The 106,951-nt window shown below is 41.7% G+C and overlaps 3 protein-coding genes across 5 annotated transcripts; 1 reads left to right on the top strand and 2 right to left on the bottom strand.

The window, feature by feature from the left end:
• Positions 1 to 6,061: 6,061 nt before the first annotated feature.
• Positions 6,062 to 9,307, bottom strand: RPL35A (ribosomal protein L35a). Its single transcript, XM_009988893.2, has 4 exons — positions 9,237 to 9,307; positions 7,971 to 8,123; positions 6,750 to 6,894; positions 6,062 to 6,120 (listed from the first exon to the last, which is right to left on the bottom strand). The coding sequence occupies exons 1-4, from the start codon at positions 9,245 to 9,247 to the stop codon at positions 6,097 to 6,099; spliced, it is 333 nt and encodes a 110-aa protein (XP_009987195.1). The 5' UTR covers positions 9,248 to 9,307; the 3' UTR covers positions 6,062 to 6,096.
• Positions 9,308 to 15,064: 5,757 nt separating this feature from the next.
• Positions 15,065 to 33,677, top strand: DRC9 (dynein regulatory complex subunit 9). Its single transcript, XM_009992770.2, has 9 exons — positions 15,065 to 15,205; positions 18,546 to 18,790; positions 19,971 to 20,099; positions 22,225 to 22,306; positions 29,087 to 29,248; positions 29,878 to 29,952; positions 31,572 to 31,703; positions 32,947 to 33,048; positions 33,534 to 33,677. Exons 1-9 carry the CDS (start codon positions 15,080 to 15,082, stop codon positions 33,675 to 33,677), a joined length of 1,197 nt encoding a protein of 398 aa, XP_009991072.1. The 5' UTR covers positions 15,065 to 15,079.
• Positions 33,678 to 42,913: 9,236 nt separating this feature from the next.
• On the bottom strand, positions 42,914 to 105,411 carry LRCH3 (leucine rich repeats and calponin homology domain containing 3). 3 transcript variants are annotated; one of them, XM_086618037.1, is made up of 23 exons: positions 105,144 to 105,411; positions 77,774 to 77,918; positions 76,179 to 76,305; positions 75,296 to 75,401; positions 74,985 to 75,121; positions 73,933 to 74,042; positions 69,540 to 69,633; positions 68,652 to 68,772; positions 65,955 to 66,103; positions 63,429 to 63,505; positions 60,619 to 60,714; positions 60,130 to 60,181; positions 59,837 to 59,977; positions 58,547 to 58,594; positions 57,377 to 57,430; positions 53,783 to 53,863; positions 52,303 to 52,374; positions 51,382 to 51,430; positions 50,769 to 50,882; positions 50,000 to 50,118; positions 48,343 to 48,480; positions 46,025 to 46,102; positions 42,914 to 43,792 (listed from the first exon to the last, which is right to left on the bottom strand). In XM_086618037.1, exons 1-23 carry the CDS (start codon positions 105,379 to 105,381, stop codon positions 43,592 to 43,594), a joined length of 2,547 nt encoding a protein of 848 aa, XP_086474163.1. In that variant the 5' UTR covers positions 105,382 to 105,411; the 3' UTR covers positions 42,914 to 43,591. The 3 variants fall into 3 exon arrangements, with proteins under 3 accessions (XP_086474163.1, XP_086474162.1, XP_086474160.1); XM_086618036.1 differs by lacking the exon at positions 60,619 to 60,714 and having other exon boundaries at positions 105,144 to 105,336; XM_086618034.1 differs by lacking the exons at positions 52,303 to 52,374; positions 53,783 to 53,863; positions 57,377 to 57,430 and having other exon boundaries at positions 105,144 to 105,381.
• Positions 105,412 to 106,951: the final 1,540 nt, after the last annotated feature.

Below are 106,951 nucleotides of genomic sequence, written 5' to 3'. Positions count from 1 at the left end.
CCTGATGTGCAAAGATCGTTACAGCACAGGTCTCACAGGGCTCTTTTCAAGCAGCGCTGTGCCAGCGACTCACATAAAGACCCCAAAGTGCCTCGGGAAGTGGGCTTTCGAGCAGGGAGTTCCCCAAATTTGTGAAGATGATTCCTGCAGAGAAGGTACAGAAAAAATTGAAATGATCTTCCCAACTCAGCTCAGAAGGAACACCACTGGCTATTTCCTTGCAGTGTCTCCAATGTTTAAACTGCCAGCACAGCACCTAAAAACTAATATTTGGGACCGGACAGAGCTGTTCTTTGTAGCCACTGCAATTCTCTAGTCAATTCAGGGTACATATGTACCATTGCCAGCAGAGGAGGCTGGAAAGTAAATGTCACCCACAATACCCAAACAACCTTGTTTACATTTCTGTACTCATTAACAGAGGTAACATCTCATAGCAAATACAACTTTATCTTCCTTTGTGTCACTTCAAGAGGCGCAGCTCAAACGGCTCAGGGGCAGTCACGAGCTCAGCAGTATTTGTAGTCCCTGACAAAGTGACTTCAGAGCTCTGGCAGGCATCTGAGCCAAACCACAGACATGTTTACAAGGCCTGACACTCCTTCAAACATCCATCTGACAGTCATGTTTGTAGAAAACCTCTACAGATAGCCCTAAATGAGGGTAATCACATCTCTTACACATGTCCATGACTGTTCAGAGCAAACACAAGATCTGCTCATTTTGGACTTCAAAGGAGGATGAGAAGATGCTTTGTTCAGAGAAATAAATCTATCATGTGCATTAGTGCCTTGAAGTCTAAACAAAATCAAAGGTCCATTGGGTTAGGCCCCTTAAGAGATGCATTTACCAACATTAACCTCTCTTCTGAAGAGAGTAGAAAGAGAATGAGGAAAAAGGATTCTTGTGCCAGTTTTGATGACAGAGGTGCAGAGAGGCTGAACGAGCAAGAGGTAACCTGTGGGAGCAACTCTGAGCCTCTGTGTCCAACGACCCAGCCCAGATCCTTCAACTCTTCCTCTCGGCAGCCTTGGTGTTCATGAGGGCACCTGGGAAAGCCTCTGAGCCAGCTAGGAGTGGGAACTGGCTGCTGACAAGCTAAGCCTTAGCAAACTCTTGCACTAGTGGTCTTTCATAGACCTGTTCTCCAAACCTGCTTCTGCTTACTGCTTTGGAAAAACACATCATCATTACAAGATGCTGGAAACCATCTGCTTTACTTGCGCAGCACTACTAGCTGCCACCAGGAGCATTGCTGCGGAGCACCAGCACTCACTGAGCTCTTCATCTGTGGAGATCTTCTTGGGTTCTCCAAAGAAGAGCAAGGAGAGCAAGGAGGTGGTGGGTGACAGCCAACATGGCTTCACCAAAGGCAGATCGTGCCTGACCAACTTGGTGGCCTTTTATGATGGGGTGACAGCATCGGTGGACAAGGGTCGACCAATGGATATCATCTACCTGGACTTGTGCAAAGCTTTTGACACTGTCCCGCATGACATTCTTCTCTCTAAACTAGAGAGGCATGGGTTTGATGGATGGACCACTCGGTGGATAAGGAATTGGCTCAATGGCCGCACTCAGAGAGTAGTGGTCAACGGCTCGATGTCCAAGTGGAGACCGGTCACGAGTGGCGTCCCTCAGGGGTCCGTGTTGGGCCCGGCCCTCTTCAACATCTTTGTCGGTGACGTGGACAGTGGCATGGAGTGCACCCTCAGCAAGTTCGCCGATGACACCAAGCTGTGTGGTGCTGTCAACACGCTGGAAGGGGGGATGCCATCCAGAGGGACCTCGACAGGCTGGAGAGGTGGGCCCATGTCAACCTCATGAAGTTCAACCAGGCCAAATGCAAGGTCCTACATCTGGGTCGTGGCAATCCCAGGCATAAATACAGACTGGGTGGTGAATGGATCGAGAGCAGCCCTGAGGAGAAGGACTTGGGAGTACTGGTGGACGAGAAGCTCAATATGAGCCGGCAATGTGCTCTTGCGGCCCAGAAGGCCAACTGCGTCCTGGGCTGCATCAAGAGGAGCGTGGCCAGCAGGTCGAGAGAGGTGATTCTGCCCCTCTACTCTGCCCTCGTGAGACCTCACCTGGAGTACTGCGTCCAGTTCTGGAGCCCCCAACATAAGAAGGACATGGACCAGTTGGAGAGGGTCCAGAGGAGGGCCACGAAGATGATAAGAGGGCTGGAGCACCTTTCCTATGAGGACAGGCTGAAAGAGTTGGGGCTGTTCAGCCTGGAGAAGAGGAGGCTCCGGGGTGACCTTATAGCGGTCTTCCAGTACCTCAAGGGGGCCTACAGGAAAGATGGGGAGAGGCTGTTCAGGAGGGCCTGTTGTGATAGGACAAGGGGTAATGGTTTTAAAATAGAGGGAGGTAGATTCAGATTGGATATTAGGAAAAAATTTTTTACCATGAGAGTTGTAGAACACTGGAACAGGTTGCCCAGAGAGGTGGTGGATGCTCCATCCCTGGAGACGTTCAAGGCCAGGTTGGATGAGGCCCTGAGCAACCTGATCTAGTTGGAGATATCCCTGTTCCTTGCAGGGGGGTTGGACTAGATGACCTTTGAAGGTCCCGTCCAGCCCTAACCATTCTATGATTCTATGATTCTAAGAAGTAGCAGAGGACATAATTCTGAGTGAAGAAAACACCCCAACCCCCCCCTATCCCCTTGCCCTGAACATCCCAGTCCCACTGATCCCCTTCTAGCCCCTGTCTCCAGTTCACTCCTCCATGGCTCTTCCTATGTCCTCCACCTTCCTTCCCCAAAACTGCCCTCAACCTTTCTAGCCCCTGAACCTAGACTCCTCCCCCATTTTTCACCCAATGAAGTTTGAACTGTATCAAATGAGACATGGATCCTTCCTGTGACAAGTTCAGTCACAACTGAATCCAAACTGGATGGTCACTTTACTCTGTCCCAGCCCTGGCCTGGATCCATTCAGTTCATCACACCCCTCTGAGCTCTGCTCAGCAGAGGTTACACCCCATAAACAGATAAAGCTGGGAAGTCCCCAGCTGCCCCATGTCTCGTACAAAACCTGGCTTCCTGATGGGGAACCCCAAACCTTTCCCTGCCTCTCTTCTCCAAAATCCCATTCCCTTTGAAAGCCATGCCTCATCCTACCCATCTCTGCAACTGTTCTAAGTTTCCTCATGTTTCCTTTAGTCACCATCCCTTTTTGGATGGCAGAGGAGCGTAGGAAGGTATTTCTGAAGAGGAGGATGGGAAGTGGGTGCAGGGCCACGTGCAGACAGCCCAGGGTGTTGGGGCAGTCCTGATCATGTGGCAGGAGGGTTGTCTCTGCCTGTCTCCTTGGAAAGTGATGGAGGCTGCCCCTCAGCCTGCTCAGCTCTTCGGTCTTCTGCTGAAAAGATGTTAAAAAACTGGCTGGCAACAGACATGAAATCAGACCCAAGGACCAAGCTGCCTCTTCGGGCTTTTCTCCAGCTGTATCCTACCATGTAGACACATTCACTTGCACAAACCAATGCAATTCCAGGCAGCCATGCCATGGAGTCCTTCCTCTCTACTTACATTTATGCCAAGCAGAATTCCAACCCAATGATTTCCCAACATCGCTTTGCCATCAGCCGGTTGCTGAAGCTGCTCCTCTCATAGAACGGTTTGGGTTGGAAGGGACCTCAAAGATCATCTAGTTCCACCCCCCCTGCCATGGCAGGGACACCCTCCACTACACCAGGTTGCTCAACGCCTCATCAAGCTTCGTCTGATGCAGATAAAACCCAGGAGTTTTTGCTCAAGGACAAGTGATCCTCAGGCCCTGCCAGGGCCAGTGCTCCCAGCCTGGGTGGTGCCTGAAACGTAATGGCATCTATTGAAAGGAGACTGGCACTGCAGTGGTTCAATAGCCCCTTAATTTCTAGCTGTCCCTTGCAGCTTGTGATTGTTCCATCAAAACCCAAGAAAATCATTCCAGACCTGTAGCTAAGTCCTGACATGGCCTCGGCTGGACGCTCGCCTTTGGTTTGCCAGCCAGAGCTGGGACTAGCTGTTCATAGCCATCAGCCTCCATTTTTTCCCAGTACACGCTTGCCTTCAACACCAGCAGACCAGCTTTTTGTTTGCTCACCCTTTGCAGGACCTCTTAAAAGTTACCCTAGACCCCACTGTGCTGGAGACCTGTGGTTGGCAGCCCCTTTTACCTCCCTCACATCCTCCTGCCTCCTTCCCACGAAAGCCCTTCTTGGCACAGGCCAAACGGTCAGGTTCTCAAAGCTGCTCCCCTTATAAAAACAAAGGGCAGATCCATCAGCTTCCCAGGCTGGAGTTGCTCCGATGGGCAGAGCAGATGGGTTTGGAGCTGCCCAGTTTGACACTGTTGAGCTCTGAAATAGGTCATAGGTAACCAGTTGGCGAGGTGCCCTCCTGGCATGCTACAGGATCACACCAAAGGGCAGTCGGACTTTGTCCTGACACGTAAGCACAATGCGCCAGGCCAGCGAGAAGCAGGACTAGGCAAGGGTTTTCTGAAATGGTCAAAGCTTGGCTCAGGTGCTATCTTGGTCATCTTCAAGAGGTAGTACTCAGATGCCCATATGCCAGCAGCCTGCTGGACAACCAACCGTTCCCTGCTGCTCTCACAGCGTATGATGGCAGCTGAACAGAGCAGGTTTGTTCTCCTCTGTCTCTTAAAAATGCATTTTTCACCATCTTCTTAAACAATTCATGAAAGTGACAAATTAGTTTGAGGAAAGGTTCCTCCCACCCCACATGACACACTGTGGTAAGGCTGGCCAGGAAACCAGCAGGCATTAACACTCGGGCACTACAGCCTTGTGTGATGAAAATGCATCCTACGTTTCACAGAGCAGATGCTACAGCCATGCATGCTGCCAGGCATGGCCTCGTTCTCTGCATTTCCAGAAGATCCGTCCTTCCAACTGGTTTGTCCCTCCAGCCACCCTGTAGCACTTTCCACTCTCCCTCTCCATCACAGGAGCCGCAGCCTCCTCCAAGGGCCTGCACTATGCTGAGTACACCGGGGTCTCTACAGGCACCAGTAAGGGCCAAGCCAAACTGGACCAAGGGCCAGTCAAGAGCTATGCTAAGAGTTGGACTTGGCATTGCAACTGTTGCACTTGCAGGTCCTTAAGCTTTCCACCTTTGGAAACCATGCAGGCTTGCAATTACCGAGACAGCAAAGAGGATTTCAACGTCGAGCCTTGCATCGTACTCTAAAGGATGTGAACACCAAGTGAGAAGCAGGAAGCTAGTCTTGTTTTAGGGGTAAGTCCATCTGCTGGCAAGGCCAAAATCACAACAGCCCATAGAAGAGTCGTGACTTTGAATCATCCTGATAAATGCTTATCACCTTACTTAGGAACAAACTGAAATCCGAAGCCTTGGGTCATAAGAGATTTAGAAGATACATTATGCAACAGCTTTGTATCTACTTGCTCTGCACACTTTTTAACACTGCACTGATTGTTCCCATTTATTGTCACAATTAAAAGCCTATTTAAAAGCAGACTGGAATCTTTTACAGTTATATAAAGTTACGCGGTTACGCTCCTACGAGGAGCAGGCAGTTGGACTTCATGGGTCCCTTGCAACTCAAGATACTCTCTCCGATTCTACTAGAACCACTATTTTTAGATGTGAGCTACGACTTACACCTGTTAGGATTCAGTGTCCCACTGCGCAGTTTTTGCCTCAACAGCAGTCATTGCCAAGTACAAGGGACACCGGAACAAGAAGTTTCCCTCTACTAGGTAGGCAAGGAATTATTTCTCATGCTCTATACAAGGCTTGTGTGCAGTTTATGAGGTCATAAACATTTACTGTTTAACCCTGCAAACCATTCAGATTTTGTGACAAGAGGCACAAGACAGGTCCCAGTACAGGCTGCCAGTTATTTGTCCTTAGAACGTGGTCTGCTCTACAAACGCCTTGCCAAGCACGCATTGAATCTCCACTTCATCTCATCTAGCTTAGTCCTACTCCATCCCTCTGCTGGGAATTCTGATATGCTACTGAAAAAGAACCATGTTCCTCAAAATAGGTGGAGAGGATAAAACCAGAAATGTACAAAAGTTAAACAGATTTTACATTTTATTTCCAATAAAAATTTAGATCCTAGATGGATACAGCATCTGCAAAAGACAAGAAAAGAATCACGTTAGAAATCCTGTTACTGGACTGTACTATTTTAAACACAAGTTTTGCAGTTACACAGAAGAGATGTGAGAATGAAAAAGTGACACAGCATCACCAGGAAGATATTGCATCAAAACTCCAGGTGATGGACACAGAGAGACAGTCTCATTGAAGCCTTGTGGCTAGAACAGGTCCTAGTGGACAGGTCAGGACAACACAGCTCTTGGCTAAAACATTGGGGAGGCAGGAGAAAAATCTGTCAGCAGGTAGGAAGTGGAGTAGAAGGGTGCAAAAATACATGTATGAGATCCAGAGGGAAAAAAAAAAACCACGTCAAGATAGCTTTACAAGGGAGCTGAGGAAGAGTCCCAGAACTCTGAGTCTTTCCAGACAACCTGAGCAAGCATACAACAGCCCTGGCAATGAGACACACCCCCTCGGCACAAGCAGCCGGCTATAAACCTCTCCGAGCTCCAAAAGGAGCATTTACCAGAGAGAGTCATGTTGTACGCACAACAGAAACAGAACAAAACCTTAGTTCAAGTTTTCCCTCATACTACGTGGGATTAACATGCACCCTGAGAACAGCCAATAAATATCTTGTTTCTAAAATAAATCCACTTACCACCCGGATTCTGTGTCCAATGGCCTTGGCAGGAAGGTTGGAGCGGAACTTGGCACGCACCATGCCACTGTTCCCATGGGCGCGGGTTACCTTCCCCCAGATCACTCGTGTCCTGTTGGGCTTGCCACCGGGGGTTACGGTATTGCTGAGGGAAGAGAGGAGAAGAACTGCTGAGCAGCCAGTCACAGCTTCATACAGGACTGTCAGTGATGGGGTAAACAATGCAGCCTCTTTTAAGGCACTTCCATAACTTTATTCCACAGTCATCTTCATTTGGAACCATCTTCCACTTCTATTTATCTGGAAGTGGAAATTGCTAGGCCTGGAATTTTCACTACACCTTCCAAACAAGTAAGTATTGCAGTTTGTAATTTATTAATAGTTCTCCAGTAGAGCTTCTGATAAGTTCAAAGCTTAAAAATTTGGAAAACACCGATGCTAAGATAATCAAACTAAAAACTAATCAATTTCAACTCCAAAGAAAACGCAACATCTTATTTCTAAGATTTCTCCAGACACACCAAAGGCAGGACGGGCCTAAGCCATCGGGAAGGACTGCAAAAATCTGCTTTAGAAGAAAAGCCGTGTGCTATGTTAGAAATGATGGTGATCAAGCTGACAGCCTGATGGATTTTATTCAAGACAATTCTAAACTCTTGTATCTGAACTTTAACAACTACAAACTAAAAAGTGGAAGGTAACAAGTAATGCTCTTAAGGGCTCCACCACCAGCAGCACAGCAGAAGTGGCAGTGCTCTGACATGGGCACGCCATAAGCAAGGACACTAAGTTCTCCAGGCTTCACAAAGTAATTCTGCTGCTGAAGTAACTCAGCAGCTCAGAGTACTCTACGCAAATTCACCTCGCTTCATTTTACTCTTCTGTTTTACACCTTCAGTTTTTGCCAGTCTCTGGCAAAATTTGCTTTCGGTTTGCTCTCTAACGTATTGTTTATAACAGCAAATAATTATTCCACGTAATTTCATGATCTGAATTAAGAACACATAGGCCAATTAAAGCAAAAATAACCAAGGACTTCAAAACCCAAACCAAACCAGGAAACTGACCTACACAGTGCTCCATGGACATTCTACGGATAAACTGAATCAAATTCATTTGCGTTCTAACAACAGCTCTATGAACAGACTGCTCACATTCTGGCACTTGCAAAAGCTGATACAAGAGTCGGCTGATTTAGCAGAACAATAAAAAGTTACTCACTTTTTAGCTTTGTACACGTAGGCACACCTCTTGCCCAAGTAGAAGTCTGTCTCCTGACGGGCATACACACCTTCAATTTTCAGAAGGGCAGTGTGCTCCCGCTGGTTTCGGAGGCCACGTTTGTAGCCAGCAAAAGTGGCCTTGCACCACAGCCTGCAGACATTGAAAACATTCACAAGTTATAATTTACCCCAAAGTATCAAGTGCAGAAACAATTACTGTGCTGTTTCAGCAGAAATTATTTCCACACCAGCAGAAATTTAGCTGAGGAACAATCCCACTGCTTTCGCTTTTACAGACTACTGCAAATCCTTATGTTCAGTCAGCGGAGGAAAGCTAAGTAAGTAGGGCATGAAGTATTTATGAGAGCTTTGCATCTTTCTGCTTTTCATAAACTTCTGGCACTACAGGCTTCAACATCAGTAGGTGTTTCCAAACGTCTGCAAACCCTCTGTGATGAGTAAACTTCACTGTTTTGCTACACACCACATAAACTGCGTCTCCACTGTTCCAGTAACTGCCACTGGAAAGGACATGAACTGCTACTCATCTGCAGCCTCCGAAGAATTAACTGCGGTTATGGGGCAGCCAGAGAGACAGCCCCACGTGCACTGGGCAAGGACGTTACACAAACTCCCAACAATCCTTCACGACAAAGGCCTGTCTGCACTAGGCAGGTAAAGCAACTGTAAGGCTCATTCCACACATCACGTGCACATTGTGACCACCGTCTCAACCGCATCCAGCAGCTGCCCCATAATACAACAGCATTAAACCAAGCTTTGCGAGGCTGCCTTTCACACATGCGTAACAGAAGACAGACTCCACAAATGAATATTAAGACAAAAAACTGGGATTCAGATTCAGTCTCTCCACCACCTACAAACTCGATCCCTATATATACATAAGGAAACTCGATGGCATAGTAGCTCCTTTACTCGAGGAAACAACATGTCAACGCTTCTACTGTACACTAAAGTTTCACAAATACTGTGATAACAAAAACACCGTCAATATCCCGCATCTGGTGCGGGGCGAGGGAAAGCATGGCACATCGCATTAACAGCTGCAACCGGCTTCAGAATCGGGAGACAGAGCTGCGGGCGTTTAACAGAGGGCCCGGCACGATACTGGGTAAAGGAGCTGTCCTGGAAAACGAGCGCAGCCACAGGAAAACAGATCACTGCCGCAGCCTTAACGAAGCTCTCAGAGATGCTCGGTTTGCAAGAAGACTCGTCGAAAGCCGCCTCGGGGCGGGTCACTCACCTCCCGGTCATGGTGTCCTCCTAAAGCCCGGCTCCCGGCAGCCCTGGAAACGACACACACGCCGTCAGCCTCCCGGGCCGGAGCTCGGTCCAGCCGAGCGAACGGGCGCTGCCGCAGGCCCGCTCCGGCGGTCGGGGGCCACCCGCAGCACGGCGACATGGGCAAGAGGGCCACCAGCCTTCCCAGGACGGGCTCCGCCTCACGGGGGGGGAAGGGGACCCCTCCGCTTCCCCAGAGAACGGGACGCTCCCGGTGCCCCAGCCCCTCTTCAGCCGCGGGCCTCAACCTGCGGCCGGGACCATCCGTCGCGCATCGGCACCATCCCGCCCTCTGCCCGCTCCGCACAGCGCCAGCCGCAGCGCCCCGGGAGCCCCGCGCCCGCCGGTGGTCCCACGGCGAGCGCAGCCCCCTCCCGCCCTTCCCCCCGCGCCTCCACTCCGCAGCTCACCCCCACGGCAGCGGACCAAGATGGCGGCAAAAGGGAGAACCGCCGCGCGGCCTTCCGGGATATGGGCCGGGAAGGGCCCCCCGCGGGCGGCCGACAGCGCCGCCTGAGCGGGCAAGCGCGCGGCGACCCCGGCGGGGTGGGTGCACCGGCCGCCAGCGCCGTCCCTCGCCCCGCGTCCCTCGTCCCGTTTCTCCTCCGGTGCCGATCCGCGGAGAGGCCGCTCAAGCCTCGCCGGGCAGGCACCCGCCTGGGCAGCCCTGCGAGGCCCCCGGAGCGTGGTGGTCGCCATGGAGACGGTCGCCGCCGCCGCCACCGCGTCCCGGTGAGCGCCGCAGCGGGCCCAGCACCGGCAGCGGGCGGGCGGGCGGGGGTTACCGGCCGCTGTGGGCAGGGCTCTGCAGCCGCCCGGTGTGGGAGCGAGAGGGTAAATCCCGGCGCGGTGCTGAGGGGAGGCCTGGCAGGGCGAGCGGGGCCGCAGCCCGGCGGCGAGAACCGGCTTCGGCGGTGGAACGAGCCGAGGAGCCCTGCGAGGGGGCAGCGCGGAGGCGGAGGGCAGCGCTTGGCGCTTCTGGGGTGCCCAGGGCTCTGCGGCCCTCTTCTGATGGCCGCTCTCTGGGCCCTGCCTGTCTTCCTCCATTCTCACCTGGAATCAGTGAATCATCTCTACATTTATTTTACTCCTGATGTTGCCTCAGTGACAGAAAACATGTATTTGTGCGCCCAAATCGCTGTACTGAAGTCTTACATTCTTGTGTTTTCCCAAATGTGTGCTTACCCATTTCCCCCAGTCAGGATCATTCATTCTGGATCATTCCTCTGCCACTTCCCTCACATAGTCAGTAATGTGGGCGCATTTTCAGAGTGCTTTAAGTGATTTAGGAACTCCAACACAAAATGTGCCCTGGCTGTCCTGACTTTCACTGTAGCTTTGTTCCTACGTGTCTTAAGCTGCATCTGAACATGTGCCCAGAGTGCTTTTATGAAAAATTGGATTTCGGGAATGAAATCTACTGCCATTTTGTCACCAGCTGGGCTTGGAGAGCTTCAACCTGGACTCAGGAATTACTGAGGAATTAGATCCCAGTCCAGGAGGAGAACTAAGTCTATCTGCGCTTTGCTGGGCCAGAGTAGCAGCACTCAACACCCTGTAAGCATCTAAAAGCGGAGGTTTTTCTTAGAGAGATGAAATGATTAGGAAGTAGGAGCAGATGGAATGTTATGAATCCTTCAAATGATTCTGTTGGCATCTACTTATGAGGAAGAGGTAGAAAGTTAGTTATCAGTGTCAAACGTGCCAGGAACCTCTGGTCGGAGAAAGGACACAATCCTTGCTTTGAGAAGAACAAGCTATCTCTCAGAACACTCTGTTTTCCAGCAGTAGAGATGCCACAGCCAATAAATGCTCCCTAAATCTTATCTTTCCGTGTCCCATACTGATATAGTCTCATGTGGGACACAGTTAAAAGTAGCACCACATCTTTCATTCCTGCAGTCGGTTCTCCTGGGTTCTCAGAGCGCAGGGGCAGAAAGTGTTTCTCTGCAGACAAGATGAAATCTAAATTGCATCTCTAAGCCAAAGCCAAGATTACTTCATCTTTTCCCTTTCCCTTTCCCTTTCCCTTCCTTCCCTTCCCCTTCCCTTTTTTCCAAATGAGCAACTTACGTTCTAACATTTGTAGTGGTTGGCAGAGTTTTCTAAGGCCACAACTATTTTACTTGCTTAAGAGATCTTTTTTTTTTTTTGGTAAAAACTAAGGTCTTTCTGATTTATGGCCCAGCCACTGCCACTGTGGATATTCATAATCTCTCTTGGCCAATCATTTGCAAAACAGAGCAAAAGGAGATGTGATATTCTCAGCTTTGAATTTTCTCACTGGAATTCATCAGTATCTCCTTAACTGACTAAAAGGAATGCTGCAAAGATTGCTGCCTTTGAAGCCATTTTAGTTTCTCAGGCAGCAGGATGGGAGAAATGTGCATCCAGGACTCTCACAGCACAGACAGTTGCAATCCCCCAAGGAACAGCAGGCCAGACCTTCCATACAGTTGTTTTAAAAATTATTTCTTCATATGTTTTTCTTTGCCTTGAGATCAGCAGGGAAAGAATGTCAACCTAAACTCTTGGGAGAAGCTGAATCCTTCACATACCTCTTTTTTTTTTTTTTTAATTTTTTTTTTATTCATTAATAGGGTTTAACGAAGGAGTTCAGCGAAGCACAGTGATTAAGGTCAATGCCAGTGGCTGAATCAGGATGGTCTGTGGGCACTATGCTAACACTAAAATCCAGGGAGAGCAGCTCGCTATTTGTAGTGTTTCTTCATGTGGTTTCCTTCTCAATTCCAAGTCAATGTAAGTCCAGAGCGTACTGGCCTGGCACATGTATCTGCTGTGTGAGTATATGGTTATAAGAGGAGATCTATAGGAATTAAAAACCAGCAGGCTTTAGAGAAATGTTCCAGCTGTGAGCTTTCTTAACACACATTAACATGTTAAGCCTCTCCTGGACAGAAGGTGCTGATGGGATAGAGGAAAAGTTATTGCATCCTCCTTTGTTCCAAATAAGTAATTTTTTTCCTATGAGAGCTGCAAGTGTTATTTCTTCTTTCCAGAATGCTGTCACAATCATCTGTCGCAGCTCTCTCACAAGTCTTTTTTCATAATTTTTTTAGCATTAGGACTCTATATGTAATAGATTATTTTCATGTTGTTTAGACTCAAAATATGGATCATAGATTTCTTAAAAAGATAAAAATGAGTCAAACATTTAAAAAATATTTTATTAGAGCTTGTTGACCGTAAAGAAACATTGTCTGACTTTCTCTATGTAAAATTACTCATCTCAGTTTGTGCATCTCCACTTCCATCATTTATTCCAAGTTTGAAAAGAAAGGAGAAGTGATGCTTTTAGTTTATTACACAGATTACTAGTTATTTATTTGCTAATTATATTATCAAATTCTTATCTCGAACTATAGCAATTTTTTTTTTATAATTAAGAGAAAGGAGAGAAAAAGTCTCAGAAGCAAAGACAGGAAATCAGTTTCTTCTTAGTCAAAGGTGACCATCAGAAGCCCTGAACAGCAGTATTAATTAGGTAAGTCAGTGTCTATAGTACGGGAAGGATAGTAAACACATTGATAATATTCGGAATCACTCATTTGCTGTTATCTACTCCTGCCATGATTTAAGCAAGCTTCTTCTTGATATAATATAGTGTGCTTGCCATTATCTTGTCTGAAAGGCTTTCCATATCTTCATCCATCCAGAAGTTAGAAACCTTATCATAATTGCCTGGCTTAGGGGAAATGACACTCCTTTGACCCTGGAGCAGTACTATCCTTTAACCTAAATAGCTTTGTCTCTCCCTGGTATCTACTCTTCATGTATATTTACAGAGAGTAATCACAGTCCTCAATGCTTTTAATCTCTCGTAAAACAGAATTTCTATTCCCGTGATCGTGCCACTGTGTTCTGTACCCGTGCGTGTTTTTTAACACGAATGACTAGAAACAAGCACCGTGCCTTGTCTGAGGTTTACTGCTGCCTTATGCAGCAGCACCGATGCTTCTTTATATCTACTGAAAATACTGGGCCTGCTACATCACAGCACTTTGCATTATCGTGGTTCGTAACACTGGAGTCGTGCTGCCCCTGAACCCTCTCCTCCACCTTGTGCTCCTGACCTCATAGCAGGAATTCTTGGGAAAATCCTTAATGAAGACTGTGCACCTGGCAGTCTTGCATTCCAAGCTATTATTCGCTTAATTGGAGAAAAGGGACTAGGCCAACAGGAGCAATATTCCAGTCTCATTGACTATACACGTTGCTGCCATGAAAAAGACTGCCACTCACCCACTAGGCTTTCCAGTTGTGGTCTCATGCACAAGGAGAGCCATGGTGTGTTGCAAAGGACAGTACATTTCAATACATGCTGCATTAAAGAACTTACTGCAAGAGACCGGGACACCAAGAAACAAATATACAAAATCTAAGTTATGTTTGTATATTATGATACTAAGAGACACCTACTAAACCTGCACTGAAAAACAACCCATATTTTCTGCCCAAGTGAAATTAATTTCATGTTCAAACTGTAAATTATTTTCTTCAACAAAAAAGGATGAGGACAAATGGCAAAAGTTTCAGAGAGGTTATACTAAGTATGCATTTTTTTAAACACTTGTGAAGTTGCCTATGAAAAATCAAATTTCCAGTGATCCAGAGCATAACTGCATCTAAACCTCTTTAATTTTCATAGAATGTGGCCATGTCCTACCGTGTTAATCATGCCAACAGGCATTGCCTGATTATATTTCCTTGGCAGACTTGCAGGTTGGACTGTAATATTCTGCAGACCTCGAAGATGTTTATTCCAGGGTTTTACAGATGGCATAAATACAGTTGTAGGTATAGCAGCCAAATTAAGATTTTGTCAGTGGATGTTAATGCTTCCATTGCAATGACATTCAGGATCTCGGTCATCTCAGGCTGCAGTTGTGCTGGGTGTTAGACAAGAAATATCTGTTTTGTGAGCATAGGGTTTGGAGGAATTGTCTAAAGGGCTTACTGAAACATTAATAATCTCAGAGAATTTCTCCATTGTTATGCAGGTGTGTTCTCACACGGTTTTCTTAATGGATCAATTTCACTTGGATTAATAGTGAATTTCCACCATTCCCTAGATGCTCTTTCACAATATTCCATCTGTAAGCAAGGCAAAGGGATGCTTAAGTGTACATCAGAGCAGTTTCACATTTGAAATGCAATTCAAAACAGAACAACACAGACTGTTACAGGTAGTTTTTACTTGCCTCGATATTGCTTCTTGTTTGACTTTCAACATCTTATCACGGTGGTAACAGTTCCTGCTGAAGGGACTGGGATCACAAAAATGTTCAGGCTACACAGTAATAAGGAGGAATGATTAGAGCACGAAGGTTCACCATCTGAGATTTTCTAAGACGTGGATTTATTTGTTTTCCTTGTAAGAAGGCACCTTCATTCTGTTGTTTCTCAAAGTCTGTCGTGAAATGCTGCTCTTCCTTGAGCTGAATGGTGAGGCCACCTCACCCAGTTTGTGCCTTCCACGTCCGTTCCTTTCTCAGCCTATCCACCCAGACCTCCTGTAGGAGGCACCCAGACCTACTTTGTTTTGTGAAAGCTAAACATTTCCATTGTCCCTGCCCACAGCCACTAGCAGAGCATGGCTTCTCTTATAAACAGTGTATGAAAGGCTATAAACAAAGCTAGGGAAGTATGTGAAAGGCTGCAAATAAGGCTATTTCGGGTATTTTAGTTTAAACTACTGTTACTAACATTACTAACGCCATAGCGTCTTTCTCATTGGTATATTTTGTCTTTGTTCCTCTTAGCAAAAGCACAGAGACTAAAGACATGGAAAAATTCACTCACCTCGAAGCTCTGCTGTTCACTGCTGTGCTGGAGAATTGTGTCGATCAACTCGCAATCCTTGGATATATCATGCCGGTTTCATACGAGGGCAAGACAGACCTCAGCCATGTATGTGCCTCTGTCCTCCCTGCTTAAAATACATCTCGTTTTTTTCTTGTCTTGGTTTTATGTCTTCTACCAGCATTTTTTAAAAATCAACTCAGATATTTTTTCTGCTAAGTGCTTTGGAGAAGAAACACAATAAAAGTGCATGGATGACCAATTTTAATATTTATACTGCAGCATCACTGAGAAGCCTTTGTCAAGACTTTGTGCAAAGGACCCTACTGACCCCAAATGAGATTCCTGGGCTTATAATTTTAAAATCTCAGTGGTTAGATGACAGGCAAAGGATTAGGGAAAAGGAAGCAAAACATATCTAGGTTCTTATGTAGATATAAAGCTCTTTTAAAAATTCTTTTTCTGTCTAAGTCCATGCTAAATTGCCTTTAGTCCCCACAGACAATGAATTAAGGAAGATTCCACTTCAAAATATATTAGTAATTACCCATTCTCAATGACCATTATTAATTAGTTGATTTCTAATAGGCATTGTAACTGAGATGGTTTGGGCAGAGATATAAAGAACAGAGAAGAAGCCCTAATGTTCAGGCAGAGGTTTGTTGCTGTGGAGGAAGGTGGTGTGATGTTTCTGGTAGCTGATAGACACAGGAAACACGATGGGACCATCCTGAGGGATAAATAGTTCTAAGTTATGTGGTCATCTATTTTAAGTGACATAGCAGGCTGTTTCCAGTTTAAGCAGATCTGAAACTCTTTTTCAAGAGGAACTCAGAAAAAAAGTGCGTGACCAAGACGGAAATAAAAACTGGGATCCAAGTTTTCAGATCTAATGCTGTTCATTCTGTCTAATGTACCACTTAAGAATGCAAGAGGAATGTAAATCGGTGTGGTTTTTTTTCTACGTGTTTCCTTTCCATGCTGCCTTCTTTTCAAAAAATCCGTTTGCAAAGCAGCAGAAGCTGGTGTACAGTTTTCAGGGCGGGAGCGATGCTTAGACTGTGCAATAGAGGGCACTCCTCCCTTAGAAGAGCCCTGGGAGCCAGCCTCACTTCTTTCCAGAGGATGCTTCTCCCTCACGGAGTTGGGTGGGAGACCTCTGATGTGCAAAAACCCAGAGAAAGAGCATTATCTCTAGGACGGTAGGAGACACGGAGACTCAGGTTGACAGACCTACTAAAGGTACATTCAAATTACAGAGAAGCCACCTTAGCTTTTCTCTTCAATCACAGAAGCTCATTTTTTCCAAGTCGCTTCTTAAAACACGATTTTCTCCCAGACTGTAAACCTTATTTGTGTTCTTAATCGAGAAGGAAACAATTAGAAATAAGAAAATGGCTTAGGGAAGCTACATGCCAACTTTGGTGCTCTGTAATTTGCTACTCCTCTCGATTCCTCAGTTTACACTTGGCTGTTATCGTTTTATTTGGAGAAGACCTGTATTTGCAAAGTACCCTGGAGCTCTGTCAGTCAAACAAATCAATCACGTTTTCGAAGACTGACATCTAAATTTCAGTTGATGGCATTTTGGAGAAGATTAAACACAGTGGTGGCCAGTGATTTTCCGAATCAGAGACTCTTACACATTGCTTCACACAGTGCAGAGGAAGGCAGCCTTTCTATTTGCTGAATTTTGTGCAAAAGACTAGCAAAAGATAAACAGCCAGGAGCCTACACAGATGGTAATGCATGCAGTTTACAAACGCCTTGCTCTTACATAGTTATTTGGTAATTATCAGCGTGTAAGTCCCTGCTGTTTACAGACAATCCACTTACAGCCTCTCTTGAACTTTCCCAGACATTGAAAAACATCTGCCAGAACATTAATAAAAGCTGCATGATATTAAAGCAGTTTGTTTGCCAAAATTAGTTCTTTCTGAAGTACAGCCACCACCAGCAAACTATTTAAACAATTTTTTGTTTAATTAACTATGTCATTTTCATTGGCTTGTGTATGCTTTGCATGGGATTCATTTAATGTAAATTCAACTGTCCCAAAATTAAGCATGTAGTCACCTAGACCCCTCCTGTAGTCAGTGGTGAGCCAGGCACTGCCAGAGGCTGGTTCATCTGGCACAGGGATGTCCATGATGCTCATCACCAACCAGCCCTTGCAGTGCCGTGCGCGCTGCAGACCACGGCAGCGTCATAGACCATAAGGGAGCCTCGCTTCCCAAGTGACTTCTTGCGAATGCTACTGGCATTCACAGTTGCTGCCCTGTCTGCTTGCTTGTACTCTGCACTCTACAAATCTGTGTGGTTGTGGAGGGATCTGGACTAAGAACTGGTGCTGCTAAAAATAACCTTTTTTTTTTTTTTTTCTCCTTTTTGCTGGACAATGTTTCAGCTCAGTAAGTTCTCTAATCCGATTCTCCAAGCAGCCAGGGTGGGGAATAGGCAGCTAGGGACCAGGAGGAGGCTGGCAGTGACTACATTAGCTGGCTTCAGCAATACTGCTATTAGGTGTTCAGCCACAGAGGTTTCGGTAGGCAGGCAGGAAAATTTTCCCTTTTAATGTCCCAGTGTATAAACCCGCATTCTTACCCACAGCACATAACACAGAGAAATTCCTAGAAGCAAGGTCTCAGCTGATTTCATAGCGTGCTTTTGCTTTTCTGGGGCTTTTTCTTTTTTAATAAAATTGTACATGGCCACAAGATACCTTTCCATGTAGAAGAGAGCTGCCAATATTTTGAATTTCTTCTTTGAATTCAAGTTATACTTCCTCTGCTATCTCTCTCTCAACAGCTAAGCGGATAGCTGACGTCTGTCACTTTTAGTTCCTTACGTCTTACCTCTTGTTGTAACAGTAATATTGTAGGGAAAGGTCATGGTGACAGGCGGTGGGAAATGGCTACGATGGAGAGAAGGCGGAGGGGAAACAGGCTAACAGTCTTCCAGCACATAAAAGCTGCTGCAAAAATGGAAGGAATGATTTATTCTCTGTGCCTGCGGAGACTAGGACAAGAAGCCAGGGGCTCAACTGCAGCTGAGGAGAAAAAACTTCCCTATGGTAAAGATGCTGACATGCTGACACATGGAGGGTGTGTAGTCTCTGTTGCTGGAGGCATTAAGAACATGTCAGGAACGACACAGTCTGAACCATCATCTCTTGGGGCGGATGAATTCACCTTTTGGGGCCTTGTCTAGTCCTGTCACTTTGGGACTTTTGATCCCATAAACTTTAATAACCCTACATTGTGTGCTCAAAGCTAACCAAGATAAACGTTTCTGCTCTTCTCACTTTGCAGAATGTAACACACGCTACCAACTGCTCTTAGTATAGCTTCATGCTACTTTATTATTAATTTTTCTTCCTCTCACATAATGTTGCAGAGGGTTTATTTCTGCTGCCCAGTGTGAAAGCAGATCTCTCATTCACTTTTAGACTTGCAGCCAGGAAATGAAAGAAATCACAGAGACCCAGAAGAAGCTGGACATTAACTACCAAGAGCTTATGTCAGCAAGGAAAGGGAGTGAGGAAACAGTCACCTACACGTCTCCGAAAAGCATCAAACACAAGCAAGAGCAGGGGAAAACTGAAGGTCTAAAAAGTGCCCATCATCTTTCCAGTAGGGCCATGAAATACAGTGCTCTGTCTGTAGAGAATCTCACAAAAATTCAGGCTGACAGGTGAGTGAAGCACAAATATGCTGTCTACAGGGGATGCTCAGAGCTGTAAAGGTCTCTGTCTATCTCTTGAAAGCGAAAATACAAACTTTCCCCTCTCCCACTGCTGGTGGTACCACAGTCTTGGTCCAGAGGGAGTACCTCTAAAGAGAGCAGTGGGGTCTAGCTTCATAGGCTGTTTAGTTCTGGCCTTTACTTGCCTCTGGATGCCAAGTAATGGCAATCAATTTATTTTTAATGGAGCTAGAAAATATTACCCAGTTGATAATGGTTGCTTGGGTGGAATTCATGCTAGGAACTGGCCAATGCTGATGTTCTGGTACATGGAGTCAGGTTCCCCCAGCAGATATGTAGGGGCAAAGCAGGATCTGAGCATTGTCCTGTGAACTCAGTTACTCTGCAGGACACACAGAGCCTCTGTGGCAGCTACAGCCATTTTCCTTTATAGAACAGGTAATGTAATAAAGACCAAAGGGTTTTTTTTCTTTTTTTTTTTTTTTTAATAAATTTTATTTCTGCACCTAATCAAGTGCTTTGATTTGCAGAAATACCAGCAGCCTTTGAGACAGATTCGGGAGCTGAGCATTCCAGTATGCATTTTTCTGCATCCTGGCTTCTGTCCTTTAATGTTGTTTCAACAAAGGGCTTAAAGAAAATTCTAACACAAATGAGGAAAATACAGCTAAAGTATAAATACCGTATGCACCATGAAATTCAATAAACTGGGCAAGCCCATGTATTTGTTAAAATCAGCTTAGAGCTGTAGTGGGATATTTTGGCACCCAGATGTCTCTTCATGGACACACTTGTCTGCATCCCCAGGTCTCATTTTCCAAGATCCACTTAACTGTCATCACTACTGCAGGCCAGCAGCCTTCTTCCTGATGGCAGCACAGTCTGGCACAGTACAGATATGTTTGTCTGTTTTTGCTGTTTCCTAGAGTAGCATTCGGGGCAGCGTTTTTAAAATTCAAACTTCAACCAACTCCTAGTACAGAGTTCTCCAGCCGTACAAGAAGCAGGTACCATGGAAGAAGCACTCCTGAGTTTGACAGACATAAGAACAGAAATGAGATCTTATATTTCCTTATCTTTTTAGCTGTAAACAGTAACAGATAAAGGTGCCAGCCACTGTAGTACCAGCACCTGTAAATTACTGTTGTGTTCCTTTTCCTCCTGGCAGGCAGTATGCAAGTGATGTAATTACAGTCACTATGAAAAACATGCAGGAATCAGGAACATTTAATAGCCTAACAGAAGCTAATGAGAGAGAGAAGACAAAAAAGAGCAAGTTTCATGACTTACTTATCAGGTCAGTGTTGTGTTCAGTACTTTCCTGCTTAACTGCTCAAAGCCAAAGTCTGTTCCCCCTCAGTACATGCTAAAAAGGAAAAAAACAACCAAGATACAGAAAGGATTCTGCTTTTCCCACTTCAATTGTTCTGTCTTCTTTACAAATTGCACTTTTTTCCCTTTCAGAAGGAAAGAACTGATGGTTCTGATACTGATCTGAGCTAGGAATTGCCTGAGCTTTCACCACAGTGGACACCTGTGTCTGCATTAATGCAAACGCTACTCCATAGCAATTAAAACATAACGTGATGTAGGAGCACCCTGATCTTTAACTCCTTGTCCCCAGTGAAAGCCCGAGCAGCAGAGAATCTGTTCAAACCAGAGCCAGCAACATATGGTCTTTAGGTTGTGTGATGCCCAGGAGGATCTGCTCTGACCCATATGCTAATACACTCCCTTTCCCCAGGAGCAGCCAGGGGCTAGCACAGATGGGAGCAGAGGCAATCGTCTTATTTAACCCTAATCCACCAGCCACTGCAGTATGGATCCTCTTCTGTCCCAAATCTCGTAGCTCACAGATTTGTTATAATCTCAACTCAAAGTGGAGATTCCTTAGCTCAAACTTCTGTGCTCTAGAGGTTTGAAGTTTTTTTAGCATGGGAAGCTCTGGTTCAATCCCTAGCATGTCAGAGAGAACCACAGTCATCACAGGAGTATTTGGCCATTTTAAAGCCACTTCATTCTGTGTAGCAACTCAGGCCTATCATTTAGGGTAGACAGCAAAGCTGCTGTAAGTCATGATCTGCCTGAGTCCGATGTACTGGAACAGCTCCAGCAACGGCTCAGGGGTCTGCCTGTAGTGCAAGCCCCCAGCTTCCAGTGAAATGTGAGATTTCAAGCATGGAACCCAACACTTCCACTGTCTAAACCCAAGGGATTTATTGTTTATCCATGGAAGGGAGAGAAAGCAAAAATCAAAGCAGCAATTGCTCATGGATTATCTGTCCAATACTGGAAGGTGGAAAGGAGCAGACAAATTATAATTAGAAAGGACATAATCCTTTTTACTCCATTCTATCAACCATATCTAACCACTGTGTTTTCTGTTCTACTATACATTCTTTTCATGGAACGAACCTGATCTGCCTTTCAATATAATGTATACTTATCTGGGTCTGTGTCAACATACTAGCCTGAAAGCAGTCTGAAGTAAAACTGGAACTTCTTATTAGGAGCTTTTGTTTATCATGGTCCATCAGCTAAGGACTCTGAAAATGAAATGCATGTTTGATTGTAAAGTTGGGATAGGGTGTGAAGCCTCAGGTACCAACTCTAGTATTTACTGGCCTTAAATCAAATCATAAGCATAAAAGCTTAGTGAAGCACTCCGAGTTAAATATGATCATAAGACCTAGAACGTTACTGCGTCTGTTTTGTTTTAAACAGGTAAACAGCTCTGTAGCTTTTGGCCTTCACTCATGTTCCTTCACGGATCTCAGAATCCGAGGCAGTGTTTTTTGGAAGATTTTAAGTCTGGTAGAAAAACCCCATATTCCATACATATAAAGAAACTTACACAATCTGCCACTGTCCACTGATTAGGCATGCTTCTGCCTAGAAACAGGGATATTTTTTCCCGAAATGCAGAAACTGTCACTTGGTGGTAGGCTTCTTTCCTCTCTGCTGTAGGAAACACATCATCCTCAAGTCCACTCCAGGCTTTCAACAAGAGCAGCCCCCGTTTTTTCGCTCATCCTCCCTTTCATTCCCATCCTCCTCGCTCAGTCTCTGCACCTCTTCTTTCAGGATTTCCTTACCCAGTCACTAGCTTTGGTCAGGAGTCTCTGTTCCTGACTCGCAGATGCGTTACCTCCCTGAGGCTCAGAGTGGAGAAATTAATGCCTTTTTTGCTACTCAGCCATGGGATGGGGCTTGTCTTGTGCTGTTCTGAAGAAGCAGGACAGGCTTTTGTGTGTACTTCTTTTAGTTCAGCTGTTAGAAACTCGTTGAGTGAGGTGGGTAAGTGGGGCAGTGCTCAGCTAGGTCCCAAAATGTACCAGGAGACAGGAAGTTCCCCTTCTACATAAACAGCTCTTGTATTTTTTGATATATTCTAGTGATTGCATTTTCCTATTTTTCTTCAGGGAGGAGGAAGGAAAGAAGGAGATAAAGGCACTTGAGAAACAGCTGCAAGATGTCAAGAAAGAAACTGAAATAGAACTTCAGGTGAGATCACTTAACACTGGGCGTCATGCCAGGGGGGAAGGCTATTAGCAAGCTCGACCCTGCTGCTAGGAACTAGCAGGAACCAGGAACTAGCAGTCAGATGAGAGGATGTGGGGCATATATAGTGAGCCATCAAGTAGGAATGTAGAAGCAGAATAATTGCAATAAGGATTTGTATTCTGAATTCAAGCCTGTTAATGACTTTAAGAGCAGTGTCCAATGGTTTTCAAATTGGAGCTTCAAAAGGAGCTCAAAGTGCTCGTGATCGAATCGGAACACCCCAAAAACACTGCAGAGTGGCAAAGCACAGACATCTGCAATCAGTGAGAAAGAGGTTATCTGCAGATAGCAGTATCTAAGGTTCTGTCATACTTACTTGTGCAGATGTGACACCTGCCACAGAAGAAACTGTGATGAGGAGGGAGTGAGAAAGAAATAAAACTGGCACAGGGGCATGTCATTTTTCTACCAACAATTTTGTCTGGGGAAAATGTTGCCATTTTAATCTATTTTTCTAGGCTTCCAGACATTAGAAAAATCCCAAACATGAAAGTCCTACACAAGGACATAAGCTGTCAACTTGATCTTTCTGGAAAGCTTCAGCCCTACTGTCTGCAGCATGCAAACAGTGTGTGCACGCACAGTAAATCTGGGGCATTCTGCACACGTCAGACTTGCTACACAGCGCAGATCGATTGAATGGCATATTGCTGGTCACTCTGACGCTTACCAGACAGGTCAGGCTTGATGTTCACGTGTGCTTTACAGCGAAAGCACATGCAGTTCTGTGCACGAACATGGAAACGTAGCCTAGCCCTGCTGAGACAGAAAGAGCACGGGATAGAAAACAAGCAAAAGGCAGGCAGGTTCAGAGCTACTCAAGCGCTGGAAGAAGGAACAAGAATCTGACATTTGGTTCAGTACTGAGCAAGAGGACAGCAAGGGCATCTGAGGAAAGAATTGGTATCACTGAATTTTGTCTTTGGACAAAAGCATGGGCAGTAATCACACCAGGATATAGCTGGCTGCAGAGAAGAATTTTAAGCTGCTGACATGCAGGTGAAGTACAGCTCATAGGACATGAAGGGTTTGTGTTGGCAGTGTGGACGCATGTGCATGGAAAGTTTAACTGTAAATATAGGATGGTTGTAAGAACATGAAGGATCTGTTGGCACTGGTAGTGTACGCAGCTATTTATAACTGACAAAACACCTGCAGTCCAGGGAAGATATTAGAACAGCAGAGAAGGGAGCAGGAATGTACGAGATGGGAAAATTCATTTAGGTCAGTATTCATCTACTAGTGGAGATCCTGGAAATGCATTACGTACACCAGGAAGTGTAGCGAGATGAAAAGAATACTGGAAAAAAACTGTGTACATAACAGAGAGGAGAAAGGAGTCACTGAGGGAAATAGAAAGTCAGCAAGTTAGGACACAAACTGAGAACGCACAGTTATGGGAACTAAAAGAGAAACGAAGGATGAACTTTTTTTCCCTACGGATTTCAACAGAACATATAAAGGATGTAGATGTCGGAGCCAGGACTGAAAAGGGGAGCTGTCACACTTACCGCCACTGGAAATGGTATGGAAGCCTATTTCCAAGCCCTATGAGACAACCCAAAATCGCCGTGACATCTGTGTGGCAGTTAAACGAAATAAGCTGGATAGTTTGTTGGGCTCAGAGACCGCCTGTGGTCCCTGTGATTCTGCACATTGTCCCTTCTCAGTCAGATTCTCATGGCTCCTGGGAAGTTCCTGTTCTCCCACCCCAACCTACTGAATATGATGAGGTTGTTCTCCTGAGTAGTGCTCCTCAAACCTCACAGTGTTTGCAGCACCTCTGTGTACACAACACACGTACCCAGTTCTGGTTTAATGCCTTCCCAGGGACTCGTGTACAAGGGGCTGTAACCATCCCTTCTCCCACTAGCAGCAATGTCCTGGCACTGTGCAGTCAGGCTGGGCACTTCTCCGTGTCCTGGTCTACACCTCTTCTACCTCTTGCAGTCATAGGAAGGTGCGTAGCTCCTGTGCTGAGAGGGTGCTCTTCTCCGTGTTCTTCTAGTACCTTCTGCTAATTTGGTTCTTGCTTTTCCCCTCATCAAATTGGACCTGCACCCATCTGGGATTTTTTTTATGTTTCCAGCTTAGAATTCCTTTTCTGGGCTTCCTTATAGTTTCAGCTTTGATAACAAATCAAAGACAAGACTACTTTCAAGTACTGCTTTCCTCCTGTGCCAAAAATAATGGTGTCTCACTGTGTCTCCCAAGGGAGAATAATTTCTATTCACTTCATATGGGATTTTCCCATAGGCAGTTCTACAGACACTTGAATGATTTGTCACCTTGCCAACTAATTAAAAACAAAAATACAGCTTGCTGATTTTGGAGTACTTTGAACAATACTAATGCACAGACCTGTAGACAAAAGCCTATACGGTTGTCTCCAGCCTAGTGAATGAGAAAACAAAAGCAAGCAAATCTAATCATGGAACCAGAAAAACACGGTCTTTGCGTCATGCATGTTGCCTGCATGTTTGTATTTTCAGAGTCGCAAGCTCTTAATGAGATGCTAATTAATGCTGCATTAGCCTGCTCAGCTTATTTTTCTTTCTAATGGAACACAAATCAAACGCTAAATGTTCTTATTTATTTTGTTTTTCCTCTTAGAAAACACTGATGTCTCTAAAGGAGCTGAAACGAGCAGTCTGGTTTTGTTCTTACTGCTCTGTGCAGGAGCATCACCGATAGCTCCAGTTTGGCTGCAGGAGTTCTGTTTGCTGCTGCAGTGATCATTTTCTAGCTTGTATATCTAGTGATGGCAGTCTGCACAGATTTTGAAACAAGTTAATATTGTACAGGATTATATAGTTTAACATGAAAATTTAGGAAATGTAAACTTTAGAATTCCTGCGTTGCTATTCACCCAGAGACTTTTCATGTCCTGTAGGCTCTGTGGTATACTCATGCCACCCACGTGTGCAAGTTGTGGTACAGTTTTATAACAAGCAGTGATATTGCAGGGTACCTACCAGACCAAAAGCCGAGATGTTGCACCACGGTACCAAAGAAAACAGGTCTGTAACTTTTATTCTAGGTGGGCTCTTGTAACACACCCAGCTCTGCTGTGTCAGTGCACTGCTCAGTAGTGCTTTTAGCAGCGCGACTAAAATCCATCGTGTTTCTTCCCTTATCCTCTCCCAGGTGGACAAATGCATCAATGAAGCATTCTGGGGGAATGTTTTACACACATATACCCATGCACTGGTACATGCTTATATTGGAGAAATACACCAGGCCATTACAATAGGAGGCACAAGGTTTGTGATGGCCTTGAGCTCCTGGGCGACTTCATTCCACTGCTGGCAGAGCTCCGAGGCAGCTCAGCAGGACCTGGAGCTGGTGTGCTAGACCCAAACCTGGCTCCAGAGGGACAGGACCTTTGACAAGAGCACTGCTGCCAACGGGTCTGCTCCCTCTGCCCGCAAACTGCCCCTCACACAGCTGACTCCCGCAGTCGCTGGGGCTGGCGGTGAGTGAGCAGAGGGCTGCGGAAGCTGTTACATGGAGGCTGGGTGACCTTCCAGGCCTGTTGTCCTTTCAGCTGAGGCATTTCTCAGGGGTGTGCAGCGTGGGGATGTCCTGGCAGCTGGGACTGAAGTGTTCGTAGGGCTGCACGGTGTGGTTTCAGGCTGCAGCAGGTGTGTAGATCTAAGCATATCTTCAGGCTTTGCAAGAAGAGAACGCACAGCTGCCGATGGGGAGCCTTGAGCTCATGCACACTTGGTGTGGAAGCACGGAGGCAGCAGCGGGGCTCGCTGCTGGCACGCAGCACGGCACCTGGTCCCCTGCCCCCTCCCAGTGCCTGCCAAACGGCGGGCGCGGGGTGTGCTGCTGGCAGCAGGGGGTTCGTCCGATGGCTGGAGGAATTCCTCAGACTGTTTACTCCTGTTTGCTATTTTTGTCACCAGCTGTTATTTTTAGTGACTGTAAATACTAATTGCTGTGGAAGAGCTGAGACATCTAGGTGGCACTTGCGAGAGAGAGAAATCAAAGTAAATGAAAACACAGGCGCGCGCACAGCCTCTCCAGCTGAGTGCTGTCGCCTTTGCAGCCAAACAGCATCTGCGGGGCAGACTCCCATGGCAGTGGATAACAGCAGCAGGCAGGCCTCTGAGCTGCTGTCTGCGAGCTGAGAGATCAGAGAACATCAGCTTGTTTACCTGCTTGTGAAGCAGACTGGTTCTTGACAACTATTTCCTGGGTTTTGATCTCAGTCTCTGCCAGTTCTGTGATAGTTTTGGACATGAGGTATGATTTTGCATCTTTGGCTTGGCAGATCCAACGCTGAAGTCATCCCAGACAAGCAGCCCAGAGGTTTACTGCAGTTAACTAGGAAAGCGCGCCGTGTCCCGCCTGGGACCTTTGCTATGATAAACCAGAATGAATAAATACTAACCCATTTTCCCAGTGCCTGCCCCTGAGTCCAGGGAACAGCATACTCTACAGAGGGTGCCCACAGCTTGTGGGCGTTTTCTGCTGCATTTATTGCCTGCAGCCTCGTACCGAACGTGGCCCAGTTCTGCAGCGCCAGGTCCCTCAGCTGGGCTGCAGTAGCTGCCCACGCGCCCGCAGCCGACTTTCCCTCTCCAAGCAAATGCGTTGGCTGTAAACCACCCATGGGGTTTTGCATTTCACTTCCCGTCTGCTTTGGATTGTGTAACCAAGCCCCCAGACTCCCCACATCTAACGAAGATGTTTTACAACACCACAGACCAAATCCAAACCACAAACATGCCCTACAACAAAGAAAACAAACAGAGCAGATGGGCCCCCAGCCTGGCTGAAGCCTGGGGTGCTGGAATCAAAATCACTTTTTCCTCTGCTTTACTAAAATATGACACGAAAAAGAAAAATAATTTGGTGAAGTGTTCATGCTCTGCCCACCTCTCTAATATCTGAGAACTTTGTAACCGAGGCTGAACCCTTCTTTGCTGACCTGTTTGCAGATCCTTAGCAGATAGCAGTAACACACTGACATCAGCAGCGCTCGGCTTTGCTGAGCCTCAGCACCACAAAAAATCCGTGTTTTTCATTAGCATCTCCCCAGTCTTTCTGCCAGCCCCTCAATTTAGACTTGATTCCAGCATGACACAGGAAGATAATCTCAAAATAAAGTAGTACGGTCACCTCCCATGTCTACTGACCAGGAACACCACCTCTCCCAATGCCCACCAAAATTTCACATCAGGAAAATAAAGGCCTATCCCAGAAACCTTAATAGGTCATGTCTGTAGCTGTCTGCAGTCATATGATGATATGGCCATAAAATAGTATCTGATGCTGCAAACCTTCAAAAAAATGTGAATGCCTGACTTAAAAACCCACAAACCAGCATCAACCAAGGCCCCTAATCATCCTGAGCCTTACAAATGTACTTTACTGTTCCTAACTATGTCCGACAAGGGGTGCAGAGGGAAGGATTTGCCTTTTAACTGTTCCAAACTCTTCTTATAAGGAAACCTTTTCCAAATGAGTCATGCTGCATCGGCTTTTAAACACAGCACTATTGAGTGGCCTTTTTCCATGTTTGCACAGCTAAGGAATGCGAGGGTGCTTCAGAGACAAGATATGCGGGCTTCAAAACATTTAAATGCCAGTGCTTTGGTATTTCATCTTCAGCTGCGAGGTTTGGCTGATGGATGTTCAAGCCGTCACGGCATGGCAGGGAAGTAAAGAGAAAGGCTGGAATGGAGCAATCGGGCACCAAATCAGAGGCATTAAGATTGATCTTGCATAATTGCACAGGAGACTTTGATGACCTTTTTAACTCTTAATACAAAGGTCTAGAGTTTTTCATTTTACAGGCAGTGCTTCCAAGTTCCAACCTCAAACTAATGAACTCTTATCCGTTACTGAAAGAAATCATTAAAAAGGAGTAAACAAAACAACAATCCCAAATCAAGCAAATGCACTTCGCTTCCAGAGCATGCTCCAAAAGCCGGACAAACGGAGCACGTTGGCTCAGGATTCTTGCCCATGAGGGATCTCCTGGGGACAGAATTCCCCCAGGAAACCTCAGCTCCATTGTGAAACAAGTCACGGGGAGGGGCTGGGAGCTCAGAGCCAGCTTTTCCTTGGCACTTCTTCCTTGCCCTGGGTGTATGCTTTTATAACAAAGCGGGCACCATCTACCTGGTAAGATTTCAAGAAAGAGCTGTTTAAACACATGAGCAAGACAAGATTAGATTTTCACCTGTTCCTAAGTTTGTGTTTATACAGTTGCTGCATAACTAGAAAAAAACAAATCCAAGGAATAGAGTATACTTTAGGAAATCAAACTTTGGCTTATATGGGGCTGAGGCCTTATACTCTTCTTACAGATGCTCACGCACTGAGACAGCCTAATCCAAGAGGTTAATAAAGTCTAATCTTAAACAGTTGAAATTATTTGTCTTCTGTCGTGCTTATAATAAGCGTGACTGAATACGTTCCTGGACCAGAGACCAGGAGGCCTGGCTTCTTCTCCCACTCTGTTCATCACTCCTCCCTCTCCAGAAATAACCACTCCTCACTGATGGGTTTCTTGCCTTCTGTATGAGTTACAAATCAAATTTCCCTTTGAAGTAGAGGTTGAAATGGAACAGCATTCAGGGAAAGTGTGAAGCCTATAGCCTCGTCTCTTCTGAGTTTATCGGGGAGTGGAAAGATTGAAAAACAGTGAGCTGACCTCCGTCTCCAGGCTTGCTTTTGTGCTCCTTGTGTCTCCTCCATTAGAACAGAGAGAATATGATTCTTTACCTCAAAGATGAGCTCCAAGAGATGAAGGCCAAAACCTACATGGAGAGCTACTACATGAAGAAAAGCACAGACCTCCAGGTCCACCAAACCCAGAAGTGGTGCAGCAATGCAGAGAATGTCTGGGACAAGGAGATTCAGGTAAGTCCTTCCCCACGGCCCCTACTGGAAGGCATCTCTAGCTAGTAAGGAGAGTCATCCCTTGCTCCCCAGATGCCACTTCTGTCACCAGCACAACTGTTGGAACTGGATGAGGAAACTCATCCAGATTAGAAATCTTTCTCTCTTCCATTGCTTCTTTGTATGGTCCTGCAACAGCAACAGCAGGAATGGCATGGCAGCAGGAGACAATGGCTGGAGGCGGGGACTGCTTAAACTAATACCATTGTCAGAGAAACATGCCTGTAACTGCCCAAAGCCTTGTAACTACAGGCTATTCTGCAACGTACGCAGCCCGAGCCCCCAGCATTGCCCACTGCACATGATGCTGACAGCCATTCCTGCGGCTGTAAGATGAACTGGACTAGAAAACTGTTCTGGTTTTGCAAGATTTTTTGTTTGGCCAATCGAGGTCTGATCGAGTTGTCCCTTTCTCACGGATGGCCCAGGGGCAAGGACTGCCTCGGTTAATTTTGTCACTGGGGAAAGCGCGTGTGGGCTACACGGGGAGCTCCCGCACACTTGCTGACTGGCTCGGCTTTCAGCAGCACGTGCGTGCACACATACGTGCTGAGAGTGGCTTTCACGTTTTCTGTCTGCGCTGATCACAGAGGTTGAGGAGCAAAACTGACGAGGAGATTCGAGTCCACATGGAGATTGAAAATTTCCTCAGGCAACAGCAGAAGGTATGTGTGATTTTCTGCTAATGCTTGAAGTAGCAACTGATAAGCATTCTATCATCAATTAGCACCTGAAGGAAACCAGTTATTGCTCCATCAAATTTACCAGGTTCCTGACTGCTGTGGTTTGAATGACTACTTACCCTCAAGTCTTAATTAACCCAGCTTTCCCAGACTTGGGATTTGCTACATTTGGATACATTTCCTTAAAATTAGAGTTCACTTAATGACTGGCAGTGTTTATTCAGGTGTTAGGGATTTTTCCTCCCTCAGATAGTTGTATTCCGCTAATAGTGATTTTGTTCAGACCTTCCTTGGCAGTAGCAACTCCGCGAAAAGTGTTATTGCACGAGGTGAGGGCAATGGTTTCACAGACCCAAGCGTTGTGCAATGGGCACAAAGAAGGGAATAACACAACCTGCCAGGCCAGTGTTGCCTTCTCTTAATGTGAGGAAGAATGAGGGTTGGATAATTGCTAACCCTCAATTGTACCCATTTTCAGCAGCAAACAACCACAAAAGTCCTTGTGCTGTTGATCCAGAAATCCGGAGCTTTCCTATCAACAGCAGTGCTCACTGCAGTGAATAACACTGGAAAGCATCTCATAAACCATGTGACTGGAACAAAACCTGTACTACTGCAGGGTACCAAACATCACTGCCAGTACAAAATATAATAGAATAGAAGATAATACATGTTTAAAAAATGTAATTTGAGTGCAAAAAAGTGCTGTCTCTTGAGAGCAATTAAATATTGTCCTCCGTATCCCAGAACCTTAATCTGATCAATGCTTCATAGCGAGGGGACTTTCCATGCACAAGCTGCAGTCTATTTGACCTCTACCAGAAGGCGAATTCCAAGCCTCTCTGTACTCAGACAGCAGCTGGTGGCTTTATAGGGGCCCACAAAGAGGAGGACCATGCCCTCCATCTCCCTTCCCTTGTGTGTCCAGCTGTGACGCCGTAATGAGATTGATGCTTTTCCTCAGATTATTTTTCCATGCAAGCAATCACGGTTGTTGCTATGGAGAAGTTATTGGTGAATGGGAGGAAGTCATCTGGGTGACTGTTTCTGCAACACCTGCCTTCCTATTCACGAGCGAGACAAAGCCAAGTTCACAACCTGAAATAGCGTGAAGTGCTCTCCCCTGGGACCTTATTCCTGTTGCGCTGAGTTTAATCCAGAAAGCAGGCAGGGAGTCAGGCAGAGGATAAAAGCTTTCTCACTGTCAAATTCTGTTTCTTAAAACCCCTTCCCTCTGTATACACACAAAGAACAGCTTCTCGTTGTCATTCTCTTCACCAAGATCGACTGTCCACAAACCAACCCCCAGTGCTTCTCTATTCTTCATGCACCTCTGACAGCATGTCCCAATCTCTCTTCATGCCCAGTCCTGTGCTGCAGCTTCCATGGTGAACCCCCAGCAAGGGGCCTGCAAACCACCAGTTATTTCTCACTAGTCCTAGGTGTTTGATCCTTTCAAGGCTTAGATGAGAAGGAAACACTGACCATGCAAAATTTATGGGACTCTTACCACCATCCTGAAAGCGGGTCAGATAACAGTAGCAAACCTTTCCCCTGTATGCTCTTTGTACCATGCTAAGCACCTCTCTATCTCCATGCAGATAGTGGAAGAGAAGCTGGAATACTGGATGGACAAGTATGAAAATGACACACATGCTAAAGATGAAGAACTGGATGCCCTAAAAGCATCAAAGGCAAACAACTTGGAAATGCTGCAGAGACTTGCCACGGAGGTAAGACATCAGCAGCGTCTCAGTGCTCAGCCATGCGAAAACTGCAGCCTGGCTTTTTCCTACTCTTGTTCAGATAAGGAACCAGGACCATGGCAAAAAAAACCCAGCAATCTTGAGGTGTAGGGTGCAATTATAAGCACTGGTCCTGGGAAGGCAGGGAACGAGTAGACATCTTCTGTTTGTCACCTGTGACATCAAGGACGGATGATGACGTTTCCCCTACAGCTATTTTCAAATACTAGCAAGTATCAGAGAGCTACTGACAGCCTTTGAGAAGGGTAAAGATATTGTTCCATCCCATCAATATGCCTCACCTTGGTTTGCTGCCTGTGTCTGAACAAACCTGCTCCTTCTAGCAACATCTGGGTACGCCAGGCTGCAACTGGAAAAGGCAGCTCCATCCCTTCCTGCAGATGCACATTCACAGCTGCACAGTGCTGTTATAAGGGAACTGATTCCAGTTAAAACTGTTCCTGCTCCACATTGGTTTCTTGGTTAACTGCTGGGCTCTGATCACAGCTATGCACAGCAGAGCAACACAGGGCAGAGATAAGTGTCTGGAAAAAGAGGTGTTTTAAAGCCAGAAGGAATTAACTTGCAATAATTCCTTACTGTCACTGGGTCTGAGATGATGGGACTGAGTTGCTTCCCTGCTTGTGGGCTCATTTTTCACTCTGTACACTGTCATCTCAGTGTCCCAAGTGTGTTTGTACATCATCTGCTGTCTAGCCTGGGGGAGCACGGGTCCTTCTCGCCACCATCTGTTGCCCGAGACGCCATCAGACAGCCATTTTACAGCACAGGATCAGAGGGTTAATCACACCCAGGCTGTGAGAGGCTTCACTTTGGCAGCAGCTCTCGGTGCCTTTGGACTGCAGGTGGTAATGAGCAACATTTGCCATCTGGAGTCAGGAAAGATCAAATAAAGGAGGTGGAGACCTTCCTTGGGGGAGGAAGGTCGGTGCTTACACATTACCATTGGGCTGCCAGGGAGCTCCTTGGTGCACAGAGTGGGGACCTGCACTGTGACCCACAGGTCAGAGCAGCCCTGGATGGGCTGTGAAAAGTGTGTAGCAAGGATGAGACCAGTAGGCAGCCAGAGGAGAAGACTTCTTGCACCAGGGTCCAGGTGAGCCCTGACCTGCCCTGGCAAGCTGCTGGGCAGAGTGAGCCTGGAAGGTTGGCCCTACAGTTTAGGGGATGTTTTTCATGTGGCTGCTGCCACCCCTGTGCTATCTTGCAGTGCCAGACGTTTGAGGAAACCATCATCAGTGACCGGGCAGAAAAGGCGGCTAAAAGAAGGCAACTAGAGCAGGATGCCCTGGAGCTGAAGAGCATCCTGAAGGTAAAAAGGAGCAAAGCTGAGGCAATGCTGTTCCATCAGCAGCAGTTGGGAGTTAATCATTTGCACCACAGGCTTTGTTCAGGCCTGAGGAAGTTGGCTGGTGTGGAGAGGCACAAGCAAAAGGCAGATAAAGCCTGTCCCTTCTGGGCAGACACAAAGGCAGCAGCTAGCTGCAGGCTGAGAAGGGAGCGCAAGAGGAGAAGCCAGTCTCCTCTAATGATCTGGGGCCGTGCTCATCACACCAGCCCCACCGCATGGGCAATACAAGGGGGATCATGGGGCAGTTCCCCTGCTCATCCCCTTGCCACCAGCCACAGATGCCCTTGACCCAGACACGGATACTTTCAGCGTAACCAGTGGAGGCCCAGCTGCTGCCAGTTAGGATCCTCCTGCAGATGGGGAGCGCCGGAGAGACGCTCGAGCCATTGGGCTGTACCAGGTGTCCAGCATGGGATTTCCCCTAAGACCTCTCTCTTGCTTCTCAGCTGCAGGCCTGGTGGAGAGGTACAATGGTCCGCAGAAACCTTGGTCCTTACCAGGCCCTCAGGAAGATTCGGGAGAAACAGCTATCAAAGCAGAAAGAAAATGGAAAAAAGGAAAAATCTGGAGCAAAGAAAAAGACACGATAAGTAAAGAAACCTGGCCACAGACATGCTCCAGGCTGTTGCTGGGCAGAGAACTCACAGTCTATCTGAAAGAACAAAATAAACCATGTTAACTGAGCTCAGACTGTTCTGGAGAACACAGTTCCTGACACACACAGCTAAGGTGAAGCTGCAATAATTCTTAAGATCTTGAAGCTGCCCTTGTACTGGAGAGAGACTGTTTCTCCAGTAGAAAGGAGAACTGCATCAAAGCAGTGCAAACGCTGTATCCCCCAAAGTGCTTTATGGAAACACGACAGCTAGCGGGAGGTAATCCTCTTAACGGCCCAGTCACTCACCTGCATGGGATGCTCAGCACTGAGACCCTCCTCTGCAGGCCCCGAAGCACCGGCCGTGGCTGAAGGCCGGTGTTTGGTGTTTGCTGTGGCTCTGAGTAAGGCAGGGAGGACGAGTCACCCACATCTGGGCTCGAGCAGCGCTCCCGCTGCTGACAGCGCTGGCATTAGGTCAGCAGGGGGAAAACTGCTGAGAGTTTGCAGTGTAAACACAAGGGCAGGCAAAGCACGCAGGTTTCCATTCCCACAGTCCTGCAAAATGTCAGTGTGTAGACAGAACAGCTCCAAATACCTTCCAACGGGGGGAAGCAACAACGGAAAAAGACAGCTGGCCATGCTGCCTGCGGGAGCTGGTCCGTCACAGCTGTACCCACCACCCCAGGCACGGTCTGCAGCAGCAGGCAGGGAGCGGCGTGCTGCTGAGCCCTGTCTCCTGCCGTGACCGTGGATCACACGCAGGTCTGTGCACAAAGCAAAACGAGCCCGGGGCAGAGCTGGCTGGTTTCTGACACTCCCACGCAGGAGAGTGAGCTCGAACCATACAAAGTCTGCTGTGATCTTTGTGACCAGCTCACGCTGGCCCCATCCAAACGTCCTTGTACCAAAAGCTCTCAAGTTCAAGTGAGACAACTGAAATCACAAGCAGAGAACCTTTGGCTCAGAACTCCATCTGAGCCGGAGGAGAGGGGCTGGTGCCTGACTATCAGGCAGATTCGGTTGTCAGGGGAGGGCTTAAATTTCAGACGCTTCAGACAAACTTGCACTAGAAGTATCAGTATTGCTGCTGGAACGCTGCCACTTGAAACCAGAACATGTTCCTGCTCCAGCACTGGTACCACAGCCGTGAACGCATTTGCTTGCTTTCCATGGTCCCCAGGCGGTGGTAAGAACAGGGATCTCTCCAGTTCGACACTGGCAGGAGCCGAGCCAGGACCATGCTCACACCCCACGTCTGCACCACGGCTCCTTGTTGCAGGAGGCACCTCAAACCAACCACGGGAGTTATGCTCCTAATTTTAACTCTTCTTTTTCAGGCGCTGCTGACTTGGTACGTTTCATTTAGGACTAGTATTTCCTGCACATGGTGAGTGTTACCAGGTGATCTGTTCAGGTGGAGGGGATGAAGTTTGATCATAAACCCTTCAGAGGTTTTGCGCTAAGAAAGAAGTGGAATACAACAGAGAGGCAGATGATCTCCACTGTTTAGAACAAACTCTAGGCATACGTTAGTAACACAACCAACTGAGATCTGAAGCATGGCATTGGCTGGGCTTTTCAGCAGAGAACAACACATAATTCTGAAAAAAAAAGAAAAAACAAAAATAGAAAAAAGAAAAAAAAAGGCGAGACTAGAAGAGGGTTTGCTATTCCAGTAAAGGGGGTTGTGCTCAGATCTCAAGTCCCAACACAAGTGTCCTGGCCGCAGGGTGGTAGTGTGACAGGGGCACAGGTTTTTAACGTGACCAACCCCCGCCAAGCGTATGCCTCGCAGGTAAGAACAGCGGGTAAGGTGGCCCTGGCCTGGGGACCGTGGCCGCCCTGCCATCCATCCGTTCAGCTCCTCCCGGCCTCCCCGCTGCGCCAGCCCGTCCCAGCGGCACCCCTCTCCTTACGGGCCTTGCCCTGCCCGGTCAGAAACCACAGCGGATTTCGTTCCGTGGCTGTACAGCTGCCAGGCAAACAGGCTGGGCGCAGCCAGTGACCGGAGCAGAGAGCAGTGTCCCCAAACCCAGAGGTTTTGAGGAACTTCGTCAGGGTTGGTACTGCTCATTTTTTGCAGCTATGGAAAGATGGGATCAAAGTGAACATCCGTGATATCTTCTGCAGGGAAAACCAGAAATAACAAGCCCTTTGGAGAAACTGCTTTCCAGGGAGGTAAATGGAGAAGAAAGGCTGGAGATGGAGAAGCTCTTTAAGAGGAGGCTTTGAACAGAGAGGGAGAGACAAACACCCAGAGAGCACCCTGCAGCCCTCATGAAGGCAGGAAGAGAGCTGCCCCAAAGGACTGACTGTCACCAGGAGGTCAAAAAAGGATGCTGAGGCAGCCCAGCAAGCAGGGAACAGTACCATGGCAGTACGTAGCGTGTACAAAATACGGAGGGTTTGTGGAATTCACAATTTCTAGGCCTTGCTTTTTTTGCCTTTTTTTTTTTTAAAATAAAAACTAGCTATGAGAGAGGAAGAAAAGAGGAGTAAACATTTTGGCTAATAACAAACCTTTCAAATGCTGCAGGGGAATGAAGCAAGAGTGCAAGTTTTACAGATCAAACCCAAAATAGGATAAAATCAAGCAAAAGATGAGAACAGCAAGGAGCACCAGTACTGGCAGCAGCAAGCTCCCCAAACCTAAGAACATATATTTCACTTTGAGAAGAAAAAAAACCACACAAAACCCCCCCAAAACAAGAAAAGGAGGAGGGGTGGGGAGAGAGGAGCAAAGGATTCGGTACAAAAATCGCTGCTTCTCCGTTGTGGGGAAGGTTAAAAATTATCCCTAAGAAAAACCTTCTGATGTGGCTGCAGAATGTGTGTAAAAACGCTGGAATTTTTCTATCCTGGTTAACTGAAACCTAGGGAAACAAACCAGGTCCGTTAACTAACAACTGTGACAACAGGGGAACAGACACCCGACACAGAGGATGCGACATTCATTGATGCAACAGAAAAACAGCAGGAAGGACACTGCAATCCATGTAAGTTTTAAAACTTTATTTCAAATTACCCATGGCTTCCTTCTATATTATCAATGTGCTAGAAGTTCACGCTACCGGCAGAATGCAGGCAATTTAAAATAAAGCATACAATATTCAGACACATTTATATGTAACAGACTTAGAACTTATGGAATGTATTTACAGACATACAGCATGGGATGAAGCTTTAAAATCCTTTACTCTATTAATTACACGTTTACACTGTTTTCAGAAATAAAAAGATTAGATCGCTTTGTAAAACATCACAATATCTATACAAAATAATTTTTTAGATGCCCGAATTCACCTTAAAAGTCCTCTGTTGCTAAAACGTTTTTTTCAAAGAACCATTTATACTCATAAAAGGGTAAAAATACTATTTGCCATTGTGTCACTACCAAGAACAACCAAGGTGTTCTTGGCGCTGTAAAAACTTGTCTCTGATTTGTTTTAATCAGGCCACCGAGGTCGGGGCCTTTGCGAAGGCCTCCCCCTTCCCAAGGAGGAAGACCCAAACCCCAGCTGTTTTGCCCCAACTCTGCAATGCCACCAGGGACTGCTGAGTGCCTGTGTCGCTCGATCCCGAGTGTGGAACCTTGCTGAGCCTCCAACGCTGCTCAGCGCTTGACATGCTTTGAGGAGAGACGGTGGCACAATGGAGTCAGTGTACAAACACCAGCAAGCACGAAACACTCCGATGGATTCCTCCCACATCCTCCAACACAAACGCCCCGGAGAGGAAAGACAATTGCCTCTTTGCTTTAACACACAAAATAGAATTTTATACGCTTTTTCTTTAAAATATTCTTTTCATGGGATACAACAAAAATTGCACATAAATACACCGAAAAATCCCAACCTATTTTGCAAAAGAGAAGTGAAGTTGTTTTTGGTATAACACGTTAAATAGAGCCTACGATGAAACTTCAGGTTTGGATTTTTGTCCTAAACGTCTGGTCAAGATCTAGCCTTTGCCAGCACGAACACCCAGGATTCCAAACGCCAAACTGCCATGCCCGCGTACACCGACCGAGGCTGCCGGGTGAACCGTTGCCGAAGAAGGTAAGTGACACAGGGACACGACGCTGCCCAGCGGCAGCCCCTGCCCTTTGCGTGAGCCCAGCCGCTGCGCCACGCACGGCGCGTGCACAGAGCAGCTGCGTTAACCAGCACGGCAGGAAACGGCCATTTCTTGCAGCTCAGCTCCCCACCCCATTAATTCCTGAAAACTGGTATTAATGACATGTCAAACTTCCACCAACCTGAACACTGTTAAGTTTTCGTTTTCCCCAAGCACTGGGAGCTGGACTGGAGCAAACAACACACCCTCACAATTCCACGAAGGGAATGGTTTTCTTAAAACGGGAAGATTTAAATAGTCCATGAAGGGCATGCTATTAACAAAGTCACGTGCCACTGTAACGATAAAAGTGAACTAATGTTGAAAACTAAGATTAAGTCACTGCTCCTCCTTTCGAATGTCGTGCAGAGACAAACACAAGAAACGCTTGCGGTCTGTGCTGTTGGCTGCCAGCGGCAGAATCTTCCACTCAGCAAACTACAGCAGAGACTTCAGACACTCTCACGTAATCCTTGAAGAATTACCAACACTCCTTGCAGGTGAAATTAAGCAAAACACAAGACCTACTTCAGGAAGAAAGTATGTCTGTGTGGAGCTGCTCTCTTCCTCTGTGTATTGCAAGTTATTGGCATTTTTTTTTGCCTGCCCAGTATGAAAACGTTTCTGTTTTCAGCTATGCAGATTTTAATACCCTTCCGGTGTTGTTCTCCACTTGCAACGTGATCAGCCAATGGCAGTAAGAAGCAACTGGATTAATTATGTGAAATAGGGGATTCAACACTCACCACAACGGACCTCAAAAGAAATACATGAAGCAAAACAGAGCTGAAACAAAACTGCAAATCAAAAGGGGAAAAATCCAGCCAAGACTAGTCCTTGCCAGTGTTCCCATGGCAAGTTTCCTTCAGCAAAAGTGACTTTTAGCTAGCCTGTTCCCATTTCTTCTTCTTTTATCCCCACGAAATCCTCCTGGTGTATTCTGCTTCAAATATATCCCCAGATACAACACCTCCCATGCCTGAAGTTGGTCTCAGACCCCGTGCACCACCTATTAGTGGCGCAATGTTATGGGACGCTTTAAATTGGCCAAAACCTAAGAAAGGAACTGCATGGGTGGAGAACTGGATTTTGCAAGGTTTTTTCTTTTTGGGGAAAAAAAATAATTATTGTAACTGATCTGGTAGTGACCTTGGCCTTGTCGCTAGGACCAGAGCACACAGAGCTAGTCTTTGTTTTGCAGGTCAACTTCCCAGCAAATCCTAGAACTTGTCTGCTGCCTCTCCCATTCCTGTATATTGAATTTCCATTTTACATTAAGGAGAGGGGAAGGAAGTAATGGTAGTTCTGCAAAACCAGTGCATCTCTATATGAATTCCAATGATAAAAGGCTTTATTTATTAAAGCTTTGTTAAACCCACAAATAGAAGCTAACTTTTGCAACAGATTGCTGGTTTGGCAATACGCAGACCACCTGTGGAAATGCAGCAATTGTGTTCTGAAAATAATAAATTTCTCAGTGGCTGGGACACTCACCCATGTTGGCATGTCTGCATGGGACGCTTCAGCCCCTAATGAGCGTATTATTCCATAATGGATTTCTAATGATTAGGGTGGCAGGCTGCAATTCTTCCCACTGCAGTAACACATACATGGTTCTTATGGTTCTTCATGACATGAAGATATCATTTGACAAAACCACTGAGTAACCAAACGCATCCCTACGTGACCAGAAGGGCTGGTGAGAGGAAGTGGGAGATCTCCCTCCACTGATGTTGGAAAAATGTTCAGACAAAGACATGTTAAATCCAAACAGAAAGTGAATCCAGCAAGAATGCTAATTAGATTAATACAATTTGAACAGTTCTGGTTTAGTATCCAAGATGTTTCTTGCTCAGAAAACATGCAGTATTTTTTCCCTTGGGAAAAAAAATTAATCCTTTTTTTTTTTTTCCTTCAAATTTCACACCAACAGAAGTTACCGCTGCGTAAGGTTCGACCCTGTTATCAAACACTGCAGGTTAAGATTGTGTGTTGCAATTTTTTTTACATATACTAGAAATAGCTGCTGTTCTTTGGAGGCAAAGAAATTCCCTTTCTTTGAATCCTGCGGGGAAAGAAGGAAATTTCATTCCCCATGTGCCCACTGCAGCAACATCCTTTTTTTTTTTTTTACAAATGAATTCCCTTAAGAATTGCTTTCCAAACTCTACACCCATGTCTCCTTCAGTCTACAAGTCAGTTTCTACAACTGGTTCCAATAGCCACCCACTGAATTCCCTGCCCTCCTCCCAATGAACTCTTTTTTTTTTTAAATAAGGGGCAAAAATATTGATAATAAAAATGTTACTGGAAACTGTTGGGATCTCCAAAAAAATGGAGAAATGAAGTAAAACATTCCTGTCAGGAATCACGGAAACTCATTTCCTCAGAACAGAGCTCTGTGTGTTTGGATGCACTGCATGGGCAGTAAAGTCTTCACGTCCTTCTGCTTAGCCAAGGTAACCCAAAAGGTCCCGGAGGTCTTTACACAGCAGACAAGTGGTGAAGTTGCTGCTGCTTTGGGGGTGCCAGCTCCAGGAGCGCCTGGACAGTCACAGCTACCTGTGTCAAACCCTTCTCTTCTAAAATATGTAGAGGCAAACATAATTGCTCCTGAATGGGGAACAAAACAAAGACAAAAACAAAATGGATGAAAAACACTCAACTGAGAAGAAAAAAAACTTAAGCAAAAGGTGACTGAAATATGAAATGTTATGGACAGCTACCACACACACATGGAGATATGAAATGAAATTTCTGCTTGTGACTAAAGAACCATGAACATGGCTACTCAAAGGAGGCTTGGAATAATCCCTGTGTTTATCTATCAGAAAACTGTACAAAGAATTTGAAAAAGGATTGTAGGAGAAGTGGGAAATAGCAGATTGTCCTCTACCTCTGCCCAAACTGAAATGGAAGTAGTTTATGAAACTAGAACTAGATGAACTTAAGGAGGAGGAAAGTTTTGCTTCAACATGGTGAACCTGCTACAACACAGAGCAGGAAAGGAACCATGGCTTCCTTTCCAAAACACAACTGCCTTTTCGAGGGAGCTCTCATGTAGCAAGCCTGTTCAGCTATCAAACGTGAGGAAAGACCTGCTTTAAAGCAGAGACTGCAATCCTAGTGTGTGCTACGGAAAATCTGCGCAACAAGTCTGAGAAGGAATGTCATACTCAAAAGCAACTCTCATCTCTTGAGATGCACTGCCCGTCTGAAGTTCTTCTGTCTGTCTGTATGTGCTGATGTCTATCACTACAAAAATTCCGTGGGAGGCATGAAAAAGCAGAAAACACAAGTTGTGTTATGGAAATAAAGAGACTCGCTTCTATGTATGACTGAAACAACCTTGATCATAAACGCAGAAAATGCCGTTTCTCCTGTCCAAGGCAATGAGAAATCGACAGCAGATTTATAGGAAAATATCCGTCGGGTGTTACGTGAGTCACTGCCGCTTGTTCATCTGGCAGAAGTAACACCCACCTAGCAGGTTACCTCCAAAATCGTTCTGGGGAATAAGAGTAATACGCAAAATGCAAAAAGAGGTTTCAAAGTGTTTATTAATAATTGTGCTATTCTCAGTCTAAGATGGATTTAAAGCTTCATCCTACGTAAGTCCCTGGCACATTCTGGCCATCCTTACTCCACAACAGTCAGGATACACGTCCAACAGTTCTCTGCATCTCTAGAAAATAACCAAAGCATGTCCGTCCTATAGAGCTACAGAGACTATTTTTCACGTGTTATTTCCACAGCAACCTGCATTTCTCCACTTATTGAATCTTTACTGACTTTTGACGTTAAAGAAATCTGTCAGCATAAACAGTGGCAGCCAACAATCCTCCTGCAAAGCTCGGAGTGGAGAGAAAACAAATGAACACAGACTGAAATTCTCCCAGTAAGCCATATGATCAGGCTGAAATACATTTTTCTTCCAGCAAATCTATGTTATTTTGAATGAAAAAAAAATGTGCTTTTTGAGAAAATACTTGTAAACTTGAGCAAATATGCCATATCTCTTTTTTCTTATGTATGCAAATAGATAAGGGGAAAAGCTTTGGAATGATTCCATACCACAGTCAGTCATGACAAGAAAAAATTAAAAACTGGAAGGCACTGTTAGTGTAAAACCCCTTGCAGCTTTTATCACAGTATTTGTTAGAAGAAGTTAAGAAACATAGGAATTGAGTTCATTTTAGTTCATACCAGTAAGCAATGCAAAAATAGCTTATTTAAAAATAAAACCATCTCCCCATCAAAGGTCCTCTCTTTCCTCAAAAATGTTTTGCTTGGACATAACACTGTGTGTGATTTGGAAAGAGGGCATCAACTCCTCTACTCGCTCCTTTGTTAAATACTCAGTTTATGTTACAAGAGCTTGTGAGATCCATGTACACGTAACACAGTCTTACTGGTAGTGACTGCATTTGACTGGTAGTGACACCAGTCTATGATTCTATGATTTGCAAATAAACTCCTGTGTATCTTAAACTGTGCTTCAGAGTTGTTGCCAGGTTAACGTCGGAATGCTAACACCACTTAAACGGGGCTTACTGGCCATTTTCACTGTATTTTCAGATACAACAGAAATTTATTGAAAACACATTCGGACAGCAGCCATTTTACTTACCACTTCCCTGTCCCTGGTCTCTGAGCAGAGTTCTCTGAATCAATCTACACTCTGAGGAGACATGGTCTTTTGCACAATGCATGGGGAGTGCCCTGAAGTTCTGAGGTGTCCCTGAGATATTAAAGCATTAAAGCACCAGGATGCTTTTCCTGAGGAGGGAAAAGCTTTGAAGCTTTATGGAAGACTACCTGAGTTTTGCAAAACAGCGAAGAGTGATCGTGCAGATGGGACTTATATTTCTGCAATTGTGCGATACAAAGGTTTCTGAAAATGACAAGATAAGAGGAAGAAGGGAATAAGCATTGAACAAGCACGGGCTGGGGAGCCCACAATAAAGTGGCAGCTCAAGAAGTTTTTGTGAAGTTTTTTCCAGAGCACAGTAAAACGCTATGACATTCTGTGGCATCTGATAGAATCTTAAAAAATTTTCCTTCTGTGCCAGAAAACTTTTCTCTCAAAACTGTTGAAGAGTTCAATTTTCTGAAAATTTCATGCTTGCTCTGTCATGAAGCTCAACTAGCTCAGGATTCACCAACAGTTATTTTAAAAATTCTGACTCCAAGTAACACGCGAGAGTCTACAAACGTGAAAAATCAAATGCTCTCAGAAGCAGGATAAGGGACTGGAGGTAAGGAAAAAAATATCAGTAACAAAGTCCTGTGGACAAAACTTACTAGACCATGTCTCCTAAGACTGTGAGATCTAATCAAGAACACTGGTGTTGAAAAAAATGCTTTGCGTTCTTTAACATTTTTCATCAGACAATCCTGAAGCAATTTACCAAAGTGGATGCAATTCCCATTACACAGATGGGGAAACTGAGGCAAACTGACAATACAGTTTTCCCAGTACTACATCACTCATCAGCAGACTATTGCATGCACCCACATACCCTAACTTCAGTCCCTCACTCTAGCCCAGGGCAGCACTTCTTCCCTTGTAAAAACATTATATCTGCTAAATATGACACAACAAATATAAATGTGAATGACATCACAGATGGTCATGCGGGTGCACCAATGCATTTACACATCATACTTGTCACCTCTGCCCCATCAGGGGGAAAGAAAGCACTTCATACACACAGTCTTGACAAAACCCAAAATCCTTTCCCAAGCACTGGAGCGATGGAGGGAGGAAGCAGCAAGACTATCCTTCAGCTAGAGAAAAAAGACCCAGCGATAGAACATACAGAGCGTTAGCATTAGAGTACAGTAAAACACCACAAAGCCCCAGAGCTGAATGGAAAGGGAGACAAGACTGGATTCTTCTGAATCTGTCCCCAGGGAAAGAAGAGTCTCAACTGTTCTTTTAACGCTGAGGTTTAGCTGGAGAATGTCAGAAGGGGAACAAAGATTGTCCTGTCCAGAGTGTGTGAGCAGGAAGGGAAAACAGACAGAAAAAAAAGGTCAGTCAGTTAGCCATAGCAACATCCACGAAGCAGTCAGTCATCAGACATCTCAGATATAACCTACGTTCAAGAAGCATATCACAGCTGGTTAATTATCACAAAGGAATTTGCAAGACTTCTGTTGCAAAGAACTCACTTAATGCAAATATTTAGTGTTCAGTGAGGTGCCTGTCACCTGTACAGCTTAAACATGTAACAATCTTTGTTGTTAAAAACATAGCAGTTTACACATGCTGTAGAGAAAACCATTTTTCTCCAGAGGCTACGGGTTTCTGAGATGCTGTTGGCACTGAGTACTCACCAGAGCTAAGTCTCCACATGTATCTTAGTTAACAAAAACAGTAGGACAAGGGATTATTTACATTTAACTCATGCTTGAATACAGTATCCTGCAGAAATATCTATTACTAATTAGAGTTTCAGTGTTCTGTAACTATTCCCACCGTGTATATTTTCCCTCCCTTTCAGACAGGTAACTGCTGTAAATCAGTGAAATCTAGATGCACACATCAATCTGTTCAACTGTCGGCTTCTTTTGATGCATGGGCTTCAACTAGTACAGTCCTACAGAAAGAGCTGCTCCACTGTGGGGCCTGTAATTACCGTTTTCTAAAAGCAGCCCTCCTCTTTAGAAGGTAAGTATTTCTACATAGATCCATACTTTCAGAAAGCCTTTTATTTTTGTAACTAAAGGAAATATCTGCAGGCATCTTTTCAACACAAACATGCTAGGCTGCCACGCCATTCCTGCACACAGATCTCTCGCCTTCACACCTCAGTAGATACGTAATGTAGACGTGAGCGAGAAACTTTAGAGTTCAGGCAAGACTATTTCAGTAAGTTCCCCCAGAGACATTCGCCTTGAACTTTTTCACATTACAGCAAGAAACAGGAGAAAAACAGGAGTGTCCTAGGCAGTAGGTGTTGCAGACGTAGCAGACTGGGTCTGCAGGGAACATTTTGCTTGAGATGCTTTGTTTATTTGTTTGTTTTTAAATGTGGGTCATTTCAGTGATAGGGTCTACTGCAATCCCATAAAAATTACATCTCCACATCTGAGCGAGCTATAAATAGGGAAGTTGGGGTGGAATTGAACAATTTTTTTCTCCAGACAAATGTATATTGTGCAGGTCTGCTGGAAATAAAAGTCTGTAGTTTCTTAAGGGATGAAAAGCACTAATGATCATTTACAACTCCTTGCCATCTTCCAGTGAGATTCACCAGAGTCATGTGAAATTGTCAGGCAGCTCAATAAATACGCTATCCTAAAATCCCAATGGCTCAAATGCCTGCAAATAAAGCTACCTGAAAACACCTGAAAATACTGCGTGACTGACTCGAGAACACTGCTTTTAGAAATAGCTGGGAAATGAGTCACTGGGTCTACTTTTCCCTTTCACAATTCAAGAGAAAGAAAACAGGACCTACAACAGAAACACTAATAATCAGAGTATAAGAAACCAAATCAATTAATGCACTACAGGAAAAATTAAGAAAAACATGATGTATCAAAGTCATTTGTACTGAGACAGCTGCTGAATAAGACGAAGTGGAAAGGAAAGGACAGGACAGCATAAAACAGGATAACGGGACTCAGACGGACTATTTTGTATGATCCCACCTCCTAGCTCTTTTAAGTTTCAGAAGGGGACAGGGAATACCAGAAGATAGGCTTCTACTACTGGTACATAACAAAAAGAACTAGGATCTATGCAAAGATAGCTACCATCAGAGAAAGGCCAATAAATACTGTGACTTGTTGGTAACACAGTAAAGACGTTGACATAAGAGAATTATTCTGAAGGAACATGAAAAGCTTTGGGATAAAAATAACACATGCAAAACATCATCCAAATTTTATCCCACTTTTAAGCTGCCAAATACTTCATCTTAAGAAAATGTAATTGTTTTTGTAGAAATACCTTGCAATTCTAAAGGCAGACTTGAACTGCCTCAGCTAATATGTATCTGAGGCACAGCAGCAAGTGAATCGGACCTCTGATAAACTGTATCTGGTTTTATTTTGCTCTGGAAGACAAAGCAAGTTAAATCTGATCTATTCTGCAAGACATAGGTCACACCTGAACCTTCTAAACTTCTAATAATTTTGTTTTCATCCAATCTTTCAAAGAAGGTTTTATTTTCTAACGCATCAAAACTTCAGGATCACAGAAACACATACCTGAGGCACTCCAATCCTTCTGCAAGCTTCCAAGAAATTCTCCACGTTTCGTCTGCATTTTGCCATTGTAAGTTTAGGCTGAAAAGAAGTAAAGGAGGCAGGCATACAGTGTTCTTAATTGGCAGGATTTTAAAAGATCTTTATTTTTCGTTTAAATAAACCTCTTAATAAGTTTCTTTGCCAAAAACATACTGCACTGACACAAACTTGCCTAATTCAAAGCAGGCTCTGTTGTAGTTTGCTTTTCTTTAGAAAAGCAAGCCCAAATTTCAAAGCTATTTTATAAAAAGCTAATTTATGAATGGTAGATGTTGTAAAAAAAAAATTCTAAGCTGTGCAATATTTATATACAAGGTGTTATATAAAACTGGCTAATACTTTTAGTGACTACAGCATGATAATTTAAAAAATATATTTTGAATGAAACACGCATGCATGGCTTCCATGCGGTGATTTCAGAGCAACTTCATGATATGAAGCAATCTGGAGTCTGTTCTGGATTACTACATTACAAAAATATATAAATATCAAACCATGTTTCAGTTAACAAAGAGATTAAAAAAAAAAGGCGGTTAGATGAAACCAGAAAATAATGGAAGAAAGCTGGAATCGAAGCTTGATGTTTGTAAGCCTCTGTAGACATGTTTGATGTAGCTGCTTGAATTGCTCTCACTGGCACTTTTTCCAGCAAGCTTTTTTCTAGTTAGCTTTCACACCTCTACACAGACATACCACGGCACAGGCTCTGTCTCGTTTCCAATCTTGGAGCTTGTTCTTTTCCAGTTAAAGAGACACAAGCTTCCTGCTCCTTTGAACAAGCTACGTGCAGCCCGCGCAGCAGCAGGCAGCAGCCCCCGTGGGTTCAACACTTTTCTACAAGTGGTGGGGTGTCTGCTCTGTCCCCTCGATGTGCCGCGTTTCCCCACCAAGAAAGCAGGTTAAAGCCTGGCGCTGACTTGTTTCTCCCGAAGGACGAAGGGAATACAAAGATCACATTGTGACTGAGGAACGACATGATGCCTCTTCTGCTCCTGGAGCCGTGCAGCTAAAGGCTGCCTCTTCCTTGGGATTTATATGACAAAGCCATGATTTAATTCCCAAGACAGAATATTCAACACCACATAAAACCAGGCCATTGAAAAGACACTCTCAATGACGCAAGTCGTCTGAATAGCGGCTGTATGCCTTTTCTCCTAATGATTCCACAATCTGCCTAAAATGTTGGCATGTCCAGTCCAATCGTTCTCAAAATAACGAAGTCCAAGGGAGAGGAACCACAATGATATAGCAGGCAGCCCTGCAAGTGTCCGTTCGAATTCCAACCGACACCAGGACCGACTCCAAAATAAGGAAAAGCAAACACAACATGCATGTTTCAGCTTCTTCCCCCAGAACAGTCTTCAGCTTTTTTTCCTTATTCATACAGTTCGAAGATAATATGAAGGTGCATAACAAGCAATCTGCCTCTCCATACTACTTTTGAGTAGCTGACCCTAAATATTTTCACTGAACTTTCTGACTACTGCAAATAAATAAATAAATGTGGGTTTTTTTTGTTGACAGATTAGGTAAATTATCTGTCATTATTTCACAGTTCTTGACCTTTCTCTAACTCTGTGCTTTCTCTACATGATACATAGTAATGCACCCAGAAATGTATTATCTTCACTGTTTTCCAGAAACACTGCAGTTAAGTAGGGCAAAAGAAACAATTTCAGAAATTTTAAAACTTCTCTGCACGCTTCCTTCCATGCTCTGAAAAGTCCACAGATAAAACAACGTTTTTTCCTGTTATCACAAAAGTACAGGTGGATTTGGTTTGTTCCAGGAGATGCTGTTCTCCAAGTAGCTTGAGCAAGCAGAGGAATTTGTTGTGCTGTAAAGTGGACACAGGAATCAACGTGGCTTCTTTGCCTGTTTTCACTGTCTTGTGCAGTGGGATCCTAAACGTAGAGAATGTTCTGTCTCCCTACTATCTGTTTTCCTGAACTTCTCCCAACCTTTTGAAATATCCTATTTCAGTTTTCATGCTGAACTGTCTCTTATTTCACTAGTTTTCAAGTTAACATCGGGAGGGCTTGAAAAAGTTAACATTTTCTTACAATCTGTGTTATAAGTAACTTCATTTAAACAAAACAAACCTAAATTTAATTTATTTTAATGATGCTATAGACCTTTTTTTAGATGGGAGAGATGGTTATTTTTTGTCATGTACATTCGCAGAGGAGCATGCTGAATTCAGCATTTGTCTGGATTACAGAACTTTGTTGGATGTTATTTTGGACACCCATAGAATACTATCATTATTACATACTTACAACAGCAGGGGAGGGGACGTGAATGCTGGGAACAGATCGGGGACGCACGTGATTAGCTAAATGGCACAGAACAACACCATCAGTGAGAGCTGCTCCAAGATCGCTCGGCAACGACACTTTCAACCGTGATTCTATATTCTGCAGAAAAGTGAACACAGACATACAAAAAGTAAGAGCTGGTTTCTTCCAACTGTTTCATTCTGCAGAACACTTTATGGCAGAAGTGCTCCCATTACAACTCTCTGCCCGTCCTCATGACACTTCCGAACAGCTGAGTAACGCCAAGGAAGACTCTGTGCACTACTGTGGCCCAGAGCTGACCACAGTCTGAGAGCAGTTAAGTTCAATGAGGAACAGTTTTCATTGTACAGCTCAGGGAACTAATACAACCATTACTAAAAAATAATGGAAATCGGTGTCTAAGAACAGTATTCCTAATCCTACACATTCTCAGAGCATGGTTCTGCCAAGGGAAGTGAAAATAATTGTCTTTGTGGGTTGGAGGACAACATAGTTACCAAAAGTCATAATAACATTTTTCCCTGTAAAGAAAAGCCTAAACTACATAGCATAAATAGTTTTAAAGAAACGAGGTAGTTAGCATGTGTGTAAGGGAATGAATAAAATTTCAGTTCAGGCTTTTAACCTTATTTCAAATGCTGTGTGAATTTCACTGATTCGTTATACTGGATCTAAATATTTTTAAGTATTAAAAAAATAAACATTTAAGTCTACCTGGGAAGCAGAACAAGAAACAGACTACATACAAAGCATTCTGTGATAACAGAAGAGAGGCTCTGCAAACAGCACCAAGTTTTGTTTTGCTTTGTTTAAGATAACTTTCTCCTTCTAGAGAAAGGAAATTGTCCTTCCTTTAAAGTTCATGAAGAGAAGAAACTCTACCTGGGCTGCTTGTGGCTTTTAAAATCTGCTTTAACAAGTAGGAATTCTTATTTCTTGAGAAAGGCCAAACAATTAATTAGAGAACCTCTAGGAAACCCTTCATGCTCTCCAGAAACAAGTCCGGGGCAAAGCAGAGCAGTACTTTAATGCCATGTGGCATTTTCAATATTCATGTATATTCTCATTGTACCTGAGTGTGGCGGCCCTGAACAGACAAAAAGCACAAACGTAAGGAGTACTTGTGCCTCAGATGTTCTGCACCTAACTAAGGACAAGGCAAGAATCAATTAGATGGATCCAGAGCACACAAGGAAACCATGCTGTCACCATGACTGGCAGTAGTGTCTGGATACCATCTGCTTTTCTGTGGGATTTGCAACAAAGAGGAGTTTAAAAAAACCCACAAAAACATTAAAAAGACAACCGTACGGCAACTTTCCAGGAAGTTCCTTGCAAGTGCAAAGGCTGATAAGGAAGAAAGAAAGCACACATTGATTTTAAAAGCAGCCATCATTTGACACTCAGAAGCAGGAGGCAGCACAGTGTATTTTATAGAATTCAAAGCCGACTTTATCCATTACAAAAACCAAAACGAACATCACTGCAACCACCTGAAAGAAACACCCAGACTGTACAATACCATTTAATTTTGGTCAACTGTTCACCATATTGGTTCAGTGAAATCGGTCTAAAACAAAAGGACAGATTTAGCAGGATGCAGGATGTCCCTGTACTGGCTCCCAGCAGCACTGACCTTACGGAGCTGCTCTATTAGCTCCAGCTCCTCCTCTCGCTGTTTGGAGTTTTGTCTTACTCTAGGGTCCGCAGAATCATTAGCAGGAGACAAGGCACGGGTAGAAGATGAAGTAACAACTAAAAAAGTAGCACGAAGGAAAGAAAAATCAGTATGTATTGCTTGGCTGATTGTCCTTCACTGCTGTACCACACACTCTCACACAAGCTTCCAGAATGGGTGCAGCACATTCCTCTTCACAAATCTGTTTCTTTCTTTCATTTGATTATTACTCAAGCTAATGATCTACTAATCTAAACGAGGTGCTCTGTAACACATTTTCCTTTCTGTTTAGATTCTGTTCATTCTTCGGCTAATAATCACTCACAAAAGGAGGATAAAGCTTTGCTGGATGAAGTATGTTGTCAGTTCGGTCTTTCTACAGAAATTGCGATTTTGTTACGTGCTACCGCGCAATGCAAAATTTATCAAGCTACCTTCATCAGTGGTTGAAGGCTTTTGTGGCATTTCCTTGCTATCTTTTTAGGTGTAAGCACAGACCAGGAAGAAGAAAATCCCACGTTTCCATAAACATGACAGAAGAATATTTGATAGCTCTAAATAAAAAAGTGCTTATTCACAAAGTATTTAATGCCATGTGTCTACAAATGGAACTCAAAAAGTAGTTTGATGATAATGACCTGAAGTAAGAGAACAGTGCAAAACCCAGGTAATGCAGATGCTAACGTAACGTAGCAAAACCAGCTAATTTCTAAGCTGTATAACCTACCTCTGTTTGCTTCATCCCTGACAGCTGTTCGGAAAAGGAAACTCTCAGGTCGCTGGGATGGGTTTCTATAGGAAGGTGGGGCTGCATGGCCAGGATATGGAGGGGAAAGGTGGACTAAACAAATGCGGAAAGGCACAGGAAAGGAAAGGAGGAAGAAGGAAATGGTTAGAGTTTAAATAGGAAATGGGTTCAGCAATGTGGTAATCAAAAAGAACAAACCAAAATTTTTAACATAATAATGACAAAATAAATTACAGTCATGCATGATAAAAGCGCAGAGCAGGAAAAGGCACTTCCAAGGACGCCTGCATGCAAAGCACATTCCACATAGCAATTCTAACAACTGTTCTGACTGTTGCTGTAGCATGTCTGCCAAAGCTTGTACGAAGGCCTAAACCAGCCAAACCCTCTGCTCTGCCTGAGGACACACTTCGTCCCTGTTGTCTCTTCCCTCATGTGTTTCTAAAGGGACCCAAATAACTGGGTAAATTCCCAAACACAGCAGTGCCACACACAGAGATGGAAACACATGCTCCCTTCTCTTCATAGTACCAATAAGCAAGCAGGCATTTTGATCTTATTTTTCAGAAATTTTTCTTCCTTTCCCTGTTACCTGTCTGAGTGGTAGGTGAGCCGGGGGAGATGGTAGATCTCTCATCACTCTGTGGACAAAAAAGCAGAAGAGTATAAATGGTCCTAATCTGGAAAAGTTGTGACTACATTTTTATTTCCTGTGTTTTTAAAAAAGGCTCCATCCATCAGAATGTGTTTCAGAAAAAAAAACAGAAATATGAAAAAACACAGTATGTTGTTCTCCAAGTCTCATCTCTGCAGAAAATAACAAAGTTTTTTCTTTTGCAGAAATGACACAATTGCTTTTTTTCTGAGGAAAAAGAATGATGAAACAGCACTGATTGTGCAATGACAGATCTTTGTTTACTCTTCCTTTCAACCGAAACTTTCAAAGCTTCTTTGCAAAAGGGACACAGAAAAACAGAGAATGAAATAACATGCAGAACTTGCATTACAGCAGCACCAGTAGGGATACACCTCTTCGACACCTGTGCTAATGTGAAACTGCTGTTTACTGGACATCACTCTCCCCAGCGAAACACACTGTGGTTTTATCATTTCTTGTGATGAACACATTCAGCACAGCAGTTTCCACAGAAAAGGAAGAAATATAGGATATCTGTATCCAGAAGTAAGCTGGTAAAGAATGCAACAAGAGTACTTTTGATGAACTCAACGTGGTCAAAAGTAAATAATCTTGTACAGAAAAAGCAACATCAAAGACAACCAAGAACCCCTCAGAGCAGAGACTGGTTACCATGTCTTTACAGCTTAGACCTCCTGGAGTCACAGCCTAAAGCTAAGATGAGGTAATAGCTACTACATTTTAATCAGGTAAATCGGATTCGTACCCTACCTGAACTTTTGATTAGAAGCAGACAGACTAACACCTGTTAAAACAGGTGTGTGGATCCAAGAGTTTTTGTTGGCTTTACTGGTGAATGATAATAGCAAGAGATACCTTGACAGGACTGAAGGTAGAGGCATGAGGCAGGGTAGTAGCACAGCTTTCTTGATTCAACCCTGAGAGTGACTGAATGCAGAGAGAAAGAGAAGGCAGTAGCAGTGTTAGCAAATGGCTGACGGGTCACGCACAAAGGTGGAATGCAGTAGACAAGTTAAAAAGCAAGAGGTGATAATGATCACGTTCTCAGAAACACTCAACAGGCAACAGATACATAGTTGCTGAACTACAGTTAAAGCCTTCCTATCCTCCTCAGCTTTCTGGCTAAAAAGCTTGGGAGATGTGATGTTTCTTTTACACAAAGCACAATGACATCAAAAGCAGAACTAAGAACAGTAAGTGAGGAAAAAGCTTCTTTAGTAACACCTAATGTAATACCTATGCCATCAGATAACAGGAAATTTCACCTTGCAATAGTCTCATTCTGAGACTATTCAAAAATAAACAGCTTTCTTTTTAACGTTCCAAGTATGTTATGCATTTTTAGTAAGCTATTTTCCTATCAACTTTGTAAAAATCAGAGAAACCCACATCTAAGGGACTCAAGAATACGCACTTTGTGCCTGCTACAAACACCTGATGCTGATTCTTGTGAATTACACACAAAGCAAATAAGATTCCGTGGGGGGAATCTAGCTCTCGGGGAAGATGTCAGTGTGAAGATTTACAGTGCTGTCACAAATAAAGTGCAGCCAAATTTCAATTATGACCAATACCGAACCCAATCAGATAAACAACTTCTCATGTTTACAGAACAGGAGCTCCAGGACGCCCATCTGTCACTGCCAGGTGGATCTAGAAGGCCAAATTCTGTCTTATTGAAAGCACAATCAAAATGTTAACATTTGAGGACTGAATGGCTCAAGAATGAAATTATACTTCCTGAAACAGCATTCAAATAGAGAAGTGGCAGTTCAGCACAGGAAAGGAACAACAAATGACACCCAGAAACTCTATAGATGTGAATGACACACTTGGGAGTGTTAGTATTTAAAAGGATTTGAACTATTCTGCCACTTCAGAACAGTACAGCCAGGAAGGACTAGAAGGGGAAGTTATACTCAGGGCAAGCCTTAAACACAAACATCTTTAGACCCTAATGCAGACCTAACAGCTGATCCTCAAGACAGCCTCTTTTTCCACAGCAGCACAGAGCACAAATTGCATGGGTTGTTTTTTTTTGTTGTTGTGAGAGTTTTTTGTTTGTTGTTTGTTTTTTTTTTAAGGGTTTCAAAATATCACTTGACTTAAGCAAAACATTAGCTAGTATATCAGAACAGTCAAGTAAACCAGAAGTAGGTGGTCTGTAACCTTAACCTAATTGTTTATTCCTGTATGAAAAGAGCAAGACAACTTTGATGCAGACTAACAAGAAGTTGTCACAATCCATGTACCCAGCAGCGGGCAGAGGGAAGGGGAAACACTGCACACCACAGGGTGGGACAACCACAACAGCAACACACTGCATGCTCTTCACCTGTTTCCGAGTCCCTGGCCTTCTTTTAATGGTATTGGTGTTATTGTCAATCTCAAACACAAAGAGAGGCTCAAAGCCATTCTGTCAGGGACAGCAAGGAAAGAAAGAGAGGGAAGAAGTGAGGCAAAGAACAACTGCAAGAAAAAGGTAGCTGCAATACAAAAGGAACCGAGGTGCTGCAATTCAGACTTAAAACGCTCTGCTGCACACGCTGCACTTGTCTCTAGGTCTAGCGCTGAAGTGGGAGAAACCTCCCTGTGCCAGAAACAACTGTAGATACAGGGACTGCCAAAGCAGAGGCCAACCAGAACTCTGCACTAACCAAATAAGGGTATTTTAAGGGAATTTGATTATTAAACATTTAAATACACAAATGGATGCTGTCGGCCTGAGAGAAAACTCCAGGGTACAAGCTGGCATAATTCAAGTCCTCCTTACTTTACCCATACATTATTATTTGTAACATGCTGGCGCCTGAAAGCCTTAACTTACAACGTTTCAGAGGTCTCATGTGCGAACAGTAATGTGACGGCCTGAGGCCACGTTTGAGACCACAACAAGAAAACACAATGCAATGAAGGGTGCACAAGGCAGCAATGACACAAAGGTTATGAAAGGAAGAGGTCACACCAGCTGCCTGATGCTTATCAAGTGTTTCACGGGCTTCACAACAGAGAAATCGAGCAGCAGTTTGAGAGCATGTTTTGGGTTTTTTTTCCTTCCACAGTACTTACCTTGTAAGGGACAGTGTGAGAGAAAACAGGAAGATATTTGGGAAAAAATGAGATTCATAAGCAATCAAGGCTGAAATCATTAGCCAAGTCTGAAGCTTTGATACTACCTCAACAAGGGATCTCAGTTGTAATGAATGGGACTACCCTTGTGAGAACGGCAAGTAGGATATGACTAATAATATACAGCACATTTTCTCAGAGAGGCCAGTGATGACATTTCTTCAGCAAAATTTTAGTTAGTCTGGCTATTACAAGTCAACACAAAGAAATCCACCACAGTGTGCAATAAAGTACTACAGCCAAACTCCACTTCACTTCAATCACAGGTATGTTGAAGAAATGTACAACTAAACTGAACTATTAATATTCATAGAAAGTATGAACAGTCATTTTGTGAGTTCAGACTATCCTGACATTGTTTATGAATAGAAGGAAATGGTCAGAGTAACTTGTGCAATATGAATATATTTTAATTTTAGTTAGCCATAAAAGACAACAAGGAGAAGACCAAAAGAAACATGACTTAAGATTTAAAAAAGGAGATTCACAATTTAAATTTTGGTTTTACGAAAATTTTTGTTAAAGCAGTAACAATACCAGAAGAGGGAAGTAGCAAAACGAAGGAAAGCTCACTTGCTTCCTAACTACATATTAGACTTACTACTTTTTTAATCTTTTCCTTACATCTGAACTGAAAACATTGTTTGGAGCAAAAGAAAAGCAACTGCTCAGTTTAGAGAGCTCTGATGTAATGAGGGAAATGCTGAACAAAAGATCTTTTACTATACCTCTCTAATATTCTCCTCTTTTGCCACAAAGTGTTATTCCCACATCGTAAAGCTAGAACAATCTGGAAAATCCAGCAGAACCCTTTTTCTTTTAAGTTTTTTTTCTTTTAAACTAACCTGCCTGCCAGTTTCAATCTCCAAAAGTTTTGTAAGCTAAAGTTTACACTACTGCATGCAGTCTCTATGCAGAAAGACAAAAAGGCAGAGAGGAAATTAAGTAAATAGAAAAGGTGTACTGAAAACTGCCATTAGTGAATAGAATTTTCATATGAAATGCCTCTATACTTTGGTGGAAGAAAAAAAATCCTCAGAAATTAGATCTAACTAAATTTCAAAACTATAAGGACAGGGAAAACGTCAAATGAAATGCAAAAGAATATAAAAAGGTAAATGTAATTTCAACTCTTATCACTGACTTTTTTTTTTTTAAAGCAAACTAATGAACATTTCCTTGTTGTTGAACAAGTTTTTACCATACAAAATACACTTGTGGAAATAAAAATGCCACAAATTAATGAGCTAGCCTGGGCTTAATGTTCCAGTTATAATAATTGCCAGAAACAGCTGCCCTGGCATATGTCATCATTAGACACACTGTGTTTTTCCACTACAAAAGAGAGCTGCAGATTATACTTCAGCAGTTCAGAAAAACCAGTATTTCATATACTATTTTAGTTTAGTCCTGCTGAAAAGAGCAAGGAACCAAAAGAAAAACAAATAGAGAAATGATTGCTTTCAAATCTAGTTCGATCTTTCCCTACCAGCCTGTCTACTTTTTTGTGACGTGCAAGAACGTAACTCGGTTAAAGTCACAAAGGAAATAAACAGCAATAGAAGCCAGTTTCAAAATAATTTCTGGAAATTCCTAGTCATGTAATGTAAAATTCTATATATCAATTTACGACAAAGTCATGGGATCACACAATCAAATAGAAATGGAGTTCTTAAAGGTATCTTTAAAATACATTCCAAAGATGAATTCACTGACAACAGAATATCAACACTTAACCCAAACCACTGCTATTCTCCTGCTTCTTATTATCTAAATATGAAAGCACATTTTTATATGCTGATTGACTGTGATTTCTTTAAAAAGGCACATGCATGATCACAACTAAATCTCTAATATTATAAGCTTTCTTTTTCTCCCACACAGTGCTGTTCACGTGAAAGCAGGAAAACCAAAGAGTCTGAATAAAGAGACAGTAAATATCTTGATCAATTTTTTTTGGAGAGAGAGATTCTAACCAAGAGCAATGCCTAAAGAGAATTTAGGCAGATAATGGAAGCACACGAATTAAGAAAACAAATCCCAAGCATGCAGTCATGCAAGAGCAGGCAAATCAGGTGTATCTTTCTTTTATAGACATGGATAATGGCATTAATGATATTCTTTAATTATGCTACATCGCTAAGATGCCATAAAGGAAGAAATAGCATAAAACATGAAATAAGTACGTAAATGTTTCTGGTTTTGCAAAGTATTCAAAACGGATTACTTTTAAGACATCTTCATCAATAAACAATAAAAAGGTATGAGGAATATTTCACGATTTGTAGCATTCAAACGTAGAGCAGTTTTTCCCTGTGCTACGATATGGTTACTAAGACACCAAGTATTTCTAACCACCATGTGCAAGATGCAGACAAGTTAAAGAAGAAGGTTGTACTCAAAGCATTAAAATTGCTTACTTGATACTGAAGAGCACATCAATTAGGAAGCAAGCTAAATGGAGAAGAAATCAAACCAGAACAACTAGAGGTGAATTTTTAATTTTAGAAGCAGTTCTTTACTATCAGCAATTTTCTTCTGCTCTCAGTAAAAGATAAGCTTTACTCAATTTGTGGAAAAACATCATTATATTATTAACAAATAGCTGATGGTACAAGTATCATCATATTCATGCTCTCAAAGTTCACAGCTAAAGTACTTTTCAAAGAAGATGGTCATGTTTTATGCTATTTAGATTAGCTCTAAAATGGTTGGTCTAATCTGAGACAATCATAACATGTTGTTATTTCTATGCTCTAGAATCTGCCACATAAAAAGGCCATTACGTGCAGGATCTTACCACTAACAAGGCACTATCATCAGTATGCTGAGACCTTCTGGATGGAAAGGGACACTGGGAGGTGGGAGAGATGGAGTAATGTCAGAAACACACGGAATGTCAGAAACACACAGTATGTGAACACACAGACATTTTGGAACATGTAGTGCTTGTTTATAGCATTTTGAGGCTTTTTTTAAAAACCCATGAAGTGTATATAACTGTGTAGGAATATACAGCCATACGACCCATGAATTATAGTGTATTCGTATGACTTAAGGAATCAATTATTCTGCTTTCTGTGTTGTCTCAAGCAAATACAGGCAACTATGTATTCACAGTTCTTACTGTGGTAGAACAAAGGACCCTTTAAAAGAATAAATTAAGAACAGACGAACGTTAAGGAGGAAAAGGAGCAAAAACTATTTCAATTACCCCATGTTTCAGTAATTTTCTGACAAAAATGAGTTAGTTGGAAAATGCTGCTAAAGAACTATTTATATTCATTATATTATTAAAAGTTTTGATCTGATTAACACTGCCAAGAGAATTTTCTTCCCTTGGAGGAAAGTGGGGATGGCAAGCAGTGGAAGAGCGATTACTATGCAGAAATCTGATGCAGAGAGTGAACAGATATCATTGCCTCAGCTCTGCATGTTCTGGAAGACTGAGCCTTGTATGATTTTTGTTCCCTGCTGACTTACTGTTTCTGATTATAAAACTACACTAAAATAAAACTTTTAAAAAACCTATTTCTTTTTCTAATAGCCCTCAAAATTCTAAAGCTTAATCTTTCTGGGATAACTGGTGATCTAATGATAGGAAACTGGGAGAAAACCAATCAATGAAGGATGACTGCGACACCATAACTTGTCTGAATACTCCCGTTAGAAAGTTAACTGTACTGCTCACAAGGAGCAAAATGGAATATGAAACATTTTCTGTATTGAACACAGAAAACATACAAGAAACAATAAAACAGCACACTCAGACAGGCATCTACGTGAACAGCAGGAAATATTAGACTAATCCCAACTCAAGGCTTATTATTAAGTGTGAAAAAACTACGTGAAAAAACTTTGCTGTGACCCAGTCCTGAAGAGTTCTCCACAATCAGGAAAATATCTCTGGTGGAAAAAGTTAAGAATTCAGGTGCTGACATCCGCAGTAATAGTTTTATTGGACTCTTACCTCACTATCCAGGGGACTTTGCTTCTGAGGACTTACGGATGACTTTTGCTATAGAGTAAAAGGAAAAGTGAAAGACCAATTTAAAGTTATGTGACACAGGAACAAAAGCTCAAAACAAACCAGTATAATTTAGAAGTGCTTTAAAACACAAGAAGACTTAGTTTTTAAATAAAACATGCATTGAGGAAATTTCAAGTTTCTACTGATCTGAAACTTCACTGATATTAATAGTAAAAACCCAGCCTTTATTCCATACGAAAACATAAAAACAAAATTGGTTTTGCATATTAAAGATGCATAATAAACTCAAAGTATAACCCAAGGGAGGAATTTAATTGCTGAGAATAAAGTCCTCATGAATAACAAAAGCAACAGAAGAGAAAAAAAACACCACCAAGGCCCCAAAAGGCTCATCAATGAACAAAATGCATCCTAAATATCTAAAATCTGTATCTGAGACTGAGCTGAATCTTTAATAAAAGCAGCTTTTCTAAAGAGCGTTGCCAGGGGCCTGGGATTAGTTGGTGCAAATGGGAAAGCCTAGCTTCAGGCAGCTAAAAACCTTTTTCTAAACTAACTTTATACTTTACATAAATGCGACAAAACATTCTTCTCTCCGCAGACCACCCAAAATATTAACTGTAACATTTCTTAAATTTGTGATGGCAAGATTTGGGTAGGTCACGAGAGCAGTAAACAGTAAAACAAGTTCAAGTCAACGAGCATGTAAGCAAGTTTGCATGTCAAGCAGGCTGCTTCCCATCGACTGCGGTGGGAGAGAGAGTGACCAGGCAGTGTCCACCGACGTACCATAAAACTGCACCTGTGCTTCACCTAGAGGTAACTTACTCTTGCATCATAAGACACCACAATAGATAAGGCGACATTATCTTCTTGTGCGTATGACTGCTTTTTTCTCTGCCAAATTTGTCTTCAAAATTAAATTACCTCTATGCTTCCTCAAAGAGACCTCATCTTTCTTATACCAATCCTGTCACATACACGCAAATGAAAAATTGAGAGAATGAGGCAGACAATGTAAAAACGGAATTCTTTGAAACAATCATATTTTGGGTAAATCTATTCTGTCTGCCTCGCGAGTTCTAGTTTTGTCTATGTCAAGCTACAGCATCAACACTGAAAGGAATTAAATACGATTTCTGCATTTTCTTTATGAAGTGCCATGCATGCCCAGGAGTGCAAGGTACAAGTATTAATGATCTTGGCAATTAATTTTCATTAAAGGTTTCAGAAAAGATAAAATATCAAGCAGGAACTAAAAGGAGGTACCTTAAAAAAGTCAAGGACAGCTTCTCTCTGGATCTGTTTTGTTCTCATCCTCTCCTCCTCATACTGCAGTGCTGCTAGCTGGGCCTCCTGTCGAGTACGCTCTATGCGCCTGCGGTGCAGGTCGGGATCCGTATTAGGCACCTGGAAAACAGTGCACCAGGCTGTAAAGACTGAGCTACACAGGGTATAGTAGTTGGGTTATGAAGAAACAGTCCATGTCTTATGGCTAATGTAGGTTTAGTTTTGCATCAAACTCATCCAAAAGAATAAAATAGTAGAGTTCAATGTGTTACCTGACTGTGGTGACTTGATAGAGAGAGAAAGTAAGGTGAATCAGCTGGTGGTCTGCAAATGGAAAAACAGAGTAAAGATACTCTTTATCTTAAACAGGAGCAAATTTTCATACATGAGTTGTCAACGACACACAACTATGTCATCAAATCAGACAAGTAACTGCTTAGCAAGCAAAGCTGTTAAACCAACTGCTGCAGTAACGATTTAACTCATTGTGCATGACAGATTTTGTGCAGTCATTTCTATTTTTTCTCCTGAATTGTGATAAAATTTTTCTACAGCTCAAGATGTACCAATGGGGTTGTATGTTTGGCCTATCACATTGAGGTACCCAGTACTTTACACTCATTCTCTAAGAGCTAGTTAAGTAACCAGTCCAGGAACTTTTCAGGTGATCCTCATTTAGAGGAGCAACTGGCTACTACGCTTATTTAAAGGGGAAGGGGAGGGGGAATAAATCAGGAGAAACTATATGTTTCTTTCCCTACCTCTCTGTCCTGTCCACATAACTCCTCAGTACTTGGTGATGCTCTCTGTCCTGCATCAAATTTAGAGTTTCAGGTCTTCGTAATTCATCAGTATCCCTGTGGGTAAACACCAGGTGGAAGTGGAATTGGCCACTGATGCATATAAACTACTGACAGATGAATTCTTCTCCAGATTACAGCTGTTTTTTTTTAAAGTAATTGCCTAGACAAGTACCTTCAGATAACCACAAAGGTGAAATTTCGGATGACTAAAGAAATCATGTTGTGATATCAAGTCAGCCCACGACTACTGCAGCTCATAATCAAACAAATGTAACTTGCTTAACAATGATTTCAACATACACAAAGACGGAATTCTTGTCTTAAGACTACGTTGTGATTATTGTGGCCCTTATTCCTTCTGCTCTGGAAAGAATTATTTTTAAACATTAGCATTCTCTAGTATTTTCAGAACAAATCTGCTCACGTCACCGATCAAATGATGATTTTCTAGCAGTAAGTGATACAAGCCATCGAGGTAAACAATAACTGATCTGTCTCTTAGCCATCATATCAACAATAAAAGAGAAACTTTCTAGTCAGTTCTTCGCTAGTAGGCAGCTGCTAGCACTGAGACGACTCCCAAGGTTCACAGTCTACAGCATGTTCCCTGCCACATTGCTTCCTAGAAAGAAAGTTGATGGAAACTGAGTAGACAGCCTAGACTCCGCAATCTTTGCTCCTGGGGCAACTATGGAATAGAGACGCAGTTATCAACGCACTTCCAAAAAATGTCAGTCCTGCAGTCTGTGTGTACACGTATTACCTATTCCACACGGAAACGCTTAAGAGATGCGGAAGACCCGTATGCTGCAGGTGCCCTCTGTTACTTAAATTAGCACCAATGCACGTGACAAATCCATTACATGTTTTGAACGGACAGGACCAGGTTCAGCCGAGTGCCAAGAAGCGTATTCCGACCAGAGCGTACACAGCTTTGTTGCATCAGGAATGCACCACAGTCTGTCCAGAGGCACGGACTGTATTTACTGATTTGAATCAACTAATGTAAGTACTCTTGAGATCAAGCCTGCATTACATCCAACTCTAAGAGCTTTAATGGCTCCAGCATGCTGAAATAAAAAAACAGAGGCTGCTTGCCAAGGCATTTGCACAGAATTGTTGTGGAGGCAGTTTACAGCTTGTGGTTGCCACAAATAAAATATTTGACTAATACATGCTTAAAATACAAAAAATTACTCATTGTCATATGGTTGTTTTTCCACAATTTTGAAGGCAACAACAATATGACCTGTTTTTAGTGCCTCATTAAGAATTTCAGTCTGCTGCAGCATAATATGAATAAACTACAATTCATTTAAATTGTTGACTAACTACTTCCACACGAAGATCTCCTGCCATCCTTAAGTTAAATTTTGAAAACACTGGATATCCTAGTGAACAACAATTTCCTTTATCATTAAAAACTGTCTGTGTAAAGAGCAGCTCTCTCCTGACTAACTAGCCTTCTCTTGTCTTGTTTCCTTCAGATATGTCATGGAATCTAGTGTTTGTGAAGCCTAACTATTTCCATGTGGACCACAAAAGTTCAGATAGAAAAATAAATAAATAAACAAACCCCCCAGTCTTTCAAACCAAGTGCACTCACTTTCTTTGGGGATAACACATCAGACTGCTGCACTATTTTATGCCTTACCTGCAGACACTACAGGGTAAGGAATGCTGATATATGCTGAAGGAGTTACCCTCCTTTACACCAGTACAGCTACTGTATCTGCACATGGACTGCACATTTCAAAACTCCTATTATAATCTTGCCATAACTCTGGAAAAATTTACACACTATTCTTGATTTCATTTTCTCTTTCAATACCATTTAGAACGCCACAATAGTAGAAAATTAATTTCTACTGGCAGCATTAAGTAATGACATACTTAAGGCTAGCAGTTGTCTTCTTTTTTTTATTAACATTCCTAGTACAAAAGCACTGGTTTTCTGCTGAGTCCTTGCACATTCACTTGCACTCAACAGAATACTGAAGTGCTCCAATGCCATGTTAAAGGCTCTATCAATTTCAACTTCAGTTCAATTCCATTTGCTTATCTTCTGTTCTTTTAACTAGACACTCAAAAGTCTCTTCTCAAGCCTAACCACTTCATTTATATCCTCTCCAACTCTGACCTATATTTTACGGATAAGCATTCCCTCCAATAAGCCAAGGAATCATTAAAAAGTACGGACATAATTCAAAAAAGTCTACTTCATTAAACTAAGCAACCTGTTTTCAGCATTGACTCCCACTCTGTCCCTTCTTCCCCGATGTAAGCTCACGAATATGGCACAGAAAAGCACGTTTTACGGTTTACTACGGGTACCAAGAGCCGACCAAGAACGTGACCTTGTCGCATACCACACTCCACAGTAACTCTCTTTATGCTTCCCCTAAACCTGCAGTATGTTTATCCCTTCTGTCCTTTATGCAATATAGCTTAAGCCAACTATTTAATCAAAGCACAAATTAAATCATGAAAAGCAGATATTAAATCAGTTTAAAAGCATACACTTTAATTTAGCGGATTTGTTTAACCAGCCAATCTAAAGCTGAGCATTGGCCCAGAACAGCTGAGCCTTTTGGTCACTGCCATTGTTAGAATCCAAACTCCTCATCTGGAGCAGAAATTTATGTAAGTGCCATGCACATCTCTAGGGAATCGACACAAAACAATGCCATTTTAAACACACATCAGTAAATATGCACTCTGCATTCATCAGGAAACTTTGTATAAAATTACTGTTACCACACTCTCACCTATTTTGATGTAAAGATCGTCTTGGATCTTCTGTTCTCTGAAATTCTCTGATGGATACAGGCTTTACTGGTGAGCCCTATGCAAAACAACACAGAAGACTAAGCTGGCAGCTTACTCAGAAAACTGTAACATTTGTAACTAAATACCTGCCAAAGAACCACAAAACACAACTCAGGAATGTTCATTTCGGGCTAGGCAAATTCACTTTTATTTTTTCCTGCAATTTAAAGAAAGTTTAGTTTTAAGATTAAATATGCCTACTGATAAATTGAAGAATTAAAAAACCTTCACTATTAAGATTCATGCAGAGATGTAGATGTGGACAGAAAATACTTAATATGTCACTTAGAAAAAAATGTAGAGTTAAGCTCGGAAGAATGCATGTCAAAGTGTGCAGCAATGCAGCCTGGGCTCTCAGAAGTAGAGGACACAATGGCTGATGCTCTCTTACAATGCCCTAACGACAGGTCACAGGACTAAAAGCAAAACACAGGATGAATGAGAACATCTTAGGCTTAATTTGAGCTATGAAATCATTTAACCCATTGGGAACAGAGACACATTGCCCTTGGTGCTATTTTAAAACTTCTACTGATATCCATTCATGTAGGAAAATGGAAAATTTTTCAAGATTTACTTGACAATTTTCACTCATGCCTGTACGTATGTTGCCATATTGCATATAGTCAGCCTTCCTGAGTAGCAGAGTATTTTGAATTGCCTTTTTAGAGAAACTACTGCTTCAGTTAAAAGCAAACAGTTTAATTTTTATGAATAGCCAGATCCCGACGAATAGCTTTTTTTGATATTGGTCAATGTCTTTTCACTATCTACAGCAAAGAGTCCTTGGGTTGTATGGCCAAGAGCTGCCTTTTCTGAGTTTTGCTCTCGTGTCTATGCTTCAGGTGGCGTCAGCTTTTGTGATTTGATATTGAATTTATGAGATTTGCAAAATTAACACATACCTGTGTCACTGATTTTAAACACAGTAAACAGTAATATAAAGTGGACAAAATAGAGACCAGGCTCCTATCTGAATGCTAAAGATCCACATAATTTTTTTTTTCTTTCCTCAAAGAGCAAGTATCTTTCTGCTTCAAAACACACAAAACTTTGAAAGGACACATTTGAATCGCAGCACAATAGGTACCGTTTAAGTGTATTGGCCACAAAGATTTTCCAAGACAAGTTATTCATGTAGTATGTACAGTGAGCCACTGAACTGTGCAGCTGTGTACACAGGTACTAATTAAGACTGACAGAACACAGAAAGAAACATTATGTGGCTGAAAATCCGTTCCTCTAGGTTCAATTTCTGAGGATGCTCTCCAAAAGCATACCACTCAAATGACTTCACAGGGAATGGTTTTCTCCATGTGTTCACAGCAGTGGCTACTGCAAGTGGAACAAAGGCACCTCCCAGTTTTGACAATTCATGCCACTTCAGAGCAACGCTAGTGAATTTTATTAAAGTGCACACTAATTCTTGCGCAGCTGGAAGGCAAAGAAGTGACATGAGCTAAATAAAAGTGACAGTAACTTTACTGGAATCATTGTCCTTGTCTGCACCAGGACATCATTTGGATACAGTAAACGATCAATAAAAGCCGCTATTATCAGGATAGTATCTGCTAAGTTTGCACCTTTTTTTTTTCCCCCTTTTTCTTTTTTCTGTGAGAGAAAACAGGGCAATGCCCAGAGTTACTCACGCTTGTTTCTAGACATTTGTAAAAAACTGTCTGGAGAACTTTCTAACCTGTCTAGCAATAACTTTACTTATTGTTCATTCAACTGTATACTTTTACTGACTAAGAACAGTTTCATGCCAGGTTTATCTGAAACTACAGATGGTGTTATTTGTTCGAAATGGTGACTATATGCATATCCAAGTCTGCACCTGTGGGTTCAGAGCCTTGTTCAGTAGTAAGACAGTAAGAAATCCTTCTCTGCAGAGAGTAGTTTTTCTGAAAAGTCTGAATATTGAGCTTACTGGCAAATAACTTATAATCAACATGAACGGACAAATTGATGTAGCTGCAAAATTCCTGTACTAAATCTTTACGCTGATAACAATCAACATTGTTCCTTTGAGAAAGTCTGTATATATTCAGTACTGCCAAGTCAAGATTAACAATTTTCTAGATATCCCCAACTACCCATTGGAAGCATCAACTTAAATGTTTTTTGAAGACAGCACTCCTTTGGAAAAACCAGTTACTTCACATATGCCTAAAGCACAAGCTTGCAAGAACCCACATGACAGGAAAACAGCGTAGCTGCTTTAGACTTATTCCACATAACCCAAATGGCACTTGGGAGCAGCTTAACGCTCCAGCTCTGACCCTCCACAAAGCACTTCTGTGCTCTTCCTCCAGATCAGACCTATTTATTTTTTTTTAAATTAAAAAAACCAAACCAAACCAAAAAAAACCACAAAGAAAACCTCTGAGGACAAGATGCATTAATACCATCACAAAGGTTTTCTTGGGGCATATGAATTTAACTAATTTAAGTAAAAGCACCACCTCATTAGAGATTCGCCGCTGGTCAATATATGCCATGAATTGTGAGCTGAGGCTGTCTGAGTCCATGCACTTGGGTTGCCTCACCTCTTCCTCCTCCTCTTCTGTGGCACAGCTATCAATATAGTCGATCTGGTCGAGATCATGTTCCACTTGACATATATACACACAAAGAAAACACCCATAATTAGATAACCAACAGGAGAGAAAAAAAACCCCACAAAAATAACAAAAAAGCAATGTCAGGAATTAAGGCCCTACTGTTTTGTTCTATCTGGAAAGTTCAGCTGAAAAGCTCTTGAATTTTGCCAGGCCCACTAACACTTGTTAAACATCAAATTTTGAAATAATTATAAAATTAATGTTTTTTAAAAAGCAATGAGAAACATATATCAAGATGATCGTTCTAAATTGCTGGCCACAGATACTTTTGCAGTGACTGAAAAAGTAAAGTGAATACTGTGATTTTTTTTTTTTTTAATACTGAAAGCTATCTATCAGAATCTATCGACTAACACCAAGACTGTATAATATTTTGTGCACATTTGAATCATCTCTCTTGGTTCTAATTGATCTCCTTCAGACAAATTAGGATGGGTATGACAGATACTTAGCTACTATTTTTCTTCCTACAACAACAAAACAGAAGACAGCATGTCCTGTCCAAGTTATCTGGATGTAAATGCAATAAATATAAAAAGTGTACATGGAAATAATGAAGCACAGTATAGGAAGCAACAAAACTCCTCTAAAACAACACAAAAGCATCTGTAATTTAATTTAAAAAAAAGGAACGAGAAAAGAAATTAGGAACCACTAAAATGAAAGCAAGAAACAGCACAGTTTGGCTAGTATTGATTTTCCCTTGTGTGGGCGATATTATGTAGGGCAATTTTTTCACTTGTCACTGCTTTTACACATTCTGCCCAGAGATTCTGAGACATGACATTGAGTAAACTACCCTGGCGAGAAATGCTGTGCTGGGGATGCAGAGGAAAGCATAAGCTGCCTTTATAAGCACTAGAGCTTTTTCTTAAAACTGTCCTCAAACTTGCTCCAGACTCTCCTGCAGACATTCTTTTTCTACTCCCCCGTCCCTTTCCTGCTTGTCTAAAACAGACCTCTCTGCCTCACCACACAATCTAGCAACTGTTACTGCCAAAGTCACCTCCTCTGCTACTACAACCATCCAAAACAGCATTCCTATATACTTTGGTTTCATTAAATCTCCATCTCAGTTTCAAATCTTAAAAAAACTCCAACAAACCAAACCCAAACAAAACCCCCCTTCTCTCCAGTCTTGCTTATTAAACTTAAATAATAATAGTAATAATACAGTAGAGGGTGAAAGACATTATTATCTGTGTTAGGAACACAAAATTGGAAAGGATCTCCTGGATCACTGGCAGCCACATGCTATGGCTTCTGTGCCTCAGATACTCCTACTCATGAACTGTGCTCCATCTTAAAAGACTAGCGAAGCATTTTGAAATCCCTGGTGCACAAAACCCAAAGAACAAAATACGGTTAGTCTTGGAGGCGGGGCTGGCAGCACTACCTATTATTAAGGCTGTCCACAGCTTCCCATAAGACCATGTCTTCAATTCTTCTAACTTTGCCAGAATTTAACTGTTTGAACTGAATTTTTTGTCAGTTAATGAGTAAAAGAGTGTGACTCAAACAAAAAGCTTCAGATATTTCTAGACGGTGGCAAAGAAAAAATAATGTGACAGAGAAGAATAAGACCAAGAAAATAAGGTGGCAAAAGATGAAGAAGGGGATGAGGAGGGAAAGAGGATGAAAAAGGGGGAGTTGGAGATGGAAAACTAAAACTAGGTGGGAAGAGTGACGCTCAGGGAATATGAACTGGAGACATTAGGGGCAATGGAAAACAGGGAGCAGCTGACAAAGAAGAAAAATGAATAAAAGTATACGGGGATGAGATCTAATAATCAGTAGTACAAAAAAATAGAGAAGAGGAAATGACTGAAAAAAACAAACCTGGAAGAATGCTAAAATTGGAACACATAAACAAGAAGAGGACTGAACTGTGAGCCAGTGGTAGCAGCAGATTACTGGAAGTTAAAATTGAGAAGGACTGCAGAGATCAAGAAACACAGGAAACGCTATCACTTCTTGAATGAATACGAGGGTGCTATTTAAGACTGCAGGACAACAGATTGAAAAGGTGCAAAAAAGCAACGTCGCTCACAAATACCAGTCCCTCCTAGATGGCTGGCATGTTTGGATTAAAACCCAAGACTGCTGAACGTGGCACTTTTGCTACTTGGAAATACGAAATTTCCCTGACAAAATTGCACATCTCGTTCTGACAGCAGTCAGCACAGAGCACTGACAATTTACCGCCGCTGCAAATCTTCCCTGGAAGCTCAAACAAGCAAAACTCCACGCACTGAAATTCAAGATGCCAAAACTGAAGCATTTGCAGACTTTGACATAGCACATATGCAGAAGCTGCCGATGTTTCCCAGATAATCCTAATTCTGATGCTATTTGATTTTGTCTTGTAACATCCTTAATACAACAGCGTTTTTACACTGTTCACACAATTGTGTTTTTGTGTAATTCCACCTAGATCTTTATCTTTTTCCTCTTTAGACAGCCTACTATTCATAGCAAATATTCTGGAACTTTAATAATGATGACAATAAATATTGTTAGCCAAAGATCACTATTTACCTCCACCATTAGTTACGACTGTGCCCCCTCGGTTCTCTTGATACTGACTTTCTCTTCGCAGTCTCTGTTCTTTAGTGATCTCTGCCACACGTAAAGGGAGATCCGAGAACTCATCTGTTGGCTTTAGAAAACAAGCAGTGAAGTCAAGAAACACTTTTCTTCAGAAACAACATCTTGTAAGCTACCACCTCTTGATTTGTATTTTTACTTTTAACTGTCCTGTTTGCACCTATAAAACACTAACTTAGAGCAAAATACACCTATAGAGTATTGTTTTTAAAAAATATATGTTTAAGCTTTCTTAAAAAACCAGTCTGCCTACAGTTTTGCTCTGCAATATCTGCAAGTGCTTGAAAACATCCCAGGACGGAAACTCCCAGAACCGTCCCAAAAATCCAAGCTAGGCATGTGAGCAGGTGCATGGACTGAAACACTTCAGGTACTGAATACTGCCTTTTCTAGTTGTCCCAAGAGCAAAAGGGAGCTTCTTCCTTGGAAGAGTAATTGGCAGTCTTCTTGCTAAGAGATCTCATTTTCCTGCTTTTAAATGGCAAACAGATTTTATTTTTAATATTTGAAACAAGCTGCAAAGAGAGAACATGAAATTTCCATCTCATTTGTGAAGCTTAATTTTCATGCTCCGATTTATTTTATTGAAACAACTACTCATCAGTAATTGACTCAATATTCTCATTCCAACTTTGTGACCATCCTATATATAAAATTATGCCTGTTTTTCTCCAATAAAACAAGAAATAATTTTGGCTCAAGGCAACCTGCACACTAGCATACACATGTTACCTACTGAACATGCTTCCTGACATATACTTACTAGTTCTCTTTCCTGTACAATACTGCACTCAACAAAAATAAAGCTGCAACACTTACTTCATTCCCTGACCATCTTTTGTCTCCGCTGTCCACACTGTTGAAGCCAGAATCAAGTGCTCCATACGGACGACCGGAATAGAGTTCCTCATGGCTGTCAAACACACAGTTTTAGTTACTGTAACATAAACACCACCAAAAGCTTCTCAGCTATTACAGAACAAAAGCAGAATAAGCTACCAAGCACAGTTGCAGTGTGTTCACAAGCTCAGCGTATTAGAAAGCATCACACTGCATTTGCCACATAGAACTAGAGGCATGTGCTTACAGCTACAAATACACTTGTCAGTCAGCTGTCCCCTTGCCACTGCCTAGGGTTTTAAGAGCTAATCTGATCCAAAGCATATATCCATACTTCAAACATTTCCCAAGCAGAAATTATGACAAAGAAAACTGCAAAGTGGTCTCTTATTTCACTCTTTAACAAGTCAAAATTTCATTTCCCACTACTGATATGTTTTGGTTGAAAAACACTGTCCCACAAAATTTTTCATAAGTAAGCATAAACTCATGCAAAATTACTAAAAATACAGATATATCAGAATATACTTCTACACAAAAGTATGCAGAATGTATTACATGGCTATCTTCTGTATCATCATCATCATTATCTACCTAAGAAACTGTGGAATAAGCTGAACAGTTATTTCAAATACTTCACAATATAATAAATATATAAGTACAGTTTTCATCTACAAAGCCTAACTTTGTCAATGACATGTCTAGACAAAGGCATTAGGCATGTGCCTGGTGTTACAATACACATGGCCATGCAGTTCTCTACATTTCTGGGCTCAGAAACTACGTAATTCAGCAGTACAGCCATCACAGATGTCAAGTCTGGCAACTGCTGCAGATAGCTACAGCAAAAGAGACAATGAGACTTGTCTGATCCACTGCAGATGGCATTTCACAATGGCTCAACTGTCCTACTGGCACTCGATGCCCCAGGGAGAACTGCAGCAGTAATTACTACATAATACAGAAGGAAGAATGAATTTCAGGAAGCTAATTGCTTCACCCCATCATAACTAAATTGCAGGTCATCATCTCACTGATATTGCTCTCAAGTTGTTGCTCCCTCTAAAATCCCTCTTTCAGGAAATACTTATTTTCAAATTACTATTATTATTATTATTCTTTATGCAGCACCGCATGCGTGCATGGGACTCTGTAGAACAGTGAGAGACTATTACACTGGGCTATTTTCATTTTCAGATAGACATAAAATAGCAAAAATGTAAAAGGAGGGGTGGAGGGCTACAGATGAGGAAAGTTAGGCTATACATCTGCTTCTATGCACATCTAGATTCTGCAGATGTACACCAAGAGACAAGCTCTTGCACCTGCATGAAGTTTTGATTAACTCAACGCAGTTGCATTTTTTTGGCCCTGTATTTGAACAGAAAGATCATCTGCATAATAAACCCCTAGCAAGAAAAAAGAAGAAAGAAAAAAACTCCCTTGTTTTGGGTGGGAAAGAAAAAAGAACGACCATGAAATCATCCAGTGCAGTTAAAGAACAATTAACTGGAATCATTGACAATAGAATCATACTTAGCTAAGAGTTCACAATATTTAAATATTGGATTTAAAACATGGATCAGAGAAAAGAAAAAAACTATCTGCAGTATAATTCCATTTTAAATGCATCAGTAGTTTCAGAATCTTCTGAGAACCCTGTTCTAAGCTGAACAGTTACTGCAAATCGAAGAGCATCAAAATGACTATTTGGCTACATCTCAAAAATGAGGAAGTATTTTTTATACAAATTTTCTTCTTTTAGCCTTCCTTTTTGATCAGAGGTTTTGAGAAGTTACACATCTAACACTAAGGTTATCTGGAAGCTCAAACATTCATAATCATTGTTCCCAGGACCCTCTTCTCCTTTTTAACATGAAAGCTGCTTTCCATCTCTCCAACTCTCACATCTAAAATCAGCTATGCAATGCTGCACACTTTTCATGTTCATAATCATATAGCAGCCATCCTGAAATCAGTCGAGACTTAAGATTTTTATTCCTCCCTGTCCAACAGGCTACAAAGAACAATAATTATGCATCTGGATAGATCAGAGCATTTTGGGACAACTACAACTTAGCCGGGAAGCTATGTAAGGCTTGAAATCAAAGGATGAGAAGCTAAATGTCTGGTAAGGCCAGCAGCCAAAAGAAAGATAATACTTGCCAACATTTCAAACACACAGCTCCAAAGCTTAAAACACCTCTATTTTTACCTCCTATAAGAAAGAAGAGTTGCCCAAGTCCCAGAATAGCCACTACACTGGTTCATGCATGAGCACTTCATATTTTAAACCTTCTAACTCCAGACTATACGAGTCTGCCTCAGTGCCAAAAGAATTGCTACACAGCTTTTGACAGTTCTGCCTCCTCTAGATCCCATTAACTCCAGCACCAACCTGAGCTGCTCTGAACTTCAGTGTTGTGAATAAGAGACTGGGTGCAGCACATCAAAACTTGCTGCAAGATGAATTTCACATAGCTTGTGTTTTGAAAATGACTGTAACATACAAGATTTCACTCTGCTAAGACAGTTTGACATAATTTGACAAGGCTAAAACAAATAATCAGCTGCACTAGAACCTCCAAATCACACTTTCTGCCATGATGTTTCAGACTATCTTGGTTTATTAGCAGTATTAACAACTTTGTTACTAAAACATGTTTGATCAAGAGTGAACTGACAGTACAGCTCAAACTATTTTAAACTTTAAGAATCTCTACTACTCAGTTTCAGATTCTTAACCTCCATGGTATTTCACCTGCCTTATCCGATAAAACAGCAATAAAACGTAGGTGTACTGACTGGTATCTTACTTCTATTGGTCACATTTGAAGATAACAAACAAAGCTCTTGTGACTTGCCTAGAAATACTAACTACATTGTAGTTCAACGCTTTTATTTCTCTCATCCCCAGTTCCAGAAGAACGTAATAATTTGGGATCTTCTCTTCCGCTAGATAATTCCACCATTTTCTCCTAACGTACTCTGATCCATGGACAGTTCTATCCTAGGTACACGAAGACAGGAGAAATCACCTGCAACACCAAATGCCCTAAACAGCACAGTAACAACAAATTCCATCACCAAATCTCATCTCCTCTTGGGGATGGAAATACAGCTAAAGGAAAGCCAGTTGACGCTCATTTCATACTGCTGAATGTGGAAGCAACTCCAGAGAAAGCATCCTCAACCAGTTCTGCACTTGTTTTTACATTCATAATTCCAAGCTATGATTAAAATACATTAATAATTCTCATTTCACAAAAGCCATTAATGAAAACTTCCATAGTAATATACAACTACAGACAACAATAAATCAGTAAGCAGCCCACTGATTTTGTTGGAATTTCTATTAAACAATACGCAAACTATGCCAGAGATAAACAGATCACGACAGTTTACCACTTAGAGCCTTTTCTTTTCATTAACAGAACAGTATTCCCAGTATTACGCAGAAACCGTCTGCAACACCTTATACTCTAGGAAACTGAGTAACATTCATAAAATGCTCATTTGTTGACCTCATCCAGAAAAATAATTTAAGATGTTTAGTGCCGATGAGGAATCACTGTCAATACCCCATGCAAATAATTCACAAATGTGACTCACGATGATTTATTGTGAGGTGCTCTGATTTGTCTTTTATTGCTGCTAAGACAGCAGTACCTCCTTTACAACTTATTCCTCCACACCTTATTACCACCTTCCAAGATGACTGAGGTAATTTTTATATATATTTAGTTTCATACTCCACTGACGACTCTTCTTCTGTATCATGTAAAAAAAATAAATCTTAACTCCTGCCTTTCTCTAGACATCTTAATTTAGCAGCTGATACGGCTAACTGTTCCAATATTTGTGTTACAATGCTAAGCAATAGGGTCAAGTGAAAGCTTGCCAAGAGTAACAGTTTACTAATGGGGTGGAGATCAGCATTTACACCTGCAGCTTGAGCGCAGCAGTTAGAAAATTCTGTACAAAAGGTTAAAAATCACAGCAGGGATATACTTCAGTAAGTATGTGGAAAATATTAGGATCTTGTAAACTGAACACACATGTTAACAACATGAGAGCACGCCTCCTGTACTATGAAGATACCAACATTCTCTCCTTACTGTGTATCAGCTTTAACACTGCCTTTCCTATGATATTGCCCAGATTTTCTTATGAACTGCTCCTCGCTTCTTATATAATGGTACCTTGCTAGAACGCATCATGACATAACCCAAATGATATTTTTCAAAGCTACCTGCATCAGTGCACTTACCAAAGAACAATCCTTGGATCTATTCTGTTTAAAAACTCAGATGACTGACATAATTTTCCTGAATGTCATCAAAACTAGGAACTTGGATTGTGCCAAACTTACCAAGATCCAAATCCCATGGGTCTCCTATCATAATCAGGCAAGTCTGGAGCTATCTTGCAGGCTTCTATGTTCAGGTATTTAAATATGTGAATTTTTCCTTTAATACATATCTTTAAAAAAAAAAATTACATAATTTGACCATACATTTCCAAAGTACTCTACAGACATTTAACTTGTAGTTGAGAGTAATAAATGAGCACATTTATGTCAACCAATGCATCTTTTCTTCTTATCTCACTGAATTTTAGAGAAACAGCTATAGTGGAGCATCGCAAGATGCCCGCGATAGACAAATGGAAGCTGTCCTCCAAGTAGTTCTGGTCTGCATGGATGCTGAAATTTCATCTCACAAACAAGACATAAGCATTTACAAGTACTAGAATTTATACCCTTGGCATTGGAACAGATGCATCCCACCCATGCCCAGCTTTGAATGGCAGTGGCAGACTGCCAAAGCAAGTTCAAATTTAAAGTGAATGAAGCCAATAACAGCTGTCTTTGCTTTCAAAAGGGAGGCAAAACCTTATTGAAACTACAGGTCTTAGCAAGTGCCACTCGATTCAGAAGCAGCAGCTCACAGCAGAACCTGTAATACTCAAAGGCTTATATACCCACCGTAAAAATTAAGTTAGTCACTAGCCATATTGCAGTTTCCAGCTCAAAGGTCAATTTGAGTACTCTACTGCAAAGTGAAAAAGCACACAACAGCACTGACGCCTCAGTCAAAATTTTGACATCTGAGTGGCACAAAACGAGTTTTGCCTAACAGAGCTTCCTCTCTCCTACACTGAGGTGAAAATCTTCAGCTAATAGTACAATGCTAGAAGTGGAATTCTCAGCAATATCGCATAGGTAAGACTACTAATACAGTAAAGTAAGATTAGAAAAAGGGATTTTTCAAGCTGTGCTATATATTTAACACTTTTAGACAATGCAATTTATTTAAAGTCCTCTTGTTCTTAAATTAAGTTTGTAATATAATCCTTCAGCTATGCACTTTGTTCTGCCTTTTTTAGCTGAACTAGTCATGTGAATTCCTAGCTGCAGTTTACCTGTGCAGGGGGTGACTGGAGAGGGTTGTTCTCTAACATGATGGTCTGCAGATGTCTGAGATTCCTATAACAAACTGGTATTGTTGTTATTTTATTGCAGGAGAAATCTAATCGAATCAAAGGCAACTCAGCAAGCTCTGGAAAGAGAAAATGAACATACAATTCAGCAGATTTAAAAGCAAGAGCATAAAAATATGTGATTTACAAAATAATTAAGTACGTTGCTTCTAGCTCTCAGGGGAAGAGAAAGGTATTAAAAATAAAGAAGTACTTGAAGTTTCTGCTGTTAAAACTGCCAGCCTTTATCTCACCTTCAGGTAAACACACCAAATTATTTCTTCTGACACTTAGGTCCCGCAAGGATTCCAAATTACCAATCTGTGGAGGTATTGTCTGTATTTCATTACAGCTCACATCCTACAAACCAAGAGTAAAGAACGAGTTAGCAGTTCTGATGCTACCACCACTGACTGGTAAGCCTCTGTTAACTACAGTATGTAGTGTTTAGGAACTGAAAGAAAAAGATAACTATTTACTTAACACCTCAGATCATTATATTCATTTAAACTCATTGCTGATGTGAGGTATTATTCTCATAAACACATGGGGAAATTATAGCTTTAAAAGATTAAGCACTTTGGTGTAGAAGCTTATTTCAAGTTCTCACTCAAGCTATTCAATATTACTTGAGACTGCACAACTTGCCACATAAAAGCTTTTTGCCAGAAACAAATGCACCAAGAGCTCTAATTCCATCCATCCTTCCTTTCAAAAATAGGGAATACTCTTAGTTAAATTGACATGGATCATCTGCTCTCTAGTGCAAGCTATCTTTTCCTCACATAAATTTTCTTTAAATCTCAGTATTTCAAACCGTTTTCTAAAATCTCTATACAAAGTCAAAACATAGTTGGAGATACTATGGCAGATAGAAATTTTCCTTAGACTAAGAGCAGATTTAAGTAACTTGCTATTGCATACAAGTGACTGGTTTACAATCCCAAAGTCCTCAGCAGAATGAGAAACAGGAAGTTGATCTTGTATATGCCCAGATAGCATCCTAATTACTGCATTATTTTGATCAGTTTAAAAATAAAATCTTTATTTCTTCTGAAGCATCTCCAAACCTATTAAATACATCAATTAAAAATTAAAGACTGAATAATGATAGTTAAAAAATAACTGTATACTCACAAGCTCTGTCAGCTGCCTGAGCTGTCCAATTTCTTCAGGTATTGAAACCAACTTATTATTACTTGCTATCAAAACTTTTAGTGGTAGACTACAGAGATGTACTGGCAATGTTGAAAGCTGGTTTCGACTTTTTGGACAGAAAGAAAAGAAAATCATCAGAACTCTAATGAGAAATCACCTACATCTTAATGCAATGAAAGAAAATGCACACTCCATTTAGATGATCAACTCAGTTTTTATATAATTACCATAAAAGCAGTTCCATGAAGTCTTTCTTCATTACTTGTTTTATCTAGTTATGCACAAACAAACTCTGAATATCAAGTCACAAGTCTGATCAGATGCTTTTGAACTCAGTGCTGTGGAATGTGATATTTTCGTGCCCTTTCAGGTGCTTCTGACAACCAGCCACCCTCTGTCACAAATGAGTATGTTCGAACTTAGTGCAAAAGCCTTTCTGATAGGTGGTACTGCAGGTCGGCACATACAAAACACCACTGAGAAAGTCATTACTTAGTCAGAAATATACTTTAAATATCCAGTAAGTCATATGGATCAAGAATCTTGGTATGATGAATTGCACTATTCCAAAATCCAGTCTTGGACATTTCATAATAAACCACTATTAAAGCAAATATGAGGTCATATGACTGGACCATAACCTCAGATGAGAATCAGACAGGATGAGAATGGATTGTAAAAGAGAAATATTCTCTTTAAAAATAAAACATAGCAAGGAACAGTGACTGGATGATTAGAAAGAAAGTTATTAGGATCTTTACTAAGGCATTCACCAGGTGTTGACATTTACCAAAATATGCTGCTGTATTTTTTCATGCTTGAACCCCAAATTTCCCTACTATTAAAGAAAAAAAAAAAAAAGTTCTGAGCAGTAGGTGAACTAACAGTAGCTTTTAAAAGGATAATTGGATGGCACCTACTAGAGATCACAGCAATAGGAAACCCATATCTGATTCATATCCTATCCCTACAATTCTCGTAAGCATAAAAAATTGGGAAAAGTTTAACACCAGAAGGAAAGAGCCTGAAGTTTTTCTTGATTGATTATTACTGCCAATTTGTGATGAGGAACTTTCCACATCTCTTAAAAGACCTTTTACAAACAGAGGATGCTGTACATAGCTGGTTGCAGCAATAGCTTTCAATGCTGGCAGAGAAGTGTTAATGCTTGAGAAAGATCTTCAAAAGCCACCAGTACAGTGAAGGCAAAGGGAAATTGCACAAGCCTTATTCAGCTGCTGAGAGCTGAACTGTAAAGACTATCCAAAAGCTCCATCCCCTCTTTTCAGTCTGCATGCATGTATTTCACATGAAAACTACTGGAATTTATTTTGTGAGTCCTTTAAGTTGGGATCAGCTTTATTCTTCATACTCCATTTCTACAAGCTGCTGCTTAATCCTTGTGTTCCCTGATCCACCTAAGTGGGTAAAACTGGTTCAGGTTGCTTTAATTCCATGATATACAATGTAACAATGTGATGATCATATACCATGTTAACATTACTTATTCATGCATCGAAATGTACAAACCTAGACTACCGATGCTTAAGTAAAATTTCCAAGATAATCATTACCTGATATTTAGAAATGTTAAAGACTGTAGGTTCAAAATAGCCTCTGGGATATATCGAATGCAGTTCTGGTACAAATTAAGGCTCTCGAGGGAGACAAAATGACATGCTTCTGCTGGAAGCTCTGACAGTCTGTTCCGTGACAAATCTGAAGGGAGGGGGAAAAAGAAACATTGAGTAAAGCTATCTTAAAACTTCCCGAGGATAAGTATTATCTGTATATTCGCGGTCGCGCAGTTGGAACAGCTGGGCAGGAATCAGTTTCACTGTCCTGCCTACAAATTTTTCAAGATTATGAAGTGACTCTCACTTCATACACAAAAAAAAATCAACATCTTTTAAAATCTTACAGCCACAATGACAGCCAGCCAGATACAACACTCCTTGCATAGTCACGCTTTCATATCCCGAAGTGCCTTATGCTTAGAGGAAGCTAGTTTAAGATGCTGAAAACCCAGCTTCAAGTCTCTGTTCCAGGACCATGTTTAGACTACGGAGTTGGTATTGGGTGGGCAGTGCTGTAGTGAAAACAATCGGAAAGTGCTCTTCTCCCTCTCCCTGCTAAGGTACTCTCAGCTTCAGATTTCCGATCTAAAACATATACTTTATATAGACGCACGCACATTTATAGGTAACGGTTCCAACAGGGAAAACATCAGGCACACAGATCAGACAATACTCCAGCCAGAGCATTCCCTCCTTCAGAGGGACACCAGATCAAGCCTGTAATCTCAACCAGGCAATAGAATCATTTTCAATAAAGGCTCTTCCCAGCTGCAGGGAAATGCCCTGCTTGCTGCTAGCAGTAAGGTTTACTGTTTCTTTGTGTTCCTTGCTCGGCAAGAGACAAAAGTTTAACCAAAACTACCACCAAATGTTGGTATTTGAAGAATTGATATTTTTGCTTCGACAGTTGCAATTATGAGTCTATATGTATACAATATCCATCAGTATTACTCTTCTTCAAGAGTAAAAGTTGCACTGTGATAAATAATGCAGTTACAAAGCGCTCTTTCTTCTTTAAAGGTCAAGGAAGGCTCTGGCTTATAAACGCCAAAGGACGGTTCTCCCAAACACACACTAACAGCTTCCTAACACACCCAGCTCTTAATTCCGACAGGAGTTACGCTCACATGAAGAGCACCTTGCGTCAGCAGGGAGCTCCTACAGATATACTAGCTGTTTAAGGAACTGATGCTTCACCTTTACATTTTTAAGGAAGGGCAGACCTTCACTGTAAAAACCCATCTAACCTGAATTGGTGCTGTGAATGATTAAAAAAAAATAATCCAAATGTAATAGTTATTTTCTTTATTTGTTTTGAATTTCCATTTCTCCTCATCAGCATAAAAGGATAAAAGCTCCCACCCCAAAACATACACAATAAACTGACATGGTAATTTCTGTGTCTTTATTCCATGAAGGAATCATCCAATACAGATGACATTTTAAAGACTGTCAATGTAGATAGGTCTTGTCTCTCTTGACTTTTTTGCTTTTTCCCCCAAAGAGAAGCTTTTCCAGAGTAAAGAAGCCCTCATCAGGGACATCCTGCCTACCACTGTTCAATGTATGCTGCTCTAGGCTGTCCAAGGAAAACAGGTCACTCCAAGTGCAGCTGGAACTGACGCCAGGTCTACCTCAATGCTTGAGGTAGTCATGAGCTACTACTGATAAACAACTAGTAATTAAACATCTCAGCAGAAAGAAGTACTATGAAAAACCTTGTAGAGAAAAACCTCCAGATGCACTTCAATGTACAAGTGGGAAGGAACTGCATTACCCCATCTACACTATGACTGAAGCTAGCTGTAGCAGAGGCTTTGATGGATACAATGGTCAGCAGATGTTGCAGCTTGCACACAGATTAGAAAACACGGAAATCATGGAAACTTGCAATCCACCGATACAGAAAGGTAATGGGGAATGTAACAAAACTCCTCCTTTGTTCAGCAACAAGTATTTAAATGAATAAACAAAATCGCACTAAGTGCTTCTTTTCAGCTTGTGCCAGCCTCAAACATGACCTCAGTTTAAACTTGTCCAAACTTGATTTTCAAATTAACATTTCTGACCAGCTCTAACAGCAGGAGCTAGAACTACAACATAATAAAAGTCATCAGCATTAAGCCTGCGCTGCAGACCTAGAATTGTTTAATTGCTTTGACAGAAAACAGTTCTAGATCTCTGCTCCCTTTTCTAGTTTTTGTGAAACAGGACAACCTCCCCTTCCCCTTTTTTTTTTTTCTTCTTAAAGGTGAAGAAAATCCTGCACTTACTGACTGCTAAAGACAGCATCCATGAACATCCTAATCTTACCATATCCTAATCCAGATAAAACATCAGATAAATGCATCAAACGCAAAGAAAGACCGCTGTGATGGAGCCTGTTTTGGGCTAACGCCAAATCCAAAGTTTTCTTACCTCTGCTGCTCATCCCAGGCCCTTTGTATTTTGTCAGAGTTTGGGAGAAACTCTGATCGGAATGAAATACAAGTTTTTCTGATCACCTCACCACACAGCCCCCCAAACTCTATGCCAGCACCAGGAAAAAAAGATGGTGCAGTCAGCAAAGTTCCTTGTTCTGGCGGCAGGGATTACTTTTGCTGATCTAAAGCACTTGTCAAACTTCATCCGAAGTGGAAACAGCAAATGAATCAGGCTGATCAGAACCTTCTTAAGAATCTGTGGATAGCAAAGAAGTCAATAAACTATCTGTGCACATCCTGCAGGGACAGCATCCACCTTCAAGGACAGTTATTTTGCACAAGCCATCTCCCATACTACACTAGTCTGTCCTAGGATTTCTTCTGCTTTACTTCCATAATTTAATTCTCATTAATGTTCTAGTGAAAGTGACAGCAAACTCCAACCCTCCCCTCCTCCAAGTTGTATAGCTGCAGCAGATTTAAAGCAGAGTAATAGTGCTAAAACTATGCAACAATGTGATGTCCAAAATTGCAACATTCCCAATGGGATCCCTCCAGTGCCAACATTGTTAAAAAACCTAACCAGAGAAGAGCAATTTCCAAACAAACATACTGTCCCAACACAAATAAAAATGATGTATCCTGAAAAATTTCTAGTAAGTAATTTGTAATCACTGAAATTATCTGTGATACATATAACTTGCCACAGTACAGCCGTATGCTACAATATAAGATAGAGAGAAGAATGCAAATTATGTCAGAGATGACAAGAAAGAAGCAAGAGCAATTTAGAAAAAAAATACTTAGCTTCTACATTGACTAGATGTTTAAGCATCTATTTATTTTAAAGAATTATTACAACATTGGTTCATGTATAAGGTGTGTTTTTCTTAGTGACCCTGGAGGACGGAACTGAATTCCACCACCTGCCTCCCAATATACTCACACCCTCCAGCACACGGCTTTATCCCTCCGTCATACAGCTGTGCTGGCAAAGTCCATTTTAATACTTAAATAGGCTTCCCAAGTAACGAGCCATATTTTCTGGCAGAAGAGTCGCAAAGAAAAAGTTTCTTTCGACTCTGTTTTGGAAGGGGTTTAAGCATAAACATGACAATTCTCAATTGCTTTTTGTTTCACTTTATCTTATCAAAGACCATTTAAAACCCAGTATTTATATACTGTGCAGACTATAAGGCATGAACTAGTCAAGAACTTCACACATTCTTAGTAATTCGAAAGAAACAACTCCCTGCAAAATAACGTTAGGTATGAAGAAATGAAAATACACTTTTTTAAACAACAAATGAGCTCATAACATGATAGAAAAGAGACACCAAAGCTGGTTAGGAGCAACAACTAAGTTTATCCACACTTCCCTCAATCTACAGTGATTTTTGGAACTTGGCATTTCTGCAATGGAAATTCAGTGGCAAGCAGATTAAATTGCAGCTGAATTTTGACACAGTAGTACAGTCTCTTGAATAATTCAAAACGGGTCTAACCAACTGCAAGTTTGGTTAATAAGGTTGCAGCATTTCTACTCATAAGACGGCTGTAAGAATGATATACACAGCATCCATGATTTCATGTGCTCGAATGGGGAGATAGGAGGGAGGGTCTACCAGGACCATAAAAAAAGCCAAGTGCTAGAAAAAAAAGACTAACTGTAAAACAAGAATATATCAAGAGTCAGAGGAAGCGCTATATGTTAAAATGTGGTGTGAATTTTCAATCTGCAAATGAAGAACTGCTTTTGGTTATTTGCAATCCCCACCTTGCCCTCCTGCAAACCTCCAACAAGTATTTAAGTCCAGAACACAGCATTCCTAAGACTCAGTGACATATTTGCTGCTGGATATACCATAAACTGCAACGAGCAAATGACTAATTCCCCCCAAAAGCACAAATGCTGAATTTCACTATGAATAAGCATATGAGTGAAATACAGCTATTACAATTGGAACTAGGATTGACTTGCATTCACATTTCATGGGTTAAAGTTACTGTTACCAGAAATCTGCTTTAAAAAAAGGCTCTCCTAGCCTGCTAAAAATGGATGCGTTTCCTTGAAGGCACGATCATGTGGAATTTTGGCAAAGGGGAAGCGTTCTTTGGAAATAAGCTCTTTGTGAAAGATAAAAAAGCCAACAGCACAAATACAAAATGAAATCTCAGAGCAGACTTAGAGCACAGACCTTTTCCATCTTAACTGAGATTCCGTACAAAAAGCCAGCAGATCCAAACTTAGACGAGACTAGAGAATACACTTAATGCCAAATTAAATGCAATTTTAAACTAAGTGTAAACTCTTTCTGCTCAAAGAAGAACGTTCTTCAAACATCAAACACTAGCAGGGTTGTGTTCGCACATCTTTAAACGAAGTTGTAACACAAATTTTGTCTCCAGAGGAAAACCACTGACGTGCAACAATGCATTGTTTAAGGCACCAGGTACTTTAACTTTAACCCACTACATACACTAGAAAGAGACGGAGCTGTAGCTCAACTGTTGCTGGCACTCAAACTAGCAGGGTGGTGGTGAATTCCAATTCATCACGAGACGATAATGTGATCAGTCCACTCATCCTGTTGGGATGGGAATATGGCTTCGGCTCTCATTCCAATTAACTAAGACAATGAAGACCAGTGCTACAAAATTTTGTTGATAAAAATCTGCCTTTTGCCACCAGATTGTTGCATGTGTTCCCCACACACATTTTAAACTTTTTTTTTTTTAATGTAAACCAGTGAAGCCTCGATTTTTGGCTGTCTTCAATACCAAAATCCAGCAACTACTGTAACACCTGCTGGCAAAACACGAATGTAAAAGCAATTGTGACATATGTCACCAGCAGTAAACTGTGGGCTCCCACCCATGACGTACCATGTCTCCCATAATAACCCAGTCGCAGCCGTGTGACATCAGCCACGGATGTGCTACAGTAATGCAACAATACTGGTATCTGAATTGATTTGAATCCTGGTGGTGATGCTGGCTACTATACACCGCCCTCAACTAGGATGACTTCCTTTGAAGGGCAAGAAAATGTTCTATTTTCCTAAAACTATGAAGCATGTGTTGTAACTTAAAAGCACGCTCACGGTTTTCCTTTTATACCAGACAAATCTAAGATGTATTACCTTTCAGCTTACAGGCAGAAATATATGTTCATATAAATAATTAGACAAGTCAGGAGGCTGACAACCAGTAGAGTGACAGAAGGCAAAAGGCAGAATGAACTGCTGTAAGAGGATGAAGTACAGCTGTTCAAGAAGAAATATATTCAAAATCTGCAACTGTGTAAACAGACCTATTTTTCCCCCTACATACACAACTTAAAGACCAGAAGCAAACTCCACAGTTTCACAACGATAACAAAACCACAATCACCACCTTCTCATAAAACACCAAAGAATACCCTTGAAGTAGTTGATGTCATCTCACAGATACAAAAAGCAGCTCACCTGAACAACTCGTCTACAACAACTGCTCTGGAAGAGTCAGGCTGCTCCCTGAAAATTACCTCTTTAGGTTACAGGCATCTTTCAGATAACATCACTAAACAGATCTTTTGAGGAACTTGATGCCATCTGATTGCTCAGTGATGACATTTAGAATGAACTCTATTAGGACAATTACTCACATTCCCAAATGCATTTGAAGCACATTCTTATATAAACCTTAATCTACTTTTTGCTTGTCATTCATTCTATTAGCCAAATGCATATTGATCCTCATTTTATGAATTGGTCTGTTTCATCTCCCAAACATTTCAGAACTTGGAATGAAAATCTGAGGAGAGCAATGCTTGTGATCCTGCTGAATTTTAGGAAACATTCCCATAAAGCTACTAAAAGAAAATGAAAACAAAAGCATAGTCCTAAGCAGATGAGCCACTGGTATTATTGTACTGACTTTTTTCTTGCACAAGAAAACCAGAAATTATCATAAAAGAATACCTCTGTGATATAATTCTGATGTTGTTGGTCTCTCTACTCAGTACTTGGGAATGTTTTCCTTCCTAAGCACTGAAAATGTTGGCATCCTTAGAGCTTCATTTCACACCTGGAGGATATCCTGACACAGCAGGGGTGATTTTACCTCTTCCTGCCTGCTGTGATATAACGCTGCCACTTTCATCATACCCTAATTTAAAACAAACCTCAGAAATGTCATCTCCTGACTCACCTTCTACCTGCCAGTCCTGTCAAACCTGAACTTTTCCCAGCTATTCTCCCACGTATCTAAGATACACTTCTTGTAAACCTGTTAAGCTGAAAGAAAGTGGCATATACTGAATCAAAATGAGGCTGTTCCTTCTTTGTTTTACCCAGGTAATGCACACTGCTGATGCGATAGCACCACTGCCCAAGCTGGAGTACCCCAGTAACGGGTGCAATGAAGACTGTTTTCACCTACATTTTTTTTTTCGTAGCCCTGTACTAAAATACATCCCCCAATTTCTACTATTTCATGAAGGAAAACTGGATTCAGACAAGCAATCCATCCTTAACGTACTCATCACATTTCAATTCTCAGTAGATCCATTCCTGATATATTCGATCACACTCTTACTCAGCAGCACTACTAGCAGCATTAAACTGTTTTAACCATTTCCACGGACTAACATTTTGTACTCAAGAATCTCCAACCTGCTGTTTTTGCAGCATGAACGGACCATGATTTCTACAGCTGCAGAAAATAAGGAAAAGGTTAGTGGTTTCTTCTAAATGTCAACTTGGCGGTGCTATGCCTGGAATGCAGAGGTGCTCACCACCAAAGCCCGCTTCACCAACCTGAGAACACACAGTGTAATATGCAAAACGAATGAAAGATTACACCTCACACTGAAATCAGCCCTTTAGATTTCTTGCCTTGTGTGCTAAAGACAAGGTTAGTAGCATGCTTTTAACCAAAGCTGCTTAACATTATCATTTATAAAACCTGTTTCAAATCATTGCCAAATCATTGCCAAGTTTCAGATGTGTGGATCAACGTTTCACATACGCAATTTCCTCTGGCTACACTTTTATTTTGGAACATTCAATACAAATAACAAAGCTTCTTGCCAAAGGTTTTAAAAAACAAGAAAACACCTCACTTCTCTGAAGAAAGCTCACAAATCCCATGCTTGAAGCAATTTTAGTGAGCAAGAACTATGGCCAAAGCATCTACCTTTTCCTTCAACACCTAGACTACCAAATGAAACCTGGCTAGCTTTTTTTTTGTTTTTAAACTCAGGAGCATCTTAGGAACAGTCATACAAGGGAGTTCTGCAGAATCTGGCTTCCAAAGTACATGAACTACACTAGGGTTTTTTTTAACAGTAAGCTGCCCCTTCAACTCTTCTCCATTAAAACACATCACAAAACCAAGAAATTAACAAAGCACAACTGTCTTACTGAGCTTAGTCTCTGCAACATTCACCATTCTTTTAAGGCTAGAAAAACCCAGGAACAAAGATCTGTAATAACTTTAATTATACTAAATAAGAAAACTCAGTCATACCTGGGATCAAAGAGGAAAACAGAAGATTCCAAGCACCAACTCCCATTCTCCCTCTCTTTTTTTTCTCTCCACATGATTTTAATGAATATTTGCTGAAGGTTAGCTTACTCTTTTACACATGAATGAAAACCTCATAGGTGTCACCACAAAAAACACTGACTAAACACAAACATGTATTTTACAGTCCTGCCCTTAACATCAGCTGCTGTGTGTCTTCTGACAAGAAAGCACATTTCCAGTGAAAGTATGATTTTCTCACAAGAGCAGACCGCATGGGTACCACAAAAAGAGGATAAACCTTCTAATCAGAGAAATAACTTGGAACACAATGCCACTTCTTCTGCAAAATAATGTCATTTTCCTTTTGCGAGGAATGATATTGCTTGTTTATTAAAAATAAAAACACTGGAAACCATAAAACACCATTATACAGTTGTTCTTGTGTGGTTACCGGAGAACAAGCAAGAGTGACAAGCTCCAGTCTCTGCAAGGAACGGAGAACTCCCAATGTTCCATTGACTCCAAGTTGCTTTTCCTCTAGCTGGCTCTAGAGCAGGAAAATCAGTAGCCTAAATGGATCAAACTGTTATGTCAAGTATTATTTATTCATTTTTCAGTGTAGACCCTGGCTTCGCAGTCAGCCACACTAAGCCAGAGAAGGGAACAGTTCCATGGTTCTTACTGATCATGTGTTATCACCCCCTCCCTTGCACCAGCACTCCCGACTGTGCAGCCACACAGCCAGTTGGGTCTCATTACTGAGAACAAATCCTGCAAAAAAACCAAAGCCACAAACGGTTTTCAGCCCTTCTGAGGCATGATCTGATTCATGCAGCAGTTGTGTAATATCTAACATCAATATAAGGGAGAGGATGAGAACGTATGGCTGCACGTGTAGGGAAGAAAGGGACTATAGCTTTTGGCAGCAGCTGAGATTTAGACTAGATGGTAAATAACAACTACGAAACTGCACTTTTTTTGGTTCCTTAACACACACTTCTAATAAAATGCAGGGTTCTTTTCAGAGTAGCAAACACAGGGTTGTGATCAGGGATTTATTCGGAAGTTTTCCTCATTACAGGTATGTCCCTGTGTACACAGCGCGGTATTTTAAGTATGGCGCACAGTGGAGCAAAGCAAACACTTCAGGAATGAGATGCAACCACTTTTCAGATGAGCAGGGAGCAGAATTCAGTGGCTCTAAAAGGCAGGCATGACAAAGGAAGTCAGACGACCTTCCAGTTGGGCCTTGCAACTGGTCAGTAAACAAGGAGACAGACTACAGACAGAACACAAACTGCAACTGCACGCACTGCTACGGCAGAGGTGATGCAAAGTGGAACTCTTTACCTGTATTTGAAAATGAGGATTAATTCTAACCTCTTCCTATGGGGACTGGGGTTAAAATTTTTACACATGCTCTGCTTCCAGCTTCCGATAGACACCACCACACCCACTCCTCCCCACTCTTCTCTCTTCCAGCAATTTCATTCCCTTTCCTCACTAAACTTGGGCATCCAGCCAACTGCATAATCATGCTTCTCTTTCAAACAACCCTAAAACATGAAGCCAAACAAATTAAAATAAGTGAAAGTTGGAGAAACAATGTTGCAAGAGATCTAACACTGAGGAAATGAACCAGGGTCTCCAGCTCACCAAGCCCAGCTAAATTGGGGAAGTTCAGTTCTTCAACTGGCCAGCTGCGTTGCAGGTCCCTCTGTTTTTTTGTGCAAAACATACGTAGAGTATTTATTGCCATGGAAAACAGCCTTTGGACTGCTGGCGAGGCAGCATGCACTCCTTCATTGATAAGCCCAGTTTAAAGGAGGCTATTTCAGTTTGACCCAAACCTACTCCTTGTTAACTTTAAACTAACGCAGAAAAAAAAAAAGAAAGAAAAAAAGAAAAGTCAAATCATAGCATGAAACTTGTATATCTAGCCTTTTATTCTAGTATAACCAAGTCAGTTTAAAAAGATATCTGAAAGCCTTAGAGATACACCCTCTGGGATCCAACTATACAGGTGTACAATTATCACCTCTATTGGATGCTCCTTACCAGCCCTTTGCTATAAGCTACTGGTTCTGCAACACTTGTGTGAGCATTTCCCAATTCAGGTCAGGCAGAAAAACAGTCAAGTTAGCTCACATGACTTTTTAAAGTTGTTTAAACTACTCCTGCAAATTTTGCCTGAAGCTAACTTGGGGAGGACTTACATGAACTGTTATCTCTAGCGGATGCGTGAGGGCAGTGACTTCCTTTGGCAGCACAGTCTCCTTAAATTAGCTGTTATCTGCACAATGACAAACAAGCCAAAGGCTTGTCTTCACAAAAAGCTTCACAAAAAGACAAGGGAGAAGAAAGAAAACAACTTTTGAAAGAAAATCTTTAATCGGGATTTTCTAAGCAGACATTAAATGGAATTGAATCAGATCAAAGTCCTCATTACTTCAGCATTCTATTTTCTTCTAGCATTAAGCAACTATCTTGGCTAAAACAAAGGAGACTAAGCTCACTTTGTAAATGTTTTGCTGCAACAAAACTTTGCACCATTACTTAGAATCATTACAGGACTTATTTGCTGCTTTGATTCAGGCCCTCAATCCCAGCACATGCAACATGAAATTTACCTCTCCTCCTGTATTTCTTCTTCATCCATTTTTATTTTAATTTAAGATAACTGCTTTTCTCAGTTCTCACATGCAGGATCATGCAGAATGAATACCAGTAAATGGACATACTCCCAACAAAAGCATCAGCGCTTTCCACTATTTTTGCTTCCCATAGGCTTGTGCTGGTCTTGTCTCATACTATTAAGCAAAGACATACCTCCCTTTTACAGACACTCTTCCCCGATCTGGAAACAATTCCTCAGTTCCTTTTACATCTCTTCACTTTCCCATGAATACTTCCAAGACAACTGACCACTCAAGACTTGAATATAACTACTCACTTTCACAGAGGCAGAACTAACCTGGCTGTCACTTCATCACTTAGAGCAACTTGTTCTTAGTGATCCGGTTTGCAGTGCAGAGGAGAGATGAACTGCTGCACAGACACAGGAATGAATGTGGCAAACCCTCTTCAACTGCTGTGACAGCGTCTCCTGAAACTATACTCAAGCTTCATTAAACTTCAGTTGAAGACATTCTTTTGCAGGCTCCAGTTGGAATGCTGAATCTAAAAGTCAAGTCACTTAATAACACCTACTTTTAATCTTGTTTCTAATTTAAAAGCTTGCTATTGTCATTATAAAACTTGTCCTTGCATCACAGTGAGCTGTACTCAAAAATACACTTCAGTACAGGACACAGTGCAAGCTGCCACCTCCAGAACAGAGGGCTGAGCTGGTGCTGGAATGGGAAGACATTTGCTCACTAAGAGAGGAGAGAAGGCTGTGTGTTCTATGGCAACTTTTCACTTCCTTACTTCTCTAAGTTTAAAGGAACACGTTTTTCCCCACAGTCCAGAGACTGGCCAGTAAGCACTCACAGGACTTCGAGGTCTGCACACATATCATCATCTTCTTCAATTCCATTTCTTTCAACTTTCCATTTTTACACGGAAAACTTATAGCATGAAGTATGTATATAAGGTACTGCACACAAGAAATTACATAAAATAGAAAAGACTCTTGCCAGGAAACTATACTGCACATAATAGTTCTCTTCACAAAAAGGACAGGGAAGAAAAAAGAAAAAATATATATTAGTTCCTCCATTTCATGATTAGGCTCTAAAACACTAGGCTAGATACCACAGTCTATAGTATAAAATCCATAGTCAACTTTCAATTATTATCATAGAATGGTTTGGCTTGGAAGGGACCTTAAACATCATCTAGTTCCAACCCTCCCGCCATGGGCAGGGACACCTTCCACTACTCAGAAAAGGAGAGGGAAGGGAAGGTCAGATAACATGGATAAAGCAATACCACCGGTTAATACAAACCATACTGCAGACAGCGTACAATGACGAGTAATGACACTGCTCACAGAAAGTATTGAGATCTCCTAGGCAGCACTGAGCCAGGCTAGAAAACCCCTGTAAGGTAGCACTGTGCCTTTTAAATACATTTATGCTGCCCAAGCTGGCGTTCCCACAACCAGTTTAAGTACTCAAGCACACCTAGTACATTGTTAAACCACCAGTTCATAGCTACAAGAGACTATCAATGCGGAAGATGGCATTTTACTGTCACTTTGCTTAAAGCATTGCCCTGGCTTTCATCTGTATCAGTGAAAAATCTCTTATTTTCAGTAAATCCAATGGCTCTGCGACTAAACCGTAACTTGGGCAAGGAGACCTGAAATGGAATAAAGGCAGGAATAGATCAGTCAGGAAGGCTGGAAACATAAAATGCAACCAACAAAGACTTCACGTTTTCACCATTTATCTACTTGTTTTAGAAATGCTAGCAATGACTTTTATTCATCTTCATATCGTACATAAAATTCTCCATCTACAAGGACTTTCACATCAGCTGCAATTTACCTAGTATCACTTAGTTTTGCATGTTCTCCCTATATATTTAATCAGTTCAAAATATGTTACCTTACTCCCTATCTTTCCACAGACAGTTTAAGTAAAATGATATATTAAAGTCAGCAATAGATGGACAGATCAGAAAGAAAAAAGTTTTAGCTGTGAATACATTTCAGAATGTCTTAAGTGAAGAATTAGAAACAAACCAGCTCAAACCAGAACTGAAAATTCAAAGGCCCTAAAAAAAGCAAAGTGAGTAATTTCACATAAAAAGGCCAATTACTTTTAGAGAAAGGCGAGCATTTCTATAAAATTTTATGCCTGTTATTACTGCATTTCTCTGAAGCTCTTAATAGAGTGCCTCCATATTTATGGCACTTAGATACAGCTTTATCAGGCTATGCAGCAAGGTCATCAAATACGTCTCATACCACTGCAGACGCTAATCTGTCTTCAGCAGGATGGGATTTTATTGAGGAGAAAAGTCACTAAAGTCCAACAGTCAAAAGTCCTATGTTCTTTTAATGACTCCTTGAGGCCATCTCTCGTGCTGACATCATCCCTAACAAAAAAAGTCTGTTACACTTCACACAAGCAGAGTTGCAATTTTCAATAAGACGATTATTGCCAGAATTCTAGAAAAAGAGCTGGAGACTTACCAAGTCATCTGTGCAGTACAAGCCATTTTAGTGTCAAGAAATAAAACAACAGTATAGGATATGTATGGAAAATATCCCATATCAAACTGCAAGAACAGCCAAATGAGGAGATAAATGACAGCAATTGCCAAAACATATGTTCATAATATGAAATAAATTTTGAATCTGGAAACCATAAATGTCACCTTCAGTCAAAAACACACCATACAGACATTAGCAGGGATCAAGGACTACAGAACTGGCGGTCACAATTTCATATATCTTCACTTTTTTAAAAGTGCTTGCTAAAAACTAGTAGCAAGGCTATCAAAATGATTGTTACATTCTCAAATTAATATTTGAGGTGAATTGTACACATCTTTTCACAAAAACCTAAACATTATGAATCCCTGGCAGCAAACACACAAACTAAAATCCAAACTGATCTGACTACAACTGAAAATAGATTTTTTTTTTTTCAAAATCAAATCAAACCCGTCGCTGTTCAGGAAAATGCTTAAGTCAAAGTTTAACAGTAAACATTGCTCTTAAGAGGTCATGATGGAAATTAATCTCAAACTGCAGTAGCCACTTTGAAAGTTTTTGGCTGGTTGGCTCTATCCCTCCAGGTCCTTCTGAGAAACATCAGTTTTGTGCATGTGACAACTCTGTCTATACTGGCTCAGTACAAACTGCATGGAGCAGGAGAAAAAGCAGAAAGCAAGCTTTTTGCTTTGCTAGAAGAATTCTTGACAAACACCGAGCCACAGAAGAAAAGCTGTGTGCCGATGATGAGAATTCCACTTCCAGAGATCTCCATTATTCCATTTCATAACGGCAATTTTAACTGCTAGTATTTTTAGAACTCTACATAGATTAAAACCTTATTTTAAAAAGTGTTCATTCGTGAATGTGTAAAAAATCCAAACGGGAAAACCTCAAAGCTACAGAGAAACTGCTTCCTACATGCTAACACACGGACACAAGCATGACACTCAAAGCGTACGAAAGCATGCTACTGCTCCTCAGCAACACGACACCCTGCCTTCTGCCCACTGCTTATGAAATATTTGACTGTGTTCCAGCAGAGCAGGGTTTCATTTTACAAGAGTGCTTCACAGAGTTGGCAGTGAGGGGAAGTGTGCAGTAAATGAACTCACCCCCCCAACCCTCCAGATAAAGTTTCTTCAGGTACAGAAGGAATTGCCCAACTAAACAAATCAGTTAAAAAAAAAAAATAATTTTAAAGCAAAAGACATAAAAAACACCTTTGAAAATTGAGCTAGAACTATTGCCAGACTGTAAGACCATGTGCAAACCTCTGGATTCATTTGTTATTTTTTCCTATTAAAAATTATGAGCACTGTTAAAAACATATGTTTAATATTTATTCAATCCATTTATCTTCCCCAAAACCTCTCTAAGATAATAGGCTTCGGTAAAAAGAGGGACAGCAGTCTTCAATGTAGGTGAAAAAGCACATAGGCTAGTAGTTCCAGCACCACAAAAAAAAAAATCCCAAACAAATCCAACCCCAAACCACAGAAAATAGTCCCACTGCCACAATCACTCCCTGGATTTTAATCAAGAGACTTAACAGGAATAATTCAGCTTTAACCACTTTCAGAATCTGCACAGAGGAGTGGGGAGATAGGAGAGAAGGGCTTTGGTGCAGAAAGGGTACTGGACAGCTTGAGAGTCCTGAAACTACAAATTCGATTTTCACTGAATAGCAAAGAACGAGATAATGAATCACACACAGCAAAATGGGAAGGTCATACATTAGAAATAATTGGCCCTGATAGGCAATTTTTAGAAGACATTACAAAAATAGCACAGCATTAAAAGATTAATTTAACTTCAGTATAAATATGGAAGTGATCAGCAAAAAGAAAGCAGCAAGGGTAGGAAAATGTGAGTCAAGCAGGATATTTGAAGTTTATCTAAGAAGAAAAATGATGATAAAGACCTAACAATAGTGACAGTACTGAATATTTCTCTTGCCCTGAAAGTAATACTGATCTCATTACTGTAAGTACAAGACAATGAAGAAAATCTATCCCAAGATCACAAGAAGCACAGAAATGCATCTATACTTCTAATAGGAGTAAAATAAAACTCTTGAGGCTACTATAAAGCAAGAATGAGAAACTTGTGAAAAGTCTCACCACAAAAAATATTTGAAAATAAAACCATTTTAGTTTATATTTCACCTGATAATATTTAACATTCTTTAAAAAAAGAATTTCCCACCTCTATTAAACTGCAACTACAGGCAAAGAAGAAACAGCTGTTACAATCGTGACAAGAAATACTACACAAAAGAAACAGAGCACTGCAGAGTAAGACAGCGGCGATCATAAGACAAGATGCCATAAACTGATCAAAAATTTGGTAAATGAAAATTTGCCACAGGAGTTTGACATCCCCTGAAAAAGTTAACATGAGCAATACAACAGAAATGACTCTTCTGTCACAAGAGCCACATGGAAAAGTTGTCATGTGGAAAGTAACAAGAAGAAAGCTCTTGAACAGCTGGAGTGAAATAAAGTTTATTACAGTGAAGCTATACTGATGCTACAGGTGTGAAGCAAAATTAGTTACATTTACAATTTAATGTGCACGCACACGTGTTAAACTCCTGTTCATTAACCTGCTCTCGCATCACAGGAGATGCTACCTGTTCAGAGGCAGGCTGACTCTGTCTTACGAATCAAGATCTCCAGAACACCACAAACTATTTTTGCTTATCAAGAAGGATGTCTCCAGCTTTACAACTGTTAACATCCCCAGTTCCTCCTAAGCACTGTCATCCCTGGACGACATGTGATTTTAGGAAATTACATGATTACATAATGTAGTAATATGGTTTAAAATCAAGTGACATGGAAATAAAATACAAAGACATAAAAAAACTCGTTCAACAAATTTAGTCTGTGTGCAATATAAAACTTAAAATGAAATTAAACTCCAGTCCCTCAAATAAGATCGATGGCTTACAATTTCTTTTTTCCTCCTCTCTTCGTGGGGCACAAACCGCGTTTTCTAGCTTTAAAATTGCATGACTTCGTCTGAGAAGTACAACAATACAGCAAACAAGTTCTTCTACAAATGCCTCTGACACAAGCATACATCACTGTGCAAACAGCAAGGAAGCAAGATGTACCACACATATTAGAGAAAGCAAGATGCAACAAGATGCAAAACACAGTGGTAGAAGGATTCCTTTAAGGTCAAAACCAGAGAATGGAGATAGAATAGGCAAATCTAAGAAGCATTGTTTATTTTATATGATAAAAACCAGACACCAGTGTTCAGTAGACTGAAATATACCCTAGTTGAGAAAAATAGAAGCATAAACTGCTTCTCCAAGAGTGAAGTGGTCGCCATGCCAGCCCACAGACAGATCCTCTCTGCCTCCTGCACTGCACCACATCAGTGCCATGCAGGAGCAAAGAGAAATCCTCATGACTCTACTCCGGTGCTTTTGTTTGCTTTTGTAATCCCCAGCAATTGCCAGGTTATCAGACATGTTTCTCATTACTGCGCTGAGAAAGCCCCAGAGACATACGTTGTACTCATTCATTAGAAGAGGAAACTCCTTCCCCAAAACAGAGGAGAGAACACCTCATTCAAGTTATCCCAGAATCTGCTCATACAGCCTGCAATGCATGCTTCTAAAAAATAGCTCATATTTCCATTTATTACTGATTTAACATGTCAAGGGTTGAAAAGAACTGCATCATATGAGAAGGATATAGTCAGGTTTAAAAAATTTTTTAAAAAATCATGTTTCTGTCTGAAAATCTAATTAGATAGAAATAATAATAGTGGTTATCAAATCTGTAAAACTATTTTTCCATTTAAATACTGCTAATCTGGCAACATTGTACCAACAATTGCACTATTGATGAAAGTATGTATTTTTGCCTTTTGTTTACATACCCAAAGAGCAAAACTGTGTTTTAAGAAAAAAGAATATGAACTGGATACTATTTTAGGTTTACCTTAATGTGAAAAGCTATTTAAACAGTCTAGTCTCAAACTGATAACATGTTATTAAAATGGAACTTCTACAGACTTATTTCTTGACCACTTTCCAAAGCAGCACTACAGGGACTGGGAACAGAAATTATACTGCAATAACATTGACACAAAGAATTTAACAGATTGATAGATGCATTTCTAATTTCAGCACGTATTTGTGAAAGCAGAGATGGCACATGTTTAAAAGATTACACCTGTATTACTCAGTTACACAATTCACACCCAAATCATGCACAGTAGAAGTATGTGGGGGAAAAAAGTACCACTTCAGGCGTGCCTTACCTCCTCAAAGTGCTGCACACTCCTTAACCAACTGCAGTAAACACAACTCTTACCTGTTCCTAACAGGAATCTGAACAGAACATTACAGTGTAGAAAAAGCTAAACTCAAGATATGAAGTTTGTTAGTTTCATAAGGAACTGAGATTTCTGGTGAGGAAAGCCATGTTCAAATATTTGTTTTATTAGTATTTTATTAGTATTTATCAGTCTAGATGAAATTCTATGAACTCAAAGAGATTCTTGCATGAAGTAACAAAAAAGCTCTTTTCAAAAAAGCAAGATGACCAACCAAGCTTCGCAACCTGTAATGTAGTACTGTCAAGGTATTTTCAATACCTGAAAGAACAAATTTTTAGAGAACAAGGTATTGTATAGGTGTTTGTACCCACAAAAGCATCCTCAAAACCAAAATATAAGTTTCAGATCTAGGATGCAAGTAGTTTGTACCATGCTCTTTATTAATTTTTCATATTTATTCAACACGATCATAACCATCTGCACGCTTGAACTGGTGATGAATGTGATGATATGGAATAAGCATTGAAAGTTAAATCCGTAAAAAACAAGGCACATCACAACCAATAAAGTTCTCAAAACAATTTCAATACATGTGTGTTTTTGTAACCTCTCACATTCTTGGTATCTTAAAGGATAGCCCTGGGAAAAAGTTAATTATTCAAATTATAATAAGCCACGTCAGAGAAACACTATGACTTTATCTTCATATTAAGATGTGGTGGGTTTTGTTTTGTTTGGGTTTCTTTTTAGTGTTTTTGTTTGGTTGGTTTTGTTTTTTAATAAGCACTTTAATACTCTTAAAAGTATATTTCTGGTAGCATAAATAAGCCTTCAGGTAAACAGTAACAGACTAAAAAGAATGTTTTTGAATAGAAAACTAGCCTCCTTCTTACTCTACATGAAGAGAGAATAAATCTCTCACTCAACACCATTTGCTAACATTCACCATATCAATCAGCCGAGAGGAAGAAAGATGTCATACTTCAGGAAGATTTTAAATAGCTGCTGTGTATTTGCACACGAACAAAATAAATCAAAATCTTATACCTCTTATTTCAAATTACAAGTTAATGCTCTTTTTTTCATCAAAGAAAACTGAAAACCAGCAGGGATAAAAATTGTGAGTATCTTAAAAAAATAAGAAAAATAATACATAAGTCATTCATAGTAAGAAATTTGCAGTTAAATAATGCCTCATGATAAATTATATGACAGCATCTTTAAATTGGAAATTAAATTCAAAAAGTTGATATAAAAAATGTTTTCAAGGAGAACAGGAACTACAAGACAGACTGAACAGTATCAGTTATGGGGATGTGTGGGGGTAGTATTCTCCATGAAAATTTCCTTCACCATGCTTAGAATGAGGAGCTAACATTTAATCATCAGTGAAGGGTATCAACAGCAAAGCTTCTAGGCTTTCCTTCTGACACTATGATGTCTAACAGTGATTATAACAATCTTCTGACACACAGGCACCCCTGAATGATGGGATATGATTTGCATGGCAGAAGAGAACCATGCAATATATAATACTTGAATATTTTGCAACACCTTTACAGCTCAAATGATCATAGATGAGTTCCAAAGATAATTTTACCCTGCTAAGCACAAATCCCTTGGCAAGCCGGCAGAACAAAAGGAAGTAGTAGATATTTTATGGCTCATAACCACATCCAATTGTGGCCCTCTACAAAAACCTTTATTCCATAGCTGAGCTTGGAGTCAATGTAATGACAAGCACCTAATTGTCCTGCTATTATTGTGCTCAATGACTGTCCTACTCCTAGAGAACAGCATGTATGACACCAGCTCAAAGACCAGTAAAAGCCTTGGGCTATGACTGAGCTAAGAGCTAATATATATAGCTATAAATACAGCAATAATGAATTAAGCAGGTTTAAATTACTACTTGTCTCATCTGTATCCTAAATGTTCTTCTTGGATTTAAAAGGAATTTGATATTTTGTACAGAGAAAACTCAGTTAAAAACTTATGTACCACTGCTAAACGAAACACACAGGCAGTATAGTCTATAATCAAAGATGCCCATGTAACTTTAATTGCTTATTTCTACCGTCCGCAGGTCTTTAATTAACCACCACATAATACTTTTCCTTCCTCTCCAAGATTCTTCTGTTTAAATAGATTTCTTCAGACAAGATGAAGTTACTGTAAGAATCAGGATTGATCACATTAACAGTCTTATGCAAGAGACTGTCACTGAAAAAAGATAAGGGAAAAAGCAGGGAATTACAGAAAGAAAAAGGGATGGCTAACCTGAAAGCTAGTGAATGTTTCTTTGGAAAAACAGATTGCATCCTGTCAATGTCATATATTTCCTTCATAATACTAAGTAAATCTTTTAAACTCATTTTTCCAAAGGCAGTAATTAATCACATATTTCCATTTTTCTAGAAGTTGGGCTTGATTTCCAGTACTCCTGAGGAGTCACCAACGCATCCGAAGTTATTAAGATCTGCATTAAAAAAATAGAAACTAACTTGTAATTTGGTTGCCTAGAAGTTCAGGCACTAAGTGTTTTGAATTTGGTACCCCAAATCAGCAAATGCTTTCGAACTGTGTACAATTCCAAGCTCCATATAGATACAGAATGCAGTAACATTACCTTGTTTCACTTAGGGATTACTTGAAAGATAGTATTTGAAACCCTTTCAATAGCAGGGAGCACTACCTAAAAGCCCAAGGCAACAATAACACATTTTTGTGTTCAGAGCTGTTTCCACAATAAGCAGAATAAAAAGACTAAAATTCACATGGGTCATTGAACAATGGAGGGGAAAAAATAATTGAATAGATGCTCGTTAATCCTACTGCCCTCTGCACAGAGCAGCCTATGGCTTAAAACCGTATGTTCCAGGAGTCAGCACCCGGGCTGCGGAGCAAGTTGGATTTTTTAGGCATATCCTCATTTTGGAGTGCTTGAACTACATCTAGAGAAGGCTATGACTGCAAATATTTTAACTTTCAAATCAGTAACATTACCAGCTAGAAAAGGACAAAGACTCTCCTCACTCCAAAGAGACTCCAGGGCTCTGCCAGTGAAAGCCGCGGTTTGTAGCGTAGAATTGTTAAGTGAGGCTGAAGTAAAGAACTATCAGGACAGTTTTGGGAACTTGGAAGCAAAAACTAAAGCCCTCTTCCAACACTAACTTACGCAAAATATTCCTACGAAGAAAAGACCACAATGTATTTACCCTTTGCATCTTCTCTAAGCACCCAGAATTCAGAGAACTGAAGCGACACTTTACGCCCAACACACTGATACAGTCGAACGGCCAAGACACTTGTCACACGAACGGGTTCTCGCCCCTCCGCTTCAGAGAGGGGGATACAGCAGGTAACGAAGCCAGCGCACTGCACAGCCCACGACTTTGGCTAAATGCACGACTGCAACTCATTCAAGCTGTCTGGCTCACATTGGAAACCATGAGATCCCAGCCTGACTAGTTATGAAAGAGAGAAGAACCCTTGAATTGAGTTATAGCCTTTTCATTAGCTATCATGTAATTTTATTTTTAACACATGCTATACAACTCGCAGTGTCTGTTGTGACTAATTCTTTACTGCTCCTTCTTCTACTGGAGGAACTAATTACATCTACTGCATTCTAAAGCTAAACCTATATAATCAGTTTGAAATTACTTGCATCAAATAACATTTTTGCCAAATGAATGCATGAGATTCGAATCTGTCAGCAGTAAAGTTTCACTGAATGCAATTCAGCTCTATAAGCTATACTCCCAGGCTCACTGACTCAAAGGCTAGCAAATTGTTTTACAGAAAAACAATTAGCAAATTTGCAACAGGTTAGTGGTAAAAGGTTACAAAATAGAGTTAAGGTGTGATTTCACAACTGATGCAAGTCAATTTAAGCTTACGTATCTGCCAAAACAGATTCATTCTCATTCTCATCACCCCGTTCAGTCTTTCCACCCTTTCTGTTCGCTGGCACTCAAACACGTGAAAACGTAGCGAGCTGTCCAAAAGATTTGATCCAACCAGTTACTGGCCGAGCTTTCAGCCAGATAAGCACGAAACAGCTTGCGGGAAGGCAGTATGATTGCTGGTGTTGACTGCGCAGCAGGAGATGAAGACAGAACTTCCTCTTTTGGCATCAGCACAGAACTTTTATCCCATTAGGCTGCGTGTTTACGGCTGACTTCAGGGAAAACTTAACCAATACAAATTCGCCACCTCCAAGCACAGACAGGTACAGCCACAGGAGAAGAGAGCTGGAAACACCATGAGAGAAACAAAGACATTTCCTTTTTTCCTAAACTCTAATTTGCCCTTCATGTGACTGCAGGACTCAATATATTCACCTATCAATCCCCTTTCTCTTTAATTTTTATGTATTTACAGTTATCTCCAAAAATATAACTAAGAGCGTGTATGCAGAAAAGACACTATTTAAAAAAAAAAGTCTGATCATGGTGGAGGCAGGGAAGCAGAAGACTACTAAGGAAGTAACTAGAAACACATGCAATCCTGAACACCACTTAGAAGAGTTGACTTGGTAGTAAAAGTTTGATTGTGGGACTTTTTTTTTCCTAAAGTTCAACTTGCTAAACAAAGGCATTCCAAATGTCACGTATTGCTTTTATTGCAACAAGGCTTAGCAACTACGAGCTCAGACTCTGCCTTCCCAGTCACTACAAAGCATCAGGCAACCAGACTGCCTGTGTGCCAAGAACCTTTGAGTGCTACGACAGGCCTCAGCTCCCCATCAAAACCCAACATAACACATTTGGCAAAAATGAACTATAAAATACAATAGTCTACTGCTCTCTACGTTTTGAGGATAACAAAAAAAACATGAGAACTGACCTCAATTTACCAACTTACCAATGCACCACTCTCGATAGCTCTATTAGCCTAGACTAAGAATTGCCCGTATTTATGCACAGAACACCCACAAGAGCAAGACTTTCCAAATAACAGAAATATAACAAGAAAGAAAATAAAAGGGAGCAGTAATCAAATTATAAAGGGACTGACATAAGTAGGAGGTAATACCAAAAAATGCAACTGAATGGAACAAGCTAGATTACCATCTAAAGTCTGGGGAAAAATTGCCATCCTCCTTCCTTCTCGGCCCTACAGTTACTAGACCTTCTGGACAGTGTATTTCTGTTTGGGTTTTGATAAGGAGACAAGTATACAAATCTGCGCACAGGACTCTGAATTACTCTAATGAAATGTCGGGTTTTGATTTTTAATACTGAAACTTTAGATAATCTAAGTATCAACACTGTGTATCAAGAGTATCAACTCCTCTGACAGCCTGGGACTTGAACGAAGAACAATTCCATTTCCTTCCAAGTTATCTTAAAGATCAAAATAAAATTACATTCATGATACAGTAACCCAAAGAGGTTTTTTTCAAACAATTATTTAATTTTAGGCTGGTTTGGATTCTGCTGTTGTGACTTTAAGAACAAACATTTGGGAAGTACAGCCACTGTTGTATGAGCCATTCTATACTCCTCAAGATGTTTTACATTTCATCAGGTACTATCAACTAAATTTCTGGCAGAAAAGAAAAATACCAGTGAGCTCTTACTGCAGAACACTCATACAGTCACTGTAATCCTTCTAAATGCATGCAAGCACTTAGCATATAGAAATTTTATTGACGCTATACTCAGATTTTTACTGTTTCTATGGAGAGCTGATAAGAACAAAACTATTGAGACACTTTATTGGCAAAGTCATTCAAAAGGTAGTAGAAGATATTTTTTTTCTTGCTTTTCAGAGTCTTGCTATCCTTTTTCACTACTAATATATTCCAGAAACAAGACATAGTATGCTGCATGTAATTATCGTACTACTTGATTTCCATAAAACAGCCATTTCTTTTATTGCATAAACCCACATATTCCCATCCTCTCCTTTAAAAATGGAGACAGTGAGCGGTTTAGGTAATTGCAACTGTCATGGAGGATTTGACAAATAAGTTTTCTGCTCAATGTATGCTTTAGGCCACTGGGAAAGCTGTCAAATAACGACATCAGAGTCTGCATTAACACCAGCAAAACGTAACCGTGCTTCCTTTCATCTTTAACTCAGATGGTTTATAGCCTTTCCGTTTCCTGTTCTCTGGTCGAGAACAAGAGTGGAACGAACAAATGGGTTGTAATTCAACGCATATAAAATGAGGTTAGATAATGCAGGTTAAACGAAAGAGTATGAAAGAAAAAGAAGCACATCCTTGCTTTGTTAATGAAGCAGCTTGCTCATTCTTCATCATCAATGAACTTAGTAAGCTTGAGTCACTTCCTAAAATTCCAATTAAGTTGTAAGAGATGAGCATAAAGAACAGCTGCCTTCCCCACTTTCAGTATCTAAGTTATTATTACACTGCATTTCTTGCACATGAGCCATCCCACATGTACAAGAACGTTAGATGGACTTCTGCACCACACGCTGTGGGGATCTACCTTCCCACTAATGCATTCCAAAGCTCTCAAGCATCTTCAATTTGATTTTACATTACATGATCTTAATTCCAGTCAAAGCACCAAACAAACAGAAACTCACTATACTTCAACGCCTGCTGAAGTTGCCTGCTCAGTTCTGAGAAAAACCGTGAGCGCTGTTTTGGTTAGAAAGCTGCCTGTGGGTCTTCACCATCCGGAAGTCAGCAGTGCCAAGAAGCAGCTGAGGCTCTGACATTACTAGAGAATTCACTTTTGAGTGAAAAGTTTAGTGACTGAAGCAAATGATTAATCAGGAACTTAATTTTTCCACTGATGCCTAACAGAAATATTATATTAACTTCCAGAATAAAAATGCAGCAAACTGGATCCGCTCATATGGTTTAGTTTCAGGTAGTCCTGTGAGGAGCAGGCAGTTGGACTCCATGATCCTTATGGGTCCCTTCTAACTTGAGATATTCTACGAACTGTTTATCAAATATTTTCCCAAAGTTAAGTTACACCTGCCAGAAACTCAGCTCTGATGACTGTTTAGTGAGTGGTTAAGAATGGTACCTAGAAGCTATTACAGCTTGAGTACCAGGGTTAGTATTACAGTTGACTCTGAACCCATAAAAGATCCAAAGAAATGTCATCTTCTCCTTGATTTAACATTTTAAAATGTACCTTATGGATGATGTTTACTTAAAGGGACTCTCCCATCACCCATCATCAACCTCAAAATCTGCACAGAGCACCCAACTAAACTTGATCAAGCATCTAATCTCTAACAACCTGTTCCTACTGACCCGCTTTGCTGGTTCATCTGTGTTACCAACAGCTTCCAGGCAAGGCCAGTGATCCTGTTAAGGCTCAAGGCTATGCTAGATGCTGGTTTTCTAGCAGTGTAGTTACATTAATGAGGGATGTGATTCATTCCCACCTCTTTAGCATTGATGCAGTTACAGTGACATGCAATTACTTTTATTACTACAAGAACAGGAATGAGCTATACCAGTATAACATGATCCACACTAGAGAGCTGGCTATTCTGGCACATAAAGAGAAGTGAGATTTGCATATACATTGGTTTGTCTTTAGTTTTATAGTTTGGGAGTAATTCTAATGATCTTTATGAAACTCCATACACATGTCCCACCTGACGTGCTTTGAGTCTTTGTGGCACAACATGCAGGAAGGCACTTGGAGTCTACAGTCTAGGGGGTTAATTGAAGTGATTATTTTAAGCGTTTATAACACCTAACATGCATATACATTATACCATATTATCTCTGGCCACTCCCATGCAAAAGAATTGGAAGTTTCACAGAAAGAAATTGACACGGGGAAAGAAGTGGATTGAATTCGTAGCTGAGCACTCAACTGAAAACTAGGGGTCAGAAATGCTGGCATGGATATTTCTCCACTGCCCAGCTTTATTCACAACAAAAAAGTCATAGAACAGACCATGCTAAAAAAAGACACAAGATGAAGTTATTCACAGCAGCCTTCAAAACAGAGAATTTAAACAGAATGTGTCCCACCCCGCCCCCACTCAATAAGCTTTGCTTCTTACAACTTAAGAACAGTTCTAGCTTTTTTCTAGAGGTTCATTGTGATGATAAATGCACAAAAGTGTATGGTATGCACTGCTGTTTATTAGCATTTAATGCTTCTTGAACAACTACAATGCAAATATTCATCACAATAGATGGGAACCTTGGTGGAAACAAGAATTCCCACAAATTGTTTAAGAGTACAGTAAACGAATAGTATTATAAACAAAAAGCCAAAATCCCCCACAAATGTGTATGCTGCATTTGCTTACAGATTAGCCCACTACACGTTAATTGTGCAACTGCATTTGTAGAACACCCTTTAAACAAACGAAAAAAGTATACCCTAACATAAAGCGTTTTCTATTTATAGATGTGTTCAAGTCAAATCACAGTTGTCTCACAGTTTGGTTGGGTGTTTTTTTTTTGTTTGGGGTTTGGGGTTTTTTTTGTATTAGCGACAGATTTGTGCATAAATAGGACGTTACAGGACAGAGTATGAAGCCAGACAATTTTAAAAGGCGGCTCAGTTTTCAATTACTTAATGGACAGTGTATCAACACACTTACTAACAAACTCAGTAACTTTCAAAAAGCGATGGAGTTTATTTCTAAGCTTCTAAGCTACAACTCAAGATAAAACACAAAACATGAGAAAACCTAAATGACTGCATGGGAAGTAATCAAAGCTACAAACAAATGGCAGGGTGACACCTTTTAAAGCTACTTCATTTATACAACTAGACAGTCAAAAAATTTGCTATATATATTGTATTAAGAAAACATCTACTTCCGGCACAAACTCTCACAATTTTCCGTGTCTTATCTCTCTGTTCAATACAGTAACATATAAACATACTCCGCAAATGTGTTTTTGTTTATCATCGAGGTGTTTATACAGAAAGTAGACATTTTTAGTCTACTCCTGTAAATATATGTGAGGAGCAGAGGGAAAAAAAACAGGCCTACTGCTTACTATACCTTGTAAAGTATTTCTTAAAGATCCTTAATATTTTTACCCATATAATACAGGAGAAGAAAAGAAACGGGACATGATTCTATTCACAGTACCTTTCGTATCTTGCTTATGGCTGTCAGAAACGATGATAATGGAAGCATTAAGGCACAAGAAATAGTCGCCTTTAGTGTATGCACACCTGACAGCCCTTCTTGGAAAGTTAGTTTCCCCTATCCTCAGCACTAGATGAGAGATGGGAAGGGTGCGTGTATATATATATATATATATATATGTATACACACACACACTCACATATACCTACATCAGAACAAGAACATGCCTGGCTAAAACCACATCGGTTAGCAGCAGTACTGCGAAAAGCCTCATAGCTCTTTCGAAAACAGCCTCCGACAAGGGAAGCACCTCTAGACTGGAGACGACGAAGAAAACAAACGGCAGCAAACCGAGAGATCTCATCGGCCAGACCCACGACGGGCAGAGGAAGGAGGAGCACCCTGCAACCGCTCCTCCATCCTGCCTCTCAGCCGAGAAGAGGAAGGGCGGAGAGCGACGGGAGGAGGCGAAAGGGTGAAGGAGAAACAGCCCGAGTGGAGAAACATCCCAAGTATCGCCTCTGGTGGGGAGAAATCCCCCTCTACACCCACACGTGTACTTTTTAAGAGAAATAAGGGGGAACCGCCCAAACACCCACTGAGGAAGTTTCTCCTTCTCATGCATCTAGAGTCAATTTACTGAAGAGACAACAAATTGATCACTTCAGTCTCGCTCTTAGCGGGGGGGCTGGCGGTCCTCTCCCCCCCCCAACGCCGCGGCGGCGTTGGGGGGGGGGGAGAGGACCGCCAGCCCCCCCCAGCCCTCTCTAAAGAGGAGCCCCAGGTCCCGTCACACCGGCTACCCCCAACCCTGCGGCGCTTGCGAGGGCAGGGCAAGGCGCTTCCCCTACTCTCCTTCCCCGCCGCCTCGCCCCCCTCCCAACGCTGCGTCCCTCACCGGCCTGGGTGGTGTCGCTGAGGTCGTGGTTGGCGGCGCTGGCCCGCGGGTAGTCGCGGAGCTTCCTGCCGCTCAAACTGAGGGTACCGCTGGCCGCCGCTTCTTCTAAGGCTCGGTCCAAGGAGCGGCTCCACGAACCCGGACCTGAGGGACCAGGTGGCGGAGGACAAGCCGCCGCGTTCCCCGCCGGCATCACGGCAGAGCCGCCCTCCGGCGCCGCCAGCACCGCGGCCGCCATTTCCCCCCCGCCGCAGCCCGCCGCTGCTGCTCCGGCTTCGCGCGCCACTGCGCAGGCGCGTGGGAGCCCAGCGACGGGCAGGGAGGACGCATGCGCCAGCCTTGACAGGGCGCAGACTGCGCATGCGCAGCCTCCCCCTCGTTAAAGTAACCCGAAACATCCACTTTTCGGGTCTGGTTTTCCCGCTTGGCTGGGCCGATGCGCCGGGCGAGGGGGCTCACCTCCCCTTGAACGTGGCTGTAGCGCCCATACACCTTCTGAAGTTGAGAAACATTCTAGTTTTTCCGCCAGAGTGAGATGCCACACCAGCGGCTCGGCACAGGTCGGCTTTTGGGTGAGCGCTCCTCGCCCCGTTCCACTGCCAAACCATGGAGATAACGCACGTGGCTGAACTACGCGGGAAGAGTACCAACCACTTCATGTTTTTTTCCTTAATATCATCGATCCTTAAAAGGTCACACTCTTCGCAACATCCGGATACACGCCAGCCCGGCTCTGGGAAAGTGCAGATCAGCTGGAACTGTGGCGTGTCCAGACACCGCCAAAGCTGGTCACTGTACAGACTGGAACAGGTAACGAAGAACAAAGACTGCAGGCAGCCAGGGTGCCAAGGCACTCACCATACTCAAACACCTTATCAAACCTATTTACAGGCAGTGTTTTTTTTCCTGCACCACGACTAACAGCAGCATGTCCACTGCTTGTGCACGCCTCCGGCCAGCCCGGCGCTGAAAAACATCCCCGCAGTCGTTTATCAGGGCGTTCACGCTGATCCTGTAATACAAGGTTGGGATTACAGGGACTTCTCATTAGCAAGACATGTCACAGCAACACGAAAACCAGTCCTTAGGCTGACAGATGAAGGGATCTGGTACTATAATCACACCAAACCACTAAATTAGACGGTGCTACTGAAAACACATCAATAGCTGACACATTTAAATGCAAGTGAACTTAAACATGCCACTCCAAGAAGTGCTTAATTTTCAGGATATTAAGATGGGCAACGAACACAAGCCCTCTTTAAATTAGGCTGCTTTGTGGTATTAAACATTCTGAAGAATATAAGAATTTAATCACTAAGAACCCCTTGCAGGATATCAGAAACTTCACATAACCAATGTACCGCTCAGGTGGTTATAACAGGAACAAGACAGTATGAAACCTGTAACTTTTTATTTAAAAAAAAAAAAAAATTAACAGCTTCAGAATAGATCAAATGTAATAACTTCTCCAAAAAATACCAAAAGGTACAGTGTAAAGCATCTTCTCATTAAATACAAACTAGCATTTTTTGATGCATTGCATCAATGTTTTGCATCTATGTTGATGCAAAAGATTTTTTTTTTGTTGCATCCTGGCACATGGAAAATGTATACACTGAAACAGGATGACTGACAACACATTATCTACTCAAATTCTAACAGTGGGACCTTTTTTTTTAAAAAAAATTACTACTAGTAATTAAGAAAAAAAACTTAACACCGTTATGTTTAGTTTGCCTCTGCTAAGGTATATTTTTTAACATTGAAAATAAGGGTTTAAGTACTATATAGCATCAAGGATGCAC

Source organism: Tauraco erythrolophus, chromosome 11, assembly GCF_009769465.1.
Source record: "Tauraco erythrolophus isolate bTauEry1 chromosome 11, bTauEry1.pri, whole genome shotgun sequence".
NCBI lineage: Eukaryota > Metazoa > Chordata > Aves > Musophagiformes > Musophagidae > Tauraco > Tauraco erythrolophus.
The sequence above is the reverse complement of the archived record's forward strand: the minus strand, read 5'-3'. Positions and strand labels throughout refer to the sequence as shown.

Coding starts and splice junctions, on each gene's coding strand:
- RPL35A (XM_009988893.2), bottom strand. Junction 6,895..7,970: donor TACGTGTACAAAGCTAAAAA/GTGAGTAACTTT, acceptor CTCTTCCCTCAG/CAATACCGTAACCCCCGGTG. Junction 6,121..6,749: donor TTGGACACAGAATCCGGGTG/GTAAGTGGATTT, acceptor TGTCTTTTGCAG/ATGCTGTATCCATCTAGGAT.
- DRC9 (XM_009992770.2), top strand. CDS start 15,080: ATGGAAAAATTCACTCACCTCGAAGCTCTGCTGTTCACTGCTGTGCTG. Junction 31,704..32,946: donor TGCAGAGACTTGCCACGGAG/GTAAGACATCAG, acceptor GCTATCTTGCAG/TGCCAGACGTTTGAGGAAAC. Junction 33,049..33,533: donor AGCTGAAGAGCATCCTGAAG/GTAAAAAGGAGC, acceptor CTTGCTTCTCAG/CTGCAGGCCTGGTGGAGAGG.
- LRCH3 (XM_086618037.1), bottom strand. CDS start 105,381: ATGGCGGCCGCGGTGCTGGCGGCGCCGGAGGGCGGCTCTGCCGTGATG. Junction 77,919..105,143: donor CAGCGACACCACCCAGGCCG/GTGAGGGACGCA, acceptor CCCTCCCTTCAG/ATTTGTCACGGAACAGACTG. Junction 50,883..51,381: donor CTCACCTACCACTCAGACAG/GTAACAGGGAAA, acceptor GCATTTGTTTAG/TCCACCTTTCCCCTCCATAT.